At 39.7% G+C, this 144,179-nt stretch overlaps 8 protein-coding genes and 3 long non-coding RNA genes across 22 annotated transcripts; 9 read left to right on the forward strand and 2 right to left on the reverse strand.

Moving 5' to 3' along the window:
- Nucleotides 1-9,211: 9,211 nt before the first annotated feature.
- Nucleotides 9,212-12,053, forward strand: LOC121794879. The gene is made up of 7 exons (XM_042193262.1): nt 9,212-9,559; nt 9,626-9,715; nt 9,904-9,984; nt 10,107-10,238; nt 10,809-11,027; nt 11,329-11,421; nt 11,640-12,053. The coding sequence occupies exons 1-7, from the start codon at nt 9,338-9,340 to the stop codon at nt 11,799-11,801; spliced, it is 999 nt and encodes a 332-aa protein (XP_042049196.1). The 5' UTR covers nt 9,212-9,337; the 3' UTR covers nt 11,802-12,053.
- A 5,643-nt stretch (nt 12,054-17,696) lies between these two features.
- LOC121794887 (stemmadenine O-acetyltransferase-like) lies at nt 17,697-19,528 on the forward strand. 2 transcript variants are annotated; one of them, XM_042193282.1, is made up of 2 exons: nt 17,697-18,159; nt 18,202-19,528. In XM_042193282.1, the coding sequence occupies exons 1-2, from the start codon at nt 17,733-17,735 to the stop codon at nt 19,221-19,223; spliced, it is 1,449 nt and encodes a 482-aa protein (XP_042049216.1). In that variant the 5' UTR covers nt 17,697-17,732; the 3' UTR covers nt 19,224-19,528. The 2 variants fall into 2 exon arrangements, with proteins under 2 accessions (XP_042049216.1, XP_042049207.1); XM_042193273.1 differs by having other exon boundaries at nt 17,697-19,528.
- A 170-nt stretch (nt 19,529-19,698) lies between these two features.
- LOC121794899 (pre-rRNA-processing protein TSR1 homolog) lies at nt 19,699-26,522 on the reverse strand. The gene is made up of 21 exons (XM_042193294.1): nt 26,156-26,522; nt 26,000-26,076; nt 25,806-25,883; nt 25,591-25,722; nt 25,271-25,321; nt 25,016-25,159; nt 24,798-24,920; nt 24,611-24,688; nt 23,867-23,962; nt 23,671-23,787; nt 23,077-23,160; nt 22,765-22,863; nt 22,222-22,419; nt 21,688-21,763; nt 21,435-21,538; nt 21,096-21,352; nt 20,915-21,001; nt 20,576-20,806; nt 20,362-20,440; nt 20,202-20,265; nt 19,699-20,122 (listed from the first exon to the last, which is right to left on the reverse strand). The coding sequence occupies exons 1-21, from the start codon at nt 26,244-26,246 to the stop codon at nt 19,998-20,000; spliced, it is 2,391 nt and encodes a 796-aa protein (XP_042049228.1). The 5' UTR covers nt 26,247-26,522; the 3' UTR covers nt 19,699-19,997.
- A 9,507-nt stretch (nt 26,523-36,029) lies between these two features.
- On the forward strand, nt 36,030-39,164 carry LOC121810349 (pentatricopeptide repeat-containing protein At5g42310, chloroplastic-like). The gene is made up of 5 exons (XM_042211143.1): nt 36,030-37,718; nt 37,845-37,997; nt 38,079-38,150; nt 38,675-38,859; nt 38,962-39,164. The coding sequence occupies exons 1-4, from the start codon at nt 36,045-36,047 to the stop codon at nt 38,783-38,785; spliced, it is 2,010 nt and encodes a 669-aa protein (XP_042067077.1). The 5' UTR covers nt 36,030-36,044; the 3' UTR covers nt 38,786-38,859; nt 38,962-39,164.
- On the reverse strand, nt 39,152-43,141 carry LOC121810358 (carboxypeptidase T-like). The gene is made up of 11 exons (XM_042211153.1): nt 42,689-43,141; nt 42,240-42,297; nt 42,021-42,131; nt 41,680-41,817; nt 41,383-41,452; nt 41,239-41,294; nt 40,882-41,007; nt 40,454-40,593; nt 39,941-40,013; nt 39,785-39,859; nt 39,152-39,649 (listed from the first exon to the last, which is right to left on the reverse strand). The coding sequence occupies exons 1-11, from the start codon at nt 42,850-42,852 to the stop codon at nt 39,338-39,340; spliced, it is 1,323 nt and encodes a 440-aa protein (XP_042067087.1). The 5' UTR covers nt 42,853-43,141; the 3' UTR covers nt 39,152-39,337.
- Nucleotides 43,142-53,114: 9,973 nt separating this feature from the next.
- Nucleotides 53,115-58,099, forward strand: LOC121810368. Its single transcript, XR_006052445.1, has 2 exons — nt 53,115-55,584; nt 55,686-58,099. It is a non-coding gene; the product is annotated as an uncharacterized LOC121810368 (long non-coding RNA).
- Nucleotides 58,100-62,291: 4,192 nt separating this feature from the next.
- LOC121810371 lies at nt 62,292-70,146 on the forward strand. 7 transcript variants are annotated; one of them, XR_006052447.1, is made up of 4 exons: nt 62,292-62,683; nt 62,807-64,859; nt 64,990-67,696; nt 69,500-70,146. It is a non-coding gene; the product is annotated as an uncharacterized LOC121810371 (long non-coding RNA). The 7 variants fall into 7 exon arrangements; XR_006052449.1 differs by having other exon boundaries at nt 69,541-70,146; XR_006052448.1 differs by lacking the exon at nt 69,500-70,146 and adding an exon at nt 67,765-67,989.
- Nucleotides 70,147-79,578: 9,432 nt separating this feature from the next.
- LOC121810387 lies at nt 79,579-86,389 on the forward strand. Its single transcript, XR_006052453.1, has 2 exons — nt 79,579-83,888; nt 84,329-86,389. It is a non-coding gene; the product is annotated as an uncharacterized LOC121810387 (long non-coding RNA).
- Nucleotides 86,390-114,425: 28,036 nt separating this feature from the next.
- LOC121810391 lies at nt 114,426-117,159 on the forward strand. Its single transcript, XM_042211173.1, has 3 exons — nt 114,426-114,522; nt 115,162-115,631; nt 116,641-117,159. Exons 2-3 carry the CDS (start codon nt 115,180-115,182, stop codon nt 116,705-116,707), a joined length of 519 nt encoding a protein of 172 aa, XP_042067107.1. The 5' UTR covers nt 114,426-114,522; nt 115,162-115,179; the 3' UTR covers nt 116,708-117,159.
- A 344-nt stretch (nt 117,160-117,503) lies between these two features.
- LOC121810416 (light-harvesting complex-like protein OHP2, chloroplastic) lies at nt 117,504-129,581 on the forward strand. The gene is made up of 2 exons (XM_042211188.1): nt 117,504-117,965; nt 129,305-129,581. Exons 1-2 carry the CDS (start codon nt 117,607-117,609, stop codon nt 129,417-129,419), a joined length of 474 nt encoding a protein of 157 aa, XP_042067122.1. The 5' UTR covers nt 117,504-117,606; the 3' UTR covers nt 129,420-129,581.
- Nucleotides 129,582-129,718: 137 nt separating this feature from the next.
- LOC121810401 (probable serine/threonine-protein kinase At1g54610) lies at nt 129,719-131,760 on the forward strand. Of its 5 annotated transcripts, none has more exons than XR_006052455.1 (6): nt 129,719-130,075; nt 130,134-130,418; nt 130,487-130,807; nt 130,934-131,152; nt 131,215-131,330; nt 131,393-131,760. XR_006052455.1 is itself a non-coding variant. In XM_042211180.1 (4 exons), exons 1-4 carry the CDS (start codon nt 129,911-129,913, stop codon nt 131,093-131,095), a joined length of 933 nt encoding a protein of 310 aa, XP_042067114.1. In that variant the 5' UTR covers nt 129,719-129,910; the 3' UTR covers nt 131,096-131,760. The 5 variants fall into 5 exon arrangements, 1 of the variants encoding a protein (XP_042067114.1); XR_006052456.1 differs by having other exon boundaries at nt 131,231-131,330; XR_006052454.1 differs by having other exon boundaries at nt 131,234-131,330.
- Nucleotides 131,761-144,179: the final 12,419 nt, after the last annotated feature.

Raw genomic sequence — 144,179 nt, forward strand, 5'->3', positions numbered from 1 at the left:
ATCGAATGGCCCTAGCTAGCCAAATTGGCTGGGAGTAAAAGGCCAGAAGTGGTTCAACAATTTATAGTGTGATTGTATTTTTTAATAAGCGCATCAACAAAGCAACCCTAAATCTACATGGTGTGCACAGATCAATCTTAATTTATAATCTCAAATTGCTACTAATCATCTGTTCGGTCTTACTTTACCAATTATATATTAATTCATGTATCGTTTTAAATATCTCTATTTTTATGAGACAAAAGAAGTATAACGTTAGCAATTTAAATCTTTAAAAACATAAACAAACTTAGCTACACTCTACTTTTTAAATTCGTCATTCTATTATTAATCTCAAGTGTCATGCATTTATTTAAATTACAATATACTATCTAAATTAAAACTAATTATTAAAAAAAATAAATTGCATACTAAAATTTCAAAAATTACACAACTATTCTCTCTAATTTGCATGTTTCAATAATAAGGAAAACAAATGCTAAGAAATTTTGTGTGATGTACCTATGAAGATTTCATATATAAATTACTCCATTCGTCCCTCTGTAGTAGAGACATTTCTTTTCGGCACGAGATTTAAGAAAAATTGTTTTAAATGAGTTAAGTAAAAGGAGAATAAAGTAGAAAGGAAAAATGTAGAGAGATGAAGAGAGAGTAAAGTAAGAGAGTAAATTACTTTTTGCCAAAAAAAAAAGAAATGACTCAGCTACATGGGACAACCTGTCACACCTCAACCCCTCTGACGTATACTCTTATAATAAATAAATCTCTTATCATAAAAGCAATCAATACACATGTCTAATTCATAGAACACCCATATAATATAAGTTCAAACCAACACTTATCCGATACATATTCCAAAACATTCTACACAGTAGTGGAACCCTCTCACCATTCTATATACTATACATTTATCAACATGCAAAATGATGAGGAGGAGAAGGTTGCCAATATGCGTCAGCCACCGAACCTGATAACACGTGGAGTTCCTATGACCCAAGTCAGTCAAAACTTTACCGTTATCTTACTCCTTATCACGATAGGTTAACAACTCAAAAGCTTGATCCCTTCTCTTCGATTCTTTCTCTCTCTTTTTTTTCTTAAAAATTCTGTAACCCTTCCCCTCTATATTTGTTTCGCTATCTTCACCCTCTACCCCCTTTCCATGAGATACTATAAGATAGGCTTTTATTTCTCTTTCCTCGCTTAGCCGACTTATGAGATTTATGGAGATAACTACACGTAGCATTTATACTACTCTTTTACATTTTCCATGCATACTTTATTAAATAAAAGTATGCCAAAATTTGTGATGTACTATATAATTAATATGCTAAATAATTTACACCAATCTCATACACACCCATAATATTCTCACGCCATTATATATATATACAAGATATCACATTATATATGTCACTATACATTACCATGTATTCATATTTAATATTATAACTTTATTTAACTTTATCTATAATTTGGACAGCTACGTATATTACAAGTACTATATACACTTCCAACTTTATCTTTACAACTAAAAAATTATTCATTTATCTATTAAATAAAATTCTCGTGAATCAAAACTCTCTATTTATCCGACTATACTGATTGATCGTAACACTAAATATATCCTCTATGACACACACTTAATATCTATGTAGTAAAAATGACAATTTAATATGCAATGACAATATAATATGATAATATGCAAAATAATGCCTGTTTCGGGTTAGGGATGTCACAATTCTTCCCCTCTTTAAGAATTTTGTCCGCAAAATTCATTTCTTTAAAATTTGATGTGCTCAATAAAATTTTTAACCCGTAAACAGATGTGGATAGTTCTTTCTCATCTTTTCCTCTGTTTCCCAATTCGCTTCTTCGACTCCGTGATTTTGCCAAATAACTTTTACCATTGGAATATCTTTTCATCACAATTTCTTTATCTGGCGGTCCACTATATTGACAAGTTCTTCTATATAACTCAATTTATCAGAAATCTGTATATCAGTATCTTTCAAAATATGTGAAGGATCAGATCGATAACGTCGAAGCATACTGACGTGAAAAATATTATGAATCTTGCCAACCAGAATGTTTATGGTGCAACTTTCCCAATAGTCTCATATGGCCTAATATAACGAGGACTCAACTTACCTTGATAACTCTTATGTCTATCCCATGTCGCTTTCAATCTGCTTTTAATAATGTCAATCTTGGACATTTTCTCGAATAATCTATGACATTTCTAGAATATCTATATACTGAACTTCTACATTTTCTACTATACAATGTCTCATACAGTGTCATAAATGAAACTGGTTACTATACCCAAACTTTATCAGCAGAACATACTCATCCCCTGAACCCTGAAATTCAGTAACACGAGCACAAAACATTTCTTCCAACGTCTTTATAGTTCTCTCTGACTTACCATCTTTCTAAGGGTGAAAAACATTACAAAATATAGTCATGTCCCCATAGTTGTCGAAAAGCTTTATCAAGACTGAGATACTGAATTGCGGATTTATGTCAAACATATAAGATACTAGAATACCACATAAATCATAAATGTACCACATCTCTCGCATACCTTTCGGCTAAATGACATATCAAACACCTTGAAACAACTCTACGACTTTCTTCTTCATCTTCGACCACCAATAATACTTTAATAATGATGTTATTTGCATATGTGTAATCACTCTGCTTGACTTGTAACTCAAAGTATCTGTAACAACATTTTCCTTCTCAAGATGGTATTCGATGGTGCAATCATATTCTTTAAGAAACTACATCCAATGTCTTAGTCTCATATTCAACTCCTTCTTACTCTTCAAATATTTCAAACTCTCGTGATCAACCAGAATTCGACGAAGTCCTCCATACAAATAATGATGCCAAATCTTCGAAGGAAAACAACACTGCTAAATTCAAATCAGAAAGAGAATAAGAAGCTTCATGTACTCGTGATTGTCCTTGACGCATAAGCAATAAACTTTCCATTTTTTTAATAGAGGAAAACCAAATCCATGTTGCAGTGCATTACTGTAAATAACAAAATATCATGTACCTGTGGAAATAACCAATACAGATGACACAGTCAATCAATGCTTCAACTCATCAAAACTGTTTTGACATGCTTCTCTCCATATAAGAGGAGAACTCTTCCATAATAACTTCTTCATCAATTCAACCATAATCGAGAATCATTTTCAGTTGACAAATACTTCAGTATTCTGTATATACATGTCTATTCTCCAACCTGATACCATATGTCCCAATAATACCATATGATTTAGCTAGACTCACCCTTACCCAATCTTGAAATAAGATGTTTATCTCGCTAAACTTATAATACTGACTGCAAGTGATTAACATGCTCATCTGTACTTCGTGGAATATAATAGTAAGTCAATAAAAATAATCACTAAGTGATATAGGAATGGTTGAGAGACTTTGTTCATCAATTCCATAAATAATTGTAGGTGCAATAGTTAATTTGAAAGGCATAACCAAAACTCATAATGGTCGTATCGAGTTTAAAAGTGTCTCTGCAATATTCTCTTTAGCTATCTTCAACTGATGGTATCTTGATCAAAAATCAGTACTCGAAAACAGTTACATACCTTGAAATTGATCAATAAGTCTTCTATTCTCAGTAATAGATATTTATTCTTCACAGTCACTTGATTCGACTTCCAATAGTGTATATAATGTCGCAGTGTGTCGTCTTTCTTCTTCAAAAATAATATTGGTACTCTCCAAAGTAAATCATTGAGTCATACATATCTCTTGTGTGACAACTCTTGTAACTATTTATTTAACTCTTGAAACTATACTCAAGACATTTAATAAGGATGAATAGAAATAGATGCAGTACCTGGTAGTAACTCAATAGTGAATTTTGTCTCTTGATCAGGTGCTAATCAAATCTCCACTTTGAATAAATCGAAAAGCCGATGTAGCTAATATAAGACAAGTTGCAATTTATCGATACCATTAAATATCACTTGATCTCGTCTCGATGATTATATTACCATTTTTTTTTCATGATAAGCTACCTTAGTTCGATGAAGCGACAACCAATCTATACTCATGATAATATCAAATTTGTGTATGAACAAGGGAATCAATATCCGCTGGCAGCTCAACTGAATTAACCCGCACCACGCAGTCTAGATAAATAGTGTATACTGAAACAATGCCAGCTCATAATCAACAACAAATATAGTTCCTTGTAAAGACAAAAACTCTCTTTACTTCTCATCACAATACACTTCTTGCATATATTTATCATTACATTCTCTAGGAAAATCGTCTGAACTTAGTACCAAAGGTTGTAAAATAGCTTGTGAGACTGTTTCTGCCCAATAGTAAATATTGCTTCAAAGAAGAGATACTGTATAATCAAAACGTTCTTCTGACATACAACTTATCCGATTGAACACTTGTTCTATCCTTTTCAACCATACCTTAGCCTCGGTCGGATCAGTAGTCTCATAAAGTCAACAATTCCATTTTTCGGTGCTATTTAATGTTTCTACCTCTTTGACTCATCATTGGTCCATGTATTTACGGGAAATCACCATATGATGCAGTATGTATATGAGATGTTTCTATAATTAATTGATGATGCAGGGCGACTGACCCTTCTCTCCTCAGCGAGATAAGATATGTTCATGACAATACAAATGCAAATGAAACTTACAACATAAATGTATCATATGATATACATGAATACTATGTCCCAGCGGGATTCTATCCCCGCTCTGATACCACCTTAACTGTCACACCTCAACCCCTCTGACGTATACTCTTATAATAAATAAATCTCTTATCATAAAAGCAATCAATACACATGTCTAATTCATAGAACACCCATATAATATAAGTTCAAACCAACACTTATCCGATACATATTCCAAAACATTCTACACAGTAGTGGAACCCTCTCACCATTCTATATACTATACATTTATCAACATGCAAAATGATGAGGAGGAGAAGGTTGCCAATATGCGTCAGCCACCGAACCTGATAACACGTGGAGTTCCTATGACCCAAGTCAGTCAAAACTTTACCGTTATCTTACTCCTTATCACGATAGGTTAACAACTCAAAAGCTTGATCCCTTCTCTTCGATTCTTTCTCTCTCTTTTTTTTCTTAAAAATTCTGTAACCCTTCCCCTCTATATTTGTTTCGCTATCTTCACCCTCTACCCCCTTTCCATGAGATACTATAAGATAGGCTTTTATTTCTCTTTCCTCGCTTAGCCGACTTATGAGATTTATGGAGATAACTACACGTAGCATTTATACTACTCTTTTACATTTTCCATGCATACTTTATTAAATAAAAGTATGCCAAAATTTGTGATGTACTATATAATTAATATGCTAAATAATTTACACCAATCTCATACACACCCATAATATTCTCACGCCATTATATATATATACAAGATATCACATTATATATGTCACTATACATTACCATGTATTCATATTTAATATTATAACTTTATTTAACTTTATCTATAATTTGGACAGCTACGTATATTACAAGTACTATATACACTTCCAACTTTATCTTTACAACTAAAAAATTATTCATTTATCTATTAAATAAAATTCTCGTGAATCAAAACTCTCTATTTATCCGACTATACTGATTGATCGTAACACTAAATATATCCTCTATGACACACACTTAATATCTATGTAGTAAAAATGACAATTTAATATGCAATGACAATATAATATGATAATATGCAAAATAATGCCTGTTTCGGGTTAGGGATGTCACACAACCAAAAAAGGAATACGACTCAGCTACAGAGGGGTGGAGGGAGTACTTAATAATTTACAATAACGTAGTTATTCAATAAGTAATACACACATATATAGGAGTATGTGATTTAATTTATCACTGCATTTTCATATAAATAACTTAATAATTTACACTAGCGATACTTATTCAATAAGCAATATACACATTTATAGATGTGATTTAATTTATCACGGCACGGCTTTAATTGATAAAAAATGAAAATAAATGAAAAGGAAACACAAATTAAAAAGATATAAAAAAAGAGATTAAATATAAATGACCCTCACTGTTTATTGTCTATTTCCTTAGAGCATCCACAACTCATGCTTTTGCCAAAGAGCACGGATGTGGGCTCGGACCCACTTTTATTAATTTTTTATTCCCTGCTCTTCCCCAAGAGCACAACACCCACATCCATGCTCTTCTGCAAGGACATGCTCAAGGGTCCCACCATTCTATTATTCAATTTAAATAAAAATATTTACACAATATTAAAATGCATTAAAAATACCCGGAATACTATTAAAAGTTACAAAAAATTTAAAAATTACATAATTAAAATCCAAAAAATTTAAAATTACATAATTAAATTCATAAAATTAAAAAAAAAACCCACTACTCGTGGCAGAATTTCGCTCAAATGTGTTTGATTAGGTCTTTTTGTAGCTCAGTGTGGGTTCTGGTATCGCGCATTGTGTGTCTTGTTTCGATCCCCTCGCCCACCGTCGTATGCACACCTCGGCGTGGGGGAGACCTCGCGGTTGAGCTTCCGGCTTCATCCTCATCGTAAAGGTTAGCCGCCCTCTGTTCTTCGTCAGCTAGAATCATGTTGTGCAAGATAATACACGTGTACATGATGTCGGCGATATTCTTAACGTACCACAGCCGAGACAGGGCCTTCACAATGTTGAATCGGGCTTGAAGGACTCCAAAAGCTCTTTCGACGTCTTTTCGAGCAGACTCTTGACGCTGCGCAAAAAGAACCCGTCTCGGGTCTTGCGGATTGCTGAACGTATTCACGAAAGTCGACCACCTTGGGTAGATACCATTGGCGAGATAGTAACCCATGTGGTATGCATTTCCGTTGATGGTGAAGTCGATCACCGGTGCTACACCATTCAAAACATCATTGAAGAGTGGTGAAGAATAGAGCACGTTCAAGTTGTTGTTGGATCCGGCAACACCGAAATATGCATCCCAAATCCATAGGCGGTAGTCGGCGACCACTTCAAGGATAAGCGTTGGGTCGCTGCCTTTGTGGCCGCTTAAGTATTGCCCCCTCCAAGCAGTCGGGCAATTCTTCCACTTCCAATGCATGCAGTCAATGCTGCCAAGCATACCGAGAAAACCATGGACTGTTTCGTGAAGATGAAACAACTGTTGACAATCATCGGTGATGGGTGCCCGAAGGAATTCCTCACAGAAAGCAGAACGAACGCCGTCGCACAAAATTTTGAGGCATAGGATTCCAGTTGACTCACCCACATGCAAATACTCGTCGAAGAGGTCAGCTGTTTGCCCAATAGCAAGTTGTCGGATGGCACAAGTACACTTCTACAACGCCGAGAGACTTTGCCGACCGGTTGCGTCTCTATGTGATTGAAAGTATTCAACACGGGCGGACAATGTGTTGACAATACGCATAAACAACCGTTTTGACATGCGAAAACGGCGCCGAAAGTAATCTTCCTGAAACCGCGGCTGGTCGGAAAAATAGTCGGCAACGAGCCTTTCGTTGGCTCCCTCCAGGTCACGAGGGATGTAACGGCGAATTGATCTAGTTGGTCGAGGAGGAGGGGCGGGAGTAGTGGCGGCGACATACGCTTCATAGGCGGCACGATATTGTTCATAGTATTCTTGTTATTCGCGCTCCACTTCCGCAATGATATCGGTAAAATTCATTTTTGAATTTTTTAGAGAGGGTTTGAGTGAGAGAGGAAGATGTAGATGAGTTGTATGAAAAAATATGAATGAGAGATGATTTGATGTGAAAATGGGTGATGAATGTGTGTATTTATAGATGATTTTGGGATTTAAAAAAATTAAAAAAAAATCAAAAAAATTTCAAAAAAGCGGTAATAAAACGATTATATCTTTGGGAATCTGAAAAAATATTTTTAAAAATTTTTTGGTATTATTTTCAATTTTAAAAAAAATCCAACAGATAATCCGTTGGCGAATAGAAACGCGCCACGTCGCCTGCTAAGCGGCACGGACGAGCTCGATTCATCGAGTAGCGCCGTGACAGCGGCGAAAGCGCAGCGGCTGACAGCGCGTTGCCGCGCCAGGGGCACGGACGCCGTCCATTCAGCGAGCACAGCTGCGGATGCTCTAAGAGCATCCACAACCGTGCTCTTGCCAGCGAGCACGGTTGTGGGCCCGACCCCACTTTTTCTGCCTGCTCTCTGGCAAGAGTACAACACCCACAGTTGTGCTCTTCCGCAAGGACGAGCACAATTCAATTTAAAATTCAATTAAACAAAACATTTCCATAATATGAAAATTCATTAAAAAACCGAAATAACATTACAAATTACAAATAAATTTAAAAAGACATAATTAAAATCCTAAAATTAAAAATTACATAATTAAAATCCTAAAATTAAAAAAATCACTACTCGTTGCCGAAATTTGCCCACATGTATTCTTGTTCTTCGCGCTCCGTTTCCGCCATAAGATGAGTGAAATTCATTTGAGGTTTTGAGTGAGAGATGGAGGTGTAGATAGTTTGTATGAGAATTATGAATGAGAGATGATTTGAAGTGATAAATGGATGATGAATGTGTGTATTTATAGATGATTTTGGGGGGAAAATAAAATAAAAAAAATTCAAAAAAATTCAGAAAAACGGGCAAAAAAACGGCCATATTTTTGGGATTTGGAAAATATTTTTTTTATCGTTTTTAAAATTAATTACCAAATTTTTAATAAAAAAATAAAATTAAAAGGCAACGGCTATGCCGTTGCCCAATCACTGCTCGCCATGTCGCCTGCTCGCTGGCACGGACGTGCTCGATGCAGCGAGCAGCGGCGCGGGTCTCGTTCTTGCCAGCGGCACGGACGGACGGACGCCGTCCGTCCACCGTTGTGCATGCTCTAAGCTTGCAAAAGCAATTGCATCGTAAAGTAGTGAATAAGTAATATAGTTCTCCAGATAAACCGTACCTTGGTAAAAGTTTTCAAATATATTGTGTCATAGTAATTACATGCACATATTAGTACTACATCTATTCAAACTCAATGCCATGTTTTAATTTTAATACTACATAATAATCACCTTCTATTATTAATATCCAGATGAATCTAAAGTCCTACAAATGATATTTTAATTAATATTCCCTTTATTTTATAAAATTTAATCAATTTTATTAAAATTTTCATACTGTATTCTAGGACATTGAACAGAGTAGCGAAGCTAGAAGAGCAATAGCCGCTAATGGGAAGGTTTTCTCTATAGCAAAGCAACAGTTACTTCTTCTGAGGTTTCAATCAACTTCTCACCACTCTGAAATGTCGTCTTTCGCGTTGAAGCTTTCTTCGTTTCTCTTGTCTTCGTCGGCACAATCTCCTTCTTCTTCTGCTACGACTTCGTATCTGCCGCTGCCCCCTCCCTTCCGATTCCCAAGAACACAATTCAATTCTAGAGGAAGAATCACAGTCACCGGAGGCACCGAAAATAACAAAAACAATTCTCCTATTTCCGGCGATTCCAAACCCCCCAATGGAACACTGGTAATTCGGAGTTTTTTTGTTTGAATTTAATTGAATGATTCATAAATTAATATTGTTAATTTGCAGCCTAAGACTAGGAAGGAGATTCTTCTGGAGTATGTGCAGAATGTGCAGCCTGAATTCATGGAGTTGTTTGTCAAGAGAGCCCCACAGCAGGTTTTTTAAAACTGAAATTTTGTTTCTTTTTTTTCCATATTTTGTAAATGTGTTTGTGAAAATGCCTGAGCGAGTTTGGCTTTCTAGCTAAAATGTAAATTGATGGGTGTCAGCTTTTCCATTCATTTCTAAGTTGTTAGTTCGATTTAAGCAGTCATTGTCTTTATGCTGTGATGATTCTGCTATAGGTAGTTGAAGCGATGCGTCAGACAGTGACAAATATGATTGGAACTCTACCTCCACAATTTTTTTCTGTGACAGTCACCACCGTAAGTGATTTATCAATCTCTAAGATCCTATTCGGTGACATTCTGTTAAGTTGAAACGAACAAGATAGACAATGTTCTTTGTCGCGTGCGAGTGACGTTGGAAACAATCTGCTCTGTTTCAGGTTGCTGAAAACTTGGCACAGCTGATGTACAGTGTCTTGATGACTGGATATATGTTTAGGAATGCTCAATACCGGCTGGAATTGCAACAGAGCTTGGAACAAGTTGCTCTTCCTGAACCACAAGAGAAAAATGTGAGTTCTTTCTGCTTGCTTTCTTGACAATGGGCTTTTCCTTCGTCTTGGGTTAGAATGTATGTTTTCAATCGAACTGAAATTCTGGAGAAAAGAGTTCAGCTTACTGTTTATTGAGTTCATGAGAAAGAGCAATACTTGAAAATTTGCTTGCCATTTTCATTTAGATTCTGGCAATGGAGAGATACCCCAGACTGCTTATGTCCACTGTCAATTGTCTCAGATACCTTATAGCCTAATATGGCGAAGAGGAATCCTATTGCTGCACCGTGGTGCAAATCATGCATATTGTAATTCAATAAAGGAGACTTAAAGTTAAAGCTATCTGTATAAAATACAGTGTTATACATCACTCTAACATTGTCGTTCCTTATCTGAAAGCAGCTGTATTGTTATAATGGACTTGACCTGGAAACTATTACGGTCATGTTTGTTTTAAATCTTTTCAAGATATAGCAAATGTCTAGCTCGGGTTCCATTCTACCAAATTTTTGTTTGTTGCTTAACCCTTACTTGAGAAGAGCACACTTTTGACCAGGTTATTGTCTCACTTATTGTATGATGATGTAGGATGCTTCGGATTATGCACCAGGAACACAGAAAAAGGTATCAGGTGAAGTCATAAGATGGAACAATGTCTCGGGTCCCGAAACAATTGATGCAGTGAAATACATAGAGCTTCTTGAAGCAGAAATTGAAGAGCTTAACCGTCAAGTAGGAAGAAAATCTTTAAATGGACAGAATGAACTATTGGAATTTTTAAAAACTCTGGAGCCCCAAAATATCAAGGTAAGAATCAATTTCACTGAAGTTCACTGGAGCAACTAAAGCATTCTTGAACTGCATATGACACATAGTGACCATAAGAGATATGATAGATATATGCTAATAATAAAAATAAGAATTTCAAGGGGCCGGAGGTAATTTATAATCTTGTTTCATGCCAGTTAGTTCTTTAGTACTGAAGCATTGAATGATTTGGTTATGGACTGAGTAGAGTTTCCAGTATCCGACACAGCTCCCGCTTAAATTTTCTACCACAAGACAGTACTATGTGACTGGTTAATATTCCTGAAATGAATTCTTGCAGGAGCTAACAAGTACTGCTGGAGAGGATGTTGTGCTGGCAATGAACACATTCATAAAACGTTTGTTGGCGGTTTCTGATCCTAACCAAATGAAGGTGAGCCATGTTGTTGCTGAAATTTAAGTCTTTTCTTTCTTTTATCTATATTATAGTAGCATCGTGCGACACGTGGACGCCTATCATATATTCATAATTTCATGTGGTTCACCTTATCGTTTTGTGGGCTGGGCAATATGTTTTCTAGACACCGTCTTTTTAAACAAGGCTAAAGCACATGCAAAATGTTTCCTGATTGTAGTGTTTGATTTTTGCAGACTAGCTTAACAGAAACAAGTGCTCCTGAACTTGCAAAGCTACTATATTGGCTTATGGTAGTTGGTTATAGTGTCCGTAACATTGAAGTTCGTTTTGACATGGATCGGGTACTTGGTACTTCTCCAAAACCTGCAGAGCTCCCCCCAGGTGAAAACATTTAGATGAATTGAAGCTTCAAGCCATGCTAGAATCTGCAATCTGGAGTAACAAATTTTACCAATCTTTCATTAAGGTAGCATTTAAACTGTCATTGTTCTCGTTTAGATATATAGAACAAACAGCTCTCTCTTTGGCCTTAAATATTGACTATTTTATTTGCCTTGAAGAAACACAGATGCATTTTGTTAAGGTTTTGTAGCATTATGTGAAACTTTCAATGAAGTTAAGCTTAATAATATATTCAAATTAGTTTCGATTGGTGAGGCGCAGAACATTTTGAATACCTTTAACCTTTTTATCAAAATTTTAGTACACCAATGGTTTGCAAGTTTGGCATCTGCTCGTAGTTTAAGGGACTTATTATGGCTAAACGAGTTCTGCTTTTGGACTGCCTGATGAAGTGACGATCAAACTTTTCTTGTATGATATATATGGCTATGCTCGTATCTCATTTGGGTTTTGATTTTTGAAGTTGTTGCAAAATAATACTACAATGATTCAAAGGTGAAATATGTGTGAATTGTATTTGTTTTTTCTCCTAATTAAGCCGTTTCTTGCATTTAGCGGATTAATTTGGCTTGGTGTTCGTCTCTAGTGCTAAAGTTGTATTGGTTCAGCCTGAATATATAAACAGAAAATTTTAAGCGGTGCTTCACGATGAACGCGATCCGAGACCTCTGGCCTCGGCTATTAACCCCTTTGCCACTAGGCAAACACACCATTCTTTATTGATATAGGGGTTAGAACTTAGAACTAACATGTATACTATAATACTATTACTAGGTGCAGCCCATCTTTATCGATATGTTAAGGTTATAGCCTAGAGATATAGCCTATATGCTTCTTATTTGTGGGCTTCAAAAAAATTAGTTATGGAATTGGTTTAGAAGTCGCTATTCACATATTTATGTTAAATGTTAATGATGAAAATTGCAAATTATTTGTTGATATCTGTAACTTGCAATCTCTTACTATTAGTTTATTTTGGCGTAAGCAATAGCCTTAATCTTGCACACAAGTGAATGCAATCCTAATTGTTTGTAATTCGAAATATTTTTAATTAATTATTTTTCAGAATTTAACACGACCGATTACACAAGTGATGATTATCTGAGGCTGAATTCAATTTGAAAAACCAAATAAAAGAGCTTTTTTTACAAATGAGATGGACTAATATTACTCATGCCATGCAGAGTATAGTTATTATTGGCAAAACTATATGAGCACTTAATGCATGAATCATGATGCATTTGCCTTGACTATTACTTAAATGGGAGTTTATTTACTTTGAATTAGAATTCATTTAGGGTTGAAGCATTGCCTTTTCCTCTTTTTTGATGACTATAACTATTTCTGGTTTTAGACTTGATTTTATATCTTAGTTTAACAACCCCCACCACCAACAACAAGAGAATGATATACAAAGGGTCACTTTTATCAGTTGAGACTGTTCGATATCATGATTTCCAGTTCCACAAGGATTAAATAATGCATGAGATTTAAAGTTGTTAATTGTTCGTCGACCATATTATTGATGCGTATCACCCACACAACACACACATATAGATGTATTCATATGCAGAACAAATAACAATGATTACAAGTTTACAACACATAACCGATTCGAATTCATTTAGACGCAAATTATCGTAATATGTAAAGAAACATTATACTCCCTCCGTCCCTTAAAATTTGGCATCATTTGACCCGGTACAAGTTTTAAAAAATGTAATAGAAAGTGAGTTGAAAAAGTTAGTAGCATGTGAGTCCTACTTTTATATATTAGTTTTAAATAAAATGTGAGTGAGAATGAGTTAGAGCATTAGCAATGTGGCGCCCTAAGGCGCGCACTAAGGCGTGCCACGTCAGCAGTTTTATCCTCCTACCTCCCCACCTGCAGTGGGGCGCCCTAAGGTGCGCCCTATGGCGCGCCACATCATCATTTTATTGTTTTGTTTAATTAATTTAACTGTTTTCGAATAACAAGTAACGAGTAAATAAAAAACGGTCTAAATAACAAACGGCGAAGTTTTAATAAAAAAAAGTAACATCATTGAACTAATAAAAAAAAAACTAAGTCGGACCAATTCCCAACTTCCGACGCAGCTCATCGAGTAACGCCCGGAGATATTCGGCTTCGTCGGGGTCGGTACACTTCTTGAGGGCCCTGTGCGTCTGCAACATCGTCCTTGCCATCGACGCTATTGCTAACGACTCAAACGCGGTGGCCGTCTGGATCGGGAGCTCTACCGGGACCGGAGCTTGGGTTGCAGCGGTCGACGATGAGGTCGCGATCGCCTTCCCCTTGGCCTTTGCAGCCTTGACGCCGGGAGGACGCCGGAAGGACACCGGTGTGCCGAAACTCCCTTCATCCACGTACGTCCGGTTGAGGTCAACCGGGTGACTGCCGCTGCAGCTGCTCGTGTAGTCACCAACTTCGGTGACCTTCGTCCTCTTCGGCGCACCAGTGTGCAGAATTCCACCTTGGAACTTCTGCTTCTCCCTCAAGAGCGCCCAGATGGCCTCGTGCTTCAAATCGCCGAACATCGACCGGTACGACAACATCGCTTTAGTGCGCACGTCGCTCGCGCTCTCGCCGCTCACCTGTGACCGCGTGAACTTCTCGAACTCCGCCGCGTACAAGTTCACTTGCTTCTTGACTTGATCCCAGTGCTTGCGGAGTTGCTCACGCTTGCGCTTGTAAGCGGTCGGCGGCTTGATCGAATTGTAGAGGTCCGCGATGCGTTCCCAGTACGCGATCTGTCGCTGGTTGTTCGCGAATATCGGATCTTCCGATATATCTACCCAACACCGGGCCAAAGTGAGAGTTTCGTCGTCGTTGTAGTTCGTACGGCCGGGGGCGTACTCGTCGCAATCACCGGGAGGCGGCAACTTCTGCGCCCGCTGCCGGTTCCGCTTCTTTCTGGCTGGGGCGGAAGCGGTCGTGGCGGGGTCGGGATCGGCCGCTGCGGTTGGGCGGTGCGGAGACGGCTCCATGTCAGACAACCCATACGATTCCGTACTGAAATCGGGATCGTAATGGGTGTTGGTGTCAAACGAACGATAATCGCCGGGTTCTGTACCCGGCCAATGCGCCCCTGCGCTAAACGTAGGACTATTGGGGCTTGAATCCATTTCGTAGTAATTATGTAAATGTAAGTTTCGAAAATGAAATCGCGTGAAATGAAATGTTACAAATGAACGGTATCTATAAAAAACGAAACCGCGTGCCATCGTCCACGGTCGATCGTCCGCGACCTCCACAATGGGGCGAACGATGGCCATCGTCCCCGGCCATCGTCCGCGACAGCCGCAATGGGGCGGACGATGGCCATCGTCCGCGCTATCCTCCGCGACTGAAGTATAGGGCGCGACTATCGTCCGCGCCCTATGGCGCGCACCCTCAATGGGTGCGGACGATGGATGGCGCGGACGATGCTCGCCATCGGGCGTGCATCGTCCGCCCATTGCGGATGCTCTTAGTGGAATGTGAGGTCTACTATAAAAAATGGTAAAAGTGAAAGGTGACAAATTTTTAGGGACAGATGAAAAAGGAAATAAGTGACAAATTTTCAAGAACGGATGGAGTATCAATTATCAATAAACAGTTTTGTATAATACTCAAAGGTAGTGTTCGGTTTCCTAGATAAAATAATACTACCAAGATATAATCTATGATTGAGTTGTGAGATTATTTTAGTTGGTCGGAGTTAACTATGACTAATTATCTTATGATTGTCCATCTAGGATTGAATTGTAGAATTGAATCTCATTAAATAAACACACTACATATTTAATTTTAAGATACAATCTTGCAAATCGAATACCAAAAAAAGTATTGTAATCCATACACAAGTAAAACTTGGTCATCTATTTAAACAAAATCAAGAGTTCAAATTAATTATACGAGCAAATTTTTTTACCTAATCTCATCCTTTGACATTCTAACTAGTACTTTTAGGTGGTGTTTGGTTTCCAAGATAAAATAGTACCAAGATATAATCTAGGATTGAGCTGTGAGATTATTTTAGTCATAGGGGTTTAGCTATGACTAATTATCCCATAATTATCCATCCAGGATTGAGTTGTGGGATTGAATTTCTTGAACCAAACACACTACAAATTTAATCCCGAATACAATCTTGCAAACCGAACGCCCCTTTAATTGACTTTTTTTATTACTATTAATAAAAGTGGGCAACGAAGCACTCACCAAAAGGTTTATCAGTGCATGAAGTGAGAATCTTTTGTCAATGGAAAATCCCTTTAATCATTCAATATTTATATTGCGCTCAGCCATTATCACTTTTATGCTTACTTATCTATAATGATGTTATATGCAAATATTAAATCATTTAAGAATTCTTGGTTCCCTTGTCACCAACCCACTCCATCTATTTTATGGGTACATAATACACTGTTTGTCCATTAAATAATGTATTTAGTTTAGTTAGGCTAAGAAAATCATAAAGTTTAGCTAAATTTTAATGGACTACAAAACTTAATCAGAAAAATCTTGAAATATGGATTTGTTCTTAATTATCACATGCAAAATAATAATATCACTTACGCATAACATATTGTTTGATATTTTTCAATGAAATGATGTCATTTTCTTTATAAGTTAACGACATCATTTAACTCATTGCCGGTGACGTCCATCTTATGATCCTCGACTGCCATATCAAACATATTTTCACCATTTTTTCATTTTGAAATAATTTTGAACAAATCGAAACCTCATAATTTTTCTGATTAATTTTAAAAGTTGCTATACAAATCAGAATTTAACCAAATTTCATGGATTTTTCCTTTCGTCTAATTATATAACAACCTTTAGTTATTACTAAAGCGCACGAAATCCCAATAAAAATATTGTTGCGTTTTTTTATCCATTTTTAAGGATTTAACTTGGACTTATTTAACATGAAGTGGGGACTTTTTCAATGACTTTGTTAATTATAGTGGGATCAGATCGGTGCCACCAACCGCAGAGGATTTATTTTCTTGATTTGTCGCCTTTTTTTATACTATCAAAGTTTCAATTTTCTACTTGATTTTTAGAATTACAAAGTCCGAAATTTTTTAAATATCTCCGTTTTTATCTATGCTAAAACTAAAAAAATTGAGGACGGTCATGAATAATTTAAAACAAATATAAGTTCGAGTAAGATTGAAAATTTGGATTATTTTATAGGATATCTTTGGTTACTTTGAAGTATAGTTGGTTTATTTTCGGTTGCAATAAAGCTAGAAGCTCTTTATTTTTCTGAAATGGTGATATCGTGACTCAACTAGTGTTAGTTGATGAGTGACGACGAATTTGTTATGACGACTACATGAAATCTACTTTGAAATAAGTATTACAAAAATTAATACTACCCAAATCCTTCATTATTTTAAACTTAATTAAGGGCATTATGGGTAAATTAAAAAATTATAATTAATAATACACGCATTTTATCTTTATCATTAGAGTCCTTTACTTTATCAGGTTAATCACAATATTATCATTCTTGGTATAAACTCATAAGACTATAACCAAGTAAGATCTTTTTGCACTCACTATGCAATCTATCATAGACTAGTACTACTCACCTAATAATTTCTCAAAACTCTTGCTATAGAAAATGATGAACGTTTCTCCAGGATACATAGCCATGTGTGGAACAATTACAAACTCTCTAGGAGCTTAAGCTCAAACTGTTTTAATTTATACTCCACTTTCCAATTTGTATATAAATTATCAAAAATATATTTTGCCATTATCAAAGCTTAGAAAATTATAAAATTAATTGAGCCACTACCAATATCTTTTTATGGGTGTCAATGTTATTGGGTATAGTATATATATAGAGACCAGACCAATCAAATACTAATATTTCAAACTCCGCAAAACCACATTCCCATCTCCTTTCTCCAATCCATACAAAATGAAAATGGAAGCCGAAACAATCTCGAAAGAATTCATCAAACCTTCTTCACCAACACCCCTAGACAAAAAAACATACACCCTTTCCTTACTCGACCAAATCGTTCCTCCCATCTACGTTCCTCTCGTTTTATACTTTCCCAACCCTCAAAATCTCTCTCAAATCACACCCCAACTGCAGCAATCTCTCTCCACAACTCTCTCTCTCTTCTATCCCTTAGCAGGGAGACTCAAAGACTCCCTCTCCGTCGACTGCAATGACGAGGGCATCGCCTTCGTTGTTGCGAAATTCGCCTACAGCCTCTCCGATTTCCTGCGAAACCCCGACGCCACCGCCTCCCGCTGCCACATCCCCACCCCGCTCACCTGGGCCGAACCTGGCCCTGGCTCGCCTGTTGCCATGGCCCAGCTCAGCCACTTTGCCTGTGGCGGCGTCGCCGTCGGTGTACTCATCCTTCACAAGGTCGCCGACGGCGTCGCTATCGGCTCGTTTGTAAAATACTGGGCCAGGGCAGCAGTCGCAATTGCTGCCCTAGACCCTGTGCCGCCCAACTGGGCAGCACAGTTGCTCTTCCCGCCTACCGAGAGCTTGAGCCGGGAAGAGCAGTCTGCTGCCTTGGCTCCTGCGCCGCCTGACTATGCGGCGCAATTGCTCTTCCCGCACAACGAGAGCATGAGGCGGGAACAGCATCTCTTCTCCGCCATGAAGCGGTACTTCGGCTTCGGGAAGACCACGATGCGCCGCTACGTGTTCGGCGCGGAGTCGATATCCCGGCTCCGCGCGCGTCTTTCCAAGCCCGGGACGTCGCGGCCGACGCGCGTCGAGACGGTCTCGGCGTTCCTGTGGAAATGCTTCATGACAGCCTCCGCAACCTGTGCAGGCGGCGGGGGCGTGTCGCTGGTGACGCACGGCGTCAACATGCGGCGGAAGTCGGAGCTGCCGCTCTCTGAGAACAGCTTCGGCAACCATGTGTGGCTCGTGCCGGCGTCTAGCGAGAACGGAGAAGCCGATAGGGATTTGAAAACACTTTTTTCCAAAGTGAGAGAAGCCATAGTTAAAGTGGATGTTGAGTTTGTGGAAAGAATGAAGGGCGATGTGGGGTTTGCAGGCTATTGCACGAATCTCGAGGATTCCTTGAGCGCCTTTCCCGAGAAGGCCGATTATCTGGCTATCTCGAGTTGGTGCAATTTTGGGATTTACGACGTGGATTTTGGGTGGGGTCGGCCGGTTTGGGTTACCAAGTGCGATGGCGGGAGTGATGTGGAGTGGCCTTTTATCAATGTGCTTTGGTTGATCGATACAAGGGAAGGGGATGGAGTAGAAGCGTGGTTGACTCTTGAACAACGTTGTTTTGAGGAGTTTGATAAAATTAAGGAGGTTGGAGATTATGCTTTGATTGATCCTAGTCCATTGGAGAAGCTTGATAAAATTAAGGAGGTTGGTGATCATGCTTTGATTGATCCTAGTCCGTTGGAGATCATCCAAACATAGGTTCTAAGTAATGGGATGGTGAAATCTTGATACATTTCAATCATGTTGTGTTGGATGCATCTATTAAGTATGTTGGCTACTTTGTGAGAATGTTTTGGTTAATTTTAATTTTGGGAATGCTCCATAGGGTTTCAACTTCCAACACCTCTACTCTAATGGTGTGGCCAACTTCTCTCTTTTGTGGGAATGAAGCTTCTTAAATAAAAATGTAGTATTAGAGAAAATATGCAATGTTATACCCCAATGTATAAACTGTGTAGATTAATGTTTTATGTACATTTGATAATATTAATCTGATTTGTTTACTTTATAATTATACCAATCATCTTAAATCAAACTTAAGAATATATTAACTTATTCACAGTTCAATCTCATAAGAATTTGAGGGAAACCAGTTGAAGAACTTATTATGAAACTTTATTAAATGAAACTTATGGACGACCAATATTTCAATAAATATTCTTCCAAGAGTTGATTAATATTAAATGAAAATAACAATAAAAGACAGGTTGTTACATATATGAAAATATCTTCAATATTATAAATTCTATTCATCTATAAATAAGGCCTTATAGCAACACAAAAAACTGCTCGTCAAACAATAAACTGTAGTCAATTTAAGATACATAAGCGAGTGATGTAAATAGATGGATTTGATGATAATTGAAAACATGAAAAAACAAGAATATAAATAGGGGCTCATTCTCACAAACAAATATACAATCCAAAATTGTTGCTTCAGTCGATGGAGACATACTTGAACTCAGCCAAAGCTTAATCTGATCCAGAGTTTAATGGAAACCATTGTTGAGGCCACTTGGGATAACTGCGCTTGAACAAGCTCATGCAAACCGTGTCGTGCTGCTGAATGACGCCATTAAGGATGCACTTCATTGCCCCTGAATCAAACGAGAAGACAGGTGATTGTCTGCTAAACTGAACCATCTAGCCAGAGACATAGTTCAGTGGTGGACTTACCATGTGTTCCTACTGGCTCTCTAATGCGACCACGACGGCCACATTTTGACCAAACTTCAACGGGCTGCAACGAACAAACACCGAGAAATTAATACGTTCAGACCGACATTTCTGTGAATAGAGTGCCAAAAGTTGAACATACAGATATTGATAACATTACCTTGAACCATCTTACATCCTCCGGATTGTGGAACATGTATCTCACAGTTGCTTTTGATTTAGATACACGTTGTGGATAACTGCACAAGATTCATTCTAATATGTTAGGTGCCATGTCCAAGTTTCTTTTGGTGTACAAGTTGCAATGAACAGAATACAGTTCACATAAGCAGTGCAAATTTCAAGAGAATGATGCGGAGGCATGTGTCACTTACCCCGTTAAAATTATTTTCTTGAGTATGATCCGATCAGGGTCAACACTTCTCAATGAACCAACTGCAGCTACTGCAGGATAGGTGTCTTCTCCTTGGCTCTTTAAGGCGACTAGAGGAAGAGAATGAAAACATATCGGAGCATATATTGAAGCTACTGAAAATGTTCCCGGATGAAGAAACCTCTCCATTTTGTGTTTACTAGCATTGATACTATCTGAAGAGAATATTGGCCTGTATTGTCAAGGCAGAAGGCAAAAGTGGTTACAAGAGCAATGATCAGTTAGCAAATATTTCTCTTTTGTTGCCGACTCCTGAGGCAAATATAGGAAAGAAAAATACCTAGATGTAAACTGGCGGAAGCCCACATGAAATAGGAGTTCTTCTTTTGCTTTGATAGGAGCCTCATATGAATCATGCTTCTTAATACTAAAGACAGGACAAGTTGAATATTGTCAAATAATATAAATATCATTAATGCATATTATAAATATGAAAGAGAACTCAATAAGAGGAAGGTAACCTGAAATGTAGCACAGAGATTTTGGACTCATGCTGTAAGAGACCAGAAGCTACTACTGGCAATCTTTTAGACAGTGTGCATAATTTGGATGCAATACCAGCACTAACATCCTTGATATAAAGCCTTGCATACGAGCCAACAGGTACACACTCATCAGCCTCTTGCAACATATCAAGAGCTTTTGCCAGAACATGCTTTTGTGTTCTCGTGAAATTATCAAATGCAAAAATCCTAGAATACTCAGGAGGCAAAGATTCCTGCCAAAACATGAATTTGGTCAACATTATGACTGGAGACAACAATTCAAATTGGTTCAATCCATCGAAAGCAAACACATACTTTAGGATCCCATGTTGAAGTTCTGAATGATTTTACACCTCTGTATTTAGCAAATCTTTTCCGGGCTGGAACATCTATGGGTGTATCTACTTCATCAGGAAATTCTGGAAGGAACAGATGCAAATAGCTTACGAAGTTAGTCTTATAATTTCTTCATTATTACTGCTACATCTTAAAGAAACTGGACATGCTTAATCACACAGATAAATTACAAGAAGCCAACATAATAAACATCAAATGCTTAGGAATATACCCTCATCTTCTGCATGCTCTTCTTTGATTTTTCGAATCTGCTCAGCAATCTGCTCATTAGTAAAGTTGTCACCATCCTGTATAGGACAAAGAAGATGAATAAATACAGGCTGAGTATAAATAAGTGAACTCTTTGTACCCTGTGCTGAAAAATGGCTCCACGAAAGATTTGGGAAAGCAAACTACTTCAAATGAGAAAGTAATGCATATGAATCAGTTTTTAGTTATTTTTTATTTTATATTTCATTCGTCCTTGAAAAGTATGCACTATTTCCTTTTTAGTCCGTCCCTGAAAAGTATGAACATTCTAATTTTAGAAACTCTCTTCTCTCTAATGAGGTGGGACCCAATTTCCACTAACAATACCTAAAAAACTCTCTATCTCTCTCTCTCTCTCTTACTTTACCAATCATGCATTAAAATCCGTGCCGAACACAAAGTTCATACTCTTTGGGGACGGAGGGAGTATAAGAAGATTTCAGCATCCAAAAGTGGATGCTACTGAAATAATCTACCAGTTACTAGATATACCCACCATCATCATTACAGACTCTGTTTCGGTTTCGTCACCAGAATCTCGCAAATTTAGTGAAGCCTGATCGTCGTCAAAATCAAAATCGTTCTGAAGCTTCTGGCCAGGAAACCCATTCTCACCATCATCCACTACCATACCATCATCGTCACCTTCACTATCAGAATAATCAGCATCCGAATCATCCACAATCCATGCAGCCTGAAAAATGTTCCAAATCAATATACATTGATTGCACTAATTTATCTAATTGTATGACATAACAAATAACTAGATACTCCCTCCGTTCCTTGTTAATAGAGGCGTTTCTTTTCGGCACGGAGTTTAAGAATAGTGTGTTAAGTGGTTGGTGAATAAAGTAAGAGAGAATAAAGTAAGAGAGATGTAGAGAGAATAAAGTAAGAGAGGGGGTTACTTTTTACCAAATATAGAAATGACTCAATTAACTTGGAACTTCCAAAAATGGTAAAATGACTCTATTAACATGGAACGGAGGGAGTACAAACTAAGCGAAATTGATTTTAGATAATGAAGACAATTTCCAACCTGGTATTCAGAGATGCCCTTAGGAAGCCTCTTCTTTTTCATCTTCTTTTCCTTGTAATTTCTTTCTGCTTCAGCCATTTCTGCCTCTGTAGGCCATGTCTGAATTGAAACAAACAAAAACCTTAGAAGAAACTGTAAGAAGATACCATTTCGAGCTAAAGAAGATTCAGAAAATGGAAGAAGCAGGAACAGGAATAACAAAGAGTAGACAATTTCCATGTATCACATAATCATTAACTAGAATAGAGGTGAGAAAACCAGAAAAACTATCCAGAAGCTGAAAACTTATGAAGCACCAATAACAGTGTATACCTGTTCTCCGGCCAATATATCGGGAGCATTTTCAACAACTAAAGGCTCTTGTTTCATTGGATCAGCGGTAAGGCATGACACCACCTGCACATTGAAAACAACAAATAGTAGAATGAATACAAGAGGCCAATGGTGAGTTCTTAATAAAGAAGCATCAAACACCTATACAGGAGACTGTTGGATATTGAATAAATGAATATCAATTAGTGAAAAGTTATCAAGTTGTATTTTGAGACTGACAAAATTGGCAGGGCATCACCTGCATAAATTCATTTTAGGAACATTTTCTGCTACAAGTAAAACAAAAAAATTCTGAACTTTTCCCCCTTCTTGTTATTTATTTGTCTTGTATAAGTTTAACAAAAGAATGAAATAGGCTTCAATATTTGACCTATAAAGTTTTGTTATGGTGTGTATAATGAAAAACATGCATTTCCCACCTATAGACATTAAGTAACAGTATTACATAGGCATCCTTCAAACAATCAAAATATCCAAAATACAAATGCAAAATTGGACAGTTTAATTTGTAAGAGCGAATCCAAACTATCACTAGCAGAAAAGAATATCTACTTCACTGGAATTGTAACAAACCTGGATATCATTCTCAGAATCCATGAGGTCTGCTCCTTTCCTTAGATTCAAGGGACATGGATCCTTAAGGAGTTCAATCTTAGACAGTGGGAAATCCCCTGCTCCAGCAATGTGAACCTGATCTTAAAAAATTCAGACATAGAACATATGCATTCATGATTTCATGCAAAATAATGACAGAGGCAGAATATATCACCAGTTGATTAACTGAGAGGCTGTGTGCATGAATATAACCAGTAAGGACAAGTGTGCATTTTCCAGAACTACTAGTATCATCAGTTTCCGTTTCAACCTGTTGCATGTTGACAGTTGATGTGTCAGACAGTCAGAGCAGCATGATCCCGAAAATTCAAGCCAATTCACTATAATAATGTGGCCTACAGTTGAACATGCAGTGTGTGACTCTTATCTTATAGATGACTACTGGGCACATCAGTTAAGTTTCATGTCAACTCTCCGAATAGGGGGAACATTATAAAAAAAGTCTAAGTGGGTAGTGAGTCCTTTCATCTTTGTATTTTATCTTCATATTCTTTAAGCAGCAAACTAGATCAGTTCAGAAAAGCTATTTTACCCATATCCAGTTACAATAATGATGATATAAGGGACCTTTTCTATCTTAGTGATAGTAAAAGGAACTTTTCTCTTCGTATTATTCAATAAAAAAGATTATAAAAAGGTACGTATTGGGATAAATTTAGAGATTGAAGGTGGATGAAAGTGACTGCTAACAACATAATATATTTCGAGATAACGAAAGTACATTCAGGACACCATGATTCAGTTACTGCAATAGAGATATGAGGAGCTTTGTGCTACTGCTATCTGACTAAATTATACAATAGCTTCAATAAATGTGATAAAATCTGTCTCACTAAGTAACCTAAAACTTGAACTGTGCAGAATGCTAACAGAATAAATAATGTTGATTTAGTTATACCTTCTGGGCCATAAGGTAAGAACGTTGGCTTCGCCAATGAGGTGCTGTGAGCCTTTGCTCCTTGAAAAGCCACATAAACTATAACAAAGAAAGAAATTTGAAATCATATAAATTGTGGAAGCCAACTAAAGAAATGGACCAACAGGAAATCATAAACTAATTTCTGATGAATTATAGGGTTTCGCACCTTATGCAGTTCATCCTTTTTATCAGCGGGGTAAAACTTACAATCTTCTGGAAATTCAGGAGCAAGCACTGACATGCACATCTTCTTTAGTTCATGTCTTCTTTTCAAGTCCTCAGGTAGATCCTGAAGTGAAAATCAGAGGATGTACTCAAGTTTTTGAAAGTAAAGGTGAGGGAGAAATGAATGCATACAGAAGAAGTATGGGAAATATTACATACACGAATCAGCACTGTGGTGCTTGGTAGACCAAGTGTTCTGAACACTGAAAGACACTGAGAGCCAAACGAATCGATGAAACTAACAGTATCATCCGCTTCATGTAAGGAGTTTTGAGATGCCACAAAAGCAAGCAAATCAGCAACCTGCGAAATATATATTTCCACGCACATGAGAAGGAAATATGTTAATAGCAAGACACGTATGCAACTCAAAGATCAGCCAAATATTTGATTATGGAAGAACAAATATAGTACCTTTGCCATTTCCATGCACGCAACAAGATCACCATGAGGAGCTTTTAAAACCTATCATTCGAAACATAAGTTAAATACCATTTTTCTTTTTTTCAAAGAGACTCTACAGACCCATATACAAAGCACTTTAACCACAACAAAACACAGAATAATGAGATGAAATTTAAAACAAAAAAATAAACGGGAAAAATAAGCATTTCAAGAATTAAGCTCCATTACTATAAGCATAGTAACATCCTAATTTTGTCGAGGCAGCTACATCACTACAGAAGCCATGCATAGATTGGATATAAAGGTAACAGATGTTATTGTGAACGTACTGTGGTTCTTAGTTTGTACTCTGATGATGCAGCAGCTGGGAAAGTAGTGGTACGCCCCTCTTCAGATAGCAGTGATAGAATATCTTCTTCAACGGCATTCAAGTTTACACAAGCCGAAAGCCCAAAGAGCACCTAAAATATTCAAAAATCAGAAACAAAAAAAAAAACACAATAGTAGCCATCTCCAGCTTAACAACAACATCAATCACACTTACAATAACACGAGGGGGGCTTGACGGCCCCGACAATGCCCTCTTCTCCTTCAAAACTGCGACTCTCTTCTGCTCTCTCATCTGCAGTGCACAATAGTTCAAATTAAAAACCAAAAGCTTCAACTCTGATTGCACTAGGTATAATTTATTTATCACTGGATTCAACAAAAACACGTAAAGATAAAACAGATATATACCATTTTGTTACGTTGCAGCCGTGCGGCCTTTGCTCCTTTAGCAATACCACCATCAGATTTTGACACCTTGAGCTTATCTGATAAGAAAATAACAAAAGTTCAAATTGCAACACATGTAATCAAATTTATACAATATGTATCAAAATAAAATATAACCTTGAGAAGAAATTTTATGAACATTGCGGGATGATTTCGAAGCAAATCGAGTTTTATGTGACTTATTCATCTGGTGTCTAGACCCTCCCATATTGACAACGTTGTTCTGAACTTGCTCGCTTGCGCGATTAGGAGTTTGCAATTGGTAACGGATTTTGGGTTGCGTTGATGATATAGGTTGTAGGAGCCGCGGTTGATTTGGCGGCTGGACTTACTGAACAGGCTACAGCGGTGGTGCTCCGGTAGTCGGAGTTGGCGGGTGAGTAGGGCGGAGCTGAGAAACGGCGGCTGTGTTGTGGGTTTTTAGTTGTGGCTGATTTGAGGTTTTAGGTTCGCTGAATTCTAAAAGGGACAGAATTTCTGCAAACTATTTGAGAATAATTCCCCAAATACCTAAATAAGCCCAAATCTAACAGTGATTTGGAATGTTTATTTAAAAGCCCACTAAACAATAATTTCATGTAAAAACAAAATAAATTACATAATCGTATGATTGCATTTAATGTATACTTTAAATCTTAATAAAACTGAAAAAATTATCTCAAATTTTCTTTCGGCGACGATAAAACAAATAAAAATTATATCTAAAATTCTCGTGGAGGACATCCAGGAAAATTTATTACTACATCGAAAGCATATGATGAAAAATATATATTAATTGCATAATATAGGGATATTTTTTCCTACGTAACTTTTCTGATTTTGAACATTACTATTTTTAGCATGTAATTTAGTAAATAAACAAATTTTAAATAGATTTGGAATTTCACGCGAAATCAGTCTATTCTCGTATGTGTGAATGTATCTTGACTATTTATATTCAAAATAGAAAGTAAAAATAAAATAAAATAAATATTTATTAAGGAAAGAAAAATAGCACATTGGCCATTTCATCAAGCAAAATTAATACATATAAATATATTACATCCATCTCTTAAAAATAAAAAATATCTATGTATATAACAAATTTATTTCGGACTAATTTCTTATCTAAATTTGAGTCAGACACTTTGAGGGCTATATTGTTTCATACATTATTTATTTAATTTGTTTAAATTAGTTGTCATTACACCCTTTATTTGAATTGATAAATCTAATTAAGATGCTTACACCCTATCAAAATCATTAAGTTATATAAAAAGATTAACACTCACAATGACACAATTATCTATTAACTAAATATTATTGTTTGCAAACATCTGTATATACCTTTAACTAAATATTATATCATATCATTGAGATTAGGATACATACCTATTTAATTAGACTCAGATACTCCATATTGGAAGATATTCCAATATTATTAAACATTTAAATGATGTCCATTATTATTAAATCATAATTTCAAAGTGGCTCAAAAATGAAGTGGAGATTGAACTATCTGTGAATATAAAGTGAGATCAATAGGGGACGTGTGCCAAATGGTATGCAAACCCCCATATTCGCGAGGCCCGAATAATTTAATCACGAAACTTTAAAATTGTTATCATTTTAAAGCGAGAGAATTTGTTAGTGGAGTAAATATTATTAACTTTTTATAATTTAGACTATAGATATTGATCTTTCCATTTGATTGGTTATTTAGAATCTCATAATGATGGGCATTAAATTTTTACAATACTAGGATTGTCCCTGTTAATTTAGTGTAATTCATTCGTTAGTTCTCAATTAATTATTGTAGAATTTTCATTGTGAGTATATAGATATATTTATAGAACAACTATTTATAGAACAACTATTCGTTAGTTCCCTCTTTTATTAATTTGTTATGCGTGTATTGTCTCATTCTATACTTAGGATATGTTAATGATACATGTGTTATCTAGAAAATTTTAGGATATTTGTATTTGTTAAGCAATGTGTTATCTAGAAAATTTTGGAACATTTATGTTGGTATTTTCTAATTTATTACCTAGGATATGTTTATAGTGCATGTGTTATCTATAAAATTTTAGAATATTTAAGTATATAGTATTTGTTAAGCAATGCATTATCTATTGTTTTTGGAACATTTATGTTAATAAAGTAGAATTTATAATGATGTTTTGTAACGTAGCATGTATGAATTTATAAGAATGCTATCATCGGGAACGCCTAATTCGTCTTCCACCAAAAGCTAGGCGCACATTGAATTGCAGTAATTGCCGTGACACTATTCGCGTCTTTAGCTGGAATCGCCTTGTAGAAGAGAAACATTTAGATTCCACCGATGATACTTGAACATCCCTTTTAAGTGTTATTTGCTCCGTACGCGAATAGGAGTCCCGTTTTTTTTATTTTAGTCCGTTCATGAATAGGAGTCTCAGTTCCCTTTTATCATAAATGGTAATAGGGTCTCACATTCCACTAACTCATTGCATTCACATTTCTTTTAAAACTATTAGATATACAAGTGAGACATATATTACACTAACTTTTTTCCACCCACTTTTCTTAACATTTTCTTAAAACTCGTACCGTCAAGAAATGAGACTCCTAATGGCGGACGGATGGAGTATTTGTGTCTATTTATCGATCATATTAACCATGATTCTCACTACCTTTTTCATTTCCTATTTTATTCTTCCTTTACTTAACTTACTTAAAACAATTTTTCTTAATCTTCGTGTCAGAAAGAAATGTCTCCGCTACTATGGAACGGAGGGAGTACATCACTATTTCTTCAATATCATTTGTTGCGTAACATCAAAGATGTGCACCTTGATCATGTTGTTAAGGTAAAGGACAGTGAGGACGCTTGAGATGGTTTATTGTTTTTATTTGCTCGTTGAAATGGTTTTTTTTAATGTTTTCATTTCTTAGATTTTGGTTGTAATTTGATGTTTTGTATAGCGGATGCTTTTTTTCCGTGGTAAAAAAACAAAAAAAATAATACTTCCCACAAACCTAGATCAACCCGAGAACTTCTGATGTTGTGCAGTCGAATTCTTGTCATGACGAGTTTGACTCGAACCTAAGTCATCTTAGGCCTGACCCCAACTTAGGTCTTTCTAAGTCTGATCCATGATTATCATGGGATCGTCGTCTGCACATCAGTTTGATCTTATCCATTTTGGCCATAGTATGCACATTTGTTTTTGAGTCACTTTCAAAATGTCTAAACTAATTAGACTTGAGAAACACTTACATATTGGTTCCAACCTTTTGATTTTCCGACTGCCTCTGCTACAACGAATGGACTAAATGGCAGACCATTGATGGTGAGTGAACAGCTAGCCAAAACCTCTCATTTGGAGGGTAGAAATGCAGTTGAAAGCTATAATGAAATGACAGAACGAGTGAAAAATGTTACTGAAAGCAAAGCCCCTTTATCTATTAGGGATTGCAAACTCGATCCTTCGTAAGACACACACCACTGTTAAAGTATGGGGTTTTGCACTCAACAAACATCCCACAAAACCGAGATCAAACAAAAAGCTTCTAATGCAAGTTGACTTCGGGTCATTCCGGGCCCGACCTCTGGTGTTCGTGGACCCGGCTCATTATGGGCCAACCTTTACTTGTGTCATTTTGGGTTATCTAAACATGAATTCTGATATCACTTGTTGGGATCACCGTCTTCATCAATCAAAAGGCCAATGATCAATTCAATTCATTGAATCCCAACTTAGTGTTTTTTCCGTTGTCATTGTGAATGGTCGGAGTTTTGATTCCTCAAAGAATGTTCATTTTTATCACGTTCAAACCTACCTTTCTTAATTTTTATTGTTCAAAATATAATCATATTAAAAAACTAACATAATTCACACTTTTAATTCTACAATATAATTATAGAAAAGTTAACAAAGCTCAATCAAACCTCACCGAGGAAAAATACTAAAGTCCAAAATAAAAACATACTCCTTCCGTCCGCGAATAGGAGTCTCATTCATTTTTGGCACAGATTTTAAGAAATATTAAAAAAATGGGTGAAAAAAAGTTAGTGGAATATGTGTCACACTAGTATATATTAGTTTTAAATGATATGTGAGTGGAATGAGTTAATGGAATGTGGGGTCTCTTTACCATTTATTGTAATAATGAACCGAGACTCTTATTTACGGACGGACCAGAATGAAAAAACGGAACTCCTATTCGCAGACGGATGCAGTACTTACTATACTTATTCATAATACTCAAAAAAATAATTTTCAGATTTTAAATTTCTGTTTATTAGATATATTAGTGCAATATCAGTTCGGGTCTAATTAAGTTTCGTAATTTAAATTTCAACTTTACGAATACTATACTCCCTCCGTCCCTCAGTAGTAGAGACATTTATTTTCAGCACGAGATTTAAGAAAAACTGTTTTAAATGAGATAAGTAAAAGAATAATAAAGTAGAAAGGAAAAAGGTATAGAGATGAAGAGTGAGTACAGTACTTTTTACCAAAAAATGAAACGACTCAGCTACAATGGGACAACCAAAAAAGGAATACGACTCAGGAGGGATGGAGGGAGTAGTACTATTTTTGGGATAATGCGATTTGTCTCAACTTTCTGATTCAGTTTAACTTTCCGTTTTTTAGATATATTAGTGCAATTTCATTTCAGGTCTAATTAATTTTCGTAATTTGAATTTCAACTTTACTAATGCGATTTTGTTTCAATTTTATGATTAAATTTTGTTGAAGGAAAAAATCAAACTGGAAACCAAATGTTCACCAGCTTGTATGTGACAGACTGAGGGGAAATTGCACCATATATACGAAATATTTTACTCAATATTTCAATTTAGTACAGAAAGTTTTAAGTTAACATGAATCATACCAAATGTTTGACAAAGGTTTCAATTTAATACATTATGTTACATTCTCATTAACACTGTTAATTTTCTCTCAAATCTATCATCCTACTGCATTCATTCTATATGCTCAGCCGCTCTCTCCATCCGCCTGCAATTTCCATAAAAACATGGGGTATTATTCAAGGAAAAGTTAGCACACAACAATTTTCTATGGCAATTTCTCTATACTCAGCCTCTCTCCACCTCATCTCCGCCGCCGATTCCCATGCTGCACACCCCTTCAAGAATCAAATTTCATCCACAATGCGTCAAGAGCCCCCACCATCAAGATCACCACTTCCAGTATTCCTCCTCCCCGCAATCCCTCACGACCCAGACGAAATCAAGTCCCGCAGCGTCGAGGCCAAATGCAATCTTCTCCAGCTAAGCCGTACTGAACTTGGTCGTGCTCCCAAAACACACATACACCACAGAACTTTGTCATTCATTCTTTCCTCTCTCCCCATCAAAACTGTAATGCAGAGCAAAAGATGGCCTATGTTCCAAGCCCTTCTCCCTCCGGTAACGATTAGAGCATCCGCAACGCATCTCGCGGGCGTCTCAGTCTCGTCTCGGAGAGACGAGACGGCCGCGAGACAGCGTTGCAGCCTTCCGTCCCGATCCCGTCTCGCCGAGCATCTCATCCCGGAGGGACGGCTCGCGCGCCAGCGCCATGTGGCGCGGGCTGACGCTAGGCGTCGTCAAGCTGCCGCAATAAATCATTTTTTTAAAAAAAATCGATTTTAATACAAAAAATAAAAAATTATAACGGTAATGTTACCGTTTTTTACTGTTGAACGGTATTTTTTGTTCTTTTTTTATTCTATAAATATTCCTCTTTCATTCTCATTTATACACACAAATACACATCTATTCTTCTCAAATCATCTTTCTTTCCTCTCTAATTTTCTTCTCAAAACATTATTCTTCTCCCAAATTTAAATCATTTATGGATCCATTTGAGCAAATGCGTCGCATAATGGAATAATCGCTAGCAGAAGATCGACGTCGGGAGGAGGAGGAAGCCGCGATGCCTCCAAGGCGATCCCGGACTTACATCCATCGTAACCAGGAGGAAGCCGCCGCAAGGTTGGTACGCGACTACTTTTGTGACAACTCGATATGGGGAGAGACCTACTTCTGTCGCCGTTTCCGCATGCGGAAACGGCTATTTATGCACGTCGCAAAAATATTGGCAGTCCGGGAAGAGTTCTTCCAAGAAGGGTTCGACGCTGTTGGCCGTCCCAGTCACAGCAGAAATGTAATGCAGAAATTCGTCAGCTTGCTACTAGACAAACCACGGATGTGTTCGACGAATACATGTACATTGGAGAAAGCACTGGGAGAATGTATCTGATAAACTTCTGCAAAGGCGTCCGGGCAACCTTCACCGACGAATTTCTTCGGAGGCCAAGCACGGCAGATTGTCAGTTTCTGCTCCGACTTCACGAAGAAGTGCACGGATTCCCCGGGATGCTTGGCAGCGTCGATTGCATCCATTAGCAATGGAATAATTACCCTGTGGCGTGGAGGGGGTCATACACGAGCGGCCACAAAGGCACACACCCCACCGTTATACTCGAGGCCGTTGCTGACTACCGGCTATGGATTTGGCATGCGTATTTCAGGGTCCCCGGATCGAACAACGACGTCAACGTACTCAACCAATCCGACCTCTTCACCGAAGTTTTGAATGGTAAAGCGCCGACCATCAACTTCATCGCTAACAACAGGCCGTATAAAATGGGGTACTATCTTGCCGACGGTATATACCCGAAGTGGTCAACCTTCGTGAAGACGTTCAACAGGCCGGTGAACGAAAAACAGGCTCTTTTTGCGCAGAAGCAAGAGGCTGCTCGCAAGGATGTGGAGAGTGCGTTCGGGGTTCTCCAAGCTCGCTTCAACATTATCAAAGCCCCGGCTCGTACGTGGTTCATGGAGAATATGGTCTACATCATGTATATGTGTATAATATTGCACAAGATGATTGTCGCCGACAAAGAACCTGAGGCGGGAAATTGGTTCGACCCTGAAACCCAGGGAAGCTATACCGCAAGTAGTCCGCCTCGCAGTGGAGTGTATCCGTCTACGCAAGATCGGTTGTCTATTCGGGCAAGGACACGTGATTCTACCGCCCACACCCAACTCCAAGATAATCTAATGGAGCACATTTGGGCAAACTTTGGCAACCAGTAGAGTGCGCGGAAGAAATTAAATTATGTATTTTAAATATTTTTTAGGATTTTAATTATGTGTTTTTTAAATTTTTTTAGAATTTTAAGTTGTAATTTTATTTTATTTTATTTAATGAAGTGTGTTTTTATTAATTGAATTTGTTGTAAATAAAAATAAAAAATGAAATTGAATGAATAGTTAAGGGATGAGATGGTTAAGAGACGATTAAGAGATGGAGGGTTGCAGGTGTTGTCTCTTAGTTAAGAGATGGGATGAAAAGTATAGTGGGGCCCATGAATAGTGAAGAGATGAGACGGTTAAGAGACAGATAGGAGACAGCGTTGCGGATGGCCTCAGCCTAGTCGGGCCCGAGCTCGCAGAAGCTTTCACCACGACGCTGTGGCTTCTCACATCCGACTCCATCATTTCCTGTATCCTCTTGGAGAAATAGTTGACATCCTCATTTCTGTTCCACATGTGAAAAGAAAATGCCTTGCCTTTTGAATATTTTGAATATCATTTGCTGTTATATGAATAGCAAGCTTGTGTGATATAAAATGGAGTATAAAGTAGGATGATAGATTTGAGAAAAAATTATAAAAAAGTAACGGTGGTAATGAGAATGCAACAGAATGTATTAACTTGTAACCTTCATCAAACATTTGGTATGGTTTATGTTAACTTAAAAATTTTTATACTAAATTGAAATATTGAGAACAAATTTTGTATGTGTTGTGTAATTTCCCCTACAGACTGACATCTCATAAGAGCATCTCCAATAGCGGCGAGCGCACCGGTTAGCCGATTCTTGACGCTCGCCGGTCCGCTCGCCAAACCACTGCAGCCGGCGAGCGCCAAATCGGTGAGAAAAACGGTGAGCGCACGCCGATTCCCGAGCGCTCGGCGATGCGCTCGGCGATCTCCTGGCCGCCATTGCAGGCTCTAGATCGGCGAGCGATCGGCGAGCGGGATTTATTATTATTATTATTTAATTTTTGAAACACTATATATACGCGATCTGCACGTCATTTTCATTTGCACCACTTGTTTTAACTAATTTTTTCTCTATCTTAATTTCTGTGCAAGATCAACAACGCGAAATGAGTAACGCGGGTGGTAGTGGTGGGGATGCTGAGGAGTTCGAACGGCGTTTGAACGAATAGTTGGAGGCCTATACGTCCCAAGAGATCGACCGACTGATACAACGGGCCTTGCAGCCAGCGGTACCTCGACCTCGACCCGTTGTCCACCGCCGAGCAGTGATTGATCGGGATCACGTAGCTGCACATCAACGGCTATTTGACGACTACTTCGCACCAGAGCCGCGGTTTAACGCCAACATTTTCAGGCCGCATTTTAGGATAAGCAGGGCCCTGTTTATGCGTATTGTTGACGCTTTGGAGCGTCGATATCTGTGTTTCCGCTTCAGGCACGATGTGGCTGGCAGACCCGGGCACACACCTATTCAAAAGTGCACTGCGGCAATCAGACAGTTGGCCTACGGAGGCGCGGCAGACATGTGGGACGAGTACCTCCACATCGGCGAGTCGACTGCCCTTGAATGCATGAAGTATTTCTGTCAGGGCGTGGTTGAAATATTCGGTGATCAGTACCTTCAAAGCCCTACCCCCGAAGACTGCCAGGAGCTGATGCAGATGCACGGGGTGAAGCATGGGTTCCCGGGTATGTTAGGCAGCATAGATTGTATGCATTGGGAGTGGAAGAACTGCCCCGCTGCCTGGAAAGGGTTCTACACGACCGGCTACAAGGGAAAGAATCCCACGATGATCCTCGAGGTCGTAGCTGATTACCGGCTGTGGATTTGGCATGCATATTTTAGGGTAGCCGGGTCGAACAACGACCTCAACGTCCTCAACTCGTCGCCCCTTTTTCAAATAGCATTGCGAGGGCGTCGGTCCGCCCATCAGTTTTGTCACCAACGGGAACCAGCATGATATGGGCTACTACTTGGCGGATGGGATATATCCTAGGTGGCCCGTCTTTGTGAAGACGATCAGATGCGCATCAGATGAGAGGAAGGCCTACTTTGCGGAACGGCAGGAGTCGGCGCGCAAGGACGTGGATCGCGCATTTGTTGTGCTCCAGTCTCGATGGGTGGCAATTAGGGGTCCAACCGTTTGTGGCATGTCGACTGCATTGCTGATATAATATACGCATGTATTATCATGCACAATATGATTGTCGAAGATGAAGGTGTACAACTGACTAGTTGGCCCAACGATGATAATGAAGCCGGTCCAAGCCATGGCGTGGCCACCCCCAGCGTATGAAGTGGGGTACCTCACGATGGAGCCGACCGCCTCCAAGCACATGCCGACATGCGCCAAGTGGAAGCTCATATTCGACTCCAAAAGGATTGAATTGAAGAGTTGTGGGCGCAGAGGACTGCACGGCGTTAGTTTTTTTGTAATTTTGTAATTTTGTAATTTTTTTAATGTACCTTTTTTTAATTTAAATGAAATTATTGCATTTTCTCGTATCTGTGTCGTAAGTTGAATTCCGTATTTTGTGTGATTGTTATTTTTATAATTTTATTTATTATGGCTAGGCTATTGCTGAGCTATTGTTTGTCCAGTTGTTTGTCCTGATGATATGGCAGGAGGAGTTTTAGTACCGATGATGTGGTAGGAGGAGTTTATAGCTGAGCTATGGCTGAATTATGGCTAGGCTATTGCTACCGGAGATGCTCTGAATATAGATGCTGTGCACTTTGCATGTAAACTCGGTAATTTCAAAACAATTTGTGCAATTTGTTAAAATCAAGTTTTGTAAACCATTATTTGGCGGCATCCGACATTGATGACGTTTATCCCCTGTCTTAAAATATCTGTTGTGGAAGATTATTTTTTGGAGAAAAAAATACTCCTATGGTGAAGAGAAGAAACCGATTAACTGTAAGTTGCTGAGCAACCTCAACAAGATAACCCAATGAACACTCTCCTCCTCCCTCCCCCGCCCTTCCACCTCCGCCTCCCTCCCTTCCACTTCCTCCCCCCTCCCCCCCTCCTACGCCACCGCCACCTCTTCCACGCCGCCTCTCAGCAGCTCACCCCAATCTCCCCCGACGACCACGACCTCTACGACGCCGCTCTCCTCCCAAACCCTCACTACGACTTCGCCCCTCTCCTTACCTTCCTCTCCAACCACCCCGACCCCCCCACCCCTCTCCACCTCGTCGAGTCCTACGCCGCCGTCCCCGCCCCTCTCTGGCACTTCCTCATCAAAAACCTCTCCTCCTCCCCCTCCAATTTCCCCACCGCTTACGCTTTAGTGAGCTGGCTCCAGCGCCACAATCTCTGCTTCAGCTACGAGCTTCTGTATTCCATCTTAATCAACGCGCTCTGCCGGAGCGAGAAGCTCTACGAGGCCTTCCTCCTCTCCCAGCGCCGGAGCTTGACGCCCTTGACCTACAACGCGCTGATCGGCGCGTGCGCGAGGAACGGCGACCTCGAGAAAGCCCTAAATTTGTTGGAGAGGATGCGGCGAGACGGGTACCAATCTGATTATGTTAATTACAGTCTGGTTATTCAATCTCTGATGAGGAATAACATTGTGGATGTGTCGATTTTGGAGAAGTTGTATGGTGAAATGGATGCTGATAGGATTGAATTGGATGGGCAGTTGTTGAATGATGTAGCTACGGCTTTTGCCAAGGCTGGGGATGTGGATAGGGCGTTGTATTTTTTGGGGGTGATGCAGGGGACCGGGCTGAGCCCGAATACGAGCACGTTGGTGGCCGTGGTGAGTGAGTTGGGGGGTTTGGGGCGGGTGGAGGAGGCGGAGGCGGTTTTCGAGGAGTTGAAGGAGGGTGGATTGAGGCCGAGGACGAGGGCTTATAATGCTCTCTTGCGAGGCTATGTGAAGGTGGGGGCTTTGAGGGACGCGGAGTGTGTGGTGTCGGAGATGGAGAGGTGTCAGGTTTCGCCAGATGAGCACACATATAGCTTGCTCATCGATGCTTATGGGAATGCAGGGAGGTGGGAGAGTGCTAGGATCGTGTTGAAGGAGATGGAGGCGAATGGTGTGAAGCCGAATTCTTATGTGTTTAGTCGGATCTTGGCTAGTTATAGGGATCGAGGGGAGTGGCAGAGGTCGTTTCAGGTTCTCAAGGAGATGAGCAATTGTGGGGTGAGTCCTGATAGACAGTTCTATAACGTGATGATCGATACGTTTGGGAAGTATAACTGCCTCGAGCATATGATGGCGGGTTTTGGCAAGATGAAGGAGGAGGGTATTGAGCCAGATACAGTAACATGGAATACGCTTATAGATTGCCACTGTAAGCAAGGGCATCATGGTAAAGCGGAGGAGCTGTTTGAGGAGATGCAGGAAACTGGGTGTTCGCCTTGTACAACTACGTATAATATCATGATTAATTCGTTTGGGGCGCAAGAGAGGTGGGATGATGTGAATGGCTTGTTGGGAAGGATGCAGAGTCTAGGACTGTTGCCTAATGCTATCACCTATACCACCCTCGTTGATATTTATGGACAATCGGGGCGATTTGATGATGCTATTGAGCGTTTGGAGGCGATGAAATCGGCTGGATTGAAACCTTCCTCCACAATGTACAATGCCCTCATCAATGCCTATGCACAGAAGGTATATCATATCCTAAACTTCCAAACCTATGTTATCATTGAGTAGAAATCACATGTCAACTTAGTATTTGTATGAGATTAGAAATTACATATGTCAAGGCTAAGAAGCATGTGTACATGCTTTTAGGGATTATCGGAGCAAGCTGTGAATGCATTTAGGGTCATGAGAAGCGACGGTTTGAAACCTAGCATCTTGGCTCTAAACTCGTTGATTAATGCGTTTGGGGAGGACAGGAGAGATGCCGAAGCATTTTCTGTGTTGCAGTACATGAAAGATAATGTGAGTGGAAACTATATTCGTACTTGGTGCAGTGGGCTTGATATTGCTGAGCTAAGTCGCATGTATTATTTGTGTGTGCAGAACTTGAAACCCGACGTTGTTACATACACCACGCTCATGAAAGCATTAGTTCGTGTGGATAAGTATGAAAAGGTAACCTCGCTGTTACTTTTTAATACTCCCTCCGTCCCATGCTACTTGCACTTTTGCTTTTCGGCTCGTCACAAACTCCTTACACTATTTATAGTTTAAGTTAGAATTAATGCATTTAATTAATATGTTAGATTAAGTTAAGAGCTCCTTTATTAAGTGATGTCTCATTACACTTAAAATTCTAATTTAATCACACTAAAAAATCAATCCCAAATTTACGGCCTAAAATGAAAAGTGCGAGTAGCATGAGACGGAGGGAGTACTAATTTTACTGTCACTACACAGCAAATGTTTGACTGCAGTTAATCATAATCTATCACAACAAACATATGTGCAGAAGATATATCTCTTTATCTGCATAAATTTTGGGAGAAGATTAATCCCACATTTGACATTTGAGCAGGATACTACACAAGTTGTATAATGTGGTCAATGTCATCCTTCTCAAAAAAAAAAGGAAGACAGAAAGAAAATAGAAGAAGATCATAGATTGTATACCATACTTATTAAAGTTGTGGTTTCAGGTTCCTGCAGTTTTTGAGGAAATGCTTCTCTCTGGATGTACTCCTGACCGAAAAGCTAGAGCAATGTTAAGATCAGCTCTAAGATACATGAAGTCATCTCTTAAGGTGTAGTTGATTTGTTCATCACACGGAGAAGTAAAGCCTTGGAGTCTATATTCACTCTTCATTTCACCAGATAATTTGAGGTAACCACCCTGCTTCGATTACAACATCTGTGAGTTCTCGACTCCCGACTGTTTGTTCAAGTTGTGGTATGTGCTCAATAGGTTCACTCCTATTTCGTGCAGGTCGGTTCACTTTTGGTTGATGCTTGAGAGCAAATGACTCCCTGTGCTGTGAAGCTGCCATTTTGCCTGTTGTACGATTTTTGGAATTGGTGATGAATGTAAATAATTACTTCATGCATATTGCATTCAATTGTGGCACAGTATATGAAATGTATATGCTATATCTTTACTCAATATATATAGCTGATGCTTCAGTGTGACAAGGAGAAGTATTGACTAATTTCTTGAAAAAAATTACCTTACAAAACACATGGGAATCCTCAGCAAGATTACATATCACTAGGCAATTATAATATACATGTGGACAAACAATCACTGCTTCTCCATCCACAGCAAAAAATTGGGAAAAATAATAAGGATTTTAAAACTAATTTAATTAGAGTGAGATGGCAGAAACGAGCGGGCGAGTGCTCTTGGAAATTCTAGAGCAGAACATGAAGAGCAGGAGGACAGAAGATAGCAAGAACAATCTGAAATATGTCCTTATCTCCCGCAGTCCTAGCTCAAGAACCTCCATCTTCTTCCCATATCTACTTTTCCTGTGCATTAGATATCCGTTAAGATAATCATCTATTGATACCCAATGGTCGAAACTGGACGCTACTGCCTTAGATTGTAATCCATCCATCTGCTGCACACCCATGGTGAACATGTGGAAGAATACAGCTGACCAGTTGTTGAGAACTCTCTGTCATTCAAAACAAACACCATATTGAGTTACGTAAATCGATTCATTTGTGAGCATAGTTTTATGAAAAGAAGATTAGTGAAAAATGCCATCATGTATGGGAGATTTCATTGAGTGGACTAATCATTGACATACGTTGAAGGAGATGATGTCTATAGGATTGAACATTTTGAAGCAGTCTTTTTGGGGGGCTTTGAGATCTCCAAATATCTGCAAATTATGCATGTGAGGATTTTAGGTTCCAAACAAAGCATAAGACCAGTTCCACTTAACAATAAGGCACGGACGAACCTCAAAAGTAAAAGCCATGGGCACCCTTGCAACATCATACATGTAGTCAGTAGCTGTGCCATGGGCAAGATACCTATGAATAGATTCACATTAAGCATAAGAGTTCTAAATGCTATAAGAGGCCTCAGCTTCAGCAAATGACAGCTTATGACTGCAAGAATTAAGGAGTAACTACAGAGAAGTTGATGCCAGCGAAGAGACATACAAAACAAAAATGTTTATGACAGAAGTTGACAGGGGAATAAGAAGCTTGCTTCCAATTGCTGACATCTTACTTGACTTATACATCATTCAGATTCAGTAATAGCCATATGATGGTTTGAAGCTTCTTCTATATATAGAGCATAAACTCCCCCCCCAACAAAAAAAATTAAAACATTCCATCAATCTGTTGAAAGAATAGAAGATGAAATAAAGTTGTTCTGTAAAGGCATGGTTAATTTAAGATAATAAATAACAAAGCTTCAGAACATATCACATTGAAATAGAAAAATTGTATAAGTAGTAACTAACCCAACAGATGCTCCACCAGAGCCTATTAAGCAACTATCTTTGAGGTGAATGTGGTTCAACGCTTCAAGCATTGATTTCATTATCTGTGAAGGTACCCCATCTGGCGTCGTATTTTTGTGATCATATGGCATAAACAAAGCCTAAATTGATAGCAATAGAAAATACCCATTAAGAAAGATTTGGAGTTAGCTTTAAAGTTGGAAACATTCATATGAATGCATAAACATATTAAAACTGCTAAGCAGATAATGGCTTTAATGAAACCTTTGACAGAAATATACACAAGTCAGACGCTACATGTAATATTTATTTAGCCGAACATAAACTCAATGACGGTTTTAAAATGTGCTGAGTTTCACATATTCTGAAGCTAGAAATTTAGTGAGTTCATTAAAAATGGCAGTAGAAGATCAATGCATCAAATTTACCTCCATCCCAGAGTGCACATTAACCCAAATGTGTGGTTCGAATGAAACAGACAGTTTTCGCATAAGTTGTGTCTCAGGCTCACTAAAAGGACCCGTCCCAGAATTCTCTTCATATGGATCATAGTCCTGAGACAAAGAGCAAGACGTCTTAGCACATAATGGCATGCACTGCACAATACCCAAACATCACTACAGTAGCATTTTATGTACTAGTGTACTTTGGTAAAACCACTCCATTTCTTTAACAAATCTATGAAAGAGAGAATGGAAAACATTTTTGGAAAACAGGATAAGCATCACAGAGTTGAGCTCCAAACTAATCATAATTATCTCATGATAGAGTGCATGAATGAATACCTTCTCCTTTTTGCCCCAATCTACACCCCAATTACGGTTGAGATCAACTCCTCTTCCTGCAATCATACCCAAATGGTCAGCATTTTTCACTTTATTAGAACCAATCTTGAAATTTATGAAACCTAGCAAAAGATAAAGCATCACCATTTCTTCTTTCACAAAGCTCTCCATCTTCAACAAGTTTGCGGCCATTCAAATTTTCCATTGGAACAACCTATCAGAAAGAAACTCAATAAATATTAGCTCCTTTAAGTTAAAACAACTATCTTGCAAACTGAACATTTCATATCACTATTATATCATCATACATTTAAACCATTAAGTATTCTAATGAATTGACATTTAAACCCATTTACTGTGTAAACATGCAAAACACAAAATAACTAAGCATTCCCCAATGCTGAAGCCAATTAAGCATGCCACAATATGCAAAGAAATTACCTTTATGACAAGCCTACTAAGTGTCCTGTTAAAAGTAGAACGGTTGATGTTGGGTAAAAACTCCTCTTCGCTCAGGATGGAGAGAAACCGCAATGCTAGCTCAGTCGTGATAAGCTCCCTACCATGCTGTCCAAAAGTCTGGAAGACAAGGAATCATCTGTCAAAACAGCAGCAATAACAAACCTGAGAACTTTGGCATGCTATCCAAATTGCTAGAATGTCAAAGTACATCATAACCTAACAGGGTTTGGAACCTTCCTCTTGCTCCACAGAACCAAAGAAATAAAGAATAGAAAAACATTGGGAATGAAGATGATTGATATAAAGGGAAGAATACTTACAAGCAGAATCCTGAGCTTTGCTTTGTCATCATTGTCTTTCCTATCACGGTCATAAGTAACAACAGTGATCTCTGCCTTATATCCCTTATTCGTACCAGACAGTGTCTCAATCTGTTTCAAGTAGCAAATTGTTAACAGATAAACACATACTTTTAGGTCCAGAGTACTCATCACAATCGAAATATAGTACAAGTATAAAATAAGGAACATGATACCCACCGAGAGTTTATCTGGGTGGCGATGAACCAATGATTCGACTTCCTCCAGTAGAGCTCCACTGCAAAGAATGAAAAGTGTACCCCTTATTACGATGCATAATTTATGTTTACACTCTCGGCCTCTCAATTAATAACTTAAGTCTCGATATCGATATCTATGCTATTCAAGGCAATTCATATTCCCATTAATACATCATAACATCATATAATCATTAACTGTACAAAAATGAATACTAGTTACAAAAAGTTCAAGCAAGGCAAACCGAATCCAGGCTAATCAACGGTCAAAGCAACATTAGTTGAACAAAAACTTTTATTCTTTTCTACGATTAATCCTAACTCGCGCATTGCCACACAAATCACAAAAGTAAAACTAAGAAAAACGCATTACAGCTATAGATCCAATTACAGAACTAAACTCATTTGAAATAATAAACCGCAGCAAAATACCTAGTATGGTAAAGATCGTGATTGATGGGGGTGATATCGGCATCCTTTGTGGCACTGCCTCTAGATTTACCATGAGCGGAGGGAAATCGATCGGTCAACACCACCACTAAACTCGCCAAAATCAGGATATTGGGGAGGTGTTTCAGGCTACGGCGAATTCCCATTTATAACCGGCGATCTAAAACGACGAGAATGCAGAAATCCTGCTTGAATTTCATATCATCATTCCGGTAAAAAAAATGTGTACGCAGCTGTGAGTCGTCGCCGGATTAGAGGAGGACGGCTCGCCGTCGATTGGATTTTTAACGGCTGTGATTCAGCGATAGCGCTTTGAGAAATTCCTTTTTTTTACTTTAGATAGTGTTTAACGGTTTGGGGAATGAATATGTTCGAATCGGTCGGTTGTAAGTTTGCAGAAGAGATTGATGATTGGCTCTGGTCGGACTTGACTACGCGGCTTCATTTTTCTCTTTTAAATTCTCCCGATTAAGGCTAAAAAAGTGAGATTTCTTATAAATAAAAATGACTATTAAATTAGGATTAATATCAATATATCATAGCTCAAATTGTACGATCCAAGTTACTATATAAAAAAATTGTTATGATTGAAAATGTCGTTCCACAACGCTGTCATTATACCGTCCCTTAAAACACTATTTGCGGGCCCCACTGTACTTTTTTACTTCATCCCTTAATTAAGGGACGGAACCTGCAACCCTCCGTTCCTTAACCGTCCCTTAAATTACTATTCATTCAATTTCATTTTTTTATTTTTTTCCAACAAATTCAATTAATAAAAAACACACTTCATTAAAAATAAAATACCATTACAACATAAAAAAATACAACTTAAAATTTAAAAAAATTAAAAAAACACACAATTAAAATCCTAAAAAAATAAACGTGGCATAATTTAAAATACAATTTCATAGAAAATAAAAAACTACTCCGCCGGCGAATCATCCCCCGAAGGCGGTGGAGGTGTACTAAAGCCGGTAGGAGGCGGAAGGCCAAGTTGTGCAGCCATAAGAGCATCTTCAGTGGGCGGATGTCCCACTAGGACATCCACTAGGACTTCCCAAAAACACCTCCTGCCACGTCACTAGGACTTCCCATCCCACTGCCACGTCACTAGGACATCACAATCCGCCCTTCCCATCGCCTTTCCCACTTGGACTTCCCGCAATAAAAAAAATCACAAATTCACAAATAAAGCAATTTACGTTTACGGAAATAAAATTTCAACACGAATACGAACGGGAAAAATTAACAACTTCATTTAAAAAAAACATACATGATTTGAAAAAAATACATAGTAATAAAACAAAAAAAAGTACTAACATCAACGTCAACCCTTCCGCGTCCAAACCTCTTCGATTATATCATTCTGAAGTCGAACATGGGCATCTGTTTGCCGCATGTCGGCAAATGCACGCATCCGCTCGACCTCTCCATGAGGTACCCCCATATTCACATTCGCGGTGGCCACGCCGTGACTTGGACCTGCACCCGTATCATCTTCATTGGTCCACTGAGTCAGTTCCGCAGCTTCATTTTCGACAATCATGTTGTGCATTATGATACATGCGTACATGACATCGCCGATGTTGGGAATATACCACTGCCGTGCAGGACCCTTGACTACCGCCCATCGACTCTGGAGCACACCAAATGCCCGCTCCACATCCTTGCGCGCTGCTTCCTGACGGCTCGCAAAGTATGACTTCTTTTGTCCGAGCGGATGCTTGATTGTCTTCACAAAGACGGGCCAGTTTGGGTATATCCCATCCGCCAAATAGTATCCCATATTGTGCTGGTTGCCGTTGGCGACGAAACTGATGGCGGGACCAACGTCATTGCACTGAGCATTGAACAGGGGCGACGACTGGAGAACGTTGATGTCTTTGTTCGACCCGGCGACTCCAAAATAAGCATGCCATATCCACAGCCGGTAGTCAGCTACATCTTCAAGGATCATCGTGGGATGCTTGGCTTTGAAGCCAGTAGTGTACATCCCCTTCCAGGCGGCGGGGCAGTTCTTCCACTCCCAATGCATACAATCTATGCTGCCCAACATCCCAGGGAACCCGTGCACCGACCCATGCATATCTATCAGACTCTGGAAGTCTTCGGGGCTCGGACTCCGAAGATACCGCTCACCGAATATCGCTCTCACGCCCGCCAAAAATTCTGCAGACACTCGACGGCTGTCGACTCGCAAATGTGGAGGTACTCGTCGAACATGTCGGCCGCGCCTCCGTACGCCAGTTGTCTGAATGCGACAGTGCACTTCTGTAAGGGCGTGAGTCCGGGTTTGCCAGCTGCATCCCTCCCTGATCCTAAAATACATGTATCTTCTCTCTAAAGCACCCACGATATGCATAAACAGCGGACGATGCATCCTAAAACGTCGCCGGAATAAGGCATCCCCAAAACGCGGCTGCGGAGCGAAGTAGTCCTGGTACAACCGAATATGTGCAGCAATGTAGTCACGGGGTATTATAGTTCGACGACGGATCGGCCGATGTACCGCCGCCTGCTGCCGCCGCTGCTCCCTCTGGTGTAGCAGCCTATCTATCGCACCTTCCACAGCGACCTCCAATTCATCCTCGCTATCACTGTCACTAGCCATTGTATATATACTTGAAAATAGAGATGTAGAGAGAGAAACTTGTTAACACAACTGGTGCGAATGAAATGAAGTTCAACGAGCCGTATATATAGAGTTTAAAAAAATGAATATACCGGACGTCCGACCCACGCCACAATAGCGGACGTCCGCCCGCCCGTCGCCGCAACGTCCGAGGACATCCGACGTCCTTACGGGACATCCGTATCCGAATTGAAACGCCACAATGGCGGACGTCCCGGTCGCCCGTCACGGATGTCCGACCGGACGTCCGCTTTGGAGATGCTCTAAAGACAATTCAGTTCCACCAGACTTGGTACTGGGCGGGCGTAAAGGGGGAAGTGTCCGCCATTATGGCGGTCATGTACATGGCCTCCCCCAAGCCCGAGCCCGAGCCAGACTAGCTTGATTCGCCTCGGCCCTTCCTCGCTCTAGCCGCCTTCGCCGCCTTGGTCCCTTGCGGCCGACGGTGCCCATTGGAGGATCCCCCGGCCGTGCCCTCAACCTCCTGCGAGGCACCCTCTTGTGCGCCGCTGCCCTCACCGGCGTCACCAGACGAGTATTGGCCACTCGGCGTGTGCTTCGTGCGCTTGGAGGTTGAGCCCGAGCTGGAGCGGACACTGCCGGCCCACCTTTCCTCGTCCTTGACGATCTGCCAAACATCAACAAATTTGAATTGTTTGGCGGTGTCGTCGTGGTAGACGCACAAAGCCGACCTCAGAATGTCGGCGCCCATGGATCCGCTTTGGTACTGAGCCGATTCGTTCGCGTAGATGCCGTAGAATCTTTTGACATCTCTATCGACTCGGTCAAAGTGAGCGCGGAGCATCTTATATGTGCGGCGGCGGGAGCCCTTCGGCTTAATCTGGTGGTAGGCCTCAGAGACCTTTTCCTAGAAATACTTCCGGCTTTGTTGATTCCCGACGATGGGATCGTATGAAACACGGATCCAGACGTTGTACACCGCCAACGTTTCTTCCCTGCTGTACGGATGCCGGCCTAGATACTTATCCTCTTCTTCCTCCTCCTCCTCCTCGCCTCCGCCTCTGCCCTGGAGCTTCCACAGCCTCGGCCTCCTCCCCCGCCTCGGCCTCCTCCCGGAGTGGGTTCAACAGAATAATCCTCCCGAATCTGGGATAATCCATGCGAATACCGCGGGGCAGAGGGACGGGTGTATGCATCACGTCAAAATGGGGTGGTTGGTACCCCCCGGGAGTCGACGAACCCTGGGTGCCCGGCGTCGACGAACCGGAACCACCCACTGTGTTGTATATGCTCCCCCAGCCGCCGAGCGCGTTGAGATCCCACGAGCCGAAGCCGCCACCGCCGGTGTTTCCATCGCCGGACATTTTGTGATGAGATGTTAGATGAAAATTGGAGAGGAAATGGAGATGATTTTGGGAGATAAGATGTGTAGTTGTGTGTGAAATGAGGATGAATTAGGTGTATTTATAGAGTAAAAAAATAAATAATAAATAAATAACGGCTAATTAATTACCGTTTACAATTTTAATTTATTTAAAAAAATTCCAATTTTAAAAAATGATTTATTGCGTCAGCGTGACGATGCCCACTCGCGGGGCGGCGAGTGGGCGTCACGCATGTCACCTCGGCGCGTGGCGAGATGGCCTGTCACTCGTCATGCCGGCACGGGACACGGGACGAAACGGGACGCCGCAACGCGTTGCGGGTGCCCTTAAGTTCCCATGTCCCATTATAGATGAAAAACAAAAAAAATTAGGATACGTCATACGACAGTATAAAAATACTGCAAATATTGGATTATTTTGTACTTATTAAGTATTAACCCTTATCATTAGCAACGGATGTTTTTAGAGCTAATATAAAGATTTTAAGAATATGTCGATTTGGATAAAAAGAATTTAGAATAAATATATGATATATATTGAATTTGAACTCTAGAAAATGATGTACTTTATGAATTATTTGTTTATAAAAGAATAAAATTTTTGCATTTTCTACTTGTACTTATTAATTTTTAATCTAGATTTTGATGTTTGAACTTTTATGATATCCTCCTAACGAATAAGTTAATAAAATTAAAATTATCTAAATTACACATGGTATAATATTTCCTTCGTTTTTTATTAATGGATGTATTTCTTTTTTTTCACGAATATTACAAAAATAGATGCTTAATGGTAAAATAAAGTAAAAGAAAATAAAAGATAAAAATTATCTTTTTTGCCAAAAATATAAATGACTTTATTATGTTGGAATGTTCCAACGAGAAATATGACTTTACTAACTAGGAATAAAGAGAGTACCATTTATCTAGCGAGACAATTGAGCGTATCCTTAAATTATAACAACATTGTTTTAGAGCATCCACATCCGTGCTCTTGCCAACGAGCACGGATGTGGGCCCGGACCCACTTTTACTCCTTGCTCTTAGGCAAGAGCACAACACCCACATCCGTGCTCTTCCGCAAGGAAATGCTCAAGAGTCTCACCATTCTATTATTCAATTTAAATAAAAACATTTCTACAATATTAAAATGCATTAAAAATAACCGAAATAATATTACAAATTACAAAAAATTAAAAATTACATAATTAAAATCCTAAAAATTAAAATTTTCTTCATTAAAGTCTTAAAAATTAAAAATTACATAATTTAAATCCTAAAAATAAAAAATTACATAATTAAATTCATAAAATTAAAAAAACCCACTACTCGTAGCCGAATTTCGCTCAAATGGATGATGAATGTGTGTATTTATAGATGATTTTGGGATTAAATTTTTTTAAACAAAAAAATGGTAATAAAATCTGTATATTTTTGGGAATCTATTTTTTTAATATTATTTTTGGTATTATTTTCATTTTTTTTTTAAAAATGCCAACGATCAATAGAAACGCGCCACGTCGTCCTGCTCGCTGGCACGGACGTGCTCTTAGCTAAGAGCAGCGCCGTGCCAGTGGCAAGAGCGCAGCGGCGAACAGCGGTGTGATCTCCGCTGTGGATACTCTTAGAGCATGCGTAACGCAAGGGGCCGAGCCGCATCTCGCGAGTCCCGGCCCGTCCCGAGCGTTGCACGGAGGAGAGTCACGGCCCAGGCCGCTCCCGGGGCCGCGTTCCCGGCCTGGCTAGCGTCCCGCGTCCCGGCCCGGGACGGCGTTGCACGGTGACGGGCCGCAAGGCGCGAGTCCCGGCCCAGCGTTGCACGGTGACGGGCCGGGCCGCAAATCCATTTTTTTTAATTCGATGTCTATAAATACGAGCCTTTGCTGTGCATAAATCTTACGTGCATTCAATTTCAATCATACGTTACATTTCAATCCTCTATTAACTCGAACAATTATACCCTTTGTGTCGGTGTAAATGGATTGGTTCAACATCGATCAACGTGAGATGGAGGAGTTCGTTAACTCGAACAATTGGTACATACCGGCGTTGCCACCATCGCAGCCGACGCCTAGTCCGGGAGTCGGTAGCAACGTCGACGGAACATCGCCGGTCACCCCGAAGAGTTCGAGGTCAGTGAGATGGAGCCCGCTCAAGAGCGGGGCAAGGGGAAGGTGGGCGAGGAGGATGGGCCCGCAATAGACAATGTGGCTTGCGAGGAACTACATCGACATCGCCGAGGATCCTATCATCGGCAACCAGCAAACCAGCAAGGTTTTTTGGGAGCGGATTGCTGAGAAGTATAACGCTGGCGAAGGATGCGTTCTTCGCTGACGGGAAGAAGGCCTTCAAGTACATCGACGTTTGGACGCTCGTCGCGAAGAGCCCGAAGTACACCAGCGGTGCCGAGCCGGCGGCAACTGGGGCGGCGAAGAAAACCAAAGTTTCCGCCTCCGGAAACTACTCTTCGAGCGAAGGAGGTCCGGGGATCGACCTCAACGTGACGGACGACGACGTCTTCGGCTCCTCTCCTAGCATTCAGAGCCGTCCGATGGGAACAAAGGCGGCCAAGAGGAAAGCAAAGGGGAAGGCAACTGCGAGCAACTCCGCTATGGTGCCACCACCGACCAATCCGTCTCTGGATAAGATGTCCGACACTTTGTCGGAGATGAATATTACATGGCGGATGAGCCAGCTGACGGAGTTGACAGCGAGGGATACATCGAAGATGTCGGACGAGGAGCTCGAGTTGCACCGTGAGATGATCGCCTACCTTCGCGCCCAAATGAAGAAGTAGTAGTCGTGGCCCGGGTTTCTTGTATTTTAAATTTGCTTCGTCTAATAATGTAATGTTAATTTCGAATGAACAATGCATTTTCCCGGTTTCAATTGTTCAACGAGTTGCGTTTTCGAGTTAAATAGGTTGGAGTTGTGAATAATGTCATTTATTAGTTGCGGCCCGAGTTGCGGCCTGCAGGGTTATAGCAGTTGGGGCCTAGGCCGCAACTGTAGAGGAATGATGACGTGGAGGGGACTTGGGGCCGGAAATGGGGACGGGGTTAGTGATGCCCTTAGCTATCAAAATTAAGTAGACTTATGTGGCTTGCATCTTCGAACGCATATGAGGACGTTTTTGTGGAAACCATACTAGCACACAGACACGTGGACCTCACTTGGACTTGTCGACTTCATCCCAATCCCAAATATGCGAATCTTTAAACCTGCCAACCTGCGTCAGGACATGCAGGCCAGTACCGATACCTGAACTCATACACTTATGTCAACCACTTATGCATTTTTGCAAGCATATGCATTCATGAATTTTTGCACATCTATTACATTATACTATTAAAGACGTTGTCGATTTAAAAAAAAAAAAAAATTGTACTGTGCCACAAACTTTGGCACAAATATGAAAATTAATTTAAGAATAGTTTAATATTATTACAATAGGGTAGTGATAAAATGCAAACTCATATATTGTACAAATTCTAAACATTTAGACACAGTATCAACACAATGTCAACACAGTGTAAAATTTCAAGATTTGTATATCAACATAATGTCAACACAACATCAACCGTTGACATTGTGTTGACATTTTTTGTTGCTATCATTTTATCATCTCTTGATATTCTCTAACAGTCCAGAACATAGTTTTAAGTTTGTACAATATTTAAGGTTTGTATTTGATCACATTCCTATTAGAATATATATATATATATATATATATATATATATATATATATATATATATATATAGATATATATGTGCATTATAATGATAACTCCAATTTGTGTGATAACCCTATAACTAAATCTCCTCCATACATTTTAAAAATATGTGGTCTGGATTTGACGGAGCGCATTCGCCTCAGTTTTATGAATCCGAGGACACATCCAGAACTCACACGCCGGGTGGTAGCTCCCCAGTCAGACGTGCCAACAATGGCATTGATGAGCTTGTCGAGACACGAACGCAAGCCTTAATCCCGTGAGCCATCTCACCCAAGAGTTCGAGGAGAGAAGCCGTGCTTTCAGTGATGCAGTTGCGGAGGTCGAGTCAGACCAGGCACCTGCACACACGATAGAGGAATTCCGGAGGCTGAGAGACAGGTTCGAAGCGTGGAAGAAGGACTACAAGGCGCGGTTGAAGGAAGCAAAGGTGAAAGTGTACAAGCTGGGGAGAATCGAAGCGGAGAAACACAGAATGAAATGGTAGGGCAGGAGAAGTAAGAGATGAAGCATCCATGAATCTGTATATATCCAATTTTGTTGTTGCACTGTAAGTCTAAATCTCTCTCTTCCATTCATGTATAGTATTAGCAATTTAATTGATGCTTACTTTCTCATTTTTCCTATGATCAGCATATGTTGAAATAATGGAATAGCACTAAACATTGATGCACTGAAATACATATTAACTCAGAGTATCATTCTATCCGGCAAAACTATCATTTTATCAACTCAGAGTATCATTCTATCCGACAAAACTATCATTTTATCATTATATTCTGACATCAATTGAACAGGGAAATGACATATTTACCCTCTGCGCCTTTTTTATGAAGTAAATCTATGTTTGAATCTCAGCCACAAGATTAGAAAATATGTGTGGTCCAGATTTGGTTATAGGGTTATCACATAAATTGGGGGTTATCATATGATCACAACTATATATATATATATATATATATATATATATATAAAGTTTATAAAATATTTAATGTTTTAGTAGTTTCATCATCTACACATGGTCATCAATGGCATACGAGGGATAGTCGCAAATTAGGTCAACAAGTGAATGGTTTTTTTAGTGACCATGCTTTGAATTAAGACTGATAATTTTTGGCACGACACGATAATCTGATATAAATCCGCACGAAATTAATGGGTTTGGGTAATCTTATTAGTTTCGTGCCCCATCGGGTCAACCCGTTAAGAAGACGAAAATATCGTGTCGTGTTCGTGTCGAATTCGGATTACCCGTTAAGAAATAATATTATAATATTATTAACTTTTACTCCCTCTGTCTCACTTTAGGAGTCCCGATTGAAATATTCCATAAATGATAATAGGTGTCACATTCCACTCACCTTTTTCCACTCACATTTTATTATAAAACTAGTACTCCCTCCGTCCGCGAATAGGAGACCTGTTTTTCCATTTTAGTCCATCTGCGAATAGGAGTCCCGGTTCACTTTTACCATAAATGGTAATAGGGTTCTACATTCCACTAACTCATCCCGCTCACATTTCATTTAAAACTAATATACACAAGTAGGACTCATATTCCACTAACTTTTTCCCACTCACTTTTCTTAATATTTCTTAAAACCCGTGCCGCTAAGGAATAAAACTCCTAATGACAGATGGAGGCAGATGGACGAAATATATAACAATAGGACCCACATTCCAATATCTTTTTCCACCAACTTTCCTTTACATTTTTTAAAGCTCACGCCGAACTCAAATGGAATTCCTAAAGTGAGACGGATGGAGTAGTATTTTAAAAATGATATATTTTTTTGTTTGATTTTGTTGCTATTAATTTATTGATGTTATTGTTCATTGGATCAGATTGTGTAGTCAAATTTTAGATTTTTAATTAGACTCTTAATAATCAGATTCAAGGTTTTGTAATTTTTGTTAATTAAGGGCAGTTGTTGTCAGGTCGTGTTGTTATAGTGTCTTATCATGTACGTTTTCTTATCGTGTCGAATTGACCCAAGGTGGTTTGTGTCGGGTTCGTGCCATGTTCGGATTTGAGGGTAGTAAGTCGGGTTTGTGTTCAGCTTTGGTGTTCTCTTAACAGGTCGTGTTCGTGTTTGTCCTTATTGGGTCGTGTCGCTAACATGTTGACCCGATAACGACCAAACACGCATGATTTGCCACCCCTACTTTGAACATGTATAGAGTTATTATTATTATTATTATTATTATTATTATTTTCTTCAAATACATATTGATACCAAAATTTTAGTTTTACTATATTTACAATTATGGGTGCTGTGTTAAGAGGCATTTTTTATTCTTAGTCAAGTAATTTAAAAATTATAATTTTATTTTAAAAATCGTGTGACAATTGATTGTTTTATTTATAATCTTACAAATATTCCAGTTTGGAGCTATTACTTAAATAATAGTAATAAAAATAATGAAATCTTAAAATTGAATTGTGATTTATAAATCAATTTGGAGCTAATTTTATGCTAAGACTACGTGGTAAAAGGCCTAGTCTAACTCGGCCCATTTCGGCTTATCTCACACGTGATACGCATATACTTTGCCAGTTGTACAACATTGACGCGTTCTTTCTCTCTCCGCGTTTCTTACCATCCACGTAAGCCCAATCCAACCCACACACGGAATTTATATAGTTAAATTATTTAATTACTTTCTCTTAACCGACATTGTTTGATCGGATCAATCTTGACCGTCCATCGACCCCAAGTCTCTCTATAAATAACACGACTTCTCTCATTCCCAAAACCAGCCCTAATCCGATTTAATCCTTGTTATGCCGTTCTCCGTCTTCTGTTTTCGTGTTTGCTCGAGTTAATTGTTGGTTTGTCGTCTAATTTGCGTTGATTCTTGCAACTTTGGTGATCTGGTTGTGTATTCCATCGGATTTCTACTAACCTTCCTAACGAGTTCGAGCGATAATAGACGTTCTAGCGGACGCTTCAATGATGTTTGTGATTTTCTGTAGATTCTTCAGCTGATTTGATCTATTCGGTTGTTTGCAATGGTTGAAGATCAAAAGCGGTTATCGTTTCAAGTTTTGATGGTCTATTTAGGTTATGATATATTCATCCGTGAATAGTTCCTGGGCTTACTTTCGTCGTTTGTATCTGTAGGGGGGAAATCCTCTGGGTAGCTCGAGCTCGTGAGCTATCGGTTCTGATGGTTATTGGCAGTTTTTGGAAGCGCTTATGGTTTGATGAGTTTACTTATTATGTCGCCTACTTTAGAAAAACGTTTTAGCAGATCAGATGTGCATCTTCGAGACTTTGTTCATGACTTTTGTCGGCATGTTACTTTTCGTGATTTTTGTCCGTTAATGTCCATGCTAAAGGCGCTGTTTCCTTGACTTGGTGTCTCCATAACCTTAAATTGCAGATTGGAATTGTTGAGGAGGGTTGCAGATGGCTAGATTTAGTGACTGGGGACTGCTTAAGCGTGCGATTTCTTTCTGTTTTATTTGGGCGGTATCTCCCCCTGTTTTTGTGTGCTGTCCTCATGCCCATTAACTAACGGTGCCTTGGTTTTACCACCAAATATATTCAAACATTTACTAGTTCATGTCGCCATTCGTAAATATTTTCAGTTCTGTATTTCTCAGTCTTATTAGTTCTCTAGGTGTGTGATGCACTATTCTTCCTCTCTCCGTCTCTTCATTTTTCAGTGTCGTTTGAAATATATGCTCTCACCAATTTGTCATATTTCATTCATTTTGGTTTGATTCCATAGGTTGACCATCCCTGATTCATATAGCGTTTATATCCTAGGCATTTTTAGAAGCTTCACACCAGATAAGTATCTTACAATTTAAGTTTTGGCTTATTAATTCCCTTTTTCTTTCATTTGGGTTCATTACTGTTTAGCAACTTCAGATCTGTCTAACTGATATCTGCTCAGGCTGCAGCTATTTTGGTCTGTTTATGTAGGGCTGCTATGGGAGTGGAGTAGTGGTTTCATGTCTATTATATTTTTCTCCTTGTTTCCCCTGCATATATTTGTCCCTCTTTTTTCAGAGGTTCGACTTTTAGGTGGTTCTAGGTCTTGACAACGGAGAGATCCGGTTAGACAAGCTTATCCCTTTTTACTTGCCCTCATAAATCTTACATCAAATCATTTTTTGGCATAGCTAATGTTGAGAAATTAACAATTCTGTGATTTTTCATCCATCAAATCTAGCTTGCAGAGTCCTATGTGGATCCCTGATTATACTGTTAAATCAGGTATATATTTGTATTAGTTAGTGTTAGTATTAATATATCCTGTTGTGCTCTGTTGGGAATTTTCCAGTGCTAGTGCATGTGTGCTGACTGTTTTGGGAGTGAAAACATCTACATGAAGGTTTGACAAGAAATATGGTTGTTTTTTAGTGTTATACTTCCATCATTACTATTAGTTCCATTTCATTTTGACAAGAAATATGGTTGTTTTTCAGTGTTATACTTCCATCATTACTATTAGTTTCATTTCATTTTTCGGTTGATGTCCCGTTATTTGATTAGCAGCTTTCAGCGAGTCATATGGTACCTTTTGTGGGTTTGTAATGTAGATATGGAGATGTTTTCTCGCACCTTGTGACAGGGAATATTAGGAATAATCAATGGTTCCATCCGAGTTGATGGATCTTATGGTGCGGCTATCTTGATCCTGTTATTGGAAAAGCCATCAACTTTTAGATGCCGGCATTGATATAGTTTTTATCGAGTGGCCTGTAGCAGAGGGAGTATAGTGTTTATTCTACATCATTTACCTTATACCTAGATTATCCTCTTGCTTATCCTTATCCTTATCAATTTCCAGAGATCTTGGTGAGGTTCTTGATCAGTTTCCATCATAAGGCTTTTCTGGTTTGATGCTTGGATCCCTTTGCTCAGTTTCATCAACTTCAATTTCTATGTGGATATGGATATTGTTTTTTTTGACTCACACTGTGACAGGAGAAACTAAGAGTAAATTATGATTCTGCTGTTTGATCTTGTGGTTCCGCTGTCTCCGTTCTGGCATTGATGCATCATGTTTATGGAGGATAGTAGAGGGAGTAGTATATTACTTTACACCATTTTTCTTTCACGTAGAACTTCCCCTTACTGTTATGCTCTTTAATATCCAGACATCTTGGGGTGGCTCTCTATCAGTTTCCATAAGATGGCAGTTCTGGTATCATGCTTGGTTCCCTTTGGTCTGTTTGTTTCTTCCACTTTACTTTGTACGTCAATGTGGTTGTAGATATGGTTGCTTCTTTCTTCTTCCTGTGACAGGTGATGTTGAGTTATGGTGCAATCCAAGTAGGATCGTAAGATATCTGATGCTGGCATCTCTGTAATGTTTTGGAGGCTGACAGAGGGATCATAATATTTTATCTTTTCCATTTTTCTTCTATTTAGACTTTCTTATTGCTTATTGTTATGCCCTTCATTTTCCAGATCTTATCTTTTGATGGGTCTTAATTCGTTTTCACTGGAAGTCCGTTCTGTTCTGGTTTGGTAATTGGTTTCCTCTGCTTCATCTCGTCCGCTTTTATTTTTTCATATTGTGCTGTGGATATGGTTTTCTGCTTCACGCCTGTGACCGGTGATATAAAGAACAAAAAGTGAGAAGATAATGGGCTGAGAAATTTAGTAGAGTAAGATATTGCTTGCTTCAAAAAGTTTGTGGGATAAGCCAAAATGAGATTTTTCTGGACAATTAAAAGAAACCCTTTTAAAGAAAAAAAGTAAGTTATGATTAATCTTATGTCGAGCTGTTCTTCTGGAGTAATGTGGCTGTATTTTTCTTATGTTCTGGTTCTACTAGCCTTCTTTTTTTTGCATCTGCATTTCTACATTCCAAATCACCTATATTTCTAGGACTGATGCTAATTATGTGCTACAGCTTTTCATTTGTCTGTTACTGGCCTAATTTTTTTTTGCTGTGTTTACTTTTTGATCCTCTATTTTCAGAGGATTGGCATCCATGAACAATGTCGGTTACAATGGATAGATCTGGTTCGACAGGCTTGCCCCTTCCCATTTAATGACAAATTTCATGTGAGAATCTACCCTTTTGTTTGACCCCCTGTGAAGGCAGGAAGTCCAAACTTTCTCAGTCGTGCATCTAACCAAAGCAAGGTTCAACATTGGGTCTTGTCATTATGCTCAGTTACGGTGTTCAAGTCTGAATGTAGACATTTTCAGCAGTGGTTTTGAAGTTATGTGGACTATGGGTACATGGCTACTACATTCGGTAATTTTGCGTAGGTATCTAAGTTTAATGTGGATTATGGCGTAGGTATCTAAGTTTGATGTGGATTATGGCGGAGCAATGATTTCTAGGGACATGTGATACAGTTGATAATGCAAAATTATCACTACTAATAGCAGCTTTTCTTCATTCATGAACATAGTTTTGATTTGCAGCTGTGAGTGAGTGGCATCAATGGCTCCCTTTTCTGGAATGTTTGGTGAGCTTGATCTCTCTTCTTTGCCTTCTCCTGTTTGCTTTAAAAGCTAACATGATGGTTTTCCTCTCCTTGTGATCCCTATGCTCGCAATGTGTGTGAGATCAATGTGCTACTAGTGAAAGATTGGTTGTGTCTGCTAGTGAAAGGATTGGCTGTGTTCACTTTATTAGGTCGTCTTTTTGTTCACTTGGAGGTCGTCAGGAGTCTTCATACATCTGTTCAAGGTTATCGTTTCAATATTTCCGTACATTTCCATGGAACATCCTTACATTTGTTGTGGTTGTTTGCTCTGGCTCCCACCATATCTAACAGTGCTTGGAGGCCTTTGATTGGTGTCTGCAATGAATGCTCAACTGGACTCTGTGACAGAGGGAGTGATGTAGCTGTTATGCTCCATTTTGTCTTCTACATTGTTTTTATGCTTATCTATGGCTATGCTCCTTAATTTCCAGAGGTTTGGTCATTGGGCGGATCTCTATCAGGTTCTGGACTTTTGTGGCTACCAGAAAGTTGTGGCTAGTTCATGGACTGCATCATATTTAGGTATTCTGTGTCCTGGGTATCCAACTTGAGTCTTTCTCCTATGGGTTCTTCAGTTTTATCTGCAGTGATCTTTTCTCTTGAGTATGTTGTGATTATTACCTTAGCTGCCATGGTTTCTCTGGTCTGCTTTTGCACGTACACCAAGTGAAACTTTTGGCTCGTGAATCAGACTTGATGCTATGATAGAGAGGCCGGAGTGGTGTAGGACATTGTTTGATCAGATGCTTCTATTCTTTTTTGCTGCTCAAATTGATTTGATTAGGACATTGTTTGATCAGAAACTTCTGTTGGTCCAAGCATGACAGTTCGTGGTCATTTTATTTCTTGTCCTTATTTATCCTTGTTACTGTGGACCTACTTTTACTGGTTTGAAGGTTCTCAACTCAGAATCATGCCTAGGCTGACTTCTAGTAGGCTTTTCAACATTGTAACACACCTATTGCTTGCTAATTTCTGTCTTGAAGCACTATGTATAGTAGAAAAAAAATGCTTAGGCCGACTTCTGGTAGGTCTTTCAACATTGTAATACATCTTTTGCTTGCTAGTTGCTATCTTGAAGCACTATGTATAGCGGAAATAAAATGTTTATGCTGACTTCTAGTAGGTCTTGCAACATTGTAATACATCTTTTGCTTGCTGATTGCTATCTTGAAGCACTATAGTGGAAATAAAATGCTGTTTGTTTTGATATCTTCAGGTCATTTCTTAACTGTTTCATTGCATGCTTGTTCATGTTACTTTGCAAGCATGTCATGAACTATGCAACAGAACTTTAAGAAGATTAATAAGGATTATATTTTTATTCATGATAATATAAAATGTACATATATTCCTTTCCATCGACCTGTAATCCTTTTGGTAATCGTGGTTTTTTTTACGAGTTTTGCAGTATTGCCCATTTTGTATCGTGTTCTAAATGTGCCTTTTAAGGTCGAGCATTTGCTATGTTGTGATCCCTCTCATGTGGTAATCTGCGAGTAATGAAGAATGCTGTACCTTGCAATCTTTCTTTTTCTTGTTAGGTGTTTACTTCTATTGGTTGGTTGTATGTGCAGCTTGCATTTGTTGACAACTTGTTTCGAGTTTTTCATTTGCTTTTGCTTATGCTTATTAATAATTATTCTTGGAGCATGTTTTCCCAAGCCTTTATTTTCATATGTTGGGTTGGTAGTTACTTATATATTCATAATCCTAGAATATTGTACATTTGTGGAAATTGGGTTGTTGCTTCTGCATCTACTTGAAAATTATCTTATTTTTGAAATCAAATCGTAGTCAGGGTAGATTGACAATGGCTAATCCTATATAAAAGAATTAAGCTTGTTAGGCCGTGTCATCCTTAAATGAAATCCTAAAATCAGTCCTAATTCCTATGTGTTGCGATTTATTATTGTTTGCATACTTTGCCATGCCATCACTCTTGTATTTGATGCTTCTAGATACTTGCTTGCTTGTTGCATTGTATGTGTAGTAGGTAGAGTCGTGTAACTCTGCCTGTGATGGGGTTTGCCCCCTGTGCAGCCGGTCCCAAGCCCGGAAAAAAGAGGAGGGGCGGCATTGATGAGTTTTCCAGTTGCATAAAATATTACTGCTTTCATTGTTAGAAATATTAAAATACCCCTTTTGCCAATGTTGTATCGTAGTAAGTAAATCATTTTTGACATATGTTCTTTTGGAAAACACATGTAGTACACTTTAACAGGCTTAACAGAATTTGACAGTCAGTTGTGGATCTAGGGGTGGGAGGGGTAGGTCGATCTCTTGGACCACCCGGAGGGAGTAAATATCCTTGCAATATGCCGGAAAATGCTTAGACTTATGATCCGCTGGAAAATTCATGCCCTCTTCCAGATCTATAGATTTAGTAGATGAAAAAGCAGCTGCAGGCATTATTTAGAAGAAACAGAATGACGCTCAATATATTGGGTTTTGTTTAGAGGAAAGCAGAACGGCAATCATTGGAAAGATATGGGGAATTTAGAGCACCCGCAACGTTGTGTCGTTGTGGTGCCTAGGCCGTTCCGGAGGAACGGTTCCGCGGCGGCACGCGTTGCAGCCGCCGTGTCGCCAAACCGTGCCCATGCCGTGCCGGGTGTCGTTGCCGCGGCCTGCGGCACGACACGTTCCGCCACGCGCCGAGGCGACGTGGCGGCCTCCCATTCGACACGTGACGCCCACTCGCTTCTCCACGAGTAGGCTTCGTCACGTGACGCAATAATTTTTTTTTTTTTTTTAAATTCGAATTTAAATAATTTTTTTTGCATCAATTTGAATTTTTTTTGCATCAAGTAGTCCGCCTCGAAGTGAAGCGCATCCGTCTATACAAGAACGGTTATCTATTCGTGTAAGGACACGCGACTTTAGCGCCCACACCCAACTCCAACAGGATCTAATTGAGCACATTTGGGCAAACTTTGGCGGATGAAATTATTAAAATTGTGTAATTTTATTTTTGTAGGATTTTAATTGTGTGCTTTTTTTTTTTTTAAGTTTAAGTTGTAACTTTGTTTTAATGTCGTGTGTTTGTTAATAAAGTGTGTTTGTTTTTTTATTAAAGTGCGTTTTTTTAAATTGAATTGAGTTGGAAATAAAAATAAAAAATGAAATTGAATGAATAGTAATTTAAGGAACGGTTAAGGAACGGAGGGTTGCAGGTTCCGTTCCTTAGTTAAGGAATGAAGTAAAAAAGTACAGTGGGGCTCGCAAATAGTAGTTTAAGGAACGGTTTAGGAACGGTATAGGAACAGCGTTGTGGATGGCCTTAGGGAGCATCTTTTTCGGGCTACTAGAAGAAGTATCTACAGAATATTTTTGCTTTTACGAGTCTTGTACTCCCGCCGTCCCATGTTACTTGCTTTTCGGCTTCACAAACTTCTTACACTATTTATAGTTTAAGTTAGAATTAATGTATTTAATTAATATGTTAGTTTAAGTTAAAAGCTCTTTTATTAAGTGATGTCTCATTACACTTAAAATTCTAATTTAATTATACTAAAAAATCAATCCCAAATTTACGACCTAAAATGAAAAGTGCGAGTAACATGAGACGGATGGAGTATTTGTTTGGAATGAAGACGCTTATATGATTTATCTATTTCACACGATTCCAAGTTCCAACGATGTAGTACATTGATATATACCTTAAATGTGAAATAATAAAATCAATTAATTAAGTATTAACTAAAATAGTTATAAGTTAAATGTATGTATATACACTGAAATGTATAATTTTTTTTAAAAAATGAAATTAAATGCAAGAGTGAAGATTTAATCATTACTAATATGGTTTACTAGGTGAGAGTTGAAAAGCTAAAGTTTGGAGAGCACGAGAAAAATGCGCTCTGGTCTGGAGTTAGAGTAGAGCTATAAGACTTGAAAAGTTGTTAGGGTAGACTATATAAGGAAGACACAACATTTATCATATTCATTCTAATTCATGTTCAAGCTGTTTTCCTTCATTCTCATTCTTGTTCCATCTATTTTCAGTTGTAGAATTGTCACTACTAACAATGTAGTCTTAGTTGTAAAGTGGTTAATGATGAATTTAAAAAATTCATGTTCGAGCCATTACATTGTTCTTCAAAAAATCTATTTGCTTACCCTATGTGCAAACTTTATTCCATAACTCTAAATCTCTAATTCCTCTACATATGACAGTATGACACGTTCTTTTATAAGAATTTTTTGTATTTAGCTTTATATTTTCATTAAATTTTTAGATTTTGTACAGATAAAAAATAGTTATAATATACTTTTGTGGCCCATGTTTTAATCCAAGACCATGTATCTTAAAATTAATTTAGACATATACTGATAGGATGTTGTACCCTATCGAACAACAATAAAATACTCGAACGATTATGAAGAACAAGATAAACCCTAGTTTATGTGCTAGAGGTCATTTCCGCCAAAACCGAGAATGAGAATAAGTTTATACTTTATTTCTCAATGAATAAAAGAGTACATAGACCTCTAATTTATAGAATACAAACTAGACTCAATAAAGATAAAGATTGCATAAAAATAACTAAATAGAATAGAAGATATATTAAATAAAATAAAATCAAAAAGATATGTTGGAGATCTTGCGCGAGATATGTTTGACGAGATTCACAAGATTGAGGGTCCAATCATATACCAACCCGAATTTTGAGAGAATCGACAGCATGAAGATATACAACAAAAATTTTGGTGGCACGCATAATCATTAGCAACATCTTGTTCACTTAAATGAGATTAAGAGTAAAATAATTCTTTCATTCATTTAAAGGGACGGTGGAGTAAAATAATTCTTTCATTCATTTAAAGGTACTCCCACCGTCCGCAAATAAAGATTCTATTTTTCTATTTCGGCCCGTTTGTAAAGAGAAGTCTCGGTTTATTTTTACCGATATCATATTTTGACTAACCCATTCCATTCATATTTCATTTAAAATTATATCATTTTTTCCACCTATTTTTTTAACATTTCTAAATGATTACTAACTAAATGATAATTAGAAATCTAAAACAAAGAAAAAACAAATAGCAGTACTAAGAATGCTAATAAAGTAGACTAATAAATGATGAATTGGTAATTTTGAATTATCTGGCCCTTACCGAAAAAGGGCCTATTTATAATCCTATTGTAACAAAAAGGAAAAATATCATGTATTTTGAACGTTACCTTTCCGGCTTTTCCTACCAATAACTGATTTTTTACTATATTACTTAAATCGACTTATATAATTGATTTTTTTACTGTATTACTTAAACCGACTTATACGGAGTATATTATAAGCCGACTTATTTTGATCCAATTAATCCCAGCCGTCCATCTGCCGCCAACTCCAACTATATATTGTCAGACCTTCGGTATTTCTCCAAACCATCAATTGATCAATCTATACTTCTTCAGTTCTTCTGATTCCATATTTGTTTTTAATTTCTTGTGGTTTTGTGCTGCGATTTAGATTGGCGATTAGGTTTTGTGTAATCGATTGGATTACTTTCTCCGTGTGGTGCGATTTCTCTTAACCTCTCCCAATCTGGTATTGCGGCGAGGATACATGGGTTTCTGATCAATCTACTATCGAAGTTTCTGATTTGTATAGCTCGTTTGCTATGATTCTTCTTCGATTTGTTTTATTTGGTTATTTTCAACGATTGAAGGTCTAAGACTGTAATGGTTCAAGTTTTGACGGTCTTTTTATATCATATTGGTTCTCGGGGCTCACTTTCGTTTGCTTATGTAGTGCAATCGATTTGTTAGTTCGTGATCTTTCGAGTTAGAAGGTTAATTTTGTCTCTCTGCCTTTGTGAAGTTTTTCCATTTATTCTCCGAATTTGATACTTATCGGCAGTTGTTGGAAGATTAATTTACTCATTGTTTCCTCTTCTCTGGCCATGGATGTTCAGGATTGGTGAGCAGCCTCAAGATCACACTTGAATGAATTTATATGCAACTGAGTTTTTTCGTGATTTCCGTCCATCAGCCTTATGCCAAAAGTAGCTGACTCCCTGACTTGGTGTGGGGCTTTTTCCCCCAGTGTCTCCATAAATAAATTGGAATAGATTGTTTGGTATGTGAGTCATCTCTGGCTATGATAGTGTATATGGAGGGTGGCGGAGGGAGTATAGTATGGTATATTTTTGGATTTTATCTTCTACATAGGCATTCCCGGTGCTTAATCGTTATACTCTTCAATTTCCATTGTCTTACCAGTGGCTCTTTCTTAATCAACCTTCAGCGGAAGCCACTCCTCCTGGTTTGGTGCTTGGTTATTTTTACTGGTTTCATCAGTTTCTCTTTGTGCTGAGCCTCAACATGTGACAAGAGATGCAAAATAAATTGTGGTTCTGTTGAAGGTGGAGCTTAAGGTGGGCTAGCTTGGTCTGGCTGTTGGACATGGACCAATATTTGATGAGCGTTAACCGAGTATATGAAGGGTGGCAGAGGGAGTATAGTATTTTTCTACTGTCGTTTATCTTCTTGCTGGACATCTCCTTTGGTTATTGTAATGCTCTTGAATTTCCTGATTTCAGATATTTTGGTTCTTGAGTTTCCAGGAGAAGGCAGTTCTAGGCTTTGACAGTTTGACAGTGGGAGTGTAATATAGTATAGTATAGTGTTGTTTTCACTACCTGTTACCCTCCACCTTGACTTTTCCGTCCTTGTTGTTATTCTCTTTGATATCCAGTCTCCGACTCTTGGGTGGGTTCTTCATCAGGCTTCACTGGAAGACAGCTCTTGTTTGATGCTTGGCTAACTGTTCTTTTTTAATCTGTTTTTGTTTAATGTTTAGTCAATTTTTCTGGTTTGATGCTTGGTTAACTTTTTTTATGTGAAATGGTTGTTTATTTACCTATATGTGAATGTTGTTTTCAGCCTTTATTGCAGGTCGTTGACGTGGACCAATCTCTGATACTTGCATTTATGGTGTTTATGAAGGCTGGCCTTTCTCCTGCCATTTATCTTCTAGCTGTGCTTTCCCTTATCTTACTATTATGCTCTTTCCTCCAGATACCTGATCTTTGGATTGCTCTACCAGTTTTCCAGGAGAAGGACGCTCTTTGTTTTTACAAGGGGGTATAGTATAGTGTTCTTTTCTAATAACATTTATCTTCTACCTAGACCTCTCACTGCCTAAACTTTCCTGTGTTTATCGTTGTACTCTTCAATTTCCAGTATCTGAGGGTTGGGTACCTCTTAATCAACCTTCACCCAAAGGCAGTTTTCATGGGATGGCAGTTCTTGCTGATGCTCAACAGCTCTAGTATCTTTACTCTGTTTTATTAGTTTCTTTTTTTACATAGATGTGTGTAATGTTTCTGGCCTCACAGGACAAATTTTTTTATTCCATACACATCTCTGATGCTGGCAAAGATGGTGCTGGCATTGGGAGTACAGTAATTTTGTATGACGTTTTATCTTCTAGCTGACTTCACCATTGCTTAGCTGACTTCTCTTCAATTTCCAGATGTATGTTATATGTGTGGTTCTATCAGTAATAACGGGAAGGTGATTCTCACGTTTTATGATGTGGCAGTGGAAGGGAAGTATATTATCTTACTTCTGCTACATTTTATCCTCTTCCTGGATGCACCTGTGCTTATTGTTGTTCTCTTCAGTTTTCAGTGTCTATTCGGGTGGTTCTTAATCAGCCTTCACCAGAAGCTGGTTCGTACTTGGTTATCTTTGCTCTGTTTCAATAGTTCTTCTTTTGTGTAGGTTGTGGATGTTTCTTCTTTCGTACTTGGTTATCTTTGCTTTGTGTTACGTAGATGCAAAATAAGTTTTGATTCTGTTAGACTTGGAGCGTAAGGTTACACTATCTGGGCCTGGTTGTTGGACATGGACAAAAAATGTTGATGCCTTGATGGCATTTTAGTGTTTTTGAGGCTTGGCAGAGGGAGTATCGTATTTTTTATCGTCATTTATCTTCTAGCTGGAGTTTCCCATTGCTTACTGGTATGATCCTCAATTTCAAGATGTCTTCTTTTTGGGCTGTTCGATCAGATTTCAAGAGATGTTCTGTGTTTTTACAATGGAAGGAGTATACTGCAGTGTTTTTGTTTACTGTGTTTTATCTTCTATGCAGACCTTTCCAATGCTTACCGTTGTACTCTTCAATTTCCAGTTTCTGGTCGTTGGCTTAATCAACCTTCACGAAGAGAGTTCTGGTTTGATACTGGATTATCTTGTCTCTCTTTCATCAGTATTTTGTTTGTTACACAGATGTAGATTTTATCTTCTGCGTAGACATTCCTGGTGCTTACCGTTTTACTCTTCCAACTTAGTGTATTATCATTGGCTGGTTCTTAATCAACCTTCCGTGGAAGCTGGTTCTGGTTTGGTGCTTGGTTACTTTTACTCCGTTTCATCAGTTACATTTTGGTACATGGATACCGGGTTTGGCCTCAACATGTAACGGGAGGTACAGAATAAATTTAGTTCCGTTGAAGGTGGAGCCTAAGGAGGGGTATCTTGGTCTGGCTGTTGGACATGGTCCAATATTTGATACTGGCTTTGACCGAGCTTATGAAGGGTGGCAGGAGTATATTGTATTTTATACTTTCGTTTCTCACTGGACATTTCCTTTGTTTATTGTTATGCTCTTCAGTTTCGATGTTAGATATTTGGGTACTTCAGTTTCCAAGAGAAGGCAGTTCTGGGCTTTTACATTGTGACTGGGAGTATAGTATAGTGATATATCACTACCTCTTATCTTCTACCTAGACCTTCCCGCCCTTATTGTTGTTCTCTTTGATATCCAGTCTTTGACCATTGGGTGGGTTCTTTATCAGGCTTTCACTGGAAGGCAGTTCTAATTTGAAACTTTGATGCTTGGTTAATTTTTCCCTTTAATCTGTTCTAGTTTGAACTTTGATGCTTGGTTAACTGTTCCCTTTAATCTGTTTTGTTTGTTTACCTATATGTGTATATTGATTTCAGCCTTTGTCGCGGGTCTTTGAAGTGGACAAATCTCTGATGCTTGCATTTATGGTGTTTATGACGGGTGACATTACTGTCATTTATCTTCTAGCTGAGCTTTCTCTTTACTTACTATTATACTCTTCAATTTCCAGATGTCTGATCTTTGGGTTGTTCTATCAGTTCCTAGGGGAAGGCCGTTCTTTGTTTATACTGTTTGGCAGAGGGGGTATAGTATAGTGTTATTTTCTACTATTTTTCTTCTATATAGTCTTCCTTCATGTTTATGTTTACTCTTCAATTTCCATTATCTGAGTGTTGGTGGTTCTTAATCAACCTTCAACAGTTCACGCTGGAAGGCAATTCTTGATTGATGCTCGAGTATCTTTACTCTGTTTTGTAAATTTTTGTTTGCTACGTAGATGTGTATAGTGTTGTTTTTGTCTTCATTCAGTGACACGTGACAGGGAAAATAATTGCTTCCGTCAAAGTAGGAGCTTAAGTGTGACTGTCATTGTATGGTTGTTGGACACTGTTACATCTCTGATACTGGCAAGGATAGTGCTAATGGAGGGTAGCAGAGAGAGTACATTACTTTTCTACTGTCATTTATCTTGTAGCTGGTCTTTTCCTTGTGAATCTATCAGAGTAGGAGCTGATTGAAGGGCTATCTTTGCCTGGTTGTTTGACATGGGGCAATATTCAATGTTGGTATTTGAAGTGTTCACGGAGGGTGGTAGAGGGAGTATAGTAACTTTTGTATTTCATTCATCTTCGAACTGAATTTTCCCCTTACTTATTGCTATGCTGTTCATATGTCCAGATGCCTTATTCTTACTTTGTTCAATATGTTCTCAAGGAAAGGCAGATTGGTGTCCTACAAGGTGATATCGGGAGTGCATTATAATATTTTTCTGTGTTTATTGTTTTACATTCAATTCTAATTTTCTACAGTAATTTATCTTCTAACTGAACTTATCTTTTGCTTATTATTATGCTCTTTGATTTCCAGATGTCTCTGCATGGTTCTATAGGAAATTCGGTTCTGGGTTTGATAGAGAGTATAGTATGGTATCTTTAAGATGTTATCTTTTATGTTGACATTCCTGTGCTTATCATTATACTCTTTAATTTCCAGTGTCATATTATTGGCTGGTTCTTGATCAACCTTCAGTGGAAGCCATATCTGGTTTGATGCTTGGTTATTTGTACTCTATTTCATCAGTTTCTTTTTTTTGTTAAATTGGATATTGTGGTTGGCCTAAACCTGTGACAGATTTCACAAATAAATTTTGGTTCTGTTGAAGGTGGAGCTTAAGATGGGCTATCTTGGTTTGGCTATTGCCTGTTGGACACGAATCCATATTTAATGCTGGAGTTGACAGTATTTATGGGGGCGGTATAGTATTTTTCTACGTTGTTGTCTTCTTGCTGGACATTCCCTTTGCTTATTGTTATGCACTTCAATTTCCAGATGTCAAATATTTTGAGAAAGCAGTTCTGGGCTTTTACAATGGCAAAGGGAGTATAGTTTGATATCTTTTAGATTTTATCTTCTTTGTAGACATTCCCTGTTCTCATCGTTATACTTCTCAATTTCTAGTGTCTGAGCAGTGGCTGGTTCTGAATCAACCTTCAGTGGAAGCCAGTTCCAGTTTGATACTTGGTTATCTCTACTCTGTTTCATCAGTTCCTTTTTGTTACGTGGATATTGTGTTTGGCCTCGTCCTACGAGAGAAGATACGATCATACAAAATAAATTTGATACTGTTAAATGCGGAGATTGAGGTGGGCTATCTTTGTCTTGTTGTTGGACAGGATTAGGAACCAATCTTTGATATACTGGCCTTGACTGATTACACTTGGAGCTTGAGGTGAGCTATTTCACTTATTTACCTCAACTGTTTGCCTTCCTTGTTGTAACATGATCATTTTTCTTCAGCTTATGTATTCAAAGCTGACAAGGAACCGATGATTTCACTGACTAACTTCGTCCAACTAAGTGATCAATTTTCCTTATATAGCTAATGAACAAATTGTATGATTCTCCATGTGAACAAAATTTTCTTTGAACTTCAGTTTCCCCTTTTGTATCTTATTAACCAAAGAGATACGACTTTGCACTAGTATATGATATGGTAGTGATGACTGCAACTATTTCATATAAGAAAAATACAGTCTTGCATGGAGGAGGTAGATAGGGGGCTGGGTTGGTCAGTGATTCTTGGTTATGGAAGAAATGAACAACTAGTTGGCTCTCTACTTGAATCTATACGAACTTACTAGTCCAGTGAATCTATACGTGTGCTTTTACGTATACTTGTAGATAGGTAGAGTCGTGTAACTCTGCCTGTGTGCTGGGGTTTCCCTGCCACAGCCGGTCCCAAGCCCGGGAAAAGAGGAGGGGCGACAAAATAATGTAGTAAGGTGGCCTTTTTGAGTCTCTTTATTGTAGTTATAGTTCTTTGTATTATTGCATTACGGAAGCTCTTTTCTTTATTCCTTTACGTGTGTGGTGTATTTCCGTCTGCTTGATCTCTACTTGTGGTTATGTTTGGTAACTACCATTATAGTATTTTCTTATATTGCTTTTTGGGGACTGATATATCTTCCCATTTACCTGGAGGATTTACTCTAGTTGTATACGAAGTTTTGTAGTCGGGAAGGTTTTTACCTCTCTTAAAATCTGGTCTCCATCTGTCCCATGGCACTTTTCGCACTTTTCTGTTTCAGCTAGTTCTAAACTACTTACACTATTTCTATTTTAAGTAAGAATTATGTTATTTAATTAGTACCTCTGTCCCAGTTAAGATGACACATTTCTAAATCGGTACTGGATTTTAGAAGTTGTTGGTTAATGTAGTTAATTGGATTTTAGAAGTTGTTGGTTAATGTAGTTAATTGGAGAGAGAAAGGTGAGTGGAAATATGCCAGAAAGATAGTTGAATATTTAATTGGACTGAGAAAAAAGTGGTTAGGAGTATTAATTGGAAAGAGAAAGTTACTAACAATAGAAATGTGTAATCTTGATTGAGACAAACTACAAATGAAAGTGTGTCATCTTAGTTGGGATGGAGGGAGTAATATATTTGACTTAATTAAGTGTTCCCTTGTTAGTGATCTCTCATTACACTTAAAAAAAATGTTATGCTCTTGCTTACCCATATGCTCTTCAATTTCAAAATATTATGCCCTCTGTGTGGTTCTGCAATTTTCAGTGTGTACTTGGGTGGGTTCTTAATAAGCATTGACTGGTTTGATACTTGGTTACTTTGCTCCGTGTCCATAATAATTTTTCTGTTATGTGGTTTTTTTTGTCTTCTACACTCTTTGATAGGAGACACGAAATAAGTTCTGGTTCTGTTAAACTTTGAGCTTTAGGTGGGGCTATCTTGGCCTGGTTGTTGGACATTGTAGTTATTTATGGTGGCTGGAAAAGGGAGTACTGCATTTTGTACTGTCATTTAATTTCTTGCTGTACTTTCCCCTTGCTTACTGTTATTCTCTTCATTTTCAAGATGTCTGCTCTTTGGCTCGTTTGATCAGTTTTAAAGGGAACACCATTCTGTATTTTTACAATGTGGCGAGGGAGTACAGTGCAGTGTTTTTTTCTACTACATTCATCTTCTACACTTTCCCCATGCTTACTTACCAATATAGTACTCTTTAATTTACAGTGTCTATTCCCGTGCTTATTGATATACTCTTCAATGCATAGTCTCTCGGCCATTACGAAGATAAAGATGAGGGGAGTTGTCACCACTGTATTCGACACCAGTATTGAGGTTTGAGAGATCATTTGAGATGTGATTAGTAGCTCTCGAATCAGGATATCAAGAGCCAGTAAGCCCACCTTCGTAGCTGCATTTAAAGGGATATGTACTGGCGATTATGAGAAATACCTGCTGCACCAGGTTAGCAGAAGGTGTGTTGTAGAAAGAAGGTTGTTGTGCCTGCGAGGACTGTCCCCGTGGAGTCGACTATTGTTCATACCTATGCCAGAGAATCTATTTCCAGAGAACCTGCCCCCTCGGCCGCCTCTACCACACCAAAATCCACAGGATTCTCCCCTTCCAAAATGCTGCAAATTCTCTCTATATCATGTGAGAAATGATTGTCATTTGGCAATGTGAGTAGCCCTTGGCTGTGTGCCATCAGTATTGACACCAATCGCCTTGACACGAGGTAGATGTCACACTTGGTGATTGGCATGAGATTTTAGTAAATGTTTTTGTGTATTAAATGGAGAGAAAATATATTTTTATATATTAATGTAAGAGAACTTTATTTTAAAAGGATATGTGACATCATTTATAGGAAAAAATTTAAAGGAAAGTATAACATTTACTATTTTTAATTGAACAGTAACAAACCAGTTACAGTAAGACCTGCTGAAACGCGTATGGGTTCGGGGAAAGGATCCCCTGAATATTGGGTAGCTGTTGTTAAACCGGGGCGAATACTATATGAAATGGGTGGAGTAACCGAAAATTACATCCAGAAAGCCGTATGCTTTGGAAGAAGCTTGTACAGTTTGGGAAGGGGTTTTGATTGATCAAAAAGAGGAATCTACTTCAACCGATTCCCGATCTAATTAGATGTTAAAAAAAATTAGTGCCCGATACGGGAAGCACTTAAGTGGATTTTATTTTTTTAATGAATCCTAATTATTCCCATTCTCTATTATGGAATGAAGATGTGTGCGTATAAAGAAGCAGTATATTGATAAAGAAAGTTTATAGTATGAGTCGTTGATCGGATAAGTGAGTTACCGGACGAAATCATCATTTGCATTCTGTCCATGCTATATTTTAAGAGGAGTTGTGGCTACTGGTGTTCTTTTTCACTGATGGTCGGACTTATGGAAGCACACTCCTAATCTCGATTTTGGTTGCATTCACAACAAGAAACTACTAAAATCAAACACACTTCATGGAATGCAGACACTTGCAAGTATGTCAAAATGGTACATTCTTTTATTGAGGATTGCCTCAAGCTTTTCCTCAAAAAGTTCAAAATCTATCTCCACATAAACAATTCAACACAAGGCGTAGTCACCAAGTGGCTTAAATATATGTGGTCGAGACACATTGAGAGATTATATTTGAACTTCCTATGTTCGAAGGCCAAAGCAGAGAGTTGTCTTACAAGGTTTGCTAGGGGAGATAAGAAGACCAACAAAATATCTCAGGACTTTCTCTTAAAAATATGAATAGGAAGGAAGGAAGTCATCCCTATAAATACCTCAAAGTAAGGATGTCACTCCTTATGAGTTGTGGAAGGGAAGGAAGCCATCCCTACAAATACCTCAAAGTGTGGGGGATATTTGGCAAAGGTGATGGTTCCTTCGCCGAAAGAAGTTACAATCGGTCCTTAAACGGTAGATTGCATCTTTATTGAGTATGCACTTAAGAGTGATGCATATCGATTTGTTGTCTACAAGTCTGAAATATCGACTGTGACCGTAGGAAAAACAATCGTCTCAAAGAATGACATATTTCTTGAAAATATATTTCCTCGCAAAGACAATATTGTATCTAATTCTAAGAAGATAATTGAGAATGAAACTGCTAGTTCTAAATCAGTGGATGAAGAGCCAAAATTGCTCAATTGAACAAGGCCCGATCCAAATGATACAGTACTAAGACGTGGTAGTAGGGTCTAAACACCAAAGTCTTTTGGTGACGACTACATTGCTTTTATGTTGGATGAAGAACCAATGTCAATAAAAGTAGCCTTTGCTGGTCCAGACAAGCTGCATTGAAGAGAAACTGTTCAAAGCGAAATTGATTCAATTTTGCTAAATCACACTTGGGTGCTGGTTGATCTACCTGAAGGTGATAAACCTTTAGGATGCCAATGAGTCCTTAAAAAGAAGTTTAAGGTCGATAGAACAGTTGATAAATATAAAGCCGACTGGTAGTCAAAGGCTTTAAGCAAAATGAACGGTACAATTGCTTTGATACCTATTCACCTGTAACGAGGATTACATCAAGTCGACTGTTTCTCGCCAAACTGGTTAAGTCTCTCTATGGATTGAAACAAGCGTAAGTGCAATGATACTTGAAATTTGATAATGTGATGTTATCAAATGGGTTTAAAATCAACCAATGCGACAATGTGTCTACATTAAGAACACTAATAATGGATACATTATAGTATGTCTCTAAGTTGATGGTATGTTAATCATGGACAGTTACACCCAAGTGATTAATGATATGAAAACCATATTAAAGAGAAACTTTGACATGAAGGACATGAGTCTAGCCGATAAGATTTTTAGAATGAAAATCTAAGAAATTTCGAAGGAATCATCTTGACGCAATCTCACTATGTTGAGAATGTACTAAAGAGATTCAAAGCCTATGATGGCGTGTTGGCTAAGACGCATGTAGAGCTCAATGTTCACTCGAGCAAGAACAAGGGCGAGCCCGCTGCATAAGAAGATTATGCACGGGTCGTTGGGTGCATTACGAATTTGACTAATTGCACTAGATTAGACCTGCTTGCGCCGTGAACAAGTTGAGTCGGTACACGAGCAATCCAAACAAGGAGTATTGGAAAGCTTTTGTAAGAGTTTTGAGGTGCTTGAAGTATACTCAAAACCCGGGCTACAATTTTCGAGATACCTCCGGTACTTGAAGGGTACTGTGATGCGAACTGGATATCCGATAACAAAGACTCACTTTAAACAAGTGGAAATGTCTTTACTATTGGAGGTGGTGCTGTCTCATGGAAATGCATGAAACAGACATGTATAGCCGGTTCAACCATGAAATCATAATTCATAGCTTTAGATAAAGTTGGTAAAGAAGTCGAGTGGCTTAAGAACTTCTTTGAAGATATTCCATGTTGGTGTAAGCCAGTGCCTCTAGTGTTGATTCACTGTGATAGCTAAGTTGCTATAGGATGGGCAAACAATGGCTTGTACAATGGTAAGTCTCGACAGATTCGTCGACGACATAACACCATGAGACATTTGATCACAACAGAGGTGATTACATTTGACTATGAGAAGTCAATAGTTAATCTAGCGGATCCGCTAACCAAATGGTTAAACCGTGATCAATGAATGAACTGCTAGAGCGAATGAGTTTGAAATCCAAAAATTAAAGAATTATCATAGTGGTAACCCAACCAAGATGACTGGAGATCCCAAGAACTTGGTTCAATGGGAAAACTAAACTATGAGAGTTCGTGTGAAACACTCATCTATATCTATTCCCTAGAGAGCAATAGAGTGTTGACAAACTTTCCTAGTGGTGAAGTTAAGTCTATGACTTTTAATGATTCCTAAAGGATCTCGAGGAGATTGAGTTCTCAAAGGAGATCGAGTATGGCAAGATACTCGACTAGGAATCACCTATGTAAGTGTGAAGTGTGGCCGCTTCGTATAACACACTTATGAATCCAAAGTGGTGTCCAAGGTCGCAATGGACACAAAACGTGAGAACGGATGAGGTTGAAGTGTTTAAGTGTTGACATCATTGTTTCTGTGCACGCCGTGGAGGAATAGTTCAAAGCATCGCGCTACTAGGCCGCCCGTGTATCCGATGGTGTTGACTATGGATGGTTCAAAGCCAACAACTACCTATCCTTATGCTTATATACCTCTTGAGAGTTGAGCTTGTGTCTGCATACATATTCATTTGACAATTTTCACTCATATGGGATATTGTTGGAATCGTGTTTGATCAATGGAATTTGGCCAATAATAAATGTGACGAGACATTTAATTTTGTAAAGTTAAATGCAATAGCGACGATCTACTTTCGGAGTAGATGACCGTGATATATTCATTTTCTCCAAACCGATTCTCGGTGAGTGAGAAATTATGAATTAAAGTTTGTCACAATTACGAGCTATAAATGAGCTATGAGATAAAACCAAGGGATTAATTAAAAGAGTTAATTATCCCACATTGGTTGAGAGATCCTTATTAAACATGTATTTAATAAGATGAATTATTACTTGTAATAATTATCGTGGACTAAGATGAACGGTAGAGCCCACACGCGCATGATGCCTCACCGCGAGCCGTGAGGCACACTCTGTGCACCATGTCTTGTGACTCCTGCTCAGTGCACCGTGTCCCATGACCCGTGCCCCGTCTGCCGGGTGCCATGTGTCAAAAGGTCCACGATGGACCCGATGCATAGCGGGTGCCAAAAGGTCCACGACGGATCCCGACATACAGCGGGTCCCAAACGGTCCATGATGGACCCCGATGCATAGCGGGTGACAAAAGGTCCCCGATGCATCGTGTGCCAAAAGGTCCACGATGAATCCCGTCGTGTAGCGCTTCCAGATGCATCATGCCTCTCTAGCTCCCGTAACGGCTTGTAACCCCCGGCGGTTACAGTTAAGCCATCATGACACACATAATGGCCGTTGACTCCATCAATGCCCAATGTTTGGACTTGGCCTATAAATAGACATGCATCCATTGCATTCTCTACACAACAATATATTGCATATCATTTTGCATAGCTCCCTCTCTCTCTCTGCATAGTCTTCCGTCGAAGCTCTGCCCTCGCCATCATCCAGTTCACCGGAGCTTGTCCCGTCTGCGGTGCTGCAACGAACAAGACGAAGTCGTTTTATCTTTGGGGACGACACGCCAATCCGAGAGCACTATCGGGGCGTATCTTGTCTTGCGGAAAGAGGACTCCTCGACTCGGCTTACAACTTATTTACGGTTTACAGTTTCGATTATTGTTTAGTTATTTCAATTCAGTTTATTGTACTTTTATCTTCATTCTTCATTTGGGTTGTATTACGCCCGGTTAGTGTATCTTTGTACCTAAGTTAAATCAAAGAAGACCAACAATCGCAAGACGAGATATACTTGCCGTTGAAGAAGAAGATGGACTTTAAACTGAATCTAAAGCTTTCGAAACTAATACCTTAACATGGAGATGGATCCCGTCGTTGTGTTCCCCGTCGCTGCTTTCCCCGACTCCAACACTGACGTGCCCACTATTCCCCCGCTGGGCTCTCGTCGGGTCCCCGCCGTGCCCAATGTTCCTCGTCGAGTCCACGCCATTACCGCGACTCCCTTCGGGTCCCCGCTGTAACTGCGACTCCTGTCGAGTCCACATCATTACCCTTGATTACCCAAGCGCCATGGGCGTTTACTAACCCATTTTGGTCGCTGGTGCATCCACCTTGGGTGGCACCAATGGTTCCACATTAAGTGGTTCTATGAGATCCTTAATTGGATCGTGTGTTGAGTCCTTTGGGATCAATACGAGTGTTGGAGCCTTCGGGGCTAACACGCAAATTGACGGTTCCACTATTAGTGGTTCCGTGAGATCATCCAATGGATCAAGTGTTGAGGCCTTCGGGGTCAACACGTGTGTTGGGGTCTTAGGGGCCAACACGAGAACTAATGGTTCCACGTCTGGTGGCTCCATAGAATCCTCTAATGGATTGAGTGTTGGGACCGTCGGGTCCAACACGAGAGTTGATGCCTTTGGGATCAACACGACTGACTCCAATGTGGGGGGAGAGACCTTGTGGATGGTCAATGATCGGGAAGTTCTACGGGACGTCTCCCGTCATCCCCATGGTTAGGGTCCTTGGGCATGTCCCATTTGTCCCAAGGGACGTCTCCCGTTTGTCGGGAGACATCTGGGTCCCGTTCGTGCCTTAGAATATGTCGAGAGACATTTGGCACACGCCAGTTCCTTAGAAAATGTCGGGAGACGTTAGACACTCGTATGTTCCTAGGAAATACCGAGAGACGTATGACACACATCCGTGCCATGGGAAATGTCGGGAGCAAATTTTGCACCCGTCAGTCTTCCGTTCGTCAGGAGACAAGGGCTCCCATCCGTGCTTTGGGAAATGTTAGTAGACGTTTTGCACCCGTTAGTCTCCCGTTCTTCGGGAGACATGTGGAAACATTTGGCTCCCGTTCGTGTCATGAAAAAATGTTGGGAGACATTTGACACCCGCCCATTCCATGGGAGATGTAGGGAGACATTCTACACTCGTCTGTCTCCTTGTAGATACGAGAGACATTTGGCACCCGTCCATATGTTGGGAGAAAGATGACTCCAAGTTGAAGCCATCAACCAAGATGTTTGGTGGAGCCAACTTCATCAAACATGCCAAATGCAACATAGCCGCCATGGTAACTAAGGAAGTCAACCACGTCGAGAACAAATGTGGTTGGTATATCGACTCGGGCGTTACTGCGCACATGTGTGCCGATAGATGTAAGTTCTAAACTTACAAGACTGTTGAGGGGAGAAAGCTCAACATGGAGAACCAAGCCTCGTCCAAATGTGTCGACTTTGGAGATATAGTCCTCAAAATAACGTCTGACGTGACAATCACTATGAAGGAAGTGCTACATATCCCGGAGATACACAAGAACCTAGTTTTTGGATCAATACGTGTAAATAAGGGTTTTAAACATGCATTTGAGTCTAATAAGTTCTTTGTGTATAAGTTTGGAAAACCCATCGGAAAATGTTATGTAACCGATGGTCTGTTAAACAAAGTGTAACGGCTATTCGCCGTGTTGAAAAGCCATTGGCTATTAATGAAAATGCTAATACTTCCTCCTATTTGACTGAGTGTTCAAATTTGTGGTATTATAGATTAGGACATGTGAGTCTTAATGATATAAACGGTTAGTAAACTTGGATTTACTAAAGATAAATGAAGTCAATACACAAACAAATGTGAGATTTGTCTTGAGGGAAAAATGCCTAAGTTACCGTTTTATTTTGTTGAACGAAACACGAAATCCTTTGAATTAATTCACACCAATGTATGTGATTTAAAGTTTGTGCAAACCAGAGGTGATAAAAAGTACTTTATCACGTTCATAGATGATTGCACGAGATATTGCTATCTTTTAAGAAGTAAAGATGAAGCAATTGAAGCGTTAAAAAAGAACGAAGTTGAGAATGAAGATATAAAATCAAAATGATTCCAAGTGTTAGAGGAGGCGAATACATAGCCTCGTTTGAGAAATTATACAACACAAGTGGTATAATTCATCAAACGACTACTCAATATTCACCACAATCTATTGGCGTTACAGAACGGAAAAATCAAACTCTGAAAGAGATGATAAATGCGTTGTTGATTGGTTCAAGGATGCCCCAGGACATGTGGGGGAAGCTGTTTTGACAGCCGACTACATCCTAAACAAAATCTCACTCAAAAGTAAGGATGTCACTCCTTATGAGTTGTGGAAGGGAAGGAAACCATTCCTACAAATACCTCAAAGTGTGGGGGATATTTGGCAAAGGTGATGGTTCCTCCGCCGAAAGAAGTTACAATCGGTCTTGAAACGGTTGATTGCATCTTTATTGGGTATGCACTTAAGAGTGGTGCATATCGATTTGTTGTCTACAAGTCTGAAATACCCACTGTGACCGTATGAACAACAATCGTCTCAAGGAATGACATATTTCTTGAAAATATATTTCCTCACAAAGACAAGGAAAATATTGTATCTAATTCTAAGAAGAGACTTGAGAATGAAATTGCTCGTTCATCGCTGCCCCTCTTTATCGTGGGACACATTTGTTCAAGAGCTCTTGAAACGTTTTGGTGATACCAAAACCGCGTCACCAGCAATTCATCCAAGTACAACAGTGACGATATTGTTATTGTCCATGTTTCCAAAAACCAGCCAAAAATTCCACCCACCGAACAATAGTACTGCAGCTATCCTACTCACCGTGACAACACCATTGCTGCACTCTAGTCCACCTACAATAGCCCGTCACGAGATACCAGCTATTAAAATGTCTACAAACCACCCTGATCTCGGTACCACTAAAGACAATAGCGCGCCCCTGCCCCTTCCAGTACAACATGCCTTTCTACCTCCAGTCCGTAAGACTCTACCACCTTCTACCACACTGCCTACACCAGTCACGGTGACAGCACCACTGCTGTCTGCCAGCCCCAATATTATGCAGTTTCGGTCTTTGTTCCCAGAAAATAAATACATGTACTCACACTTTATGAGTAAGGCTGAGATACATATTCACAAGGTTCATATATATGGACCAACTTCAAGTACAATTTTCTCATCAAGTTCAACTCTAAGTTTTTTAATTTGTGATCTGATCGAATTCTCATTACTAAAAAATATTTTGTACGTGATGCTCGGTTTGTATTTAGAAATTCTTCAATCTATACACATCCACATTATTATTTATATTTCTTGCAATTGGATCGATGGCAATTCATCAAGAATGCTTTGTTGTTTTCAAATAGTATTTTTTAATTTATACTAATATTTCTTGCATTGGAGCGATGTTAGCTGGCATTGCTAATTTTTTGGTTGTCTTTGTTCCTCTATCAAATCTAATTTAAAACAATATAAATATTAAATTTTTTATAGTTATAATACATGGGTCCTCTCTAATGCTTATAACACCATAATCCAAACTAAGACTAAATCTACACCCTTAGATTTTGAAATGAGTGGATGAGATTAAAACTCACAAATTTTAATAAATAGTAGACAAAATCTCAACAAAATGGTAATATCGTCATTATGTTATCATATGATAATTTTCGTTGATGTTTTTTTATATCAACATAGTATATTACAAATATCAACAATATGACATGAGAATATCAACACAAGTATATCAACACAATTTATTGATATTTGCATACACTATATTGAGATTTTTTTTGCATTTGTTGATAAAATCTGCTTATCAACATGTACGAAAATTGATATAATTTATCAAAATTTCATCACCCGAACATCGTCGGAACATATACAATTGAGATCTCATTGAAATCCTTATAAAAGTATCTTTAATTTGATATATTTTTGGTAAAAAATAATTTAAATCGAGAGAGTTATGCAAATTTAAAGTTTAAGATGATCTTGATGAGAGAGAATTCACATTAATACCAGTTTATTTAATAATTTTTTTATTCAAAATATAATTCATGTGACATTATTTCAACCACTAGATCTCCTAATCTAATAATTAAGATTTGCTGACTAAGATTTAATCTTAATTTATGATTGCTAATTAATAAGCAATTGATTACTATCCATAATACGTGCGGTGATATATATTATAGATTAATATATAAAGGATTTACTAATTTATATATTCATGCGTGCTCAATAAGTCAATATACTACTCCAATTTCACTTGGAGGCAAAATCAATAAGAAATTAATATATATGTAATGTTTAAGATAAAAACCTCATATTCTATTCCACGAATTTTAAGAAAGTTCTGTTTATTCATCTATTAAAAAAGAAAATTAAATAAGATATACTTCCTCCATTTTATAAAATAGTGCAACTGATAGTTAAGGATAAATGAAATAAGAACTTCTAAATTATTTATTGTTTATACTGAGTTCTAATGAAAAGAAAATTTGAATACTAATGAGAAAAAATAATACTACCAGGATACTAATAGAGTAGATTAGCTTGAATAATTGGTAATCTTGAATAATCTGTCACTTACCAAAAAGAGCCAAAGAAAAAAAAACGCATATGGAAAATCTGTAAACCTGGGCTGTAGTATTAATAAAGATGTTTTTAATTGTTTTTTACACGAAAGGAAAATATCAACTATTTTTTGGTGTGTTACCTAATCCTAGTATCCTACCAACAATTAGATTTTAATAGGAGTACTATAAACCGACTTATTTTGATCCAATAAATCCCAGCCGTCCATCTGCCGCCAACTACACCTATATATATATATATGACACCTTCTGTAAATAACGCTAACCATTCCTCTGTTCTTTTTCGGATTTCATGTTTGTTTGTGCTGATATTTAGATTGGCGATTAGGTTTTGCGTTCCCTCTTAACCTACCTTTTGTGTTTACGATCGGATTACTATCTCTGTGTGGTGCGATTTCTCTTAACCTTCCCAATTAGGTATTGCGGCGAGGATAGATTATCCAGCGGAGGGTTTCCGTTCAACCTACTCTTGACGTTTCTGATTTGTGTCGATTGTTTGTTGTGATTCTTCTACGGATTGGATTATTTAGTTATTTTCAACTATTGAAGATCCAAGGCTGTTATGGTTACTTGACGGTCTTTTATATCGTGATCCCTTCTCGGGGCTCACTTTCGTTTGTTTATGTAGTGCAATCGATTTGGTAGCTCGTGATCATTCGGGCGAGAAGGTTAAGTTTTTGCCTCTTTGTCTGTTTGGAATTCTTTCCAGTTCATTCTCCGAGTTGATAGTTATCGACAGTTGATGGAAGTGCTCATGCTTTGATTACTTTCCTCATTGTTTTCCTCTTCTTTGCTCTTCTCTGGTGAGCAGCCTCAAGATCACACATGAATGAGGATAAATTTCTTATGCACAATTCTCTGACTTGGTGTCTCCATAAATAAATTGGAATAGATTGTTTGGTATATGGACACGGACTCATCTCTGGCAATGACAGTGTCTATGGAGGGTTACCGTTATACTCTTCAATTTCCATTGTTTTAGCATTGGCTGGTTCTTAATCAACCTTCCATGGAAGCCAGTTCTGGTTTGGTGCTTGATTATATTTTCTCCGTGTCATCAGTTTCTTTTTTTACATGGGTACTGTGTTTGGCCTCGACATATGACAGGAGATGCAAAATAAATTTTTTACTGTGCTGAAGGTGGGCTATCTTGGTCTGGTTGTTGGACATGGACCAATATTTGGTGCTGGTGTTGATCGAGTTTATGAAGGGTGGCAGAGGGAGTATAGTATTTTTCTATGTACTGTCGTTTATCTTCTACCTGGACGATTCCTTGGCTTATTGCTATGCTCTTCAATTTCCTGATGTCAGATATTTAGGTTCTTCAGTTTTCAAGAGAAGGAAGCTCTGGGCTTTCACAGTGTGACAAAGGGAGTATAGTATTTTTTCACTACCTCTTGTCTTCTACCTAGAATTTCCCATCCTTATTGTTATTCTCTTTGATATTCACTCTCTGAACAATTGGGTGGGTTCTTCTTCTGGCTTCACTGGAGTCTGGGAGGCAGTTCTAGTTTGATGCTTGGTTAACTGTTCTCTTGTAGCTGTTTATTATTTGATGCTTGGTCAATTTTTCTGGTTTGATTCTTGGTTAACTTTTTTATGTTTGATCTGTTTGTTTATTTACCTATATGTGAATATTGTTTCAGCCTTTGTTTCTGGTAGTTGGACGTGGACCAATCTCTGGTGCCTGCATTTATGGTGTATGATGGGTGGCATTTAGCCTCTCATTTATCTTCTAGCTGTGATCTCTCTTATCTTACTATTATGCTCTTCAGTTTCCAGATGCCTGATATTTGGGTTGCTCTACCAGTTTCCAGAGGAAGGCCGTTCTTTGTTTTTCCTGAGGGAGTATAGATAGTATGCTTTTCTAATAAATTTTATCTTCTACCTCGACTTCCCGCTGCCTAGACTTACCCCGTGTTTATCGTTGTACTCCTCAGTTTCCAGTGTGTGTTCGGTAGTCTTAAGCAACCTTCATCCGAACGCAGTTTTCAACAGAAGGCAGTTCTTGCTGGTGCTTGAGTATCTTTAGTTTTTTCTCTGTTTTTTGTTTTTCACATAGATGTGTATAGCGTTCTTGGCCTCATCCATTGACATGTGTCAGGACAAAAAAATGATTCCACACACATCTCGGATGCTGGCAAAGATAGTGCTGGCATTGGGAGCAACATTATTTTTCTATGATGTTTATCTTCTGGCTGACCTCTCCACTGTGAACCGTTATGCTCTTCAATTTCCAGATGTATGTTACTTGTGTGGTTCTATCAGTAATCAAGGGATGGTGATTCTCAGGTTTCATTGTGTGGCAGTGGAACTAAGTTTAGTATCATACTTCTTCTACTGCATTTTATCGTCTTCCTACAGATACCTGTGCTTATGGCTGTTCTCTTCAGTTTTCATTGTCTATTTGGGTGGGTGGTTCTTTATCAACCTTCAGTGGAAGCTGGTCTGTATTTGGTTATCTTTGCTCTATTTCAATTGTTCTTCTGTTATGTGAATTGTGGATATTTTCTTCTTCACTCTTTGATAGGAGATACGAAATAAGTTTTGATTCTGTTAGACTTGGAGCTTAAGGTGGGGCTACCCACTATCTTGGCCTGTTATGGACCAAAATGAGATGATGGCGTTGTAATATTTATGGGGCTTGGCAGAGGGAGTATCGTATATATTTTGGGTTGTTCGGTCAGTTTTCAAGGGGTGCCGTTCTGTGTTTTTACAATGGAGGGAGTATACTTCAGTGTTTTGTCTGCTACATTACATAGGCCTTTCCAATTATTATTGTTATAATATTCACTTTGCAGTTTCTGTTTGTTGGCTAGTTCTTAATCAACCTTCACCGAGCGAGTTTCGGTTTGATGCTGGATAATCTTTTCTCTGGTTCATCAGTATTTTATTTGTTACATGGATGTTGATTTTAACTTCTGCGTAGACATTCCTGGTGCTTACCGTTGTACTCTTCCATTCCTAGTGTCTTACCATTGGCTGGTTCTCAATCAACATTCTGTGGAAGCCAGTTCTGGTTTAGTGCTTGGTTACTTTTACTCCTTTTCATCAGTTTTATATTGTTACATGGATATTGGGTTTGGCCTCAACATGTGACAGGAGATGCAGAATACATTTTGATTTTGTTGGAGGTGAAGCTGAAGGTGGGCTATCTTGGTCTTGCTGATGGACATAGACCAATATTTGATGCTGGCATTGACCGAGCTTATGAAGGGTGGTAGGAGTATATAGTATTTTTATACTGTCGTTTGTCTTCATGCTGGGCATTTCCTTTGCTTCTTGTTATGCTCTTCAGTTTCCTGATGTCAGATATTTGGGTTGTTCAGTTTCCAAGAGAAGGCAGTCTTGGCTTTTACATTGTGACAGGGAGTATAGTATAGTATTTTTTCACTACCTCTTATCTTCCACCTAGACCTTCCTGTCCTTATTGTTGTTCTCTTTGGTATCCAGTCTCTGACCATTAGGTGGTGGATTCTTCATCAGGTTTCACTGGAAGGCAGTTCTAGTTTGAACTTTGATGCTTGGTCAACTGTTTTCCTTAATCTGTTATTTTGTTTGGTGCTTTGTCAATTTTTCTGGTTTGATGCATGGTTAACTTTTCTATGTTTAATCGGTTTGTTTACTTAGCTACATGTGTATATCAATTTCAGCCTTTGTCGTGGGTCATTTACGTGGACCAATCTCTGATGTTTGCATTTATGGTGTTTATGAAGGGTGGCATGTATCCTGTCATTTATCTTCTAGCTTAGCCTTCTCTTTACTTACTTATGCTCTTCAATTTCCAGATGTCTCATCTTTGGGTTGTTCTATCAGTTTCCAGGGGAAAGCCATTCTTTGTTCAAACTGTGTGTCAGAGAGAGTATAGCATATGGAGTATTATTTTCTACTACTTTTTTTCTTCTTTATAGACTTTCCTCGTGTTTGTTGATACTCTTTAATTTCCAGTATCCGAGTGTTGGGTGTTTTATTATTATCCATCAACGGAAGGCAGTTTTTGTCAGAAGGCAGTTCTTGCTTGATGCTTTACTCTGTTTTGTAAATTTTTTGTTTGCTACGTAGATGTGTATAATAATGTTTTTTTCCTCACCCAGTGATGTGATAGGACAAAATAATTGCTTCCATCATAGTAAGAGCTTAATTGGGACTGTATGGAGGGTAGCAGAGAGAGTACAGTATTTTTCTGTCATTTATCTTCTAGCTGGACTTTCCCTTTACCTACTGTAATGCTCTTCAAGGGAAGGCAGCTCAGGGCTTTTACAGTGCGACAGAGGGAGTTTAATGCACCATTTACTTGTTACTACATTTTATCTTCTACCTAGACGTTCCTATGCTTATTGTTACACACTTTAATTTTCAGTGTCTTGTGAGGGCGATTTGCAACCAGACTTCCATGGAAGGCTGTTCTGCTTGGAACTTTTCCGTTTGTTTTTGTTTCTTATTGATCTGGATATTGTTTTTGCCTTCACCCATGTGACAGGAGTTCTATCTAAGTTGGAGCGTAAGATGAGGCTACTTGGGCTGGTTGTTGAACTTGGACCAATCTCTGATGGAGTATAGTATTTTACACCAATCTCTGATTAAGTATAGTATTTTTCTATGGTCATTTATCTTCTAGCTGGAGTTACCCCTTGCTTATTGCTATGCTCTTCAGTATCCAGTTGTTTGATCTATTAGTGGTTCTTTCAGTTTTAGGGCTTCACAACGTGGTTTATTGTGTTAGAATTTCTTCTATCTTAAACTTTTCTCAGTGCTTATCATTATAACCTTCAATTCCCAGTGTCTGATCTTCTTTGTGTGGTTCATTATCAACCTTCACTGGAAGGCTGTTCTTGTTTAATGCTCAGTTATGTTTGTTATGATTTTTTGTAATAATGTGTATGTGGATGGTGGATATTGTTTTCAGCTAGGAGATGCAAGATAAGCTTTGATTCTTTTCAAGTATTGTATAGGGTTTTTCTCTACTATATTTCATCTCCTATGTAGACTTTCCCATGCTTATCGTTATACTCTTCAATTTCCAGGCTCTGGTCATTGGATAATTTTTAATCAACCTTCACCAAGAGGCAGTTTGGTCAGAATTTTGCTCTGTTTCATCAGTATTTTGTTTGTGACATAGATGTGGATATTGTTTTCGGCCTCACCCTGTGACAGGAGATACAAAATAAGTTATGTATCTATCAGAGTAGGAGCTGAATGACGGGCTATCTTCGTCTGCTTGTTGGGCATGGGCCAATATTCAGTGTTCACGGAGGGTGGTAGAGGGAGTATAGTGCTTTTGTATTATAATTCATCTTTTAGCTGGATTTTCCCCTTTCTAAGTGCTGTGCTGTTTACATCTCCAGATGCCTTTTTCTTACTTCGGTCAATATGCTCTCAAGGAAAGGCGGATTGGTGTTCTACAATGTGATAGAGGGAGTGCATTATAATATTTTTCTGTGCTTATGGTTTTACAGTCATTTCTACAGTAATGTATCTTCTACCTGGACTCATCTTTTGCTTGTTATTATGCTCTTTGATTTCCAGATGTCTGATCTCCACATGGTTCTATAGGAAAGTCGGTTCTGGTTTATTCTGTTTGATAGAGAGAGTATGGTATCTTAAAGATGTAATCTTTTACGTAGATGTTCATGTGCTTATCATTATATTCTTCGAATTCGAGTGTCTTATTGTTCGCTGGTTCTTGACCATCCTTCAGTGGAAGCCAGTTCTGGTTTGATGATTGGTTATTTATACTCAATTTCATCAGTTGTTTTTTTGGTTTAATTGGATATTGTGTTAGGCCTCAACCTGTGACAGGATTTACAAAACAAATTTTGGTTCTGTTAAAGGTGGAGCTTAAGATGAGGCTCTCTTGGTCTGGCTGTTGGACACGAATCAATCTTCGGTGCTGGAGTTGACAGTGTGGGGGCAGAGGGAGTATAGTACTTTTCTAGGTTGTCTTCTTCTTACTTGACATTCTCTTTGCTTTGTTTTGCACTTTTCAATTTCCAGATGCCAAATATTTGGGTTCTTCAGTTTCCAAGAGAAGGCAGTTCTGGGCTTTTACAGTGGCAGAAGGATTATAATATGATATCTTACATTACATGTGCTTATCATTATACTCTTCAATTTCTTGTCTGAGCAATGGCTGGTTCTTAATCAACCTTCAGTGGGAGCCTGTTCCGGTTTGATTCTTGGTTATCTTTATTCTGCTTCTTCAGTTCCTTTGTTACATGTTTATTTTGTTTGCCCCAGCCCTACAACAGTAGATACGATCACACAAAAGAAATTTGATTATGTTAAACATGGAGATTGAGGTGGGCTATCTTTGTCTGGTTGTTGGACAGGGACCAATCTTTGAGACTGGCGTCACTTATTTCACTTGGGAGCTTGGGGTGAGATATCTCACCTATTTACCTCGATTCAAGCTTCCTTGTTGTAACGTGATCCTTTTTCTTCGGCTTATGTGTTCAAAGCTCACAAGAAACCATTTGACTAACTAGCATCGTCACATTAATTGTTCAATTTTCCTTATATAGCATCGACACATTAATTGTTCAATTTTCCTTATATAGCATCGACACATTAATTGTTCAATTTTCCTTGCATGACTGCAGTTATTTCATATTAGAAAAGTGCAGTCTTGCATGGAGGAGGTAGATATGGGTCTGGTCTGGTCTGGTCTGGTCTGGTCTGGTCTGGTCAGGTCAGGTCAGGTCAGGTCAGGTCAGGTCAGGTCTTGAATCTTGGTTATAGGTGAAATGCACAACTAGTTGGTCTACTGAATCTATATGAACTTCTTAGTCCATTGAATCTATACGTGTGCATTACGTAATATTTGTGGATAGGTAGGGTCGTGTAACTCTGCCGGTGTTCTGGGTTCCCTGGCACAGTCGGTCCCAAGTCCGGGAAAAGAGGAGGGGCGACAAAATAATGTAGTAAGGTGGCCTTTATGAGTTCTTTTTCTGATGATGATTTTCTCTTCCAGACATTTACTAAATTCTCGTACTCCATGTACTACTACTATTGCATTACGGAAGCTATTTTCATTGAGTGACGCTAAATGGCCATATTATCAATAATAGGATTTTTTTAATTTAAAATCCATTACTTTTCTGTACTATTCAAATTCACAAAGTAATCATGTCTCTCGATGTACTTTATTGAAAAAAAAAGGGAATTTGTTTTTTTATTGAATTTAAGTGATGACTTAGGGCATCAGTAACCCCGTCCCCATTTCCGGCCCCAAGTCCCCTCCACGTCATCATTCCTCTACAGTTGCGGCCCAGGCCCCAACTGCTGTAACCCTGCAGGTTGCGGCCCAACTGCTGTAACCCTGCAGGTTGCGGCCCGGGCCGCAACTAATAAATGACACTATTCACAACTCCAACCTATTTTGAAAGTAAAATAAAAAAACGCTGTAAATTTATAACATGGAAAATTTAATTTCATCGAATACTGTAAAATTACAACGTATAAATTTTCAAACTGAAAATAAAATACATGAAAACATAACGTCAATGCTGGAAAACGTTGTTGCGAGTCCAAATTTCTTCGATTAGATCGGCTTGGAGGTGAGTGTGTTGTTCCTCTTGGCGCATCGCAGCTGAACGAGCCATGACATTGCGGATGTCGTGAGGAAGGCCTTGCACGGGCGGCTCGGTGACAACGTAGTTACTCCCGGTGCTGGCGAGCGGATCGTCGCTCCACAAAGTGACGTTATCTTGTTCGTCCTCAACGATCATGTTATGCATTATGATACATGCATACATTGTGTCGGCGATGTTTGACCGCTGCCAACCACGTGCCGCTCCTTTCACGATAGCCCACCGCGCTTGGAGGACTCCGAATGCACGCTCGACATCTTTCCGAGCCGCCTCTTGCCTTTGGGCAAACATTGCCCTCCGATCGGTTGTCGGAGCTGTGATAGTCTCCGATCGCTCGACATAATTTCGAATTTAAAATATATATAAAAAAAAATTGGTTGCGGCCCGGCCCGTCACTGTGCAACGCTGGGCCGGGACGCGGGACTTGCGGCCCGTCTCCGTGCAACCCCGTCCCGGGCCGGGACTCGGGACGCTCCACAGGCCGGTCACGCGTCACCGGGACGGGCCTGAGCCGTGCCGCCCTTCCGTGTAATGCATGGGACGGGCCGGTACTCGCAATTTGCGGCCCGGCCCCAAAGGTTACAGATGCTCTTAGTGCCACATATTTATCTATTTTATTTTCATTCTAATTACTACTCCGTATTAATTAAGACATTGTCACAGGACACAGGAAGAAATACTAATTAAACGGTGTGATCGCTTAATTTTCGAGTGTAAAAAATCAAAACTCTATTTTAAAATTGGTAATCAATTGAAGCTCTCAAATTCAGTTATCTAAATGAACAATAATCAATATAAATTAATATAAAATTAAATATGGACTAATTACCAACCGAGTTATTTAATACTCCCCCTTCCGCAAATAGGAGTCTCATTTATTTCCGGCACAGATTTTAAGAAATGTTGAGAAAAGTGGGTGGACGAAAGTTAGTAGAATATGTGTCAACTTGTATATATATGTTTTAAATGATGTGTGAAAGGAATGAGTTAGTGAAATGTGGAGCCTCTTTACCATTTATGGTAATTATGAACCGGGACTCCTATTTATGGACGGACCAAAGTGGAAAAATGAGATTTCTACTAGCGGACGGAGGGAATATTAAATAATTGTTAATATAATTTTGCATAGATATTGACTTCAATTGTCTAATTCGTAACTTAATATTATTATATGATTATTTAAGTATTTATTATTGAGTTTAAAAGTTAATTTGTGACTATCATTTCTAATTAGTAGCATCATTATCATCATCAACATCATCAAGAGTGTGACTTGATTATTGGAGTTGCTTGAATATAAACTGTTTCATCATCTCTTTTATCTTCAGTGTTTGCTTACATCTTTACTTAAGTAATTCTTGCTAAATCCCCAACTAATCAATTTGAATCAATCAATTTAATTTATAACTGATTTATCAATTTAAGGTTAATTGATAAATCTAAGCTCAGATTAATCATATCTCCAATTAATTGTGATTTTTCATTTCCCCCCACTAATGGCCTAATCTAGCAAGTTCCCGTACTACACTAATAAGTAAAGTACTACAATATGATAAAACTATGATAATTCAAGTATTAATTATGATAACATCATATATGGCATAGTATATACAAGATTTATAATTCATAATACTATTTATCCTTAATAATAACATTTATACAACATTAATACAAATACATATTATTAATATTAATTAAGATACTGCACCATATTATATTATTTTGATTAATAAGAATTCATGATAATAACTTTATACACCAAAATATACTATGATACTTGATATTAGTGTGTATAATAAAGTAAAAAATTAAGAGAAAGCAAATAAATTAAGAGTGAAAAAAAGTTAATTACCTCGAATAACTTTTCTAAATAAAAAAATATAATATAATTAGTATAATGGAAAATTATGATATATGCAATAAACGGACATACTTTATCAGTTGAAGATTAATTGTGCATGGCTTTAAGGATCCGATAATAATTATCCTTGGGAAATAGAGTAATTATTACAGACAGAATTTAAATGTGTATTCTCTCTCCAAATTTGGAAGGAAAGGGTGATTATGTAAAATTGGTTGAGCACTATCTATAACTATTATTTTATTATATTAATTTTTACAACTATTTACAGAAATACCACCGTATGGCCAGCCATATTGTGGCCGCATAACATTATTGATTTTCATTATTCCTTATGTGTGAGCGGTGTATTTCTGTCTGCTTGATCTCTACATGTGGATATGTTTAGTTACATTTTTCATGTACTACCTCCGTTTCTAGTTCTTGAGTTGTATTTCATTTTGAGCTATCCCAAGATAGCTAAAAATAAAATATTTAATCTTGCTTATATTTTACTATATTCTTATTTTTTTTATTTAACTCACTAAATATAACTTTTAAAAATCTCGTGCTAAAAAAATGTGTATGGACGAGTAACTTTTTGGTGACTTATATATCCTCCCATGATTTAGTCTAGGATTTACTCTATTGTATATTAATAGTTTGTATACCATTCTAAATTAAAATCTAATTATAATTAGTAACCTATATCTGATGCTGGCAGTCCAGTCTTTATGGGGGTTGTATATTATTTATCTTTGTTAGTATTTTGTCTCCTTGAGGATACTTTGGTTATTGTTAAGTTAATGAGGGTATTTAGACTGTTACAGTTGTTTTACTTTTTATTGTACCGAATATCTACATAGAATAACTCACATTTATCATCAGCTATCAAATACAAAATTAACATACATTAACTAGTTGAAATTATGATAACTATCAATAGTTGTATCATATCTAATTGAAATATAATATAGCTACCAAACTATGTCTTAATCATGAAGTTCTTATATTCATCTAATCATGAAGTTCTTATTTGATGAATATAATAAAAGAAGATGGCACCTTTTTTGGCATGGGTAGCATTTATCAAACATGTTTAAGCACTCCTACAAAGGTCTAGTCTCGTATCTGTATATTGTTAGGCCATCCACTACGCGTGCCGCCGCCAGCCCGTGTTCCATTTCGGAGGGACGGTTCTGTCGCGGGACGCGTTGCAGCGGTGCGTGCCGTCCCCAGCCCGTCGCCATGTCGTCCCGTAGCCCGTCGCTGCGCGACGCGGGACGCGAGGTCTCGCCACGCGCCGAGGCGACGTGGCGAGCTCCCGATGCATGCGTGACGCCCACTCGCTGGCCCGCGAGTGGGCTTCGTCACGGATGACGCAATAATTCATTTTTTTAAAAAATTTGAATTTTAATAAAAAAATTCAAACGGTAATGTTACCGTTTTGTTTTTGCCGTTTTTCAAATTTTTTTATTTTTTTTTATTTCGTTACTCTATAAATACTCCTATTTCATACTCATTTCACACACAAACACATATCTATTCCTCTCAAATCCTCTCTATATCCACTCCAATTTCCATCTCAAATCAACTCAAACTAATGGATCCTTTTGAGCAAATGCGTCAAATAATGTAACAATCACTTGAAGAAGATCGACGTCGGGAGGCGGAGGAAGCCGCGCCGCCCCAACGACGCTCCCGGACGTACATCCATCGTAACCGGGAGGAAGCCGCCGAAAGGTTAGTATGCGACTACTTCTGCGATAACTCGATTTGGGGAGATACCTACTTCCGTCGCCGTTTCCGCATGAGTAAACCGCTATTTTTCCACATCGCGAATACTTTGGCGGCCCGGAAAGAGTTCTTCCGAGAAGGGTTCGACGCGGTCGGCTGTCCCAGCCACACGATGCTGCAGAAATGTACTGCAGCAATCCGTCAGCTTGCTACTGGACAAACGGCCGACATGTTAGACGAATACCTCCACATCGGAGACATCACCGGGCGCACGTGCTTGCTCAAATTCGGCAAAGGCGTCCGGGCAGCCTTCACCGACGAATTTCTCCGGAGGCCAAGCACGACCGATTGTCAGTTCCTCCTCGACCTGCACGAACAAGTGCACGGATTCCCCGGGATGCTTGGCAGTGTCAATTGCATGCACTGGCAAAGGAAGAATTGCCCGGTGGCGTGGAGGGGGTCCTACACGAGCGGCCACAAAGGCACCCACCCAACCGTTGTACTCGAGGCCGTTGCGGACTACCTGCTTTGGATCTGGTGCGCGTACTTCGGGGTCCTTGGCTCGAACAACGACGTAAACGTGCTCCACCAGTCCGACCTCTTTACCGAAGTTTTGGATGGTAAAGCGCCGGCCATCTACTTCGTCGCCAACAACCGCCTGTATAAAAATGGGGTACTATCTCGCCGACGGCATCTACCCGAAGTGGCCGACCTTCGTGAAGACGTGCAGCAGACCTGCAAACCCAAAGCAGGCTCTTTTTGCGCAGAAGCAAGAGGCTGCTCGCAAAGATGTGGAGAGGGCGTTCGGGGTTCTCCAAACGCGCTTCAACATCATCAAGCTCGTTCGTGGTTCATGGAGAGCATGGTTGATATCATGTATACATGCATAATCTTGCACAATATGATTGTCCAAGACGAAGGACCCGAGGTGGGAAATTGGTTCGACCTGGAATCCCCCGGAAGCTCAACCGCAAGTAGTCCGCCGCGAAGCGGAGCACATCCGTCTATACAAGCACGGTTGTCTATTCAGGCAAGGACACGCGACTCTAGCGCCCACGCCCAACTCCAAGAGGATCTAATTGAGCACATTTGGGAAAACTTTGGCGGAGAAAATAAAATTATGTCATTTTATTTTTTTAGGATTTTAATTATGTCTTTTTTCTACTTTTTTGAATTTTAAGTTGTAATGTTGTTTTAATTTTAATGAAGTGTGTTTTTTTAATTGAATTTGTTGGAAAAAAAAATTAAAAATGAAATTGAATGAATAGTAATTTAAGGGACGGTTTAGAGACGGTTAAGGGACGGAGCGTTGCAGGTTCCGTCCCTTAGTTAATGGATGGAGTAAAAAAGTACAGTGGGACCCTCAAATAGTAGTTTAAAGGACGGTTAAGGGACGGTGGAGGGACATCGCAGTGGATGCTCTTAGAATTCTGATATTTTGTATTGTGTTCAGGTTCATCATATCCTGTCTGTTTTACGTAGGAGTTGCTCCTTATAGGTGCCTATGTATCGATTTTCACTTCCTATTTATGTCTCAACCAATACACACATTAGATTTATCATTATGATTTTGCATGTCTCCATCCCACTTTAGGAGTTCCGGTTAAAATATTCTATAAATGGTAATAGGTCTCACATTTCACTGACATTTTTATTATAAAACTAATATATAAAAGTAGAACTCACATTCCACTATCTTTTTTCACTAGCTTTCCTTTACAATTTTTAAAATTTGTGCTGAACTCAAATGAGACTTCTAAAGTGGGACGGAGGGAGTAATTGATAGTAGAGTGTAGTCATAGGTAATTAATATACTAACAGACATTTTTTTGGAAAAAGCACCAATTTACTATGTTGAGTTGATTAAATTCACTAATTTAGTAAATTAAATTGAAGTAATTGGTTGCTATAACTAAACAAAATATCGCAAATACGAATAATGTGAATGATAATTTCTAGGGATTAATAGCAAAGCTGTAATCAACCATTGCATGGCTAAGATAATTTTTTACTAGTATTATAGTGTGGTTTAGGGCTGACAAATCGTGCGGATTGGGTCGTTATCGGGTCAACCTGATAATGACCCAATCCAATAAGGCTTAACCTGAACCCGACATGTTAAGGAAACTGTAAATCCGAACACGAACCCGACCTGCTACCTTCAAATCCGAACACGACCTGCACCCGACACGAACCCGTTATCGACACGATATAATATGGGTTGGCACGACACGATAACAACTCGAACTTGATATTACACGATTAAAACCTAATATTACACGATTAAACCTTAATTTTTAACCTAATTTACACAATTAGAATTCGTTTTATACTATTTAAACCTAATTTATAAGAAATTAAAAAATAAAAGTAATATATATTTTTTAAAATAATAATAAAAATAATAATATTATTTCTTAATGGGTCACCCGTATCCGACCCGCATCCGACCCAAACCCAACCCGAAATTATCGGGTTCTTAATGGGTCAACCCGATAAGGACACGGATCCAATAAGACTTGACCCTAACCCAATAATTTCGTGCGGATTCGTGCCAGATTATCGCGTCGTGTCGAAAATTGCCAGCCTAGGTGGTTTTACTTTTCTGTACTATTCAAATTCACAAAGTAATCATGTCTCTCGATGTACTTTATTGAAAAAAAAGGGATTTGTTTTTTTATTGAATTTAAGTGATGACTTAGTGCCACATATTTATCTATTTTATTTTCATTCTAATTACTACTCCGTATTAATTAAGACATTGTCACAGGACACAGGAAGAAATACTACTTATTAAACGGTGTGATCGCTTAATTTTCGAGTGTAAAAAATCAAAACTCTATTTTAAAAGAAAAATATACTAATATCGTAGGCCTAAAAAACACATTGGCCCAAGTTGTAGATATTGTAGAAATAATATATCCTTCACCCACTTCTCTTCTCCGCCGAACTGCCTCCTCCCTTCTTTCTTTGTATCTCTAATAATCCTTTGAAATTTTAATTTCTATTTATAATCCGTTTGTATCTTACATCTAATAATTTGTACAGTAGACATGTGGACAGCCAGCTAATGATTCTGATTTCTATTTCTGCAACAATGGTAGCCAATCACTTTCTCATTTTGATTTTTTAAGAGTGATAGAGACTTTTATAGCATTTTTTGTGTTTAAATTTTAATATTCTTATTTTTTAATTATAATTATAATTATAATTATAATTATTACTATAATACTGATCACATTTTTTATTTTAATTTTTTTATTTATATTATAATAAAAAGCAGAGTGATAGAGACTTTTATAGCATTTTTTGTGTTTAAATTTTAATATTCTTATTTTTTTTAATTATAATTATAATTATTATAATACCGATCACATTTTTAATTTTAATTTTTTTTATTTATATTATAATAAAAAGCAGTACTACATAATTTAAAAACGCAAATAAAAAGACTACTACATAATTTAAAATAGCAAAAAAAGAGATATCTTGTGATCCTTTTACTTTTTTCCTAAATAAATAAAAAATTAATTTTTTTGTCAATTCATCAAACTAAATGAATTAAATTAAGGAATTAGTTTTAAATGAATTAAAATTAAAAAATTTATACACTTAAAGAAATTATTTTATCTTTCACGAACTCCAATCCACTTGTTGTGCCCGCTTATTTCAATGAATCTCGCTCCACTTGTTGCTGTGCCCGCTTATTTCAATTAATCCCAGTGGTTGGCCTCCACCGCTTATTTCAATTAATCCCAGTGGTTGGCCACCAAGTGTGCGGAAACTATCGCCATTAGAGCGATTGGCCGTGCAGAAACCATCGCCGACCTTAATGTTGATGGAGAGCGGTTGGCCGTGCATAAACCATCGCCGGTCGTGCAGAAACCATCGCCGACCTTAATGTTGATGGCCTTAATGTTTCTTAGATTAAAAAAAATAATACTACCTCTTATCTTCCTCTATCTCCTTCAACTCTTTATTCCGCTCTTCCTTCCTTAATATGGCCATAACCTTTAGCTCCTTATCTTCCGCTAATTTTTTTTTATCAATGCCCTCCTCCACTGCATCATGGTCATAATCCATGCCTAAGATAATTCTTAATGCGATATAGGTAAGATAAATCTCGAATCATAAAATCATGTCAATATCGAGGTTTTTCTCTCCTTCCGAATCATTATCAAACATACTGAGTATGCTTTTTGTTTTTTATCAGTATTTTTTTTGTTCAAATACATTATGTTTATATATAATGTCGATATAAATTTTCTAATATTTTTCTTCTAAATCTTATAATATTTTTGTCTAGTTTTTTTAAAATTCTAGTCTTATTATATTTTTCTAAGATATTTTTCTAGTACATTGTCATAATTACTTATCTAGAAATTTTTTCGGTATTAATCCATTGTCATACTCCCTCCGTTCCCTCATAGTTAAGGCGAAACTTTACGCCACAAAGTTTAAGAAAAGAATGCAAATTTAACTCACAAAAATACCCTCTGTTGACAAAATACATGTTCTTATTGAGATGTAAATTCTACGCAATATTAACCACAGATCTATTATAATTAATGGCTAGGATTAAAGTTTTGAGTTTGTATTAGATATATGGTTTGCAATTGATCGCATGTGATCAATTGAGATTTTTTAGCCTAATTGAGAATTGAGATGCATTATCAGCCACTCATTTTTATTAAATGAGTGGTCCAGAATTTTCCACATAGAAAATATTTTTAGATTAATTAATTATGAAATGGTATAATGGTAATTTCATGGTACATTTTATTCAATAAATACTTTTTCTAATTTTATTTTTTTTAAAAATTTTAATTTTTTTTTGTCAACTACATATACAATTCATGTCAACTACACACATATAATGTCAACTATGTGTACAATCCATGTCAACTACATATACAATCCATGTCAACTACATATACAATTCATGTCAACTATACACATATAATGTCAACTATAAGTTGTTGACATTTGATGTGCATGCTATTGATATTTGATGTGCAGGCTATTGACGATAATACCCCCGAGTTGACATAATCTACTTCCAGTTGACATTTCGAAAATGTTGTGGATGAGTGGCTGAAAATGCATCTCAATTCTCAATTAACCTAAAAAATCTCAACCTAACAGGACCTATATATACATAGCTAGCGATTTGAATTGTTGATGGATGGTAAAGACTCAAACCGGCAACCCAGAATGGAGAAGCAAAAGAAAGAGGTTAGCTTTTTTGTAACTCAAAAATATATGCTCCTACATAAAATATTCATGATTAATGTTGTTAATTAAGGTGTTTGATTGTATTGATATATACTTGTTGTTGTTTAGGGTTTAAGTTTTAGGGCTGCTGATAGAATAAGTGAGTTACCCTGATGAAATCATCTTCATCGATCGTTCTCTCATTCATATCCTGCAGAGATGCTGCGTCCACTAGTGTTCTTTCACCCCGATGGTTGGATTTATGGAAGCACGTTACTAATCTCAATTTTTTCGACCCTAGTAATAATCACATCCTAGTAAAGAGTGAAATAGAGAACGATTCATGGAATTCGGAGACATGCAAACATGTCAAAATGGTGAATTCGGCTATGGAATCTCATCAAGCCCTTTCCTTGAAACAATTCAGTATTAATTTCTATGTAAACAAGTTAGAATAAGTCCAATCATCAAATGACTAAAATTTGTGTGGTCGAGACAAGTTAAGAGATTGGATTTAAACTTATGGTGTGACAGTAGAGAGCATGTAATGGTGTTAGGAGATTCACTAGGAGAGATGTGACCAACGAAATATCTCGAGAATTTGTCTCTAAAAATGATGAAAGTAAGTGGTGAAGACATCTCCTTATTCCTAAGAAATTGCACTTTCTTGAGGAAATTGAATATCACAACATCATTTTTGATATCTGAAGTTCATATCTCCGGGGAAATCCTCGCGTTGGAGGATCTCCAAATAATTGGATGTAGGCATGTAGCTTACGAGAATCCATTAACATTTCTGCTCCAAATCTTACTATAGTTTGTGTCGATGCCAGACTGGGAAAACTATGGTTCGAGAATGTTCCAAGACTTGTTGTGGCAAGTTTTGAAATAAGAAGTCCAAGATATACTATGCACGATTTTGCTTCTGCCTCGTCTTGCTTTATTTCCCAACTCCACAAACTTACCTTACTTTAATTAGCCACCCAAATGATGATGATGATGATGTCTTAATATGGCAAAAGTTTTTGGGGAAAGGGTTTCCTCAACTGCCTAATCTAAAAGAATTGATCGTTAATTACTCCTGTCTTTTGCCAGTAACTCATATGATATCGGCATGTCCTCGTCTTCAATACTTCATTTTTAAGGTTGGTATATATTTTTAGATTTTTAGTACTTGTCTTCAGAATTTCATTTCGGCAACTTTATTCAGATTTTTTCACATACGCAGTTTCCTTACATAGCCAAAGATGGAACATCAGATAGTAGAAGTTTCAAAAGGTTAGAGTTTAAAGGATCTTGTTCGGCAAATATCATCCAATCAATGAGGTATATTTCAGAAAATGGTGCATTTTCAACAAATAAAAACCCACACTATGAGTGTGGATACCAAGAAAGGATTATGTCGACAAGTTGAACTCGAATTTCAAGTTGACTTAGGTATAAAGTTATAACCTATGGACTTGTACGTGTGCTGAAAATTATTTTTTTATTTTCAAATTTTTGTTATTTAAAGTATTTTTATACACTCTGTCCCATTAGAAATGAAACATTTTGTTTTGGATTGTCCCAATATAAATGAAACGTTTCCTGAAATGGAACAACACTATCTCTACTTTTTCTTCTATCTTACTTTACTCTCTCTTCATTAACTCACAAAACAACACTGCATAAAATCACATGCCGGAAATCAAATGTTGCATATTTATCGGGACAGAGGGAGTATTAGATTTAATAGTTATTTAACTAATGAAGGTTTGTCAAATTTAATCATTTTTATAATATTTAAAATTGTAATATTAAATCATGAAAGTATTTATTCTTTTATTTATTAAAAACAAGGTTGATTTTAACATCGCTAAAAGAACACATATACGAATGAGACAATAAAAAATAAAATTTCATGATATAATATTCCAATTTCAAAAGTTATGAGTAGGGGTTTCAATTCAGTCCGAACGTGTTTCTACCGGAATAACCTGATAAATTAGCGGGTTAGGGCTGTAATTTTGCAATCTGAATACAAAATCGGGCTATTCGGGGTAACTGATACGAGTTTATTATTATTATTATTATTATTATTATTATTATTATTATTATTATTATTATTATTATTATTATTATTATTATTATTATTATTATTTAGTTTAGATATTATAGGGATTTAGCATATCTTTTTCTATATCTTTGTTTTCTTGTTCATTAAGTCAGTAGCATTATAAATAGGATAGACTGTTATCATTTTTATTCATTCAATCAATATATGAAATTATCATTCTTTTGGCTCAATTGAGTAGCAAACAAGAAACATCTCCTAAGGTTGCCGACGAGGCTGATCTCGCGCTCAACCGCCCCTTTTTGCCGTCCAAGTCACGACCCAACGTTGGGCGCTCGACAACGACGACATCTCGTTTCTTGATTTTGTGTGGAAATCGACGTTAAGGAGGAAGATCCTTAACAACTGGTGCTTTCATCCCGAGCTCAGCATCCTCCGTCTGCGTTCATCCATATCCCCAAATAAATCACCACCATTTCTACCGCAACCACGATTCACTCCGTCAACATGTCATACGACTACGCCGGCTATCGCCGTCGTCAATACGACTTCCCTCAGGCCACACAGCCATTCCGTCCCTACCAGCAGGCCCAACCTCGCCGTGTAACCAGTTGGGACCCTCCGAGCAGCCGGGTAGAAGTACTCCGCCCGCCGTCGTGGCCTGATCCAGAATTACCCTACGTATCACACCACTTGGATCCACCTGATCATCGCCCACGGCCGAGATACCAGGCCATCGGGTGCCGCGATCGCACGCAAGACGCTTGGCCCCGACACCGCGGTGGCTACGTCGAGGGGGGTGGCCGCCTATCTGATCGCGGAGATCATCACACCCAATTAGGGTTTGATCGCTACCCGACAACCGCAACGCAGCGGCACCGCCCAACGTGCTGGGACCCACCAGCGCAACAGCAGGACCACGGCTACCCGACCGTTGACCGGGCCCGACGCTCGGAGACGTGCTGGGACCGACCTCGCCCTCGGGAGGAGGTAAGAGCGCGAGTCCAGCCCGCCTCCCACCAGCCCCGCTACTTCACCGAAAAGCCAACGCGGGACCTGTACAGTCAGCCCGCACGTGTGACCAGTCAAACTCCGGAGCAGCCACGCCTACCGCTAATACGGGTCTCCCAGGCGGAGAAGTCAGAACGGTCCAGGTTGGGTCTATGCTGGCACTGTCCCGAGAAATGGGTGATGGGACATGTGTGTAAACAACGCATTCTCTGTTATGCGGATGATGGGGAGGAGTTTGAGGAGAACATTCAAGATGAGAATTTAGCCAAAGAGAAAACTAATAGTACTCCCACGATAGGATTCGGTGATGATGTTCCCAATGACATTACCGATGTTCACAATGATGGCGCTCCTCTTGATGTTCCAAACAACGAGTCCCCTGGAGAGTTCGTCACGAACAAAGGGATTGTCATGAACGACAACAAGTCACTGCAAGTGCTCGTTGGGGTATATGATGAGAAGATTGGTGAAAAGGAGGAGACATTGCTAGAAGATAAAGAGGAGGATGGTTCTATTGGTGATTACACTGTTTTCCACGAAAGTGTTTGTGTCTATAAGGATTTGAATGTTGGTGATGTTACAAGTCTGAATCAACGATCAACATCGCTCGACGCCGATCCAAGGTTGATTCCTCTGCGAAATAACACGTCGTGTTTGAGCATTCATGACTGTGTGGCAGAACTTTCCATTTTAGCGTTGAATTTGGACGACCACATTAGTCTACCTTTGTTGATTTTTTATGGAGGTGAAGAAGGGAGACGTTCAGCTGTTCGATGTGTGTTTGATCCAGGAGGAGTTGCCACGCCGAAGCTTCTGATTTAAACTCTCCTTTTTGCTTCGTGGTTCCCACCTTGAGGACAAGGTGGATTTTAACCGTGGGGGAGTTGATACGATATTATTATTATTATTATTATTATTTAGTTTAGATATTATAGGGATTTAGCATATCTTTTTCTATATCTTTGTTTTCTTGTTCATTAAGTCAGTAGCATTATAAATAGGATAGACTGTTATCATTTTTATTCATTCAATCAATATATGAAATTATCATTCTTTTGGCTCAATTGAGTAGCAAACAAGAAACATCTCCTAAGGTTGCCGACGAGGCTGATCTCGCGCTCAACCGCCCCTTTTTGCCGTCCAAGTCACGACCCAACGTTGGGCGCTCGACAACGACGACATCTCGTTTCTTGATTTTGTGTGGAAATCGACGTTAAGGAGGAAGATCCTTAACAGTAACCCATTCGGGTTGGCGGGATAAGCGGGCTGAATTGACTGGCTGTACTTTTTAATTAACATGCCTATTACTCCCTCCGTACAACAAAGATTGTCTCATTTTGACCGGCCACGGGTTTTAAAAAATGTAATGAAAAGTTAGTTGAAAAAGTTAGTGGAATGTGAGTCATGTTTTTATATATTAGTTTAATTACTTTAGCACTTGAAGATGCACATTTTAAGCAAATGAAATGACTTTTAATCAGTGTTTTAAAACCGGACCAGACCAGCCAGTTGGACCGGTCTGGCTGCGAACCAATCACCTTACCGGTCCGATTCATCACATAAAACCAGCAGAGGGTTGGGCCATTTTGAACAGGTTGAGCCGGCCGGTTGGACCGGAAATCGGTTGAACCGGTTACGATTTTTTTTTATTTTTAAAAATGATTATCAATTTAAAAAAAATACTAAACTTTCATTTCATATTAACCCATATTTGTATTGGGCCTATGAATTTTTAAAAACTATTCTTAAAAAATTATTTGTCTCTCTCTTTATAGAAGTATATTCCACAAGATTCTTCTTTCATTTTTCAATGTGGGATGAAAAACTTGTTTTATAGCACCTTTTACAATTTTTTGTCTTTACTTTTTCAATGTGGGATGTAATTTTTTTTTTGTTAATATGCACTCCATATTATATCAACTATCAACTATTTACCATGATAGGTGTATAATTGAAAGCTATATACATATATTATATCATAACTAAAATTAATAAATCTTAATTAACTTCCAAATAAAATTTTAGTTACTAATGCTCAGATTGAAAATAAAACAATAATTATATGTAATGGAAGAAGCGTTCATAACATAAAAATTGATACATAACAAATATATGAATATTTATATTTTACTAGTACTACTACTCGTTAAGAATTGATATATATATGCTTTATCTATATTTGTATATCTATATATTATTTGAAATTAAATTGTATATTGTATTAATGCTTGTTTATTTACATGTTTTGAATGTCAATTGTATTATACTAAATATGTATTTAATCATATACTCATATATATGGAGTATGTATATATATATATGGAGTATTTTAATTATCCGGCTTGACCAGTGGCTGGACCGGTCCGACCAGTTGAACCGTGAACCTATAGCCTTATCGGTTAGCTTACCGGTCCGGTTTTTAAAACATTGCTTTTAATACTTATGTAGCAACAATTTGATTATTATTAAGTTTTAATTTGCTTCTATTTATGTAGTAGTCATTGATAAGATGGAAGACTAATCTCCTATTGTTTTTCAGAAATGATGAGATTTGATTTGTCTAAATATGAGAGGAGTTAATCCATGCAATTATTTTGTATGTATATTGTTCAGTTTTTGCTTTTGATTTAATTTTATATAGATTCATTGCATTGTTAGTTAACAATTGAGAGCAAGCTTTTGGAAAATGGAAAAATAAAAATACTAAAAGTATTTTGTTTGAAAGTTTGTGGGCCCGATTAACCTAATAGGCTAGCACAAAACCCGAAGGATTAGGGTCAGTGTTGAAAATTTATAATCCGAAAAATTCACAACCCAAATAGCTTGCACCCAAATGGCCCAACAACACGAGCGGATTGGCTTGATTGATATCCATAGTCATGAGACTGAACAAAATTTGATCAAACATAATAATTTAGGCTAAATTTAATAATTTAGGCTAAATTTAATTGCACAATTGCATTTGAATATTCGCGGTCCCTCATAAATTTTACTCCATCAAAAATGTGTAAAAGGACAAAAAATGTGATTACCCCAATATCCAGGTACTATGATGCTAATAAATTTTACGAGGGACCATGAAATGCAAATGCAATTGTCCGTGAACCTTTAATGTAGTTCACTCGTAACCAAATTTAATAATTTAAATAACTATTATCACTGTGTTATAAGACAAACTATTTAATTGATAATTTAGTTTTATTGATTATTCATACATGAGAACAAACACAAGTATATTTCCCCAAGTCTCAGCTCCCTTCTAATATTATTGTCAAATTCCTCAATTCCTCTTTTGAGCTCTTGCTCTTTGAAGTCCAATGCATCATCATCTGAATCATCACCCCAACAACAACAACAAATATATGAACAAACACAAGTATATTAAATTGATTGTTTGATGAGTAGAAATATGAATATGAAGTCGATTCAGACCAACTAATTAAATCATCGTAAAAAGAAGAGTAAGCCATATTAAATTGTTCATTTGCTTTTTCTTACTTGTTTTTTTTCATAATATATTTATACGAATTTGTTATCTTGCATATTCATACCAATTTAAGGGTAGCAGGTCGGGTTCATGTTAGGATTGACAATTTCCTTAAGGGTTTAGGGTTAGGTCTTAACAAATTAGGTTCAGGTTAGGTCTTATTGGATTGAGTCATTATTAGGTTGACCCGTTAACGATCCAATCCACACGACTTGCAACCTCATGTGCTATCTAGTATTTAATTAAGTTTTAGGATATCTAGAAAATTTTGGAACATTTATGTTAGTATATGAGCTATCTGGAAAATTTTAACACTTATATAAAAATTTGGAACATTTATGTTAGTACTTTCTATTTTATTATCTAAGATATGTTTCTAGTACATGTGTTATCTAGAAAATTTTAGGATATTTAAGTATATACGTTAACCAATGTGTTATCTAGAAAATTTTGGAACAATTATGCTAGTTAAGTAGAATGTGCGATTTTGAAATGCCCTTAGTCTTCACGAATTCATGTTCAAGATTGGTATACTGTTGTATATATTTGAAATTGGTCAAATTTCAGCCTATTTGTACAATTGTTTTTATTAAAATAAAAGAAATTAGGTCAAAATATTATCATTTCATCAACTTTTAAAATTTTATGCCAAATCACTAGAATTTATATTTTCTTTTGTATAGTAACTGTTACCTCACTAAAACATCACATTTTATCTTGTAGTAATTTATACTCCTCCACAACCAGTGTCATAAATTGAATATAATGTATAGGCTATTCATATATTAATTTGGTTGTTGAAGTGATTTAAATAAGTTGATTTTTTTCAAAATATTTGTGATGATTGATTTTTCAGTAATTCTCATTTTATTAATCGTAATCCAACGTCAACGAGAATAAAGAATTCAAATTCTATATTATTTTTCTTCAATATAGTTTTCCATTCTCTTTAATTAACAAATAAATTTGGTATATACAACTAACTTTCCTGGCGTAATTGCATATTGATGATGTGAATATGTGACATATATTAATTCATTTTCCATAAAAAAGGGCCTTTCTTTTTTTTTAACTGGTACAAAATCTATATATATATAAAAATAGAGATTTAGGGTTTATCTTTTACTTGTGAGTTTATGCGTTTAGGCTTTCTTTACAATCGCTTTCTCACTTTTCAAAGACTCACATCACATATTTAGCGTTTTGTTGATGGATGTAATCGATTCAAACTGTATGGATAAGCAAAATCAAGAGGTCGGCTTTTTTTTTATCCCACAAATATATATGAAAATATTCATGATTAGTCTTTTTAACTAAGGTGTTTGATTGCATTGATGTATACTGTTGTTTAACGTTTAGGGTTTAGTGGATAATCGAGTTACCTGATGACGTCATCATAGCCGTTCTCTCATTCCTATCCACGAGAGATGCTGCATCCACTAGTGTTCTTTCACCCCGATGGTTGGAGTTGTGGAAGCACACTCCTAATCTTAACTCGACACTAATTATCTCATCCAAGAAAAGAGTGAAACCGAGCACGCTTCATGGGATTCAGAGATGTGCAAGCATGTCAAAATGGTGAATTCGGCTCTAAAATCGCACCAAGCCCATTTGCTTCTGCCCTGTCCTGTTTTACTTCCCAACTCCATAAACTTACCTTGTCTTTAGTTAGATGCATAGATGACGACGACATCGATGTCTTAATTTGGCAAAAGCTTTTTGGGAAAAGGGTTTCCTCAACTGCCTAATGTCAAAGAATTGGTCGTTTTTCGCTTCGGTCTTTTGCAAATAACTCATGTGATATCGGCATGTCCTCATCTTCAAAACTTCATTTTCAAGGTCGGTCTATATTTATAGTACTCTTCTTCTATTAACTTTATTAACAAAGGAGATGGTTCATTTTAGAATTTTCTTAAAATCAGAACATAAAACTATATCAGTTTCTGACTCATGAGTATGAGTAATATTCATGACCTGATATTAATGTTTTAGTTATCAAAGTCCTCACTGGAACCGTCCTCTATGAAGGAATGTCAGTACTATTTTTTTACAAATGGATGTATGCATTTTCGTGACAAAGCCAAAGATGCAACAACAGATAGCAAAAGAATCAAATTGTTAAAGTTTGAAGGATCTTCGGAAAACATCATTCAATCAATGACGTATATTTCTGAATGCGGTGCTTTTCATAAAATAAAAACCCTAACTATGAGCGAGGACGACATGAAAGGATTATGTCGACAAGTTCAACTTAGTGTTCAAGTTATTCAAGGCTTCATTAGGCATTCATAATGGTACTAATGCATTTTATGTAATACTATAAATAATCTTTATATTTGTGTATTAAAAATTGATTTTTTATTTTTGGAGTTTTGTTCTTGTGAAGGATATGATTTTTATTTTGATTTTGAAAGTTATTTTATGTTAGATTTATCAATCATTTAAATTATGAAATTTTGTTAAATTCTAGTCATTCTTGTAATACTCATCCGTCCCATAAAAATAGGGACTTTGGAATGACACAGATTTTAATGCACAATTAGTAAAGTAAGAGAGATGTAGAAAGAAAAAATAATTGGAGTATTATTAGTGAAGAATGAGACTCAACTCATAAGAGAGAAAAAAGTTACTAAAAATAGAGATAACTATTTTTGTGGGACAAGCAAAAATGGAAAAGGAAAACTTATTTGTATTTTCCTATAATTTCGTAATTATTTAAAACATGGTTGATTTTAACCTCACCAAAAGAAGTTGATTTGTATACGAATGAGATGAAATTTCATAATACTAATATTCCAATTTCAAAGGTTATGAGACTGACCAGAAATTGACTAAACTTAATAATTTAAACGGTTATTATCTCTTGGTGACAAACTATTTAATTGATAATTTAGTTTTATTGAATTTCAATTTTTTGAGTTAATTTTTGGGATGATTCGATTTGTTTTTTGATTCGCTATGATTGAAGCAAAAAATCGAACTGAAGTTCACCCGTTACTGATATCTCGTCAATTTAAATGTTTTGCACTTTGCATGTAAACTCGGTTACTTCAAAAATTTTGTGCAATTTCTTAATGTCGACTTTTGTAAACTATTTACCGAATTAATATTTCTCAAATGTCTTGATAGTTTTTTATTCAATTAAAAAAATGGGGTTAAAGTTTTGTAAACAAATTGTGGACCCGAAATTGCATAAAACTCTAAATCACATTGATTTGACTTTGATGAAGAAATATGTTATTCTAAACACATATTATACCAAAAAACGACAATACACTAACAGAGTATTACTAGTATTTCACAAGATCGATCCCATAAACATAATAATCGTGTACTATGACTCTTTCATGAAAATTTTTAAAGTAAAAAACAATAGATTATGCAGTAATCTTGATTTATTTCTTATTAATTAATTAATTAATTTTTATTTTATTTGAGAATGCGAGAAATCATATTCAAACGACGCATTATATTTCACCTTTTTAAAAATGAATTATAAAGTAAGTATTAATTGAGTTAAGTCCACGTTTATTTTCTCACTTAAATACTGCAAGTGTGATTATATTAACACAACTAAATGTGGTATGTTGACTGGTTTGATCTATATATTACTAACTTCCTAAACTATGATTAGAAAAATATATTGCTTGCCACTAGTATAATTTATGCCTGAATTGGATAATGGACCTTCGCATTTAAAAATACTAATACTACTACTATCATTTCTATATTTTTGGTGAATTGTTCATGAATTATACTAGTACTATTACGAAAGTGAGATTCACTTAAAACCCAACATTGATATACTTAAACTCATCAGATAATGTGGTATATCCTGGATTCGCGATTGAAGGTGATGAGCCATGAGATACCATCAGTCCATCACTACAGGGTCATTATCATATGCCTGTGCGGACAATACTCTAGTCCCCAACAAATAATGCATTTAACGCGCGCTCCAAAAATGAATCAAAGTTAAAATTCCTTAATTAAGATGCGGCGATTAACGGCAGCGTTAGGGAGTCCAGAGACATTTGCAACAAACTCGACTAAAGTTATATTCACTGAAAACGAGTCAATAAAAAACGTATGGAATACTAATAGTTAAATGATTCAATACAAAAATTATGGAGTACTAAAACATAGTGTTGGGATTAGACCAGTTCGGATTCACTAATTACCAAGACCTTTTTGTTCTTCATACAAGAGACCTCAGTCAAACTCTCAACCATGCGACTGATTTTAATCAAGATTACATGTTTGGTTACAAGGGATTATTAGCTAGCTATTACAACCAGCAAGAAACCTTAGCTAGCTTCTTGATTCTCACCTGCCTGCACACTGAACACACTTGTTAGTAACACCAAACAAGATCCTCTCGGATCTAAAGCAATTCACAAAAGTTCACAAGTCAAGAAGAACACAGAATAGATCAAGACGATGGCTCAGCCACCCGCCTATAGAACAAATCTATTTTCCAGAAACCAGACCCAAGGGAGCACCGTCGAATCTACTAGTGATTCACTGATAAGTCGTATTCTAGGCCTTGGTTACTGGTCAGTATGATGTGCATAATTGAATTATATATGCAAAACAGTTGCTTAAGTGTGCAGGTTGAGTGTTCTAGCCAGTAGGCAAAGCTTCGGATACTTCAGGCGAAAAGGGCGCTAGGAGGGTGCAATACTGGCCAGGATGCATGCAAATAAAGGTTCGAGATGGAGAAGAAGGATAGCTGGGACTGGTCAACTGCAATTAAGGGCAGAGAAGTCATTTTGCAATGAGGTTTTACCCTAAAATCAAGGGCAAGCCTCCCTATAAAAGGAAGCCACTTGGAGAGATAAAGGGGGGATCTAGACACCATCATCACTCTTAGGTAGAAATCTCTCGGTAGTTCGGTTCTTCAGCCCAATCCAGATTCTCATTCCTCACCACAGCCATGATTACCTGAGTTCCAGAAGTTCGCCGGAGTTCCAATTGTTCTCATTTCAGCCAGTGTGATCGTAGTTTAGCTGTTTCATCGCCTGGAGTGGAAAACAATCTTTAATCGCTTTCGTAGTTTATTTTCACTTGTTTTTCTTACGTTGGATCTGTGAAATTTTCTCTATTTTCTGACTTGAAGTATTTTGGATGTGATCCAAACGTTTAATTGCTATGAATTTGCTCTTGATGTTTTCTTGCGTTTGATTTCCTTTCCTCCTGCCTAGATAACTTAGATTCAGCTGCATTAGTAATTTTCAAGTGTTACAAATGTTGGAAATATAGTGGCCTTTACACTGGCAACCCTTGCTATTACAAAGAACACAAAGCTGGAAGGTAAATGTAACAAATAAATTACAACGAAAGTAAAGAGATGCAAACTATAGTCTTCTTAAGTCGAGTCGAGGTGACCCTCTCTCCGCAAGACGAAATACGCCCCGGCTAGTGCTCACGGATTGGCGTAATGTCCCCAAAGATGAAACGACTTTCCTCCTATCGAGTTGAAGCACCTCAAACTCGTAGGCTCCGGCGAACTTGAATTGGAGGCGAGAACCGAGCTAGACAATGCTCCTAGAATGCCCACTAGAATGCTTGAGTGATGAAGAGAGAATGTTTGTTGATTGTGTTGTGTTCTCAACTCTCAAGACTCCACCTATTTATAGGCTAGGAGTGGCCACACGAGAGGTCTCGGGTTTAAGGCACCTCATAAACACATGGACGTTGAAAAGCCAAAAGACTTAGGAAATGAAAGGTTTTGAGACCTTTCTAATTTCCCACATGTTACATGTTTTTCCTACAATCCCCCACATTGGTTAGAGCGCAGCAAGCTCAAACCAACATCAGGCACAAATGCATGTATGCAGACTCTTTTGCTCAGTTCTCAGGAAACGATACTGTATTTGGAGAGGTAACTTGTGGTTTTGAACCTTCCATAGTCAACACTATCGGACATACCGGCGGACTAGTGGACGTGATGCCTTGAACTATTCCTCCTTGGTGTATGCCTAGTCAATAGCATCAACACAATATTGTCTCAACTCCATCAGTTCTCACGTTTGTGTCCGTTTCGGCCGTGGAACACCTCTTTGGAATTCATAAGTGACTCACACACACGAAGCGGCCTCACTTCTCACTTACATAGGTGATTCTTTCATGAGTATCCTGCCATACTGCATCTCCTTGAGATTTCAAGAATCATTAAAAGTCGAAAGACTTAACCTCTTACCACGTGCAAGTTACAACACTCAATGCTTTCTAAAGAATGGACGAAGATTAAAATCTTCTGAGTGTTACAGCTAGATTTGTATAGCTTCGTTTTCCCATTGAACCAATCCCATGGGATCTCCAATCGTATGGTTGGGTTACCACTATACTCATCTTTTAAAATGTGGTTTTCAGTCCCATTCCTTTTAGCAATTTATGCATTTGATCACGGTTTAAACCTTTTGTTAACGGATCCGCTAAGTTATCCACTGACCTTACATAGTCAACTGTGATAACACCACTTGTGATCAATTGTCTGACGGTATTATGTCGCCGACGAATATGTCGAGACTTACCATTGTATAAGCCACTGTGTGCTCTACCTATAGCTGCTTGGCTATCACAGTGTATCACTACTGTCGGCACTGGCTTCTTCCAACATGGAATATCTTCTAGGAAGTTTCTAAGCCACTCGGCTTCTTCCCCTGCTTTATCCAAAGCGATAAACTCAGATTCCATGGTGGAACGAGCAATACACGTCTGTTTCGTTGATTTCCACGAGACAGCACCACCCCCCACAGTGAACACATACCCACTTGTAGAAAATGAGTCTTTTGAATCAGAGATCCAATTTGCATCACAGTACCCTTCAAGTACTTGGGGATATCTTGTGTAATGCAACCCAAAGTTAAGAGTATACTTCAAGTATCTCAAAACTCTACACAGAGCTTTCCAATGTTCCTTACTTGGGTTGCTCGTAAATCGGCTCAACTTGTTTACAGGACAAGCAAGATCAGGTCGAGTACAGTTTGTGATAAACATCAAACTTCCTATGACCTTTGCATACTCTTCTTGAGCAACAGAATCACCCATATTCTTGCTTAGATGGACATTGAGCTCCAAAGGAGTCTTTGCTGGCTTACAATCAAATGAGTTGAATTTCTTAAGCATTTTCTCAACATAATGAGATTGCGTTAAGGCAATTCCCTCATTAGTCCTCAATATTTTGATTCCAAGAATCACATCAGCTAGACCCATATCTTTCATATCGAAATTTCTTTTCAACATGTTTTTTGTCTCGTTAATAATGGCACTATTGCTGCCCATTATCAACATATCATCAACATACAGACACACAATAACAAAACCGTTATCTGTGTTCTTAATGTAAACACACTTATCGCACTCATTGATAGTGAATCCATTTGCCAACATCACGTTGTCAAATTTCAAATGCCATTGTAATGGTGCTTGCTTCAACCCATATAATGACTTTACCAGTTTGCATACTTTACGCTCTTGCACAGGCACAACAAACCCTTCGGGTTGTTCCATATATATTTCTTCTTCCAGATCACCATTCAGAAACGCAGTTTTCACATCCATTTGGTGAATCTCAAGATTGTGCAAAGCAGCAATCGCAAGAAGCACCCGAATGGAAGTGATTCTCGTAACAGGTGAATAGGTATCAAAAAAGTCATGCCCTTCTTTCTGCTTAAAGCCTTGGACAACTAGGCGAGCTTTGTACTTATCTATAGTACCATCGGGCTTATATTTCCTTTTCAGAATCCACTTGCACCCTAAAGGCTTACAGCCTTCAGGCAAGTCTACTAACACCCAAGTGTTATTTCTCATGATGGATTCAATTTCACTGTTGATAGCTTCTTGCCACCACGCCGCGTCTGGGCCAGACAGAGCTTCCGCCAATGACTTTGGTTCGTCATCCAACATAAAAGTTATGAAGTCAGGACCAAATGTTTTAGCAACTTTAACTCTTTTACCACGTCTTGGTTCAACATCCTCAGGACTTGACCTCGTCCTTTTTGGAGGATTAGAACTAGTGGATTCATCCATCATTCTTTCACTAGAACGATCCTCTTGCCTCTTGCAAGGGTAAACATTCTCAAAGAATATAGCATTCCTTGACTCAATCGTTGTTCCTTCAGCCACGCCAGGCACAGCTGACCTATGGACTAGGAAACGATAGGCACTGCTATTAAGTGCATGGCCAATAAAGATGCAATCGACTGTTTTAGGGCCTATTGCAACTTGTTTCGGAGGTGGCACTTCTACCTTCGCTAAACACCCCCACACTTTGAGGTATGAATATGAAGGTTTCTTCACTTTCCACAACTCATAAGGAGTCACATCCCTATTTTTTAGTGGAATTTTATTCAGGATATGATTCGCTGTTAACACAGCCTCCCCCCACATGTTCTGGGGTAATCCTGAATTAATCAACAAGGCATTCATCATCTCTTTTAGTGTTCGATTTTTGCGTTCAGCAACACCATTTGATTGAGGAGAATATGGAGCTGTGGTTTGGTGAATTATACCACTTGCATGACATAATTCTGCAAACGGAGCTACATACTCACCACCTCTATCACTTCAACACACTTAATTCGACAATTAAGTTGATTTTCGGCTTCATTTTTGAAGTCTTTAAACGCTTCAATTGCCTCATCTTTACTTCTCAATAAGTAAAGGTAACAATACCTTGTGCAATCATCTATAAATGTGATGAAGTACTTTTTACCACCTCTAGTTTGCACAAATTTTAAATCACATACGTCTGTATGGATTAACTCTAGAGGTTTTGTGCTCCGTTCTACCGAGCGAAACGGTAGCTTGGTCATTTTTGCTTCAACACAGACTTCACATTTTTCTTGTGAGTTAAACTTATCTACTTTTAGTAAATTAAGATTTACTAATCTTTTTATAGCATTTAGATTTACATGTCCCAATCTTTTATGCCATAAATCAGAGCACTCAAGCAAATAGGAGGATGTATCATCTTCCTTATTTCTTAATCCTTTTCCACGGTGAATGACCGTAACATTCAGCTCAAAAAGCCCATTCACTAGGTGACCTTCACCTATGAACTTTTCATACTTGGTCAATATAACCTTTTCACACTCAAATTCTAGTGAAAATCCATGATTTACGAGAAGTGAGCCTGACACCAAATTATTTCGGATGTCTGGGACATGCAGCACATCCTTGAGGGTAAGAACCTTTCCGGATCCTAATTTTAGGAACACATTACCCACACCAACCACCTCGGAGGAGGCTTGGTTACCCATACGTACTTTTCTACCTCCAACAGATTTGTAAGTAGAAAAAACACTTCTCTCGGAGCACACATGACATGTGGCACCCGTATCAACAAACCATTCATTTGGATTATTACCATGGTCCACGTCGGAGACCACTGCGTTCACCTCGTGATCTTTGTTGTTTATAACAACACGTTCAAATAATTTGTACAGTATTATTTCCAATAATAAGTACACAATTATATTGAACCAAATGTGCATTGGTATATTCATCAACCCATGCATCCCAATTACTACTACCAAATCTAAATTGGTCTTGCTTGTCAAATGACAAACGATAAACATCATTCTCAAGAGAATAGATCTCAAGGAATTAACCACTCCATAGCGCATCGACATTGCGACCGTTCGTTGCTTTATTCTAGCTTTGAATTTCATGTTTCCTCCGGCATCGGTCGACATGAATTCAGCAAGAGTATAGTATTTCGTCTTGCGATTGTTGGAAATATAGTGGCATTTACACTGACAACCCTTGCTATTACAAAGAACACAAAGCTGGAAGGTAAATGTAACAAATAAATTACAACGAAAGTAAAGAGATGCAAACTATAGTCTTCTTAAGTCGAGTCGAGGTGACCCTCTCTCCGCAAGACGAAATACGCCCCGGCTAGTGCTCACGGATTGGCGTAATGTCCCCAAAGATGAAACGACTTTCCTCCTATCGAGTTGAAGCACCTCAAACTCGTAGGCTCCGACGAACTTGAATTGGAGGCGAGAACCGAGCTAGACAATGCTCCTAGAATGCCCACTAGAATGCTTGAGTGATGAAGAGAGAATGTTTGTTGATTGTGTTGTGTTCTCAACTCTCAAGACTCCACCTATTTATAGGCTAGGAGTGGCCACACGAGAGGTCTCGGGTTTAAGGCACCTCATAAACACATGGACGTTGAAAAGTCAAAAGACTTAGGAAATGAAAGGTTTTGAGACCTTTCTAATTTCCCACATGTTACATGTTTTTCCTACAACAAACATGTTTTCATTCCCGATTGGTAGATTTGAGTTTATAAGTCTAGACAACTTTTAGATTTGGTTCTGAAATGGTTAAGTGTGGAAATCTAGTTTACGTGAGTTTCGCCACCTTGCATGTCAACCAGTAAGCATGATTTACAGTTTCACTAGTGTAATTTTTGGATTTGATGTTTAAATCGGTGGATCTGAGTTGTGATTTGTTGAATCTGAAGTTGTTCATAGAGTCTGGATTGTTGTTTGATTTTCGATCATGTTGTTGGGAGAAGATGATGTCCACATCCTAGTTTTGGGACCACTTTTACTTTTTGGGTTACTTTATGCTTTTTAGCTTGTACCTTACAGATCTGTCAGCCCAGTCACCACAACTACCACTTATTCTCTGATTTTCCGTTTAGTCTTTTATAGAAACCCAGTACTTTCCGCATATTTTTCTGTTACACCCCATAAACCAATTTCCACGTACACAACCACATGTCGACCATCCTTCACCCTTCCTAGTCAGTAGAGTACCATCTTAATTTCCCGCCTAGGTAGGAACTCAACCCAAGCGTGGTAGCTAACCATACCTTCCAGAATACACCACAATCACTCCAAATCGTCACCATCTCTGTGGGATTCGACCCCTACCTTCACTATACTACCCAGTAGAAGAGGGTGGAAGATTTATTGATACCAGGTTCAAGCTTAGCCAGAGATTCCATACTGATCAGTAGGATATACCTTCGCTTTAACGACACCTGACCGAAACCCGCTCTTTCATTCACCTCACACCGCAGATATCAACACCACACAACTCCTTCACACCGGATCTAGAACCACATAATACAACCTTGCACCAGATCTCTCACACACAAAACCCTAGATCTCACAAACCCACAGGCAACCGAAGTAGTTGCCTTCGCCAGAAAAGCCACCGGTTTATCGCTCAAAGAAACCATGATAACCGAAGGTAAACCGCCGGAGAAGTCATCGGAGAAGAAGAGAGAAGAGAAAGCACACACTGAATCGAGTGAGTAGAGAGAGAGAGAATAGAGAGTAGTGAGAACCGAAGGGTTGCCTCACACATAACACAAACACATCTCAATCCAACGGCCCCAATTCACAATCCGGGTGAGATGACAGGTGGCAGCAATCAGGTAGTAGAGGGAAGAGATTTGGGCTCAGCCCAAATAATTCAGCATGAGCCAGAATTAAGCAACAACCTAAATAAGGTCCATCACAAATATTCAACACATGGTACTACCTTCGTCCCACATTAAGTGTCATATTTAGTGTGGACACGAGTTTTAAGAAATAGTATAAAGAAAAGTTGGTTGAATAAGTTAGTAGATTATGAGTCTCACTTATATATAATAGTTTTATAATAAATGTTAGTAGAATTGGTTGGTGGAATGTGAGGTCAACTTATCATTTATGGTAAAAGTGAAATGTGACTATTATTGTGAGACAGATCGAAATGACAAAAAATGTGAAGTGAGACAAAGATAGTAATAATTAAATACTCCAATTCAAAGATTCGATAAAAAACAGAGAATTAAATACTTACAAGAGAGAATTTAATAGTAAAATATATTCCTATAGTATTGAAATTTTTTATTGATCAAAGAATATATATTTCCCAGCCCATAATGACCTCAAATTAAACTATATAAACAGACCAAACAACGTACAGTATTTCCAGCAAATAAATTACAGAAAGAATCCATCGCTATCTATTCAAAATCTATACTGTGTCTTTATTTTTTTAGTAGATATTTTTTTTCATTAGTTTCAATTACCGTAATTTGTCACATTTATTAATCTCAATATATCATTCTATTCTCTCTCAATAAATAAGCAAATAATAACATAAATAATTAATAAAAAAAGATTCCATTTTTATTCTTGGTTTGAATAATCTTCACCCTCTAGATTTCTTCAAAATTCTCCTGCTCGTATTTATCCGGCGGAAAATCTGTTCACAATTGTAGATGCAGATTTTTGCCCGCTGATTTCATCGCTCGAGATCGACTCAGATCTGTATGTATGTAATTTCCGCCTTCAAATCTGTATCTATATTCCGTGCGTGTGTGTATATAGCGGCTGCGACTGTGACTGTGTAGCTGAAGTAAAGGCCTAGGCTTTTGTTGATTGGCGTTGATTTCTCCATATTTGACCTTTCAGTTCTCTGATTTGTGGATAAATGTTATTGACTTTTAGGTGACAGTGTGCTCTCTCTTCAATTTATTCGTTGTTTATTCGGTTGTTATGTTTTCATGAGGTAATTCAACTGTAGTGTGGAAGGAAAAATGAATCCCCTCCTTTTCTGTTGAGACTTTTTCTCTTTGTCGTTTTCTGTTAGGGTTATGTTTCATTTAGTTGATCTTGGTAGGTGCGGCATTGTTAGCTGAGAAATAATCCACTTCTGAATTATTTTGGGGGAATGCATATTGTTTTATATGTGAGATTGCAACTCTGTATTCATCACTTGGATTGTTTTGTAGTGTTCCTGTTGTGTTAAGAATTTAGTGGGAAATTTGAATGATTTTGACAGCAGGTGAATTATGGTACAGAAATAGATGAGAAGAACTGATGTTATTGGCAGTAGAAGGAGGGGGTTTTTTCTCTTCATCGGCTTCGGGATATAGTAAGGGATTGACGCTTCTTCTATTGGGACAGAAAAACGAGAAGGAACCCATGAGAGTAACACCTTGGAGCCAGTACCAGTTGGTAGACCAAGAGACTGATCTCCAGCTGGCTCCTGGGAAGAATCGGCTTGTCCGTGGGTGCGCCTCCTTTGTGTGCTTCGGTCGCCCTGCCGCTGGACATGAAAGCACTTCTCCCCTGAAAGTTGGACCAACTCAAAACCAAGAAGTTTTGCTAGAGTCTGTAGATATTGTTGAGAGTAAAGATCAAGTACATTCTACTGATCCAGTTGATTTCAATGAAAATATTAGAACGGTGGTTAGTCTTAAGAGTAGCTTGAAGAAATCAGCAAATGTTGGTCTGGTTGCTCGTGCTGTAGATGGTGGAAACTCCAACAAGCATGAAGTGGACAGAGGTGTTGCTAGTGAATTGGAAAAGAGGAAAGTGCAGTGGACAGATACAACTGGGGGAGAGCTTTTTGAGATACGAGAATTTGAGATGAGGTAACAAGAGCTTCCAGTGGATAATAGTAATCAAAAACATATTTGGATTCATTCTAGTATGTGCCTGTTCAAAATCTATCAAGAGCGTCCGGTGCTTGCTTATTTGTTATATAAGGAGCACCGTGATGTAAAATTCTAAATCTTTCTTGCTGGCTATCATCTTTGTGAGAGAATTTTTCTTGAATTTGCTCCAAGCATGTTATTAAAGAATGCGAAAATTAGTTATACCAAAAGGTGTTTTCTTCACTGCTTCCTGTCTCTGTTTTCATTTTATTGTTGCAGAAACTAAAACTTTGTTGTCAATCGGCTAATTTAGTTGCAAAGAATGATGTTTAATGAGTGTGTATGAATGTGCTGGCTGCAAGCATGCTACTACAACATCAAAATTTGCCTCTATTCTATTGTTCTTGTTTGAAATTCTTGTTGTCTATGTGAGGTCTAAGGCAGGGACAGTATCATCCGTCTTTTTATTTGGTACCTTTATGCAAACTCAGTTTATTTATGATTTGTTAGGTGTAGTTCTTGAAAGCAAGGTTGTATGCTTAGGTTGATCTGGTATCTGCTTTCGTGTAAGGTATTGTTTTTTAAGCTCATCTTTTAAATAAGTCAAAGCTCATATCATGTGGTATGCTTTATACAAAAGTACTAAGTATATATTTTGATACATAACATTTGGGTTCAATACTAGTGCATCGATTAATTCTAAAATACCTACTTGCACATGGCCATGAGCACTTATAATGAAGACAGAGCGAATAGTAAACAGTATTCTTCGGTTTCCTGGAACTTCGGTCTATACATGGTAAATTGGTTGTTTGGTTGGATAAGTAATCTACCTCTTGGATGGTCCTTTGACATGCTTTAGAGTGTTATCTTGTAGCCAAGTTTAGTAATCATATGCCTGTTTTTTTATACAACTCTCGATTTTGTCAATTCTCATGTGTTTCTTGAATAGGGAATGAGTTCTTTCACTTTCCTCTTTCTAATTCATTGTTTCATGTGTTTTCAGTGAAGATGGATCAGATGATGAATTTGATCACGCGACTGCAAAGAGTTGTTCATGCATAATAATGTAGTCCTTCATCTTTCTTAGGTGCTTATGGGCTCGATTTATACTATGACAAGCCTTTGGTGCGTCACGTCACCTGAAGTCCGAGCAAAAAAGTACTGGTTTGATCATCCCCCAGCTCTGTCATCGGATGACGGGAAAAAAGGAAAGTTTGAGGTAATGCAAGATGCCATGGCTATTCACTGGCCTGTTCTGATCATATTCTTACTTGCATTCCATTCCAGCGCAATGGGCATTTTTTGTTTCCCTTCTTGTTTTCGAGGCTGCAAATACTGTATTTTGGTGTTCATATATTGTTGTTTAGATTTGGAGAGGATGGACAAGGAATTTAGTCGTCTCATTATTTATATTTTGTAGCTGTCAATATGAAGTAGAGTTTCATTTGAAAAGATTTGTAAATTTTGCTTTGATTGATGCTATGAAGGATTTCTATATACATTTCCTTATCACTTTTTTTTAGATAAACTTCTCTTAATTTTCAAAATATTCTGGAGCTAATAATAAGAAGTCACATTCATGGATATAACAAGTACTTTTTGAATTGGATATGCGACATTCTCATCAAAATTTGACTAAACTTTCATAATTTTTTTGGACTATTTGCTTAATACTGAAGAAAATATGAGTTGATCTTACCGTGACCGATAGATTACTTAAATTAATGTAATTTTATTTCACAATTTTGATGTTGTTGAAACTCACATGAATATCCGAACATACAAAAATCCTTTCAGTTTTTTATCATCTTCCTAGTGGATCCCACAAAGTAGACTTAAACCAAAACCATGAGAATGTTAACAAACTTGGCCACTTGTTATCCGCACATCTTTCCTCTTTGAAAGAATCACAATCTTCTCTCCCTCCACACAAAATCCTCATCTCAATCCCAACAATCACAAGCAAAAAATGTCAGTCGCTTCATCACCTTCATTTCCATGCATCAAACTCCGCACCCCATCATCATCACCACCGTCTTCCTCTTCCCTCAGATTCACTATTAGGAGCTCTCAAGCCGACGGCCCTTTCCGGAGACCCACCGCTCCCACGCCGGTAAAGCCGGTGCCGCCGTCTCCGTCTTCGTCTCCTTCTCCGGCCGCTCCGAAGCAGCCAGCAGCGGTGGTGCAGGACAAGAATGTGATAACGTTGGAATTTCAAAGGCAGAAGGCGAAGGAGCTGCAGGAATACTTCAAGCAGAAGAAGCTGCAGACAGTCGATCAAGGTCCATTTTTTGGTTTCATTGCCAAGAATGAGATCTCCAATGGCAGGTTATTTCTTGATCAATTTATGTTACAAAATTGCAATTTGATTGTGTAGATAAACCTATTTGTTGTCTTTCTCTGTTCAGTAGGTAAAAGATAGGATTTTTAAGCATTTTTTAAACCAAATCTAGCTTTATTGAGGACAAAATGGGATATGCTCAAGCAAAGGCTAATTATAACTTTGAAACTTCTGATCAATCATGCTATGCTATTGATGGGGTACGAACTAAACCCTAATGGCAAGCCCAATAACAGTGACGGCCCATCAGCCCAGAGCCCAAGAAAGAGTATCTGTTCGGCACGACCAAAGAGTTCGGCACGACCAAAGAGTTCGGACTCAGCCTACAGCTCGGTAAAAGCCGACCAGTCAAGCTCTCCTCTCAGATCGGCAAGAGTTGATCGGTAAAGTCCAGCAGTTCGGTCTCAGCATTCGACCGAACTAGGAGTTAGTGGACTCATGAAAGGCCTCCACGACCTCCACTATACCCACGATCTATTTAGTGGTATGAAGCAGTTATTGAGCAGTTATTGCTCACCCACGATCTTGTTAGTGGGGCTGCAAACCACGATCCTAGTTCAATGTATAAATAGAATTTAGATCAGATAGAAAAGGGTTAAGCTCTCTAGAGATAAAATAGCATATAGCAAGTCTGTGTTGTAAGCTGTATTTTCGCAGATCAAGCAATACAAACCTGCCCTCATTTCTCCCCGTGGACGTAGATTTACCTCAGTAAATCGAACCACGTAAATTCATTGTGTCATAATTCTCTACCAGCATTTACTAACATCAATAATTCGCGGATCCATCACTGGCGCCGTCTGTGGGAAACAGAGAACCAAATTTGTGATAAAGCGAATTTTTGACCATTTTTTCAACCCAAAAAATGCATACCAGATCGCAGAGTACCCGTATTCCTGCCCGTGAGAACCAGGAGGAAGCCAATCCATCCCATAGGTCTGGAAAACAGCCTAGGGATAAATCCACCACCAGTTCTCATGGTGGAGGAACAAGCCGCTCCAAAAGCCGTCACACTGAGTCTTCCCAGCAGCCCGATTTGAATGAGGCTGTCAAGCAGTTTTTGGCTGAAAAGCAGGAGGAATTCTTAACCTTCCTGCGAAAAAGCCAAAAGCAGCCGGAGACGAAAACGACGGATTCTCCTTCTCCCTCCGCACAAGAAAGTCACTACCGCAGTAGTGTCGCATCTCCCAGGAGAAAGAATCCTCAACCCCGACATATTCCAGCTCCTCCTCGGTACCGGAATCACAGGAGAACTCAATCTCCTCCATACCGACGAGATATCGGATTCGCCGTGTACGGAGCACTGAAGACTCCGTTCTCGGACGACATCACCCGAACTCCCCTACCACAGAACTACCGAACTCCGTCGATGACTTACGACGGGCTCGTGGACCCTCACGATTTCTTGGGGCGCTATCAATATAACATGGCGAACCAGGGTCTCAACGAGGTCCACATGTGCAAGCTGTTTCCCGAGCTGCTCATCGGGAACGCGAGAAGGTGGTTCGATAGCCTCCCCCAGGGCAGCATCAGATCTTACCGAGATCTAATGGATGCCTTCCACAGGAGGTTCTTTCAGAAAGCGGAAGCCCGAATCACTTCGGCTCAGCTGCTTTCCATTCGTCAAGGTCGCGACGAAAAAATCAGCGACTTTATGACAAGATTCCACAAGGAATGCCTGCAAGTAGACGATCTCAACGATCTGCTTGTCATCTCGGCATTCCAAAATGGAATCTTGCCCGGAGCTCTCTACAGGAAGCTCGTTGAGTGCGGTCCGCAGACAGCTCAGGAAATGTGGGACATTGCGGACCAGTACTCCCGGGCCGATGAGGCAGACCGTCGCAAACGGTCGTTAGACAGCTCATCGTCCCGAGGAGACAGAAGGAAGCCTGATCATAGCGATCAGGGGCATCCTCGCCGGACTCCATTTGAAAGAATTCAAAGGGCTCCGGTGCAAGACAGATTGGGACCTCGTCTCAATCCCGAGAAGCCGCTCGCTCAGTTCGTACCGCTGAACAAGCCGAGAGCGGAAATTTTCGAACTGCACTCTGACCTGTTCGAAAAGCCAAAGCGGATGACAAAATCAGCCGCACGCCGACCACAGGATAACTACTGCTCCTACCATCAAGACCACGGTCACGATACTGAGGAGTGCAGAAACTTGGCTGCAGGTATCGATGTTCTTGTGAAGGCAGGGACATTGAAAAAATACCGAAGTAAGCAGCCAAAGAAGAATAAAAAGCAGAGTGGTGCGAACTGCGCTCCTCAGGATCCGAAAAGGCAGCCGGATCCCGAAGACGATGACGAGCCGCAATATGATGGAGTAATCCAGACTATTGACGCGCTCCCTGCCGGGAAGACCAAGTCGTCCCTAAAGTCAGAACGCAGAGGCTCCAATCGAGAGGAGCCAACGCATAAAAGGCTGAAGCAGGACGAAGTGATTACGTTCTCGGCTGCTGATCCCGTCCCGGCCATCTCTCCTCACCAAGACGCCATTGTCATCCAAGCCGGAGTGGCAAACAAGCTGATCCACAGGGTGTTTGTGGATACAGGAGCGTCGGTTAGCATTCTTTTTAAAGAGTGCTTCGACAAGCTAGAAGTGGACCCAGCTCGGCTCAGTCCGGCTCCGCTTCCCCTGAAGAGCTTCACCCAGGAGGACACCCGCCCTGAAGGTATTATCAGCCTTCCGATCACGGTGGGGAAAGCGCCTACTAGCTCCAGTACGATGATTGAGTTTTTCGTGGTGAAAGCTCGGTCCCCGTACAACGTCATCCTGGGAAGAGACTGGCTCAACACAGTTCGGGCCGTTTGCTCCACCTATCACCTCACCATCAAGATCCCTACTAAAGGAGGGATAGCGGTCATCCGAGGTGACCAAAAGAGAGCAAAGGAATGTCTGCAAATTGCGCTTAGAAGTGCCGAGCAGTCAGATCGGCACCACCAAGCATAGCAATCACAGCAGCCGGAGTCAGAGGCGATGACCGAAGTCATACCGGAGCCGAACTCGATGACAGTTCAGCTGTACGAAGACGATCCATCCAGAACGGTTAAGATCGGTTTCGCGGGAACGCCCCTACTTCGGGAAAAAACCATCCAGCTCCTCAAGGAGTATAAAGACGTCTTTGCATGGTCTCCGTTGGACATGACCGGAGTGCCCCCCGAGGTAATCACTCATCGGTTAAATATTGATCCTTCAGTCCGGCCGATAAAACAGAAGCAAAGACTCTTTGCGGCAGAACGAAGTCAAGTCATCCATGACGAAGTCCGTCAATTATTGAAGGCGGATGTGTTATTCGAAGTGAAGTATCCTTCGTGGGTGGCCAATCCTGTCATGATCAAGAAAAAGGAAGGAGGATGGCGGATGTGCATAGATTTCACCGATCTAAATAAGCACTGTCCCAAAGATTGCTATCCCCTTCCGAACATAGATAAAAAAGTAGAAGCTTTGATAGGCTTTGAAATTTTTTGTTTTCTTGATCTGTACAAAGGATACCATCAAGTTTTAATGGATGAGATTGACGCTTCAAAAACGGCCTTCATTACTGATTTCGGCATTTTCGCTTATAAAAAGATGCCATTCGGTTTAAAGAATGCCGGAGCCACTTATCAAAGGATGGTAGACAAGCTTTTTCGGCACCTGATTGGAAAGGAGGTCGAAGTGTATGTTGACGATATAGTCGTCAAAAGCAAAAGCACTTCGGAGTACGAGCACAACCTCAAGTCCACTCTCGACGTGCTCAAGAAAGCCAACCTCAAACTTAATCCCCAAAAGTGTACCTTTTTGGTAGATTCGGGAAAGTTTCTGGGTTGTTGGGTTTCAAAGGACGGACTCAAGGCAAACCCCTCAAAAGTTCAAGTCGTTCAGAACATGGCAATGCCGAAGTCCATACATGACGTGCAAAGGCTAACCGGATGTCTAGCCGCACTGAATCGATTCCTTTCCCAAGCAGCCGAAAAGCAACTGCCGTTCTTCAAGGTGTTGAAAAAGGCACCAAAGTTCGAATGGGGAGCCGAGCAGAAAAAGGCCTTTGACGAGCTCAAAAGTTATCTAGCCGAGCTTCCTATGCTCTCTGCTCCAACCGAAGCCGAAGTAATATTCTTATACTTAGCGGCATCGGATCAAACCATCAGCGCGGTGCTTGTACGAGAAGAAGGCCTAAAGCAGCTTCCCATCTACTTTACAAGCCGAGCATTAAGAGGTCCAGAAACAAGGTATCAACCACTGGAAAAGATTGCTCTGGCATTAGTAAATGCAGCAAGGAGACTGCGGCCATACTTCTATGCTCACAAGGTATGCGTCTTAACTGATCTGCCACTTCGGCAAGTGTTGACCAAACCGGAAGCATCAGGCAGAATCGCCAAGTGGGCTATAGAGTTGGGAGAGCACACAATTGAATATCTACCTCGAAAAGCCATCAAGGGACAAGCCTTGGCAGATTTTCTTGCAGAAGCAAAGTTCGATCAAGCAATTCCTGTTATTGCCGAACAGAAGAATTCTGCCAATGCCGAACTAGCACAGCCCTTGGAATCCGAAGTAGAACCGACGGACTGCTGGAGCGGATTCGTAGATGGAGCTTCAAACAAGATGGGAAGTGGAGCTGGTATTCTACTTGTCGCTCCCGACGGACACGAGGTAACCTACTCACTTCGGTTCCTATTCCCCACTACTAATAATGAAGCCGAGTACGAAGCCCTCCTGGCCGGACTCCAGCTAGCGCAAAGTCTGCTTGTCAAATCTCTCAAAGTCCATTGTGATTCACAAGTCATAGTAAATCACATGTTGGGTACAAGTGAAGCTCGTGACGAGAGAATGAAGAAGTATTTGGACAAAGCGCAAAGCATCAGCCGAAGTTTCTCCTATTTTCGGATAATCCGCATTCCCAGAGCGGAAAATAGCCGAGCAGATACCTTAAGTAAGTTGGCCTCAGATCCGAGCTCAAAGGCGGAAGAATTAATGCATCGAAGCATTGATGAAGCCGAGGTACATTCAGTATCCAGCTCGCCGAACTGGATGACGCCGATCTTGCAGTATCTGGATCAAGGACAATTGCCCGAGGATAAGAGAGAAGCTCGGAAGATCACGTGCCGAGCTCTTCGGTACGAACTTCATGAAGGAGTCCTCTTTAGAAAGTCTTACCTCCAGCCGTTATTGCGGTGCGTAGGACCAGAAGAGACGGACTACATCCTCAGAGAAGTTCATGAAGGATCGTGCGGTAGCCACATCGGAGCCAGAGCTTTAGCTAAAAAAGTTCTGAGATGGGGATATTATTGGCCAACCATGGTACAAGAGGCAGTGCAGCTCGTCAAGAAGTGTACGAAGTGCCAAATTCATGCAAATGTCCCAAGGATGCCGCAGACCGATCTGTACACTATGCAAAGCCCTTGGCCTTTCATGCAATGGGGCATAGACATAGTGGGACCACTTCCTCAAGCTCCTCGGCAAATGAAATTCCTTATCGTTGCCGTGGACTACTTCACGAAGTGGGTGGAGGCTGAACCATTAGCTACGATAACGAGCTCAAAGGCATTGGACTTCGTCTGGAAGAACATAGTGTGCCGATTTGGCATACCCCACATCCTCATCTCGGATAATGGGACTCAGTTCACCGACAAGACGTTCAAGAATTGGTGCCAAGAGCTGAACATTCAACAGCGGTTCACTTCGGTCTCCCATCCCCAAGCAAACGGACAAACGGAAGTAACGAACCGGATTCTGGTGAAAGGGTTAAAAGCTCGGTTAGAACAAGCCAAAGGACAATGGGTAGAAAATCTCCCTCAAGTCCTATGGTCCTACCGAACTACACCCAAAACCTCCAACGGTGAAACTCCGTATAGTCTGGTGTACGGCACTGAAGCCGTAATTCCGGTGGAGATCGGCGTACCCAGTCCCCGAACTCTAAACTTCTCCTCAGAAATGAATGACGACGGACTGAGAGCCGAACTAGATCTCGCCGAAGAAAGAAGAGAATTGGCGTGCATAAAAGCAGCCAAGTATAAGGAGCAAGTAGCCCGGTATTATAACCAAAGGGTGAAAAAGCTTCAATTTCAAGTGGGAGATCTCGTCTTGAGAAACAACGAGGTAAGCCGAGCAGAAAAGCTGGGCAAACTCGAGCCCACATGGGAGGGTCCGTATCGGGTGTCAGAAGTCCTCGGCAAAGGGTCTTATAAATTGACTCACATGTCAGGAGAACAAGTACCCCGAACATGGCACGTCTCCAACCTCAAGAAGTTCCACTTGTAAGAGACAAAGTCCGGTCAGTCTGTCTTGTGTCTAGTTCGGTCATAGGGGTACATGTTTTTATTTGTTTGTTTTTTTACTTGTACCTTTTACTTGTCGTTTTATGAAAAGTTTAAAGTTTTTTTCTTTCGTCTTTTTCATTTTTTCTCTATGTGTTTTGTCTCTATGTGCTTGTCGTCTCTTACAAATGGTACCAAGGTATATCGTTCTTTAAAGACTGATCCCCTTTTTAGATCGATTATTAAAGACTATTGTGAGTCCAAGCTTCTAAGGAGGATATAAGACCACAATTCAGCTTAACAAGCAGTCCGTCTGAAACGAACTGCAATAAGCCAACGATTGTGCGTCCAAGCTTCCAAGGAGGATACAAGACCGCAATTCAGCTTAATAAGCACTTCGTCTGAAACGAACTGCAATAAGGGAAAGTCCGATCCACGCGATAAACCTCGCCGAATTAGGACGACCGAGTTCGGTCAAAGAAGTTTACCTCATAAGACCGAGGACGACCATGTCTAGTCAAAGAGGTTTACTGCATAAGACCACTTCGGTTAACTGGGAAAGTCCGATCCACGCGATAAAACTCGCCGAATTAGGACAAGGGAAAGTTCGATCCCGGCGACAAAAATCGCCAAATTAGAACACAAACCGAGTCCGGTCAAAGATGTTTATTTCGTCAGACCAAAGAAAAATCCGGTCAAAGATGTTTATTTCATCAGACCAAAGACGAGTCCGGTCAAAGAAGTTTATTTCATAAGACCAAGGACCAAGTCCGATCAAAGAAGTATACTTCATAAGACCGAGGACAAGTACGATGAAATTTTTTCGCTAAGCTGTAAATACAGTGTTAGAGGCGGAAACAAAATTTCATTTTTCAAATCTTGTTCAGCATACAACTCCGCTACCCTACTATTACAAAGGACTATTCTACTGTCCGGGGTTGCTAAAGTTGAGCCACCTATTCACAAAATCCTCTGGAAGCCGAGTTCGGTCGTTCCGAGCAGATGAAGAATAAGCAGGTCGACGAGATGCTATCCTCGACCCAACGCCTCTTCCCCGAGCCCGAGAAGTCCTAACACCTCGGCGATGAAGAGTCTCTGCAATAAGCATCTGCTGATCTTGCTCGCTCATAGTCACAACTCCTCGGCGAATTTCAGTCCGTCCCTGTCTTGACGATTCCGGTTGCTCCTGAGCCCGTTCTCGTCTAGACGTTTCCGGCTGTTCCGGAGTTCGTTGTTGACTTGGAGTAGGATTTTGAACAAGGGAACCAGAGGTTTGATCTGGAGTGCGAGCATCTGTTGGCACGATATGCCGAAGGAATCTTTCTATGGAGGGGCGCCGAGAAAGAACAATGTTGTACCGAGAAGCCCAACGCCGTAGTGATTTCACAACTTGTTGGCAAGCCGAGCTCTCCAGCGCATTGTTCCTCCGGAGTACAAGATATTCCTCCCACAGTTCGTCAACTCGACTCTGAACATCTGATATGGTCAATCCCCCGCGCACACGGATGTAATCCTCGTACGCAGTCCTCTCAGCAATGGTCGTATTCAGCTCGGCCTCCAGATCCTTCTTATCGGACTCTAAGTCCTTATTATCGGCCTCCAGCTTCACTAAACGAGCCAGAAGCTCGTCATTCTTCGTCTGATCGGCTATAGCTCTTTTCTCAGCTTCGTCTAAAGCCGAAGAGTACAGCCGTTTCCAGTGAAGTATCTCCATCTCCTTGAGTACAAAGCAGCTATGTTAGTTCGGCAGCTGTACCGAGCAGATAGTAAAATACAACAGGAATAAAGGCGAGTACGAAAAGCTATACGAAGACAAGTGTAGAGAATTTTTCATTCACAAGGAAAATTTTTTTACACTAGGAGGGCTTCAAGGCCATTTTACAAGGAAGAAACTAGACTAAGAGAAGGGAGACGAAATCATACTCCGCCAGCTTCGTCTCCGGCTCCTTGGTCTGGGTCAGCTTCTTTCTCCTGAGCTACCTCAGCCTCGGCCTCGCCTCCTGCCGGCCTCGCCTCCGCCTCCTGATCGGCTTCCTTCTCCGGATGCCCGGCCCGCTCGACTTCGGCCTCCAGCTCCAGCAGCTCGGCCTCACCCTCTCCGTTGTAAGTCGAAGCGGGTGAAACGGGTCCCACGGAGGCAAAGATAGCCTCCAGGTTCTCGTCCCGATCAGCTCGACAACTCCGGACTCGGTCTGCAGAAAGCAGGACCGAGGATGAAGCGAGCTCCTCCAGGAGCGGCAGATTCTGAAGCCGAGCTGCTATCTCTCGGCTGTACAGAGGCAGCACGACGTCGGCCCCCTGCTCGCCCTTATCGGCAATTAGCCTTACCAGACTACCGACAAAGGCCGAGAACTGGCTGCTCAAAAAGAGTCTCTCCGTGTAGGCACGGAGACCCTCTCCTTGGGCAACCACGGCGGCAGCATCCCTCTGTTTCGTCTGCTCTCGCTGGATGACGAGCTGGTTTTTGGCAAACTGAGCTTCATCCTGGGCCGAAATCCTAGCAGCCCTGGCTTTCTCAAAGTTTGCCTCAGCCTGCTCGGCCCGGTGACAAGCAGCCGCCAATTTCCTCTGCATCTCGGCATAGTCGTTGGACGCTTTGGAGAGTTCGACGGCGACGAGCTTGGAGAGCATATCATTCCTCTGAAAATGGATAAGGAAAAAAGTTAACAGAGGGCACCAAAAATACAGGACAGAAGCCAAGCCAAGGAATCAAGAAGACAATTCACCTCGGCGAAGTCCGTGGGCCATAGAAATGGCTCACAGATATGCTCCGAAGGAGGCGCCAAGACCATGTCTTTCTCTGGCGCTCTCGGGGGCTTCTGGGTCTTCCCCTTCCTACTTGCCGAAGTCGACTCCGGCTTCTTTGGACCCGAAGAGGTCTTTTGCCTCTTCGGATTCTTCTCGGCATCAGGCGCCGAGCTGGTAGCCTTCTCTCTCTCCGGCTCCACAAGCTCGGAGGACTTTCTGATAGCCTTATTCAACATGAACACTGCCAAAAAGCAAGAAAGCAAAGTCAGATTTTCTTCGTTAAAGCAGTAGAGCATAAAGATAAAGAGAAATCCTCACCCTCGGCCTCTTCGTCCGAAGACGAGATGTCGAACACGACGTCGCCCTTGACGAGCTCAGACTCCGTGTATTGTTTCCTAACTATGGGAATCTTGTTGAGCTCGCCATCGAGCTCGTCCAACGGTTCAGGCCGAGGGTGACGGATAACGGACTCCGGCCCTCTCCAGGGAAAACTAGGAGCCGCGGTCCTATCATAGTAGAAGAAGCGATTTTGCCACTTCGGCCACTTTGTTTTACAAAAGGCCCTAAAGGGCTGTAAAGGGATCAAGTAAAACCAAGACCCCTTCCTCTTAAATTGAAAGAATTTAAGGATCGCCTTCAAAGACAAATCCCTTCCTAACCTACGGAGTTCGGCAGCGAAGGCCGACAAGTGCCTCCAAGAGTTCGGAGTCACCTGGCCTAATGGAAGCTGAAAAAAATCTAGTAAATCTATAAAGGCAGAAGGGAGGGGGAAACGAAGCCCGCATTCTAAGCAGGCCTCGTACACGGTGACGTAACCCTCCGGCGGGGAGTCAGCCCTGTGATCACCGTCAGGTACCACCGCCTTCCCCCCAGGAAAAGAGTATTTTTCGTAAAGGGATATCACAGTATCCTTACTCAAGATACTGTGAAAATACTCTACGGTCTTCTCCCCGGATTCTTTCCGGCTAGAAGACCCCTTACCCCCTTTCCTAACGCTACCCGACTCCGAAGAAGAAGAAGAAGACATTTTTCTTACTTTTTGAAGATGAAGATAGTCTGAAAAAATTCTTGAAAGCGGAGAGAGAATTTTCGCAAGAAAGAGAGTATAGAAGACGCAACAGCAAAAGTGCTTCAATGATGAAGAAAGAGCGTATTTATCAGATACGGGAAAGATTTCGAAATCGTTGCGCCGTTTCGAATCCCACCTTTTCAGGAATCAACGGCCGGATTTTACTGTCGCATTTAATGCAGGCATGCGCTAGGCACGTCCCCTGACGTCAGCCTCCCCCTTACCGTTATCCAGAATGCCGAAGTGACTCACCTCGCCGAAGTGATCCACTTCGCTTTTCGGGGGGGGTAGTGATGGGGTACGAACTAAACCCTAATGGCAAGCCCAATAACAGTGACGGCCCATCAGCCCAGAGCCCAAGAAAGAGTATCTGTTCGGCACGACCAAAGAGTTCGGCACGACCAAAGAGTTCGGACTCAGCCTACAGCTCGGTAAAAGCCGACCAGTCAAGCTCTCCTCTCAGATCGGCAAGAGTTGATCGGTAAAGTCCAGCAGTTCGGTCTCAGCATTCGACCGAACTAGGAGTTAGTGGACTCATGAAAGGCCTCCACGACCTCCACTATACCCACGATCTATTTAGTGGTATGAAGCAGTTATTGAGCAGTTATTGCTCACCCACGATCTTGTTAGTGGGGCTGCAAACCACGATCCTAGTTCAATGTATAAATAGAATTTAGATCAGATAGAAAAGGGTTAAGCTCTCTAGAGATAAAATAGCATATAGCAAGTCTGTGTTGTAAGCTGTATTTTCGCAGATCAAGCAATACAAACCTGCCCTCATTTCTCCCCGTGGACGTAGATTTACCTCAGTAAATCGAACCACGTAAATTCATTGTGTCATAATTCTCTACCAGCATTTACTAACATCAATAATTCGCGGATCCATCAGCTATGGTTTGCAATTGTCATATGAGACTAATTTTTGGACAATTATGCGACGTTTATCTAATGAGATGACACTTATGTGTACTGATACTGATTGATGTGAGTCCACATTTGGTTTCCACGTTGTGCTGAGTTGTAAATCAAATCCACAACACCAATTTTACCGAAAATAAGTCTAGTGGGGCAGTTTTGCTAATTGTATAAAACTTACTGTTTAATTGGCATGATCTGAAATATATGAGATTTAGGCAACCAAAAATTATGATTTAAACTATAATTTTCTAAAAGAATACTTCATTCGTCCACGAAAAATAATACTCCTACTAATGTTTTAGTATTTTTGGTTCGTGATAATGTTATGTTTGAATGAATTTGCTGGTGATGCAGATGGGCAATGTTTGGTTTTGCTGTGGGAATGCTAACAGAGTATGCAACTGGTTCAGATTTTGTGGATCAACTCAAAATCCTCCTCTCCAATTTTGGGATTCTTGATCTTGATTGATACCTCCTTCTTTTCCCCATCTTCTAATCTGCTTTGTAAAGCCACTTTCTTTTCTATGTTTGCTCAACATTTTTCACATACATGTATAATTACACTACACTCATCCATCTGTATAATTTCAAATATGTCTTCTACATTACAAATTTCATTTGATTCGATTCATGTCATTGCGTTGGTTTCGTGGAGCAAATGAAGTAGAGAGAAGCGTTCTTACATTTGTAGAAATGCGTCACTTTAAATGAAATATCCCAAAAATTAATATATGAGTAAGTTACTGTGAAAGTAAATGTGAAAACAGCCAACAGCTGAACTCATAGATTCTGATGGAAGAAGGCTTCAAATTCAGCTGAAGAATCTAAGTCTATGTGAATTCTTTTCTTGTTCGATCCTCTTCTTGTTTGACAAAAAGTAAACAATGTCTGATTTGATATGATTCAAGAATCAACAAAAACAACTCTCTACCCTGCATAAGGACTAAAATCGGCTTTGCCATGAACGGAGTTAGAGGCCGGAGAAAGAGTGTCGGAGATGAGGGAGGAGGGAGAAGAATTGAACTAGTTGATGTACGGCCCAAGTGGCTAACAGACAACATTCCAGCACAGGTTTTGAAGGACATCGTGCCCAAGTCTTCCGATTCTTACATCAAAATAGACAAGGTAAACTAATTTCAGTCGAATGTTACAGACACGAATATTGAAGTTATTGATGTTTCAGATAGGCGCGGGAACGTACAGCAACGTGTACAAGGCGAGGGACAGGGCGACAGGGGAGACGGTGGCCTTGAAGAAGGTCCAGTTCGACACCTCAGAAGCCGAGAGCATCAAGTTCATGGCGCGAGAGATCAGGTTCTTGCAGAGGCTGGATCACCCCAACATCATAAAGCTCAAGGGATTAGCCACATCAAGAATGCAGTTCAGTATTTACTTGGTTTTCGAATACATGCACTCCGATCTCTCGAGAATCCTGTCTAGGCCGGACGAGAGGCTAACGGAATCGCAGGTTGATCTTGTCTGATCATGAAATGAATGTGTTTTTCCTTTTTTATGCAATGCAATGGTGTTGTACAGATCAAATGCTACATGCAGCAGCTGCTTTCCTGCCTTCGCCACTGCCACGAGCGCGGTGTGCTGCACAGAGACATTAAGCCCTCGAATCTACTAATAGACAAGAACGGCACAGTCAAGCTTGCAGATTTTGGGCTGGCGAATTTGATCGATCCGAAGAGAAGAAAACGGCCTCTGACCAGCTGTGTCGCGACGCTATGGTACAGAGCTCCAGAGCTGCTTCTCGGCTCCACAGATTACGGAGTTGGCATTGATCTCTGGAGCGTTGGTTGCCTCATGGCGGAGATGTTTGCCGGTAGACCAATTCTGCCTGGTAGTACTGAGGTAATACTTCATTCTTCTTTTGTAAAAACAAACACATTTTTGGGAGAAAATTCAGAAAATGTTGAAAGCTCGTGTATTTACATGAAAATAATGTCTTTTATTTTATTATCTATGCATGTTTTTAAGGCTGAGCAAGTTCACATAATCTTCAAGCTGTGTGGCACTCCACCAGATGAATATTTCAAAGGACTGAAGCTCTCCACATCTCTAATAAACCCTGCAAAGACCTACAAATCCAGCCTTGCTGAGAAGTGCAGGAACTTCCCTTCTTCTGCTATGGCACTTTAACCATTCGCTCTCCATCCGTCCCTTCGTGGCTCTGCAGCTTCTGCTCTCGACAACGAGGTTTTCTGCAAAATTTGGTTTTCTATATCTATCTCTGAATCTTTGAACTGATTCATCCATAGTTTGTTTTTGTGGTAGCAGTTCTTTCAGAGTAGTCCTTTGGCATGCGGACCACCCTCTGGCTTGCCGGATACCGAGCTGAGGACAAGGATCAAGTCCCAATAAACGAGAGGCGAACGTGAGTATGCTTGAGCTTGATGAAGGGATTTTAATGTTGATTAATTTGTGATAATTTGACAGGCATAGGAGTAGTAGAGTAAGGCGATCACAGAATGAAGAAGAAAAAGGGAGATGATGATAAGGATGAGTAGTTGCCTCTTGTCGCTATTTCAAGATCGAACGAATACTGCTAGGCTGCTAGCTAGAAACATCGGGAATCTACCTCCGTTGGCCAGTGCTAAGATACGTACGATCAACTAAAGCCTAGTGTCACTAATCATCCATGTATTGGAGATTGGATCATTTAGAATTCTTGAACGATAAATATATCTCAGTCAAATCTATTACACCTTATCCCATAGAGGTATGATCAAATACAAACCCCTATCTATAATACAAACTACAAACTTTAATTCTACACACTCTAATCAGCGGTTAGCAATGTGATTCATATATCGATGTTAACGCCTAATACAAATTCTGGCACTGGGGGTGTATATGGAATTCGTTTCATGCATCGGTTACTTCATCCCTCATTTCACTCCAACCCTTCCATAAGGGCACCCGCAACGCTGTGCCGTTGCGGTTCCTATGCCGTTCCGGCGGAACAGTTCCGCGGCGGCACGCGTTGCAGGCCTCGTTCCGTCGCCATTCCGTTCCCATGCCGTTCCCATACCGTGCCGCGTTCCGTTCCGGAGGAACGCGGAACGAAACGTTCCGCCACGCGCCGAGGCGATGTGGCGGCCTCCCATTCGACGCGTGAAGCCCACTCGCTGCCCCGCGAGTGGGCTTCGTCCCGATGACGCAATAATTCAATTTTTTTTTAAAAAAATTCAAATTTAATAAATTTTTTTTTGCAACGGTAATGTGACCGTTTTTTATATCCGTTTTGTATTTTTTTTTATTTTTTATTTATTTATTTACTCTATAAATACTCTTATTTCATACTCATTTCAATCACAAACACACATCTATTCCTCTCTATTTCCACCCCAATTTTCATCTCAAATCAACTCTGCTTTCCTTCTCCCAAATTTAATCAAACTAATGGATCCTTTTGAACAAAAGCGTCAAATATTGCAACAATCACTTGAAGAAGATCGACGACGGGAGGCCGAAGAAGCCGCGCCGCCCCAACGACGCTCCCGTACGTACATCCATCGTAACCGGGAGGAAGCCGCTGCAAGGTTAGTACGCGACTACTTCTGCGATAACCCGGTTTGGGGAGATACGTACTTACGTCGCCGTTTCCGCATGGTGAAACCTTTATTTCTCCACATCGCGAATACTTTGGCAGCCCGGGAAGAGTTCTTCCAGGAAGAGTTATAAAATGGGGTACTATCTCGCCGATGGCATCTACCCGAAGTGGCCTACCTTCGTGAAGACGTGCAGTGGGTCTGCGAACCCAAAGCAGGCTCTTTTTGCGCAGAAGCAGGAGGCTGCTCGCAAGGATGTGGAGAGGGCGTTCGGGGTTCTCCAAGCGCGCTTCAACATCATCAAAGCCCCGGCTCGTACGTGGTTCATGGAAAACATGGTCGACATCATGTATACGTGCATAATCTTGCACAACATGATTGTCCAAGACGAAGGACACGAGGCGGGAAATTGGTTCGACGACGAATCCCCCGGAAGCTCAACCGCAAGTAGTCCGCCTCGAAGTGGAGCGCATCCGTCTATACAAGAACGGTTATCTATTCGTGCAAGGACACGCGACTCTAGTGCCCACACCCAACTCCAACAGGATCTAATTGAGCACATTTGGGCAAATTTTGGCGGATGAAATTATTAAAATTGTGTACTTTTATTTTTTTAGGATTTTAATTGTGTGCTTTTTATTTTTTTAGGATTTTAATTGTGTGTTTTTTATTTTTCTAAAAGTTTAAATTTTTTTTAATGTTGTGTGTTTTTTAATAAAGTGTGTTTGTTTTTTTAATAAAGTGTGTTTATTTAAATTGAATTGGGTTGGAAATAAAAAAAAATGAAATTGAATGAATAGTAATTTAAGGAACGGTTAAGGAACGGTTAAGGAACGGAGGGTTGCAGGTTCCGTTCCTTAGTTAAGGAATGGAGTAAAAAAGTACAGTGGGGCCCTCAAATAGTGGTTTAAGGAACGGTATAGGAACAGCGTTGTGGATGGCCTAACATTGCCAACTAAATTATGTAACTGCTTATTGACGTGAATGGTCAAAGATGAGTCCCTAATTTATCTCCAATCTACCAAACTACCATTATTTTCATTTTTGGAAATAGATTTAATTCAGCCCGAAGCATCTCTCTCTCATTCAGCCATAAAAAATCTCCCGTGGAAATTGATCTCATAAATCTTCTTGCGCGTTCTTCTACGGAGTATATTTGTCCGGCGTAAGCTCAACGTCCACGTTTGTGTTGAAATGGAGATGTTTGACGAAGCTTGAAAGACAACAGGGGTGCGTAGGTGTCGTTCAAGCAAGGATATATCCTACTGGTCAGGATAGAGATCCTAACTAAGCCTAGACCCTGGTTTCAAAGAATCATCAACCCTCTTCTACTGGGTAGTATAGTGAAGGTAGGGGTCGAATCCCACAGAGATGGTGCGTTTAAACTACCGCGGTGATATTTGGAAAGGTTGGTTAGCTACCACGCTTGGGTTGAGTCTCTACCTAGACGGGAAATTAAGATGGTGTCCTACTGACTAGGAAGGGTGAATGGTGGTCGACATGTAGTAGTGTACGTGGAATTATGGTGGATGCGGTGTAACAGAAAATATGCGGAAAGTACTAGGTTACTATAAAAGGCTAAACAGAAAAGCAGAGAATAAGTGGTAGTTGTGGTGACTAGGCTGACAGATCTGCAGGGTGTACTAAAGGTGAAGGACAAAAAGCAAAAAACATCTAAAAAGCAAAGTGGTCCCAAACTTGGATATGGACATCATCTTCTTCAACAACCACAAACTAAAATCGGAAAACAAACCAGATTCAACATCATAAAAACGCAGATTAATAACTCACGAACACAGATCTACAGTCAAAAATTCCAAATCGAAAATCAAACATCGAAACTGAAATCCCGCCTACTGATCAGCATGGAAAAAGACAAGAAACACATAACTGCACCTTGCATGAAATAAACCTCTATGAAATAACAGTAAACAGATCATGCTAACTCGAAGAAATAAACTACTGACTGGAAACACACGATTCGATACTCAAAACGACCAGAACCTCTAGATTTAACTAACTAGGCAGAAAAGAAAGAAAGCAGCTCGACAAACTGAACAGAAATCAACTTCATAGCATTAAACATTGTTCGGATCTTCAACAAAATACTTCAAAGCAGTGAAATTCAAAAGCAGCAAGATCCAACGTAAGGAATATGCAAGTAAATTAAACTACGAAAGCGAGATAAAAGTGTTTTTGCCACTCCGGGCGATGGAACTCCTAAACTATGATCTTGCTGGCTGGAATAAGGATGACTGGAACTCCGGGAACATCTGGGCGTCAGGTGATCATGGTTGCGGCGAGGCAAGAAGCGGGACACGGCTGAAAGACTGGTATTACCGAGAGAACTCTCTACCTAAAGATGGTGGTGAATGAGTGAATGTGTCTCCTTTCTCTCTCCAAGTGGCTTCCTTTTATAGGGAGGCTTACCCTTGATTTTAGGGTAAAACCTTGCGGTGAGATGACTTCTTTGCCCTCAATTATGGGTAATCCGTCCCAGTTATCCGTCTTCTCCATCTCAAGCCGTTTCAGCACGAATACTGATCAGTATGAGATCATGCTGGCGCCCTTTTTCACCTGAACATTCCGAAACTTCCCTACTGGCTGGAACACTTAACCTGCACACTTTGAACAACTGTTTTACAGATATAATCAATTTTGCACATCATACTGACCAGTAACCAAGGCCTAGAATACGACTTATCAAACTGCTCACACTTACCAAATGCTTGTCCTCAAGCGTGAAGAACAAACAAAAAGAAATAAGTCGAATTCTAGCCTGGTTACTCCCCTGACCGACTCAATCCTAAACTAGACCCTAGGCTACAACGGAAAGAGAAAACAAAAAACACAAAAACAAGCACAGAAAAGAAAACACATAAACGAAACACAGAAAGACTAAACACAAAGATTGGGCTATATTTTCAACCATCCCTCCCCTCGGGATCAGGTGCAATCCGGCCTTAGACAGCCTTGAACTTCCGCCGCACCCCTTTTCTCTCCTAGTCAGTATATCTGCTTGTCAAGATCTCCCACACTCTCGGCCAAACACTAGGTTCTCTCAGTCACTCATACCTCACCAGGAATGTTAGGACTGCATTCTCTCATTATGCTCAACCACAATTGCTTCAGACTTAGATTTCACGGGCAGCAATTGAAGGGCTTAAAGGCTTGTAACGGGGCTATTGGTTTGTAGTGTTTTGGGTGAATGTTTCTAAGGTTCTAAGGTTCAAAAAAACTTCTATTTTATTTGATTTGGGGGAACTGTGTGCATTTGGGCCTCTGGTTAGTTGCTTTTCTTGGCTGGTGCTTCTGGTTATGATCTCCAACTGGTCAGTAGCTTCTTGTGGCTTCGCCACCCTTATTCCTTCTTCAATTTTTTTGTGGCCGAGTGTTTTTTTTTTTTTTTTTTTTTTTTTTTTTTTTTCTGACCATTTTCTTCATATTCTTTCTTCTTCTCTTTTCTTTTTTCTCCCCTGGCTTCGCCACCATTATACCTTCTTTTTGGGCCTGGGATGACTCCCTGGCCGATTTTCTTGCAAACTTTCTTGCCCAGCTGGTTCCTGCCTTCTTATACACCTTTCTGGCCAGTAAGCTTCATTCGCTTCATGCCTTGCACACACACAGTCCCAGTGGCTAGGGGTATTTATCTGGGTATAAAGAGTTAGAAAGAGGTTCTAAAGGTGGTTTTTTTTTTGGGGGGGGGGGGTTCCTACTGCCTTCAGTGTTGTTACACGCAGTCACTTCACCCTAGGCAATTTGTGGCAGCCGCTCTTTTCTTTTCTAAACATGTGGAAAGTGGTTCCACTTAAAGCTTATAGCTCACATTTTAAGAGGGCTTTCGTGTTTGGCTCTAAGTATGGGCTTTTCTTTCATACTCGCATCATCTATCCTGGCTAGGAGGTACTAAGGGGAGTGGTTTCTGTTTTCCAGCATGTCTTATTTCCCTCAATTCCCCTCACCGTCAGCTCAAGACAGTTGAGTTTTAAGCCCAATCATCACAAAAAAAAAAAAAAAACATACCTAACAGGACACTAACACAAGCACAAACACAGACCACACATATACACATTCATCATACTGGTCATTGCGTCCCCCCTCCCACTTCACAAGTGTCTGCCCTCAGATAGGGCTGTGAAGTGGAAAAGGTAATGGCCAGTATGATGGACACATAGACAAACAGACAAAAGCAACATGCTGAAAACTAAAAACTTCTCACACTTAGACTATAAAGTAGGCTAATTGGGAGAGTTTAAAACCTAAGCAGAATCCAACAATTACAAAACACATATATACAAAACTCCTCACACTTAGGCCATGCAATGGGCTAAGTGTGAGCCAACATGCTTACGAAAAAGAAAACAGAAAACACAAACACATGCGCCAAAAAAAACAAACCCTTAACTTCTCACACTTAGACTATAAAATAGGCTAAGTGTTATGAATGGGGTTTGCGCACAAACAGAAATTATACTACCTAAAAAAACAAAACACAATTAAAATACGAAAAACTAAAAACTGAAAATAAAAAGAAAACTAACTAGTCAGGTGGGGTGGTGGTCACTTGTTCCTCCTGCTCCTTCGCGGGGCAGGTTGTGGTGCAGGTGGTTCTTGCGGTTGCTCCTCCTCATTCTCGGACTGTTTTCCTTCAGGCTCGGCCGACTCTTCAGCATCTCCTTCCTCTTGTTCCGCCTCTAGTTTCTGCTCTGCTTCTTTTGTCTCGGTTAATACCTCCTCTGGTACTCGTGGTTCATTAGCTCGGCCTCCATGGCCACTTGGTTCAACAGCTTCCTCTTGGCCTCGTTGTGTTAACTTCATCAATATCTCGTCTATCACGGACGCCATCCTGGCCATTTCTATTATCAACCTGTGGTTTTCCTCTCCTAGCCTGGTAACAATCGTCTCCAAAGCTTCTTGCTTCTGACTCCTTCAACATTCGTTCCATTACCGATGCCAATCGCACCACCTCCGCTTTCAACTGCTGATTCTCTTCTTTCACTTCTCCCATCGCTTTCTCCATCCTTTCCTGTCTCTGCTCCTGATCTTGTATTCCCGGATGTGCAGCAGATCTCCCAGTCGGTATAGCTTCTTCTCCCATTGCGTAGAATTGGGGTGCGCCCTGCCTCATGTAAACGGTGTTCGTTCGGACGAACAAAGGTGTATCAAAAAGACCAGGAGGATCCACCATGATCTGGTCGGATAAGTCTTCGGCCTCCGTGATGATGATGTTGTTTCTGACGAACACTCCCAAGACATGGCAGAGAGTGAGGTTCCTCGCTGGGTGGGTGGCAATTAGATGGCATTGGTAGGCGGTCCAAAAACCCAGATGCAACTTCCTTCCCTGCTTGGCGCACCAGAGAAGATATAACTCCGTCATCGATGTCCTAACAGCGGAGTACGACTGCCCCAATAAATTGAAATCCAGGTAAAGCTGTACAAGACGCAGAATTAGGTTGTTGAAATGAACGGAGCGGGAAATAGTGGACTGGAATTGCCCTGCATCAGGGTGAGTAAGTTCCTCCCAGGCTTCCTGGGGCTCAAATTCCACATGTTTGCGGGGAATTCCCCGCTCCCTACTTCTCCACTCAGGCCCTATGGCCTCCTCTAAACTGCACATTCCCAGACGCACGGTCCACTCAATCAAGCTCATCCGTATCTCTCCGCCAAACAGCCTAAAGCTGATACATTCATCATCTAGATCAGTGGTGACCTTAAACCTAAAGGTCGTGAAAAACTACTTCGCTAATCTAACCGGGACACTCGGATCCCCATTCTCCAACAACCATTCGAATCCTAACGCGTGCAAATAAGATAGAAACTGCTCGCGGGCACCTAACTCATCTAAAGAAGGAATGTGATGTACCTTTCCGCTCTTCACCTGCTTACTCCCTTCGTCCTTACTATCGAAAGCTTTTTGTAGCTCATTCGAGTCGAAAAGCTTCATCTTCTCCACCAGATCATCAGTAAGGTCCACTGTCCAGCGCTTATATCGGAGTCTCTCTGCCGGTGGATGTAATAACTCTCGATGATCGTTTGGAAGTTGTTGTTCCTTGTACTCCTCATCCTCCATGGACGTATCACTGGCCGATTCAGATTCCTCACTGATCTCATACTCACTATCACTCTGCTCTCGTCGGCTGGATGGGGTCCTCTGAGCAGCCTCAGTGATCACTATGTCGGTGTTCACTGTACGTGACTTCTTGTTGCTGGGCTTCTTCTTCATAGGGGCCTTCCCCTTTCGTTTTCTCTCTTCACGGTATCTCACTTCCTCTCTGTCAACTTTGTCTTTCTCTTCTTCGGGTTCTTTCTCAGCTTGTGTTAAAAGTGGATCCTGGGTAGTAGGACTGGTCTCCCTGTGGCCTACTGACCTGGATGCGAGGTCCAGACCCTCAGCCATCCCGTCAGCCTCTTCACCTTGGCCACTCAGTGTTGGAGACACCGCTCTGGTTTCCACTGCAGTATCCTCTCGATCGGTAACAGGTAAGGGCTCCTCCCCAGGTTTTGTGGGAGTGGTCCTTTCTTCTTCACTCGAGATCTCCACGGGATCTGCCTCTGTGTTCGGCTTCGCCTTACTAGCTGCCCATTTGCCCAGGCATCGCTGCGATACCCTTTGCGGCTTGGCCGGCTCTGCCTTGGAGTCTGTCTTCACTACCAGTTTCCGTCTGATGGGAATCGGCTTTACTACCTGAGGTGCCACTAGGGTGGATGCTTCTACCTCTGGTTCTGCTGTCTCTGTTCCTGTTTCCTCGCTCATGCCTACCGCCTTCGAAGCGAGGTCTAGACCCTCAGCCTTCGAGGCAGTAGCTTCCGCTGCTTGGCCTACTCGGTTCAAGATGGAATCAAACTCCTCATCTGTCATCAACGACCGCTTCTAGGCTGATTCGTTCAGATCTATGTCCTCCCTTTCCACCTCATGAGACACCGGCTCCTCCTCGGGCGTCTTCTCCGTTTTGCCACTCCCCTCATGGGTTGTCTCTTCTTGGCTGGCCCTTTTCTTATGCTCCTCAGGGTCGGAGTCGTAATGGGCGGCGACAGCGTCGAGCTCCGCCGAATCTGGTACCGAGGTCTCCGATTGTACTTCTGCGTGACTGACCGGTGCAGGTGGAATTTCGCTGGGTGCGGTTCCTACGCCCCCCATTTGACCGAAACCAGCCAATGCCGCCGTCCAGTCTCGAGTAAGGTCCTGTTGATGAAGAAATGCCATCATGGCATCCATGGAAATCATAGGTGGTGGCTGAGCGGTCGGTGCTGGTGGTGGTGGATTTTGCTGTGGTTGTGCCTCCTGGGGTTCTTGGCGGCGCGGTTTGATTTTCTTGGCGAACGCTTTCTTCCCCATGATCGGAATCTGCGATTTAGTGGTGAAAAGTAGGGTTTGATATCTGGAGAGAGTTGGGGTAGAGAATGATGTTTCCGTGAGAGAGATGGACGAGAATTCTTGAAAGCGAATTTGAAAATGAGGGTTTGTGAGGGAAAAGTGTTGGGACGGTGAGTTTAATTTGGGTGAGAGAGAGCAGTTGCAGGTGGTTGTAACCGGCTATCAGGGGGTTGAGATTGCTGGCCTCTGATTGGTCAGCGTGTCCCTTCTCTCTGCTCACTCGCCACTCTAGCAGTTGTCACCCTGCAAAAGCTGCACAAGCCTTAATTCAAATTATCGTCCTCTCCATAATTTTCCCTATACTTACCTAAAAAAAGAAACTAAATCAAACGGGCACCTAAATAAAATTTGAAATAGCACCAGATAAGTAATCCCTTGGTCAATGTGTACTCCAAATTAAAATTAAGGCCCGAAAATATTTTTGGATTTTTAGAAATTATCTTGCATGCAAAGATTAACTACGTATTTACAATATTTACAATAGGTGATTTAGAATTCTACTTGGCCAGTATATGCAAAGATTATTCTCTAAAGGAACTAGCCACGTGGAATTCCAAATTCCTATCTTACTGATCAGTATGAAACCGATGTAAGTGGTTGTAGTGGAATTTCATCCACTACACCCACCTCGCTATTATCCCTGAATATTTTCAACCTATGTCCATTTACTATGAAAGGTTCAGAGTTAGAAAAACTCCCTGAAATTTCCACTGCCCCATTAGATCGGAGTGCAGTTATGATGTAAGGTCCTGTCCATTTGGACTTGAGTTTCCCTAGCATAAGCTTCAATCTTGATTGGAAGAGTAGTACTTTCTGGCCAACATGGAGCTCCTTAGTTCTCAGATTTCGATCATGCTACAATTTAGTTCGCTCTTTGTACCACATGGCTGAGTCGAATGACTCCAATCTAAGTTCCTCAAGCTCCTGCAGTTGCGGCTTCCTTTCCTCTTCACAGGCTGTAGCATCCATATTCACTTTCTGTACTGCCCAGTATGCTCGATGCTCGATCCCAACCGGTAAGTGGCACATCTTCCCAAAAACAATCCGGTAAGGGGACATGCCTATGGGGGTTTTGTAGGCTGTTCGATACGCCCAGAGAGCATCCTCTAACCTTACACTCCAATCCTTTCTAGAAGTGTTCACAGTCTTCTCCAAAATTTTCTTTATCTCGCGGTTAGAAATCTCCGCTTGACCATTTGCTTGCGGATGGTAAGGGCTGGATAGTCTATGGTGCACACCGTATTTCTTCATTAAGGCTTCAATTGTGCGATTACAGAAGTGCGTACCTTGATCGGATATGATCGCCCTGGGCACACCGAATCGGCTGAAGATATGACTCTTTAAGAACTTGGCCACCTCCTTGGCTTCACACGTGCTTGTGGCCTTGGCTTCTACCCATTTGGAGACGTAGTCTACAGCAACTAGGATATACAGATTCCCATAGGATGAAGGAAACAGACCCATGAAGTCCATTCCCCATATGTCGAATAGCTCGCAAACTATTATAGGTACCTGCGGCATTTCATCCCGGGCAGATATTCCACCGGTCAGTTGACAACGCTCACAGCTCCTGCAGAACTCGTACGCATCTTTGTTGAGAGTTGGCCAGTAAAAACCGCTATCCAGAATCTTCCTTGCCGTCTTCTTGGACCCTAAGTGCCCTCCACATGCTAACGAATGGCAGTGGGTTAAAACATCCCGCTGCTCCCAGTCAGGAATGCACCTCCTTATCACCTAGTCGGACCCTACTCTCCACAGATAGGGGTCGTCCCAAAAGTAGTATTTTGCTTCACTCTTGATCTTCATTCTTTGGGCTTTGGTAACACTCGGTACTTCCGGAAGCTCTCCAGTTACTAGGTAATTGGCCAGGTCCGCATACCATGGCTCTTGTCCTACCTTCTCTTTCCCTTTTGCTGTATCATTCTGACCAGTAAGTTTGAACACTTCTTCCCAATCAATTTTTCTGGGCGCAAAAATCACCTCACACAAATGTTCCTCCGGAAACTTGTCATGCACTTCTTCACCGTTTCCATCTTGCATTATTCTGCTCAAATGGTCTGCCACCTTGTTCTCGACTCCTCTCTTATCTTCCACCTCCCAATCAAATTCTTGTAACAAGAGTACCCATCGGATCAAGCGTGGTTTGGATTCCTTCTTGGCAATCAGATACTTAATCGCTGCATGGTCAGTATACACTATGACTTTGGATCCCAGCAAATATGGCCGGAACTTCTCGAAAGAATACACCACTGCCAGCATCTCTTTTTCAGTGGTATCGTAATTCCGCTGGGCCTGATTCAAAGTCTTGGATGCATAAAAAATTACGTACCTCTTCCCATCGATCTTCTGACCCAGCACGGCTCCTACCGCAAAATCGCTGGCGTCGCACATTACTTCGAAAGGATGGTTCCAGTCAGGAGCCCTTATGATAGGTGCGGATATCAGCTTTCCCTTGAGAAGGTTGAAAGCAGCCTTGCATTGCTCATCAAAAATGAACTCCACGTCATTCTGAAGTAATCTAGTAAGGGGCTGGGCGATCTTGGAGAAATCCTTGATAAATCTTCGATAAAATCCGGCGTGCCCCAGAAAACCCCTTATTCCCTTCTGATCAATAGGGAATGGTAATTTGGATATAACATCTACTTTGGCTCGATCCACTTGGATACCTCTTTCTGAGACCACGTGTCCTAAAACTATCCCTTCGGTGACCATAAAATGGCACTTCTCAAAGTTCAAAACCAAACTCTTTGCTTGACACCTTTCCAAAACTATATCCAAATGGTGAAGGCAAGAGTCGAACGAGTCTTCGTAAACCGTGAAGTCATCCATGAATATCTCTATGCAATCCTCAATCAAATCAGAAAATATGCTCATCATACATCGTTGAAACGTACCTGGAGCGTTGCATAGGCCGAAAGGCATGCGACGGTATGCATAGGTTCCAAACGGGCAAGTGAAAGTGGTCTTGTCTTGGTCCTCAGGATCTACGTAAATTTGGAAATACCCGCTGTACCCATCTAGAAAGCAGAAAAACTTCTTCCCAGCTAATCTCTCCAACATTTGGTCGATGAACGGCAGGGGAAAATGGTCCTTCCTGGTCGCATTGTTCAGCTTACGGTAATCGATGCACATTCGCCAACCCGTGACTAGCCTCGTTGGGATCAGCTCATTCATCTCATTCTGAACTACCTGGATGCCCGACTTCTTTGGGACCATGTGGATCGGGCTGACCCACTCACTATCCGGTACTGAATAGATAATCCCTAGCGACAACAACTTCAAGATTTCCTTCAATATCTCTTCTCGCATGTTAGGGTTTACCTTCCTTTGAGCATCTCGATGTGCCTTCGCTCCTTCCTCCAACCTAATGTGTTGCATGCAGACGTCGGGGCTAATTCCAACTAAATCTGTAAGACTCCATCCAATCGCCTTCTTGTTCTTGCTCAGCACGGTCAGTAGTCTGGCCTCTTGTTCCTTCGTAAGGCTGCTACTGATGATCACTGGATATGAGTTCTCCTCTCCAAGGAAGGCATACTTCAAATTCGGTGGCAACTTCTTCAGCTCAACTTGGGGTGGAAGTGTGTCTTCGGGTAGAGGGTTTTTCTCAGTCTCTCCTTCTTTTTCTAAATCTCCCTCTGATGGTTCTTCTATACTGACTGGTAGCTGAGCCCCTGCAGCTTCAATGAACTCCGATATCTGACAGAATTCCTTGATCGCTACTTCTATTTCTTCATCAGTCAACCCTTGGCTACTGATCAGATCACACCATGCAGCAGCTTCTATGTCAGCCTGTTCATAAACATCTAAAGCCTGGAGTTTCTCCTGCAGTAGTTCGGTCTCAAGAAAATCTTGGACTATGGGGTCAATCACATCAACATAGCATAGATTTTCAGAATCGATGGGTTTCTTCATGGCATCATTTATATCGAAGGTAAACTTCTCCCCATGAAAATCAATGCAAATAGTCCCCTCAGCCATATCCACTATTGTCTTGGCCGTTCTCAGAAAAGGTCTTCCTAACAAGACTCCACTAGACTCCCTCGCTTCATGCTCACTCATTTTGATCACATAAAAATCAGCAGGGTATGTAAAATCATGCACTCTTACCAACACATTTTCTAAAACTCCCTCAGGACTTATGCACGACCTATCAGCCAGTTGGATCAACACCCTAGTATTTGATAGCCTCACTCCTTTCAACCGGTTATAGATAGACAATGGCATGACATTTATAGATGCCCCCAAATCACACATTGCATGTTCGACCTTCACATCTCCTACAGTTATGGGTAGGGTG

The sequence above is a fragment of the Salvia splendens genome, chromosome 1 (assembly GCF_004379255.2).
Source record: "Salvia splendens isolate huo1 chromosome 1, SspV2, whole genome shotgun sequence".
Lineage (NCBI taxonomy): Eukaryota > Viridiplantae > Streptophyta > Magnoliopsida > Lamiales > Lamiaceae > Salvia > Salvia splendens.

Bases quoted from the DNA above. Each gene is read 5' to 3' on its own strand.
- LOC121794887 (XM_042193273.1), top strand. From the start codon at position 17,733: ATGAAAATGGAAGCCGAAACAATCTCGAAAGAATTCATCAAACCTTCT.
- LOC121810401 (XM_042211180.1), top strand. From the start codon at position 129,911: ATGAACGGAGTTAGAGGCCGGAGAAAGAGTGTCGGAGATGAGGGAGGA. The intron at 130,419-130,486 runs GTTGATCTTGTC...GGTGTTGTACAG, and splicing joins AGAGGCTAACGGAATCGCAG to ATCAAATGCTACATGCAGCA. The intron at 130,808-130,933 runs GTAATACTTCAT...CATGTTTTTAAG, and splicing joins TTCTGCCTGGTAGTACTGAG to GCTGAGCAAGTTCACATAAT.
- LOC121810391 (XM_042211173.1), top strand. From the start codon at position 115,180: ATGAGAGTAACACCTTGGAGCCAGTACCAGTTGGTAGACCAAGAGACT. The intron at 115,632-116,640 runs GTAACAAGAGCT...ATGTGTTTTCAG, and splicing joins ATACGAGAATTTGAGATGAG to TGAAGATGGATCAGATGATG.
- LOC121794879 (XM_042193262.1), top strand. From the start codon at position 9,338: ATGTCGTCTTTCGCGTTGAAGCTTTCTTCGTTTCTCTTGTCTTCGTCG. The intron at 9,560-9,625 runs GTAATTCGGAGT...GTTAATTTGCAG, and splicing joins AACCCCCCAATGGAACACTG to CCTAAGACTAGGAAGGAGAT. The intron at 9,985-10,106 runs GTAAGTGATTTA...GCTCTGTTTCAG, and splicing joins TTTCTGTGACAGTCACCACC to GTTGCTGAAAACTTGGCACA.
- LOC121810349 (XM_042211143.1), top strand. From the start codon at position 36,045: ATGAACACTCTCCTCCTCCCTCCCCCGCCCTTCCACCTCCGCCTCCCT. The intron at 37,719-37,844 runs GTATATCATATC...ACATGCTTTTAG, and splicing joins TCAATGCCTATGCACAGAAG to GGATTATCGGAGCAAGCTGT. The intron at 38,151-38,674 runs GTAACCTCGCTG...TTGTGGTTTCAG, and splicing joins GTGTGGATAAGTATGAAAAG to GTTCCTGCAGTTTTTGAGGA.
- LOC121810416 (XM_042211188.1), top strand. From the start codon at position 117,607: ATGTCAGTCGCTTCATCACCTTCATTTCCATGCATCAAACTCCGCACC. The intron at 117,966-129,304 runs GTTATTTCTTGA...CTGGTGATGCAG, and splicing joins AATGAGATCTCCAATGGCAG to ATGGGCAATGTTTGGTTTTG.
- LOC121810358 (XM_042211153.1), bottom strand. From the start codon at position 42,852: ATGGGAATTCGCCGTAGCCTGAAACACCTCCCCAATATCCTGATTTTG. The intron at 42,132-42,239 runs GTGGGTATCATG...TACTTGAAACAG, and splicing joins GCCACCCAGATAAACTCTCG to ATTGAGACACTGTCTGGTAC. The intron at 41,008-41,238 runs GTATTCATTCAT...TCTTTGTCTCAG, and splicing joins ATTGGGGCAAAAAGGAGAAG to GACTATGATCCATATGAAGA.
- LOC121794899 (XM_042193294.1), bottom strand. From the start codon at position 26,246: ATGGGAGGGTCTAGACACCAGATGAATAAGTCACATAAAACTCGATTT. The intron at 24,921-25,015 runs GTATGTAATATT...TTTTCACTTCAG, and splicing joins GCACCACAGTGCTGATTCGT to GATCTACCTGAGGACTTGAA. The intron at 23,788-23,866 runs GTGATATATTCT...TTTTAAGATCAG, and splicing joins GCCTCTCAGTTAATCAACTG to GTTCACATTGCTGGAGCAGG.